General features: G+C 44.5%; 5 protein-coding genes across 10 annotated transcripts in view; 2 read left to right on the plus strand and 3 right to left on the minus strand.

Annotated features, from left to right (window-relative positions):
• The first annotated feature begins 6,757 nt into the window (after positions 1 to 6,757).
• On the plus strand, positions 6,758 to 79,091 carry arid1ab (AT rich interactive domain 1Ab (SWI-like)). Its single transcript, XM_039820079.1, is given in 19 exon segments — positions 6,758 to 7,657; positions 43,146 to 43,370; positions 46,706 to 47,404; positions 48,533 to 48,649; positions 64,375 to 64,615; positions 65,602 to 65,691; positions 66,673 to 66,843; positions 67,407 to 67,707; positions 70,041 to 70,186; positions 70,300 to 70,397; positions 70,516 to 70,725; positions 70,851 to 71,055; positions 73,025 to 73,157; positions 73,660 to 73,838; positions 73,919 to 74,195; positions 74,397 to 74,493; positions 74,707 to 75,526; positions 76,823 to 76,953; positions 77,056 to 79,091. Coding segments are annotated over 19 exon segments (6,963 nt in total). The 3' UTR covers positions 78,979 to 79,091.
• A 10,362-nt stretch (positions 79,092 to 89,453) lies between these two features.
• On the minus strand, positions 89,454 to 91,050 carry LOC120571127. The gene is made up of 3 exons (XM_039819824.1): positions 90,888 to 91,050; positions 89,632 to 90,793; positions 89,454 to 89,558 (listed from the first exon to the last, which is right to left on the minus strand). Exons 1-2 carry the CDS (start codon positions 90,908 to 90,910, stop codon positions 89,638 to 89,640), a joined length of 1,179 nt encoding a protein of 392 aa, XP_039675758.1. The 5' UTR covers positions 90,911 to 91,050; the 3' UTR covers positions 89,454 to 89,558; positions 89,632 to 89,637.
• Positions 91,051 to 108,239: 17,189 nt separating this feature from the next.
• Positions 108,240 to 110,343, minus strand: tpbga (trophoblast glycoprotein a). The gene is made up of 2 exons (XM_039819825.1): positions 109,823 to 110,343; positions 108,240 to 109,450 (listed from the first exon to the last, which is right to left on the minus strand). Exons 1-2 carry the CDS (start codon positions 110,074 to 110,076, stop codon positions 108,601 to 108,603), a joined length of 1,104 nt encoding a protein of 367 aa, XP_039675759.1. The 5' UTR covers positions 110,077 to 110,343; the 3' UTR covers positions 108,240 to 108,600.
• Positions 110,344 to 112,442: 2,099 nt separating this feature from the next.
• Positions 112,443 to 120,264, minus strand: tmem222b (transmembrane protein 222b). 3 transcript variants are annotated; one of them, XM_039819830.1, is made up of 6 exons: positions 120,079 to 120,261; positions 118,875 to 118,959; positions 117,562 to 117,593; positions 117,309 to 117,405; positions 117,079 to 117,209; positions 112,443 to 115,057 (listed from the first exon to the last, which is right to left on the minus strand). In XM_039819830.1, exons 1-6 carry the CDS (start codon positions 120,195 to 120,197, stop codon positions 114,970 to 114,972), a joined length of 552 nt encoding a protein of 183 aa, XP_039675764.1. In that variant the 5' UTR covers positions 120,198 to 120,261; the 3' UTR covers positions 112,443 to 114,969. The 3 variants fall into 3 exon arrangements, with proteins under 3 accessions (XP_039675764.1, XP_039675765.1, XP_039675767.1); XM_039819831.1 differs by lacking the exon at positions 112,443 to 115,057 and adding an exon at positions 115,088 to 115,790 and having other exon boundaries at positions 120,079 to 120,264; XM_039819833.1 differs by lacking the exon at positions 112,443 to 115,057 and adding an exon at positions 115,805 to 116,255 and having other exon boundaries at positions 120,079 to 120,263.
• A 9,219-nt stretch (positions 120,265 to 129,483) lies between these two features.
• Positions 129,484 to 138,450, plus strand: part of paqr7a (progestin and adipoQ receptor family member VII, a) — a 14,535-nt gene continuing 5,568 nt past the window's right edge. Inside the window, exons 1-2 of one of the 4 annotated variants that reach the window (XM_039819826.1) lie at positions 129,484 to 129,613; positions 129,759 to 129,861. In XM_039819826.1, coding sequence (XP_039675760.1) covers positions 129,496 to 129,613; positions 129,759 to 129,861 — 221 coding nt within the window. In that variant the 5' untranslated portion in view covers positions 129,484 to 129,495. Of the gene's footprint in view, positions 129,614 to 129,758; positions 129,866 to 138,450 lie in introns of all 4 variants that reach the window. The other 3 variants (XM_039819827.1, XM_039819828.1, XM_039819829.1) reach the window with 3 other exon arrangements.

Consider the following 138,450-nt stretch of genomic DNA (forward strand, 5'->3'; position numbering starts at 1 on the left):
AAACTGTCCCGGTTAAACAGTTAAAATGCTGACAGCTAAACAGTGTAAAAGTGTGACTGTATTGTAGAAGATTCCAACAGCGGGACGTACAACAGTCTGCCGCTAAAGCTATGAGCTAAAAGACACAAACTAGCTAGCACTTGGTCACTGGCTCACTGCTGTTGTCGGAAGAACAACACAGACGTGAATAAATGTTGCGTTTACTTAAAACTGGTAAAACGCGTGGTGCATTCATAGTTATTGTAAAATACCCTTTTCTCATCTGTTTTTGTTTGAAAGTTGCAATTCCACTGTTTGGCCACTATGTCAAATTGGCTTCAAAGCTTGGTGCACTTCCTGGGGGTGTGGCTAGCACCACCTGTTTTGCAAGCAAATTAGCATTTTCCTAGGATGGTGAAGGCATTGGCCCTATTCTGCCTCTGATTGGCTAGTACTTGTTGCCTTTGTTGGTTGGATTGGTTAGGTTTAGGCATGAGGAGTGAGATGGGTTAGGGTAAGAATACCAAGGTAAGCCAATCAGAGACAGGGTAGAGAGGTCACGGGTCACCATCCAAAAGACTTCCACAGGACTGATACGAATATATGTAAGATAGGAGTTTTAGCACTAAAATCTAAGATTTACAGCCAGGGGCGTTGGACTGGGGGGGGCTAGCTGTGGATGCAGGGAGGGGCCCATAGAAAACACATTTCTACAGGGCCCAGAATTTTGTGCTACGCCCCGTTTACAGTTGCAAAGCTGAAGAGAGCTTTTATTTTTTGGGGGGAGCTCTTATGTTTTCCACTGTAAGACAACTGAGTGGTCTTTATTTTGGCTCTACCTCGCAGCTGAAACGCTGACAAGATGCTCTGTGTGATTTGCAGAGATGGGACTGTTTATCAGTCGAGGAGGAGCTGTTCACATACTGGGCTCTGTGACCCACAACGGTGCAGCTCCCAGTATGCTCGCAGCATTACTACAGAAATGATTCCCGGCACGGTTTCTTTTCATCCCCACTGAAAAGAGAGTGAGCACTTCTCTCTCCTTGCAGGGTGGACACCGTAATTTGGACTGCTCTTAACCTTGCCTGGCTTTGTTGAGATCGGGGGTCCTTCCTTCACTTCACTTGTATGAACGGCGAGAAAATAAGAGCGTTTAGAATTCAGCACCAGTGTGACTGTGTGGACTTCATGAATTCAGAGATTTTCAAAAAAAAATGCCCCCTAGGAAATGATCACCCCATACACACACACACACACACACACACACACACACACACAAAGATAGATAAAAGTGCTCCAGTAAAACCTGAATATGTCCTATCAGCTTTGATGTGAAAGCCTGTCGTGGGGCACTGAGGTCCCCCAGTCTATTTTCAGCTGAGGAGCAGAGAAGATTCCTCTGCTTTCTGAGAGAATAATACAAGGAGAGAGGAGCAACTGATTGAATGCCTGCTAAGCAGTTCAGGGCGAGCTGCGGCTTTTTCAAAGTTCGATCCCATTTGATCAAATCAGGTAAGAACAATGGCTGAAAGATTAATCTGAAATATGACCTTAGAAGGCAGCGGAATAATTCCACAAGTGCTTTTTAATATCCTTTCATCCATCAAAGCTGTATGTCTGGATTAAACGTATACTGACTGGGACCAGAGACTGTGTGTGTGTGTGTGTGTGTGTGTGTGTGTTTTTTTTTTTTTTAAGTGAAACTGATTGTCCACATTTATTAGGAACTCTGGAGGAAACCACGTGGGGCTTTTATTGCACATTCCTTGCCCTGTTTACAAAGTGGTGGGTGTGTGTGTGTTTGTCAGGTGTAAGTTTAGACGGCAGGCCACACACTCGCACACACACAAACGCACACACAGCGTCTGGGAACGAGCCGGATGCCCATTGCACTTCGCAAAAGTGGCACTTCCTTCCTCTACACACTCCAGACTATGCGTTGAACTGCTGCCTGGCAACCATCTGGACGGGACCCAACTTGTTGGGATTGCGTGCATGTGTGCCAGGACGACGTCACTGTGGGATCGCCACTAATTTTTGGCCCAAGTATGCATTAATGACAGACTCTACGGCAAGCCGTAAATCCTCAGCGCGTACATTATTGTCAGGTGTGAGCCGTGTTTGGTCTATCGCGCACGTGGGTGCGTTACAGTGCATTCTGCGTGGTGTGTGTGCGTGTGTTTGTGTGTCTGAATTCAACTGCACTCTTGTTAGGAAATTCCACGCCACATTAGTGGGTTGTCTTGGTGATTGCATGGCTCCATTCCCAGACTGGATCCCAAGGGATTCAAATAAAAGAAAAAAACTCCTCAGTGATCAGTCATCAGTTAACTCGCTCAACAAAGAGTGACACCTTCACCGCTCAAAGCTGAGATTAATTGAAGAAAAGTTACATTCAAAATGCATATTTAAGAATATCAAAGGCTTACATAAATTAAAATGAACAGAAAAAGAAAATTTTGGCTTAGGTAAGTGAGTGAAATATGTACTGTATGGCCCTATAGCCTGTCCACTGAAATTTGTGTTTTTGCATTCATAACTACATTTTGATGACATGAATAATGACCATCCCCCCCCCCCGCCACACACACTCTCACCCACACAAAAACTGTTAAATGCAGCTTTTCACCACGGCGTTCATTGTTACTTTCTTTTCCCAGTCCTTCTAATCAACCCCTGATATCAATTTAATAACGATTGCAAAAGAAAAGGTCTTCTGGATGAAGTCCAAGCCAAGCTACCTTGGCGAAGGCCCGGGGGAAGCCGCAGCTTCGGGCCGAAAAGGTGATGCATCATGGTCATCCTTGCAGGGAGGCGGCGGTAGGGGCACAAGTAAACACTCTTAAATCATCATCCTGGGACAGATGGGGGCATGATCCCCTCCCTCCCTCTCTTGCCCCTCTCTCTCTCTCTCTCTCTGCTTCTCCCTCAACACACACTATTTCAAAGAGCCAAGTGTGACATAATCCAGACAGCATTTGTGTGCGACTATCTGAAATAAATTCCCGATTTTCTTCCTTGTTTGAATGATTCTCAATTAGACTAAATACAGACACGGGGGGGGGGGTGCACAATACTATGAGGCCAACGTGGGAAGTGTGAATCTTATGCTACGTGAGCCAGACCCGGATTATTGAGACAAGCGAATTGCAGTGAGAGGGTTTTTCGTGGTAACACTTTCTTTTTTTTCCAACAAGTTCTTGTGTGACTGGTGGGTGGTAACAGTGATAGTACAGCGACCAACAATTGTAATATTGACCCCGTAGGTGCCCTTTTTTTATTATTATTTCAGAGTAAAAGCCTCTGCTTTTCCAAGTCATATCAATTACAACAATTCATTGTGTCCCCTAATAATCCGGTGTTAAGGAGCTCCTCGTGCTCGCCGTTGAGCCTTGTCCGGACACGCAGGGTGGCGTTTTAGAGAACATCATAGCCTTGTAAAACAAGAATCGCATAAATAAATGCATGACACTCGTAGCCGCGCAGGAGGTCTTTAGCATCATGTTGTTGCTCTCCCACAGAGATTTTAACGTCCCCACCTGATCCTGGTGCTTTTAAGTCACTTTGCGGCTGCACAGACGGCTGAACAACAGATAAATAATGTTCAAGGTGAGCGCTGAAAATACAGCACATTTTGAAAGCCATGTCTAAAATAAGACCAGGGAAACGGAGCATAGAAAGCAGATTGTACTGCTCTTTTAAATAAAAAAATAAAAAATATATATATATATATATATATATATATATGAAAGAGGGAAGAAGGGAGCCTGCACTCCTAATAAACAGCAAGTTTATGCTAAAAAGAAAAAGAAGCTCCCTACCCCCTCCTCCCTTACAGCCTAGTCTCTGCGCTTTCTGCTAACACACACACACGCACGCACACACACGCACACCTCCCTTAGCCTATATAAGCAGACAGCAGCTGAGCTGACCCCCCTCCACCCTGCATACTCTCCTCCTTCATTAAACGTACGAAAGCTGCTCTTTGCAGCTTTCAAATATATGATGTATATATTTTTTTGTTGGTTTCTAAGTAAAACTTCAAGTCAAAGAGGATCTCTTTTGCACTGACAGGGGTGAGCAATGCGAGCAGAAAGCCCCGCATTGTAGAGAGAAAGGGCTGAGCAGAGCAGAGCAGAGAGCTGCTGCTTCCCATCCCCCACACTCACATAGCAAAGTTCTGCTGCTTTTGCAAGCGGCGATGCCGCCTTCACGTGCTCCACCCGAGGCTCGGGAACGCAAAATGTCGCAGCATTCTCGTGCTTTCTGGCTGGAAAGAATACACTTTGTATATATATATATATATATATATATACTATTACATAAGTGTGAATTTGTCGTGGCTGCGTATTGTCTTTGTTTTATCTCAGAGCTACTATACAAAATTCAAAGCAGAACACACTTATAATGTGTTTTTCCTAGAGAATAAAGAAATAGAAAAGCTGATACAAGAATGTTTTCCATGTCATTCAGCTAGATAGCACACTATCCTTCCATATGAACAAATAAAAAGAATATTTCATATATATATATATATATATATATATATATTACATGTCCTCTCATTTGTCAAAACTGGGTGCATGCTGCTTATGTATTAACACAGAAGAGCTCTCACATGATCTTGTGTTGAACATGTCAATTGTGGCCATAGCACTGATTTACTAAATTCTACGATAATCCATATATTTATATTGTAACCTACAGTCTTTGCAATCTTAAATATTCCATTATTGTTTGCTGCTGAAGTAGATAATGTCCCTGTACACTCAGTGGAACCATTGCAGGTTATGCTGCCTTGCCCTACATCACTGTGTCTGATGTCATGTAGGCCTATGTGTTGTTTTGGTGTATGTATCACAGAGCTTTTACACGCCGCGACAACTCTAGGAAGGCCGTGGTAGGACATTTCAGACTTTTTTTCCCTTCGACATTTCGTATTTAACTTTATATCGTACGAGTCATTTGTTTCTGACTCAGGGTGTGAGTCCGAATATTCCGACAGAAGCCGAACGCAGCACGAAGGCTGCTGCTGCTGCTGCTAGGAGAGCGCGAGGCAGGCAGGCAGGCAGGCAGGCAGAGAGCACGAAGAAAGGGGGTGGGGAGAGAGAGCGAGAGAGAGAGAGAGAGAGAGAGAGGTGGAGAGACCTAGGGTGTCTGTTCCTGTTAATTGTGTAGGGCGACTTAATGCCTGCTCCCAATCTCTTCTCGTCCTTGTGTGTTGGCGTGAGATTTGACTTATAACAAATAACATATGATGTGTTGAATTTCAGTGGCCTGTACACTGTCACTTTCCCACCATCACTGTTCTCTCTTTTTGTATCTTCACTTCCTGCTCTGTGACTGGCTCAGTCCATCCCCCATCCTTCTTCCTTTTCTATCCTCTCTCTCTCTCTCTCTCTCTCTCTGTCTCTCTCCTTCTGTATCACACACACACACACACACACACACAGGCACACAGAGGTTGTGATTTCATGCTTTCCCTCTACTTTCTTCCACTGTACTCACTCCTCTCACTCGCTGTTGTGCGGACACATGGAAGCAGCCACGTCCATCCATTAGCCCACTTTAACAGAAGATGACATTGTAGCCTATTTTGTCCCACTCCTTTAACGAGCTAACAAGATAAAGGGCACAAATGAGCGTAACACAGAGGAACACACAGCTCACGCATGAAGCAAATTTCTGTAATCAGAATGGTTGAGTAGTTATGGCTCACTTCAAAGCAGAGTAGTATGGCAAAAGGAGGGGGGACATGGGTAATGGTTTAATACCATAACACTGTAGACGCAAAGTCTGTGGCATTCAGCAGTGTAGCATCACTGTATATGAAAGCATGTGGCTGTTTAAAACATATTTGAACTGAAGTTGAATATGTCAGACTCCCTGAAAATCCTGTTTACTTCTTAGGACAGCCATTTACCCATGGGACACTCTTTAGTTCATACCACGGCAAATAGCATAGCTATGAAATGTAGTAGGCTAGCATAAATCATAGACAGACACTATGTCATGTATGACTGTGTCCTCCAAATGAGTAGCCTACATTTTGTAAAAAAAAATAAAAATAAAAATATCTTCTAATCTAAATCTCACTCACTCACTTACTTACTGCCAGACAGCCCCATTGCTGTGTATCTCCATTAGCATAAGCTTTTCATCCGATATGCAACACTTAATTAGTCTCGGAATGACCAGGCCTTTATGCTAACAAACAGGGCTTTCCAAATACGTCGACATTTTTATGCATGAGCTCAGTTTTAAGCGCATTAGACCCACAATAATGGCTCTTCTCGGGTATAAACAATGTTGTTATTAGACGGGGGGGGGGGGCAGTCCGGATCCAGTTCCCACTGCGAACTCCACTCCGGGTTTTTATTTTCTCGCGACAGCTCGGTAAAATGGCTGTGTCTCGCGGAGCCTCGTGCTGGTTTGGTTGATTTCTAGCTCGCGCTCTCGTTCTGTAACCGAAGCCCCCCCCTCCAACACACACTCACTCACTTGTGTCGGTGAAATTCATTTTCCCTGGCTCTGTATTTATATATTTTTTTCCTTTCACAAACTTTCCCCTCTCTGTTTTAACTTTAAACGGAGTCGCGGTGGATTACCGGATACCGGTCCGGGCGGAGGGCAAAGGGGGGAATGAACCGGGACGACGGGTACGTTGTTATAAATATAATTGTATTTATATTCAATGGTTATTCGGAGTTTGATTGTGAGTGAGTCGCCGTGCTGAGAGAGAGGCAGAGAACGAGTGGGGGAGAGAGAGAGGGATATCATGGCCGCTCAGGTTGCCAGCGTCGCCACTCTCAACACTAGCCCGCCATCCGAACTCAAAAAGCCGGATCGGGACCCACAGGAGGAGTCGGTACCGGGAGAGAAACAGCATGAAAATAAGGAACCGGGAACTGACGGCGGATCTCCTGGCCAGAAGGAGCTGCAGGACGGGACCGATGCTGGAAATGCTGGGGGAGGAGGGGATCCTGACATGAAGAACGGCAACGGGAATTTGCCCAGGGTAAATAATAATAGCAGTAATCAGAATGATTCAGGCGGGCCCGAGGGGAATAACCATCCCGGAATGGGACACCACCACCCGGGCCCCTTTCCTCCACCTCCTTACGGTTACAACCAGCACTACAGCCGGGCCCCTTTTCATCAACATGGCGGACAACAAAGCCCTGGCATGGCAGCTGCATCGGGGCCGGGCATGATGGACCCTTACCCCCCTAATTCACACGAACACGGCTACCCCAACCATTATAACAACTACAGCCCTTTCCAGAACAGGACTTCTTATCAGGGCCAAGGATATGGGGCCATGAATTCCCCGCGTAACAACCAGCCTCCGGCGGCTGGGGGGCAGCCAGGCAAGCAACAGCCAGCAGGAGGAACCACAGCTATGGCTGCCTCTTACAATAATCAGAGGTATAACATGGGAAACCAACAACCCACGTCTACGCCAACTTTAAATCAGCTTTTGACATCCCCTAGCTCTGCCAGGAGCTATCCGAATTACCCCCAAGGAGACTATAACAATCAGGAAGGGGCCAGCAAGGGGCCAGGAGATATGGGCAGCAGTCAGTATGGTGGGGTCCATCCGGGTTGGCAACAAAGGACCCACCATCCGCCTCCCATGAGCCCGGGAAACACTGGACAGCCTCCAAACAGAAATCAGGTAAACTTCACTTACTGCACGGACACACTTTGGCTAAGTTAAAGCACCCGGTGGCTCAGAAAAAGCACTGTAGAGTTGCATATTGCATTGGACCAGCCATTGTCTATGTAGCAAGAGCTCTAAAATGGCTGCCTCTCTCTTTCTCCCAATACCACCCCCTGCAACAGTGTTTAGACAGAGAAAGAAGCCGCATATTCTGTTAGAAACAACTTCCTGAGTTGTTGGTATTAGTGTGGGTCCCTGCTGGGTACAGGGTAAGAGTAGAGCTAACTAAGTAGAGCAAGAGTTTGTTAGGGGAAAGTGTGTGTGTGTGTGTGTGCGTGCGTGCACACACAGGGAGATAAGGCGATATTTCTTCGCAGTGCTTCTCTAGCCTCATTGTAGATTTAAGTGCTGTAACCACCGTTATTTCTGTGAGAATCGGCTGCGAAATAGCTTCTTCGAGGTGTTGTACTCCCACCAGCGCTATCAAAGTTGTGTCAGTGGCTGTCAAGGCAATAAACAAAATGCAAATGACAGCGATATCGGTTAAATGACATTTGCATAATCATTAAGAAAAGACCCCTCTGTCGGTTTAAAAAGCCGGCGCACGGCGAAGGTGGAGATGTTGGCTAACGGTCCAGCGAATGGCAACAATTGCACGTCCGCTAAGTGTTTACTCGGATCAAAGTGTGATTGTGACCGCGACTGATTTTCATCCTGACGGAAGGGGTTTCATTCATTGCGGCTCGGTTCGACTCCGTTCGCGTTTTTCCCCTGCGCCTCCGCTCCATGTGGCGCCTTGTAAACACGGCCCCGCTGGTTGGAGTTGGCAAAGTGCAGATTGCCTTTTGCTTTGGGATTTGAATTATGGAGGTAAAATCCTGCTGTCAGAGCCAGGAGACAGTTGGTCTTAGGTTGACATGCGAGCCGAGATCTGATTGGCTCCCCATCCCTCTGCTCTCGGCCATTTATAATTGCATCTAATGGAAGGCTGCAGAAAAACAGCCCCCTCTTCCCAGTTGTGTGTTCCTACACCGTGTCAAGACAACATAGTCCCCGTGTCTTTTCTGTATTTGTATGCATTTTGAACACTATTGTATGGATTTGTGTTTAAATATCTTCATATTTTTTATATATATATATATAAATACAAAATATACAAAAGTATATGTGTATGTGTATATGTATATGTGTATATGTATGGGATCTGGATGTTTTCCCATATCTACAGAAATCTGCCAGGAACCACAATATTACATTGAGAATGTTAATTTAGTATCTATATAAAGCATTTTTTTTTAGAACACATTATGTTCAGTTCCTCCCACTGCAGTAATTTGCATGATGCCTGTACTCCTGTAGATCCACCATTTGTATTTTATATATTTTTTTGGAGTAAAAACCTTCAGCTCACTCTTGCTGAATCACATCTCTACTGTCATTTTTAGCTGTCGACCTCAGACATGCTCCTGAACTTTCTTTTTTTTTCCTCCTCCCTCACTGTTGGGTACCCTGTGTGCACTGCTCCTTTTTTTTTTTTTTTTTTTTAGTTGGCTGACTCTGGTACAGCAGATAGAGTAGGTGTGGTCACGTAGCCTCGTTGTACAACCGTGTTTTCCGCTGTTTCCAGATCAGGAGTCGAGGAGACTTGTGTGCTCCGACGTCTTGTGGCCACGTGAGAGGGTTGGACTGGCTACAGTTGTGTTTACAAGCAACCAAGGTGTCAGCACAGTGTCACCGCTTGTTGTTTTTTTAGCAGGTTACAATAGCCTAATTTGCTTCCCCCGTGTCAACAGTGCTTACCTACATCTCTCTGTCTCTCCAGTGAAAGGCCACATGTATAGTGTAGGCAACATATGTGGAGAGTGTGTAAATGACTTATTAGTATTTCTTTTTTTGTCATCTAGATACATAAGGGTATGTGAAGTATATCTCCGTTGCATACATCCAGCGAATTTCACAAATGGGGTTTGTAAATCCTTTTTGGAATGAAATGTGGTTTCAGTTTCACTTTGGCCCAAAGCTATTTTATTTACTTCTCCTAGTGACAATATTTTGTAAACATTGGGGCTGAACAATTAAAAAAAAACAAAAAATGTAATTGCGATTTTTCTGCCAGATATTGCGATTACGATTCGATGTGTGTGTGTGTGTATATATATATATATATATATATATATATATATATATATATATATATATATATATATATATAAATATAAATAATATAATAAAATTACTAAATGATATCTATGTGGCTATCCGTCCCGTGGCGAGTAAATGTTTGTACCAAAATAGATCTGTTGTTCGGTCTTCATTTTGGCGCACACACCAGATGTTTACTGATGGCTAGCGTTTACCTCAGGCGAATTAATTAGCTGGTAAGCTAGTAAGTAAGTGGCGATTTTTGGCAGCCAGCCTTCCAAAAGAGCGCAGTGAAATTTAAATAACCGATGATTAACCGTTGACCGACAAGCAGGAAACGGAGTCTCAGTTCACCCGTCCGGGAGGCTCTGACACACTTCCCGCACTCCGTGTCCGCCGACAGCTGTAGGCTTGTGCCGGTGTTGATGTTTTGGGAAATGTCAGACACACGCGGCCGCTTTCCTGAAACCGCTTGCGGGACTGACACAAGTCCACCGCGGCGTGTACGTCCGAGCCCGTCTCCACCGCCTCCGCCTGCAGGTTGTCAACGGTGTGCTCCGAAATGAAAGGGAGAAAATGACAAGTAACACGGCAGCTATCGCTCAAATACATTTTTTTATTTATTTTTTTGATGATGTAGTTAAGGCGGCAGGCGCGTCTTGCTAAGGCGGGCGCCTTAACTGCAAACTGCTGCATTTCTCACAAAAGCGAAAGTTCAAAAAAAAAAAAAAATCCTGTATTTTAAATATTTTTTCTGGTGAACTGAAATTTCTGATATGGCTCAGTTTAATAGCAGCATCGACATACTGCACCTTCAACGATCATGTTAAATAAAGTAATCAAATAAGCGAGAAAGCCACAGAAAATAGGACATTTCTGTTAACAATCTGTGATATGTATCGTTAGTCTAGTATTTATCTTGTGAAAACATAATAATAATAATAATAATAATAATAATAATAAAAAAAAGAGGAATACGATTGTTAAACCAAATGGTTCAACATTCAACTAAATATTCACATTTGATTAATCGCGGTCTTCACGATTGGCTAATCGCATTCTTTGAAATTTCGACTTGAAAGCGATACGTTGTTCGGCCCTAGTATGCGTTCTCTCAAAATATTTAATTGTTGGGTCTATCTGTGAATTATAGAGTGTGGTCTAGACCTACCCTGTCTGTAAAGTGTCCTGACATCACTTCTGTTGTGATTTGACACTATAAATAAAAGGGAATAGAATTTTGGGAAACTTAGCTTGAGGCGTCTACCAGGGGGTGTGAATCTTCACTGACGTTTCGATTCCGATGATCCTGCCAAATATTCGAATAGGGTTGGGTACCGATACCCGGTTCCCGCTATGGAACCGGTTCCTACACAACCGGTAGGAATATGACCAGATTAGAACGCAAATTTCGGTTCCTCATTTCGTTTTTACTTTAACGTGTCGACTGAAATATTTTCCCTCCATCGCTCCGAAACGGACGTAAAAATGTCGCCCTCTCTCTGTAGTCTACCGTGAGCTAGCTAGCGTAAATGTAGGCTACTTTAAAAATGCCATATGTTCCCTCTGGGCTCACCAAAACGGACGTAAAAGCCTTTTTTATTTGATGTCATTTTTCAGGTTTTCAAGAATCGGTTTAGGAATCGGAATCGTTTTTTAAAAGTACCGGTTCGGCATCTTAAAATCGTGAAAAAATCCAAACGGTACCCAACCCTAGATTCGAATGGATTCCATATCACGATGCGTCACCTCCTCGGTGTTATTATATATTGCTACACGTGGTTTTCGTCGACACATTCAACGATTTTGTAGGGTTCACCATTTGTGCTTTCACAAAATATTTACACAATGAGATTTTTGATAAATAATCCCCAGTAATGTGGATATAATAACTATGTGGGTAAAGGCAAATCATAGTTTACAGTTAATAACAGTTACAACAGTCTGGTAAGTTCAGAAAATGACCTCACTTAACTGTAATGCAGCCTTTAGAGCCAGGAAAAGACACTTATGTCATATCACGATATTACGATGTTCAAAATCTATGACGATATCTAGTCTCATATCATGATATTGATATAATATCGATATATTGCCCAGCTCTACATTCAAGCAGCCAGATAATACGTGAACTCCCCTTTTCATTGTAACTGCTCGCAAAAAAAGAAGAGACACTTCCTGAATGTAGCGGAGTCTGAACACAGCAGACATACAGCAAAAACACAGAAAAAAGCAGCGGCCAGAAAATGAACAAGTGACATCAGTAGGCCGTAATCGATTATGGTCTGTCATTGCATCCGTGCAGAATCATCCTTGCCCACATGGCGCTGCATCGCTGCAATTATTAATTTCAACCTCCTCATTGCATCTACTAATCAAACCTAATAGAACTGTTGTGGTCATGCTGTATGTGTGTAAGAAAGTAGACGTACTGTGTTTTTACTCCTTTTAATTCCAGCAGAAGAGTGGCCATCAAGGCCAGACTGTTCGTCTAGAGAAGTGATACCACCACATGTTGCTCTGAAACTTTTTAAGGTGCGAGCTTTTTATTTTATTTATTTTTTTTGTCACTCTTTTGATTGCCACTTTGCTGCCCTCACAGCACGGTAAATTGTGGAGACTTAAAGGCGCACCGTGGGACTTTGCACATTCGTAGCGCTTTCTAAATGTCAGCAAAAGGCTCCGGTTCAAACCGTTCTGAGCCAGATATCCAGATGTTCTGCAACGTGACATCAGCGGCTGTAGACGGCGTGGGTCCCGTTCGCCCACCGGGGGACAGGTGGCGATCTGTTGGTTCTTCTTTCCTAAAAATTTACCAAAAGGGATAAGAAATGGCATGCTGACTGAGTCTGGTCTTTTTCTGTGGTGCCGCTCGCCGCTGTTTTGAGGAAAGTTGGATTCCCCCTTTTTCGTTTCAGTTAGTTACTTCCTGTGTGCAGGGAAGTGTCCGTACCCGAGGCCAGCTGTAATGTTGGGAAACTGGGTATGTTAACACTTGGGTTGTCAAAGTTTTTAATATCCTAAATATGGGTTTCTTTTAACCAAATTGCCCAAAAATAACATGGATGTACGTTGTATAGAACCCATACAACATTTACAAAATAATAATGATTATTCACATGAAATTTTGGGTGTTTTATTCATTTCATAGCATTTACAAAAAATGTTTAAATGGTTTCCAAACCGTGTCCTGACTAAACTTTGACAGGTTGTGATCCACTCAACATCCTCTGGTCTTAACTAATAGTCAAAATACTTCATAATTTCTGCTTTGTTTTTTTTTCTTTGTTTTTTTGGGGGCATTTTCGGCTTTTATTTTTGAGAGGACAGATGAAGACTTGAAAGGAGAGAGAGAGAGAGGGGGAATGACATGCAGCAAAGGGCCACAGGTCGGAGTCGAACCCTCGCCCGCTGCGTCGAGGAGTAAACCTCTATACATGTGCGCTCGCTCTACCAACAGAGCTATCTGGGCGCCTGAATTTCTGCTTCTTTTTAACTTAAAATTAATTATTATTAAAATAATTTGGTATAATGTCTGAATATAAATAAATAAATAAAAAACGACATCGAAGAAAGGGCCAAAAACGTCGGGAAAATTTTAATTATGACCCCGAAGGACAACAAGTTCATGGTCAACGGGAAGACAACACAAGGGTTAACGGCTTCTTTAGTTGCTGTGGATGGGGCGCTTTTCTCAGTTGAAGCTCCTTTTTTTGGCCATTAAGACTTTAAACAGGTATTGTTTTCATTGTGGAGTGGATCTTTATTATTATTATTATTATTATTATTATTATTATTATTATTATTATTAGTATTATTTTTTTTTTAATATACAGTACAGGCCAAAAGTTTGGACACACCTTCTCATTCAATGTGTTTCTTTATTTTCATGACTATTTACATTGTAGATTCTCACTGAAGGCATCAAAACTATGAATGAACACATATGGAATTATGTACTTAACAAAAAAGTGTGAAATAAGTGAAAACATGTCTTATATTTTAGATTCCTCAAAGTAGCCACCCTTTGCTTTTTTTTGATAACTCTGCAAACCCTTGGTGTTCTCTCAATGAGCTTCATGAGGTAGTCACCTGAAATGGTTTTACCTTCACAGGTGTGCCTTGTCAGGGTTAGTTAGTGGACTTTTTTCCCTTATTAATAAAAAAGCAAAGGGTGGCTACTTTGAAGAATCTAAAATATAAGACATGTTTTCAGTTATTTCACACTTTTTTGTGAAGTACATAATTCCATATGTGTTCATTCATAGTTTTGATGCCTTCAGTGAGAATCTACAATGTAAATAGTCATGAAAATAAAAAGGAAACGCATTGAATGAGAAGGTGTGTCCAAACTTTTGGCCTGTACTGTATTTTAATATTTATATTATTATATTTATTAGGTATTAACCATCATGCACTTTTTTTTTAAGCCGCAGTTTCAGCCATGTTTTACTGAGATGACCACATGGGTTATGCTCTTATTGATTGCAATTGCATATTTAGTGACTAGCATATTCCGTAATAACTTATTTCAGTCATATATTTCATTTTATTAACAGGTTCTAGGTCCGAAAAGGTAGAGGTATTTTCTGTTTCTCTTATTAAGAATCCGTGTTCAAGAAATTGCACATACAATGTCTAGTTTTCTTTTTCGTTCTGGATGTGTACCAGCCTCAGTAACACTCCTCTCATTGGATAAGTGCATCAGACCCTGGGTAGTTTTAATCTGTATTTCTCGTTGTGTTGTGTATTCCAGGTGTCCACTTAGAGTTATGAACTTGGAATAAGTTTCTCAGAGAGCAGCGTGCAAAGAACTCTGCATTCCCTTTTCTTTAATGCACGGTTATAGTGCTTGCTGTAGGTGACAGATTATGATGGTGACAGCCGGTTACGGAATACTCGAGTGGCTATTCCCTGGACTCGTGTGAGACAACTTGGACTCGCGCACTGATGACTTGGACTCGAGGATTTCTGAAATGGGACTCGGAAGTTGGAAGTTTCGGACTACTTGTCTGCGTAATAGGCAGTGACGGAGGACTCGTGACTGGACTCGGACTCCAGTCGCTATTCTCTGAACTTGTGACTGGGCTCGGACTCTCCTTTGGTGACTCGGACTTGAACACCGGGGACTCGAGACTTGACTCGGACTCGACAGCTGGCGACACTGGTGACAGCACCATATTACCATTAAAGCGCACATACATCGGTTAAAGGGAAAACAGTGTTGTGATTGGAGTAGTTTATAGCTGGCCCGCAACTAACAGTTATTTTCACTGCAGATTAATCTGTAGATTATATTCTCGGTTGATGGATCAGTTGTTTGGTCTATATAATGTCAGAAAATGTAAAAAAAAAAAAAAAAAAGAATTGGCACGTTTTTGTCCACAGTTCAGAGATATTCAGTTTACTGTCACAGGAGAGAAGAAACCAGAAAAATATTCACATTTAAGAAGCTGGAATTTTTACTTTTTTCCTAAAAAAAAAAAAAAAAAAAAAAATGACTCAAGCGATTAGTTGGCAGTTAATTTAATAGTTGACCACTTATCGATTCATCTTTGCAGCTCTGGTTTATGGGAAGCTTTGTCTCTGCTCATATCCTTAAAGCCATATCCTCTCAGTTTCATAAGCAAAAAGACGGATGTCTGTCCCCGCGCCCTGTACACCTTCTCCATTACTAGATTGCCGTCCGTGCCCTATGAGCTAGTGTGCTTTCCGAGTGGGTCTTTGCTGAAGAAGCCCAGGCTCATTGTTATTGTGCAAGTGGAAGAAGGTTGTCTGGGAAGGTAATTGAGCATTTTGGTGGTTAAGCAAACCTAAAGGTAGCAAGGGGCTGTATTTTTTTTTTCTTTCTTTCTTTGCAGTAGGCAAATGGGTCAAACTGTGATTAGTGTCACTGAATTGGGAAGAATTAGAATCACGTAAAACTGGAGTTTTTTTGTGTGTGTGTGTCTTGGCGTCAATGGTGCAGGTGCAGAGAACACATTACCTTCATGGAATATAATCTCAGACACGGAGACCTTGAGGCCTGTACTACGAAGCAAGATTTGGCGTTACCGAGGCAACTTCAGGTTCAGCCCAGGGTTTTCTGTGTCACGACGGTGGATCACTTGTTACCGGGTTAAATCGCCGTGGTAACTTATGCTGAACGCCTAACCTGGTCGGGAGAGAGGTGGGCTCATAAAAGTTCAAACATTTAGAGAGAGACAACCCCGTTAACATTCCCTGATGGGTATTGTTATGAAAGATACAGATTTTCAGCGGAGGGAATTACATAAAGGCTATTGGTCGGCTTCTTGAGCCGTGCGTTGCCAATGCCACACATTGTTGAATTTTGTTTTTAGATTTTTTTTTTTTGCTCCAATCGATCGCTTCCCACTGCCAGGGGTGCAACTGAAATAATAGGCTAAAGCAACGACAGTTTATGGAAAGCACAAGTGTAATTATGGTCAGATCTTGTGCCTGACTGATGGGGAAGTGATATTGGTAAGAGTTGTGATATACACATCTGGAGCGTCGGCTATTTTTTTAGCCGACGCAGCGGCTGTATTGCGTTTTGCCTGTTAAACCGTGTCGGTGTTCTTCATATTTATGTAGAATTATAGTGTGCTCTTCTTACGTAAAATTCTTCTGGTAGATGTTTGCGATTGGTCATGCGGCGCAAACCCCGCCTCTTTTATGTGAACGCGCTCGTGTCGCTGGATTGAGAAACCCTGGGTTGATTGAACTAGTTGTTAACCGTTGTCGTGACACAGACCTAGAGCTGGGCGATATGGAGAAAATGAGATTTTGGATAAATAATTATCAGTTATGTTGATATAATAACTGTGTGGGTAAAGGCAAATAATAGAACAGCTAGAAACAGTCTGGTGTGTTCAGAAAATGACATCACTCTACTGTAATGCAGCCTTTAAAACCAGGAAAAGACAACACTTGTGTAATATCTAGGGCTGCTCTCTCTTAGTCGACTAATCGGTATTTTGGTTTTAGTCGACTTTGATTTCTTTAGTCGATTAGTCATGTTTTATGCTTTTTTTCATTCTGAATGACTTATTTCCAAGAAAGGTACGAGAACATCTCTGGTAAACACAAGAATTAAAGTGGTGCTTTTGCATGACTCTTTGCTCTTTACAGATCTGTTGATTAAATCAACTAATCGATTAGTCGATACAGTTGAATGAGTTTTAGTCGACTAAGACTTTCTTCAATCGAGGACAGCCCTAGTAATATCAGGATATTACGATATCCAAAATCTAAGACGATATATAGCCTCATATATCGATAACGATACAATATCGATATATTGCCAAGCCCTAAATGGGACCACGTTTTTTTTAGGTTAGGTGAAGCCGGGTAACTGAAATCAATCCAGGCCGTGTTGATCTTGATTCGTAGTACAGGCCTCTGGAGGACAGGCCAAATGGACAGAAAGACAAAGTAAATAGTGTCCAAACTGTTGCCAAATCCTGGCGTGGAGATGTCACACAAGGCCACCACCATGTGCACGATTGGAGAACTTATGTGTTATATGTACAGTATGACTGCAAAGATTAGAGAGGTGTTTTTATTTTTTATTTTAATAAACAGACCATTCTCTGCATAAGAGCTGTCCACGATGAGTGCTGTTGGCGGTATTCTAGCAGGGTTTATTAAATGCTTCAACTCTCCATTCATTAACAGTGGCTCGATTAGCCTTTAAATTGGCGGATATATCGCCAGTAATGATTCGATGGATGATTTTTTTTTAATGGAGCCGTTCACCTGCTTTGGGCCACCTACTAAAGATGAATTAATGTGTTAATTGAGTGGCGGGTGAGGGCTACTATTATGGGTTTTCATTATGCCTCGCACATAAACAAAATGCTCCTGAAGTGGATTGTAGTGCAGCTGTTTTTGGATGGTACAATGCCAGGTGTTTCCCTGCGCCTAACATGCGGGAGTGAGCCATTGGGGATGCCCCCCTCCCTTCAGCTCTGCAAGGCTGTCTTCCCAAATTGAGTTTGAATTAAATCATAATCAAAGACACTTTTGGAAATATTTCTTTTTGAGGAAGTCCCACAGTTGAAAACCTAATGAAAAACACCAAACCGAGGGTGTGAAATTGACTGCTGCTAATAGACGCGTGGCTCGGCTGCTGATGTACAAGGGGAAAGCCCCCGCTGCAAATTGGAAAGTAGTGTTAAATTAAACAGTTTCATGACAGTTTTACTGTGTCAAAAAAACTCTCACAAGTAAAGAAGATGGAATATATTTGATATGTAAGGTAGCAAACATCTTGCCCATCTCTGCATTCTTATTCAAAAGTCACACTAATTAGAGCATTGACCAGACCACCATGCTCTTGTTGAGCACACTGGAGCTGTACTGAGTGCGTCACGTTGTTTGAGGATATGCTGGAGATGTTATTTGAGATCGTGCTGGAAATTTGATAGTACACACTAAAATGAGATAAAAAAAAAAAATCATTACGTTTGTTTTCTGCCACACGATTTGAAGTGATTTAAAGAAGAAGTGGTTCTTCGAAGATCAACAGGAAATGCAACTAGGGCTGCAACTAATGATCACTTCCCATTATCGATTAATCTGCCGATTATTTACACAGTCGATGAATCGTTTGGTCTATGCACGTCAGAAAATACTGAAATCACACTCTCCGACTCTCTCTTGTTTTGTCCGACCAACGGTCCAGATATGTACCAAACTACAGCACAAGTTGAAGGGAAGCAGGGAATTATCATTATACATTTCAGAAGCTTGAACAACAGATTTGTTTTATATATTTCTTTGCTTCAGAAATAACTTCAAATGAAAAAAAATCAACAGTTTGTCGATTGACGCAGCAATTACCCAAGTGATGGTTTCAGCCCTCTGCACATCTGCTGGTTTTAGTGTCTCAGGTATGTAGCCTTGACGCTTTCCTTGTCCTATATATATGATCGTAATATCTCAAGGCTGTGAAGCGTTGGTCAGACGAAATGGCGTCCTTTAGGATGCCACCCTTTGAGCGTGGGAACTCGTAACGAGCGCTGCAATGATGAGTCGATTGGCATAAAATGAACTATTTTGACAATAGATTAATTGGTTACACTTTTACTTGAAGGTATCTACAGAAGAGTGGCATGACACTGACATGAACCCTTACTCTAAAGGTGTGGACACATTAAGCCGACGGCCGACCGATGACAGAAAAGCCAGTCGAGATGATCCGTTGCGTCCCCGAGGTCCAAAAAACTGCCCCAGAACACACTGAGGAACAGACTGAGGAACGTAATACGTCTTCATAGCAGCAGGCGGCGCTGCTCTGTATTGTTGCCCAAGAAATGAAAACCGGCAGCTGATTGGACGAACGCGTCACATGGGTTTGTTTTCTCCGGAAATTCAAAGCCAGACTGTCATGGCGGCTTGTTCAGAATACGATCTCATATTGTACTAAAATAGTTCACTGAGACATGTTTCTGAAAACATTTTAAGTGAGAAATAGGCCGTGCAGTTGCTGAATCTGTCTTCATTTCAGATCAACAAAGGTCAGTTTAGTTTAGTTTAGTTTTCGTCAGATTTTGAGACTCTAGTCACCTCATTCCGCTCGTCATTTCCGGGTGAGTCCCGACTGCCCTGCCGCCGACTGAACATGTCCGGTCGGCCAAAATGAACGCCGACAGCCCCCCAGACGGACGACGGCACGGGACACACCGAACAGACTCGAGTCACTGACCTCGCCAGACTGTCCCACGGCCGATAATCGGCTTAATGTGTCCACACCGTAACCCTAACTTGTCATGACAAAAAACGAATATTAATGTCATAAACATTTATGACTTGTTTATTAGGTGTGTACAAAAAAATCGATTCATATTCGAATCGCGATTCAAGCTCTACCGATTCAAAATCGATTCATAGAATTTCAAAAATCGAGTCATATATATTTTTTTAAAATTGTATGTCTACTGCAATCACATTGGACAAGGATCTACATTTACATACTGTGAATTGTTTGGTTTTAATTGCAAATCGATTTTTGAATTGAATCGTGGGCCTAAAAATCGATACCGAATTGAATCTTGACATTTTCTGAATCGTGCACCCCTATTGGTTAGAATGTTTGACACATTCATGACACGGTCATGTGTTCATGACCGTGCCATGTCATTCTTATGTCGATACCTTCAGGTAAAGTGTAACCAAATAGTTGCAGATTCGTTTTATGCCAATCGACTCCTCGTTGCAGCGCTCTTTACGAGTTCCCACGCTCAAAGGGTGGCATGAAGGTCCCTTCAAGTAAAGGGTTACCGATTTAATTGTTTAAAAAAGTCGTTGTTAGAGCAAAAATTATGAATATTTTCTGGTCTGGGTTTCTTCACTAGGGCTGCTCTCTCTTAGTCGACTAATCGGTCGTTTTGGTCTTAGTCAACTTAGATTTCTTTAGTCCATTAGTCATGTTTGATGCTTTTTTCATGCTGAATGACTTATTTCCAAGAAACGTACAAGCACATCTCTGGTAAACGCAAGAATTAAAGTGGTGCTTTTGCATGATTCTTTGCGGAGAAACTCAGATTTAAAGATCTGTCGATTTAAATCAACTAATCGATTAGTCGATACAGTTGAATGAGGGTTAGTCGACTAAGACTTTCTTCAATCTAGCACCGCCCTATTCTTTGCCGTGAGGATTTGCTGTTTCTCTCGGTTTCACACCAATGTGAACGGACTATCTTTGGGGTTTTGTCGGACAAAACGGGACCTTTTGAAGACCAAACATTTGGCACTCACGTTTCTTTTTTTTTCTTTTTTTTGGACATTTCATAGATCAAACGATTAATCCCAAGCGACACTGTGCAGATGAGCCTAGGTGATAATGAAAATAATCAGTCCCAGCCCTACTTGTAATAGGCATTTTCTTATTTGCTGGCACTTCATGGACCAAACTATTGAGGAAATAATCAGCAGATTAATTGATAATGAACATAATTGATTTAGGCAGGCAGCCCTAGTTTAAATGATTATCTTTAGTTAAGTCTGTCATTAAGAATATGGGGCTGCCTCCAGCCTCTGAAATGGGAGGATTTGCAACTTTTCTCAGTCTGATATTCTTGTAAAACCACGAGCTGTCGATTCGAGCGGTTTTAGACGATGCGTTCGTGGGTTCGGAGAAATTATAAACCTGCATTTTTCACTGTTTCCATTCATTTGATAGACTAAACGATGAGTGTGAGCTGACTCAATTGAAAATATTTGAAAAAAATTTTAAGCTGGAGAACGGTTGGCTCGCTGGGCAGTAGTTCCCTAAGGATCAACCTGGACACTAGGGCTGGGGCCACATGCTTTTTCCCCCATTTCTTTCCCGATAACATGGGTGCCGATTTCATTTGTACTGCGATTTCTTTTTTTTTTTTTTATTTCTTTTTTTCATTTATTCCGATTCTAGAAGTATTGTGATTTCCTTTTTCCTTATTTAACAAAAACTAAAGTGGAATATCACACCTCTAGAGACAATTATATCACAAGACATTCCTAAAAACGAATTGTTTTCTGAAAGAAACATGTCCCATGTCAGTCAGTCAGTCAGTCTGACATTTATTTCATTTGTAAAGAAGTACACAACATGGATTTTCTGCCTGGTTTGCTGCAAACGGACATGATGTGGTGGCCGTCGGTGGTACTGCATAAACAGAAAATATTTAGGTGGATCATCGGTAAAACAATCAAATAAAAAAATATCCACTCTAGGGGAAAGAATTGATTAAAAAAATCGTCGCAAAAATAATCCCGATACCTATTAGGGGTGTAAGAAAAAATCAATACACCTGAGTATCGCGATATGTTATTTTTCAATACTGTATCGATTTTCAAAAAGTCAATAGCGATTTTTTTTTTTTAAATGTTCAAATATATATATATATATATATATATATATATATATATATATATATATATATATATATATCGCCTTCAGCACAGTATCGGAATATATTGAATGTATCGTGATACGTATCGTATCGCCAGATTGTTGCCAATACACAGCCCCTAATACCTATACGGATCCCCTACTGTACACTAGAAAGGGTTACATGGTTCTTTGACAGCTGGCTCTACACATTCTGAATTGCCCCCCGCCCCCCCTCCCCAATTCAGTAAACGCAACACCCGTTTCCAAGAACACACACACACAGAACAACTTCCAGCTACTGTTGAGACTTTTGTTTTGTAGGGGCTTTGGTGGAGTGGCGAGGATGAAGCCCAGAGCAGTCAAAAAGGAAGTCGACTCTGGACTCTGTAGTCTGCACTGCTGAGTAATGATTCTCCACAGGCCACATGGACAGCATGCTGCCTCCCGGCAACTGTGTGTGGTGTGTGTGTGTGTGTGTGTGTGTGTGTGTGTGTTTTATGTTTGTGAGACTGTGTGTGTGTGTTTCAGGGAGAAACGGTGTCAGTGATACTCAGGGGAGGGGTGGGGGGGGTGGTGTTGGGTGTTTTGTGAATGATCTTGGTCTGCCCCTGACAGCTGTGTGTATTTTGTGTATAAAGTGCGGCAGTTACTTTGTGTGTGTGTGTGTGTGTGTGTGTGTGTGTGTGTGTGTGTGTGTGTGTGTGTGTGTGTGTGTGTGTGTGTGTGTGTGTGTGTGTGCGCGCGCCACTGCCTCAGGAGCCTCTGTGACCTGCTCTTACTCCACGTGTCACCAGCCATCCGTCTTTCATTGGCAACATGGCCCTTTTTTTTTCATCCCGCTGACAGCCACAGATAGCGTTGCCTTTTCCAACTTAGTCTCTTCCCAGCTGTTGTTATTTCCTCAGTAGCGCCGTGCATAAGACGCCCCCCCCCTCTCAATTATCCGCTTGAGTTTTTGATACAGAGCACGTCACAGGATGATGGCTGGCTAACGCGGCGAGACGCCGGCCGCCATGCAGCTGCTTATAGACGGGACCGAGCGGCCTCCAGGCTGACTGACTTCGGCCAACTATAGCCAGTTACTGAATCCAGTCAATATAGTTGGGGATACCGTTGCTAAAGTTTAATTTACATTCCCTGACAGTGAAAAATGACGAATCTGAATAAGCGTGTGCCCAAGTTTTGCACGTTGAGCGCGCACTGAGAAAAAACAAGTTCCTCCGCGGACAAATGTCAAACTTGGGCTATTGCATCAGGGCACGCTGGAATGTAAAAGTAATTTATTTCTTTTGACATTTACCTTCTAAAATGCTCCAGATTAGCATAGTAATATCCTTCTCGGAGCCTGTGTGAGACTACGGACTTCATTTGCATGACGTATGGCGCGTGTGTTTTAATGCAATAAAGTGGTTAACCTTTAAATTGCCGCAGTTGTTGATACTAGAAGGTAGAGAATAGATGCTCTCTCACAGCTCTCACCTTTGCTCTCTGCAGGGGGGGAAAAAAGAGAGTCAATGGCTCATATATAAAGTGGAAACATAAAGGGGAACATGCACATGAGGAACAGTTGCTTTTCTCTCTCTGTGTGTCTTTTGTGGAACTCAGTGCTGACGCTTGTTGATGATTGTGCCCTCCAGTCATAGCCTAGCGTTCTGTTTTGTGCACCGTTTCAGCCTCTCTTTAAGGCCAATGAAACCGAAGCTGTGGGAGCGCGTATAGGGCGAGCAGGAGATGCTAAGACGCCCCGGGCACGCTAACGTCATTTTTAGCAAAGCAGTGGTGGCTCAACACCCAAATCTGGAGTCCAGTGCACGCCCTCATGTGCTAGATCTTTATAGCGGCACAATAGGAAAGCAGTACCCGGTGCTGAAATGATTGGGGAATAAATGGATTTGTTGATCAATAGTGAACAAATGCATAACGAGAGTCACAAATGCAACATTTTATGCTGTTTATTTCTAAGCTTCTTAAATGTGAGGATTTTGGCTCAGTAGTTTGATATCGTTGTTCATTGAATCAAAGCCGACGCAATTAGGCAATTAGTTGATTGGGCGGGGTGGCAGTAGCTCTGCAGTGGCAGTAGGGAGTTGGGTGTGGAACCGGAGGGTCGCCGGTTCAAGTCCCCCCACCCCACCCCCCCCCCCCCTCCCCCCGTACGGACCAAAGTATATGGCGGTGGACCGGTAGCTGGAGGAGGTGCCAGTTCACCTCCCGGGCACTGCCAAGGTGCTCTTGAGCAAGGCACCGAACCCCCAACTGCTCGGGGGTGCCTTTCCTTGGGCAGCCCCCACACTCTGACATCTCTCCATTAGTGCGTGTATAGGTACTGAGTAGGGCTGGGCGATATGGACCAAAAGTCATATCCCGATATATTTTGGCTGAATATCGATATACGATATATATCGCGATATTTTTTCCGCGAAGTGAGAGCAAATGTTCAGTCAAAGCCCAAATCAAATATGACATGTCACAAGTAGTTTCATAGAAACAGTTGCAAAATCAAATAAATAATAAACCGGTTTCTTCACCTGGTTCATGATTAAATGCTCAGCTGTTCAAATAACAATAAAATGTAAACCTAAATACTGTATAACAGGAGTAACTTTTTGAAATCAAAGCTCCATAGGCTATTTGTGATTCGTTCCAAAGGTCAATTACGCTTTTGATATTAATATAATCTACTTTGTTCAATGTAATGCCTCATGCCTGTAAGCCTAGGTTATAGTCCCATTCTTCCACTTGATACTGCTTCCACTTAAGTAAACTAAAAGATGAACTATCGACTACAAAACAAAGAAATTTATTATGATCGGTTCACAGATCTGAGTCCAAACGGAAACTTCACCCTTCTGAACTAAGAGTTTCTGCTTCAAGGTGAAGTTTAAACAGACTGAAATGTCCAGGCTCATTCCTCCACTATTTATTTCTGTATGTATTTAAGCCGTTACACGTAATTTTAACGGCACGAGCTCCAGATCCTGCAGCCGCAGACGGTCGCTGCCCCGCTGTAGCTTCTTCTCCGGGCTTCGCCGCGGCAAACTTAGTGGAACTTTTCGACCGATATCGACATACAGTTCGGTCCTGGACTACGTGTAAGATCCTACCGATCACCACTCTGTCTTTGGCTGGTCCGATCTGGATCAGCGGGGACCCGCAGCAGCCAGGCGAAGCTGTGTTTTTGCCCGGGGAAGAGATGCTCGCGGCCGGCCACGGGCCCTCCGCCTCCGCTGCCGCCGGAGCTCAGATTGTTGGACGGCGGCATATATAATCATAAAACACATTGTCACCTGTTAAGTGTTATCCATGCTGTTTGTTCTTTTCATTTCCTCTATCGAACATAATTAAGCAGTACAAAAGTCTGGCATCTTTAGCGTTGATCTGAATGCTTCGGACCCCTGTTCCAAGATGGCGGCGGGTTTTGACGTATGTTTAGAACCTCACGGCGACATATCTATGGGAGCAAGGATCACATTTGAACTATATCGATATATGCGATATGGTCTAATTCCATATCTCATTTAAAAATATATCGATATATTTGTTTATATCGATATCGCCCAGCCCTAGTACTGAGCATGTGTGTGTCATTCAGGCTTGCTGTGTGTAATGTGTGTAGTAATAAAAAGAGAGTGAAAACATTGCTTCCTGAAGAAGTCTACATGCCCACTGTGTTATTTTTAACTGGCCTAAATAATTAGTGTACATTGCTCACAGAGCTAGGCCAATGTTTACACAAGTTTAAATGCCACCTCTTTCTGTACAGCAGTGTACCAGGCGGCCACTTAGCAGCCTGTTTGATACAGAGCCATTGTTATGTTTTCATTGGGTCGGCTTATGGTAAAAAAAAAAAAAAAAAAAGTTGGTGGTCAGCAGGGACAAAGTTACACAGACAAAAGCAACTGCAAAAAGCCCATTTAGTGCCATTGTTTCTGGCTTGTGTGGCAGGTGACAGTGATTTGTGCACCAAAGACACATTTGTAGGGTTTTCCCCGCCGTTGTAAGGTTAAGGTGCAGCACCCGAGCCTTTTTTTTGGGCAGCACCTAAAGCCGAATGAATGCAACTAAAAAGACTTTAGCAGATCTAATAATAACTAATAATAATAATAATAATAACTAAATTCTTGAGCAAGTTGTCTTTAAGCTTTTTGAGTGTTATGTATTTATTATGTGTTCTAGCTTTTCCTACGTTTTTAGACACAGATATGGTGATAATAACGGCCCACAGTGATGTGAAAAAGAGACCCAAAACGACCACAAAGCGAAACAAACCGACTACAAAGAGACGCCAAATGACCACAGAGACCTAAAACGACGCCAGATGAAAACAAAAATGACCAAAAAGAGACACAAAACGTTTTTTATTATTATTGAAAAACGTTACATTTTCTCGACGAAGGACGCCTAAACCCCCTTGCCAAATGCGCGCACCTAAGTCATCCACAAACCGAGGGGAAACGTTGATTTGAACAGTCTATTTGCTGCCCGGCTGATGCTAACTTTACACTCTGGTTGTGATCGTTGTGAAAGTGTGGAGGTATGGCTGTCAGGGCTGGGTACCGAGTCCAGTTCTTTTCAGGCACCAGTCGAATCGCCTCCAAAGTATCGCCTATCGAAAAAATACCTCGTCTTTCAATACCTAAAGGAGTAAATCTCCTCTTTCTCAGTGAGCCAATAAGCACGCAGCGTGCTTCGACCAAGACCTAATAATGTCTGCGATTGGCTGTCTAACGTTTCACGTCGTAGAGACACGCAGGAAAAGACACGCAAAAAGATTTGTTCCGTAATGTTGTAATTTCTTTTTGTTTTACAAAATTGGTATGGGTGGGGGGGGTGTGTGTGTATCACTTAGGAACCGGTATCAAAGTCACTGTATTGGTATATGGTACCGGTATCGAAATGTTTGAAGCCATACCCAGCCCTAATGGCTAACTGATAATAACTGTCGTTGGCGTGGTCCTCTCTCGAACCTGGAGATTTGCATGGCCGTGCAATCGCTCATTTTTTTAAAGCCAGGCCTGAAGCCGTTCCCCTCCACGCCGCCGTTGAAATGTAAAGTGGAAAGCGCTGCCGTCATGCAAACCAACTCAGTATTGCATTTAAATTACTAGTCTGTGACTCAGATTATGACCAAGCATGTTTTCGTGTGTGTGTGTGTGTGTGTGTGTGTGTGTGTGTGTGTGTGTGTGTGTGTGTGTGTGTGTGTGTGTGTGTGTGTGTGTGTGTGTGTGTGTGTGTGTGTGTGTGTGTGTGTGTGTGTGTGTGTGTGTGTGTGTGTGTGTGTGTGTGATGTCAGTGTCAGAGTTGTGACTCTAACCATGAGGCGGTCAGTGACCCAGCCAGGTCCTTAAGTGGCTTCTCCTCATCCAGCAGCCGGGTGTATTTTTGGCCTAGTAGTGAGTGGCACACTTGATCGTAATGGGTCGTCCAGGGTGACAGCGGTCAGCCTGAATAAGCGTGTGCCTTCTCGGCAGCGCCGAGCCTTGGCCAACGCGACGTAACCGATCGCCGTCTTGCCTTCCAACGCTGACGGAGGAGCCCGCCGGCTTTATCCTCTGAGCAGGAGCGGAGAGAGCGGAGGCTGCCCCTTTTTTTTCTTCTTCTTCCCTGAGCTCATGTAACCTGAGCGCCACTGCCACTGCCATTTTAATTTTTTAATTTTTTTGCCCTGTACTCACACTGCAGCCCTAAATAAGCCAGGCTGCTTTACTATTTATATTTATCAGTCGGCCGTACTTGTAAACACCCTTCGCAATGCCTTTTAACAATCATCTGTCAGGCAAGGCTCCCCGGTGGAACTGGACATTTAATTCCATTTTCAAATGTTTAATAGTAAAAAAAAAAGGATTTGAATATGGCTGGGCATTGTTTGTAAATGTTTTTAATATTATACATATAGTTTTGGTGCCAATACCGAAACAATGCTACCAATATGACAATGATTTGTTGCTAGATTTTGACTGTTTATCACCTCCTCCAGCAACAATGTCTTAACTTTCCATTTGTAGGCGCAGTACATATCCCTCAGAGTTAGGGCTGGGCAATATATCGATATTATATCGATATCGTGATATGAGACTAGATATTGTCTTAGATTTTGGATATCGTAATATTGTGATATGACATAAGTGTTGTCTTTTCCTGGTTTTAAAGGCTGTTCTAGCTGTTCTATTATTTGCCTTTTCCCCACTTAGACATAATGTCCACATTACTGATGATTATTCATCTAAAATCTCAGTGTGAAGATATTTTCTTAAAGCACCAATGGTCACCCCTAGAATATTGCCTCTATCGAGGTATTTCGTCAACAATATCGTGATAGCTGATTATTTTTTTTCCCTATCGCCCAGCCCTACTCAGAGTTTCCTATTATTCCACTGTTCAACGGTGAACACTTTCTGCCGTTTCTCACCACAGCGTGCACCGTATTACCCACCGGGCCTATCGGAGCTCCCAGTCCAAGCGCCCCCTCGCCTCGTGTCGCTCCTGGGAATCAGCCACTGTCACCTGGCAATACAAAGGCTGTTTTATGCTTCTGCGTCGTCAACTCCACGCCGTCGCTCCTACGCCGTCGTGACCCCTTTTGGAGTTCTGCGTCGGGAGTTGCTTTGCATCGTGTTGCGTTTCGCCGCCATTAACGCTAGGGGGGGGCGATAAGTCTGCGGTTATTTGCGAGGTGTCTGCCAGCCAGTTTGTTATGTTAGCAAGCAAACTTTAGCACCAACTGCCCACAAAGTGCCGCTTGTTGGCGAAGTGCTAATTTCAAAACGTAACTGACATATAGACACTTTAGAAAGGGGATAACCCGTCACTGTAACCAAAATATGTCTGAGTTTATTTGCATAGCTGACGTCAGTGAACTAGCATGTTGCTACTCCTCACAGTAGGCTGCTTGAAACGCCGGCTATCAACACACAGGACCAGTTGACCAATCACGGTCCTTGGAGTCGTCCACCTCGGCAAAGTCACACATTTTTGGAGGTGCCACGTCGAGCTTCGAGGGGTCCGGGGCCAGCGCAGAGGGTCAATTTTGACGCAGAAGCATATATCAGCCTTATGTCTGGCCTGCCAGGTTGACGGCCGGCAGTCGGGGGCCGATGTTCACTCTCTTGTCCCGCCAACATGAACATCACACTGACAGGCCAGGCAGCAGCAGGCAGCCATCTTTTTATTTATTTATTAAATTTTTTTTTTATCAAGCAATAAGTGGGTGCTCTGCTCTACCCAACGGGAGATTTCTTTCACAGAGCACACTGGGCCTGTCAGCACAGTGCTGGGAGCCAGGCAGCACCTTGCAGCTCCGCTGTTGTTGTTCATCAGTAAACAATGACTCTCGCGTGCTAATCACCGCTGTCAAATAACGGTAATCAGCCAGGGGATGGTTCTTTCTGAGGTCTGAACTAAAACATCCAGTTTATCTGTAATTCTTTCATCTTGCAACGGCCCGTTACTGCCAACGTCCATTCAGAAATGGACGTACAATACAATAAAAACGTTTGTTTGAGGCTGTTTTTGGTGCATTTTTGTTTTAGGGCTGGCCAACAGGGAGACAATCAGATATCGCCATATTCTTGTCCAAATACCTCGATGTCGATATTGCGATGATGTTCTAGGGTTGACTATTGGTGCTGTCACAAAATATCTTCACAATGAGATTTAAGATAAATAATCTTCAGTAATGTGGATATAATGATATAATGAGTGGGTAAAAATAATAGAACCGCTAGAACAGTCTGGTAAGTTCAGAAAATGACATCACTTGACTGTAATGCAGCCTTTAAAACCAGGAAAAGACAACACTTGTCATATTACGATATCCAAAATCTAAGACAATATCTAGTCTCATATCACGATATCAATATATCGCTATATTGCCCAGCCCTATTTTGTTTATTTTATTTTGTGTGTAGTAATAACATGTCATCAAGTTGTCTGCAACCTGTAGATGATTTGATCTGCTTTTGCAACGTGATTGCTTAGATCGGTTTCTGGTTAATGTATAATTATTATTATTATATTATCACTGTAATGTTAAATACATTCCAGGTGTTAAAGTTTATTTTCATGTTAAACCGATTTACCACTGGACTTCCATATTCAAATATATTCCGATATCTGGACATTTGGCCCCTGGTATGGGTCAAATTTCGACATGGTGTGAGCATGTAAGAAACCGTTTGGCTCAAGGTCCACTTTATTTTTTTGTTTGTTTTGTTGTTGTAACTTTCAACCTTATCTCACGGTCTTCTTCAGAAGAGTTTTCTACATTGCCATTAACTGAGTCCAACGTTTGTGGAGACGTTGGTGTCTGCCCTGCATTTTTTAATTCCTCTGCTAAACTAAATGTGAACAGATCCAGGAATATGTCCTACATATATGTGACAACCACCTGTTGGCTGCTTGTCTTTGGGAATCCGGTGCTCAGAAATGCAAGGGGCCGTTCCAGCAGCAGTGTTTTCCGACCTTTTAATTGTGCGGAGAGTTACAGTAGTGTGTTTTTAGCGCTCGTCTTTCTCTCGTTGGTGGTGCTGTTCTTATTAACCTCGGAAGGCCTTCCTCTTTTCCCCCTCGCCTCTACGAGACGCGAGAGCCGATCGTGTCCCCCGAGTGGGCGAGTTCCCCCTCTTCCTCTCCTCCCCGAACATCTTTTGAATTCTTCGGAACAGCTGGGTGAACATCTGGGGTGAGTAGGGTGCTGTTGCCTCCGCTCGGTGTGGATGATGGCACCCCCCTCCCCCCTACCCAACCCAGGCCCTGCTTTCAGTTATCCCGAGTCATGCAGCGGTCAGCTCAGAGTTGGAACTTCTCAAGTTGATGCAGTGGGAAGGCAGACTAATTGCTTAATTGGTCATTTGTTTCCCCCTTAGCTTCTTGTTTGCTCTAGCTCTCTTTGCTATGCTACACCACTCGGCTCCTTCCAGTTGAGTCCTTAAGCTTGGCTTAAAAGTTGAATTTATCAAGTAACGTAGAGAGTTTTAATGCTTTAGGGCTGCAGTGAGAGTACCTCGCTGCCCTAGCTGCTGGGACTCAGCGGTGTGTTTGCCCTGTGCGCTTCGGTGCGGTTATTCTTACAAAAAAGAGAAACGCTAACACGATGTGCAACTCCTATGATACCAGGGTTCCCGCGGGTCCTTAAAGTCTTAAAGGTCCTGTGACATGCTGCTTTTTGGATGCTTTTAGTGGTCCCCTAATACTGTATCTGAAGTCTCTTTTTATATAGGCCTTAGTGGTCCCCTAATACTGTATCTGAAGTCTCTTTTATATAGACCTTAGTGGTCCCCTAATACTGTATCTGAAGTCTCTTTTATATAGACCTTAGTGGTCCCCTAATACTGTATCTGAAGTCTCTTTTATATAGGCCTTAGTGGTCCCCTAATACTGTATCTGAAGTCCTTTTATATAGGCCTTAGTGGTCCCCTAATACTGTATCTGAAGTCTCTTTTATATAGACCTTAGTGGTCCCCTAATACTGTATCTGAAGTCTCTTTTATATAGACCTTAGTGGTCCCCTAATACTGTATCTGAAGTCTCTTTTATATAGACCTTAGTGGTCCCCTAATACTGTATCTGAAGTCTCTTTTATATAGACCTTAGTGGTCCCCTAATACTGTATCTGAAGTCTCTTTTATATAGACCTTAGTGGTCCCCTAATACTGTATCTGAAGTCTCTTTTATATAGACCTTAGTGGTCCCCTAATACTGTATCTGAAGTCTCTTTTATATAGACCTTGGTGTCTCTCTCTTTCTCATGGGTGGGTCAAATTCTCTGGGCGGGCAAAGCAGAGAAAGGGGGAGGTAACCTTGCCCCTTATGACATCATAAGGAGCAAGATTCCAGACCAGCCCATCTGAGCTTTCATTTTCTCAAAGGCAGAGCAGCATACCCAGGGCTCGGTTTACACCTATCACCATTTCTAGCCACTGGGGGACCATAGGCAGGCTCCCAAATTAGCTTGCTGGTACAAACGGTACACAGCGGCGGCTAACCTGCATTGTTTCAACGACGCAGAACAAAACTGTCAGACTCCCTCGCTGCTCCTCGACTGGAGGCTTCGACTGGTTTTGTGCCGCCGCCAGAAACTCAAAGGTCAGAGGGGTTGTGGGTTCTTCACGCGGTAAGCCGACCCGTTTATACAACGTTCTAACGTTACCGACAAAATAAAAGTTAGCTTTGTAGCGATCGTGGGATTTCCCAAACCGGATAAATAGCGCGTATTTACACAAAACGGCTTTGCTTACCCCATTGTGGTGTAACTAAGATGTCCGTCGGCGAAATTCACACGTAGAAGCTACTTTTAACACAGAGCCCCGTCAGCGGCACAGCCGATGTGATCCAAACAATCCCAGTAAGGGTTAACTTGAGAGTGTGAGTAGTTCTGTGTGTTCCACTGGGGTTCCTTATTTATTTTTCTGAATACAAATGATGTTGACGTGGAAATGGCGGAGTAATATTTGAAGTGATGAGCCCGGTGTGCTGTCATCAGCGATGTATTGGCTGTCGTGCTGATTTGAACACCTTCTATAAGTCCTGACCAATCAGATTGCCTTTTCGCATCTACTTTTTGTTTTTGAGGATGCACAAGGACTATAAGGACATTATTAAGCTATTGAGTCAGTTGGTAATGTTATTAATGAGTCAATAAATTCTCTTTCCTATCAAATAACATTTTTAGGTCTTGAACTATATTTGTGGTGGGCTTTAAAAAGGTCTTAAAAATAATCACATTTGACTTCAAAAGTGGTGCAAGAACCCTGGATATGAATTGTTAAAGTAATTGGAATTTTTAGCATCCGTATCAGGATAGGGTGACTTGTGTGGCTCATTAGTGATGTAGAAGTTGGCTGCACCATATGAGGGAAAATATGCGATACTGTTGTTGAATATCGCAATAACAATATTACTCACCATAAATAAACGGATATTATAAGTGTTCTCAGTTCTGCATTGCTGCTGCTTCCAGCGTTCTGCTAAAATGCAACAAATTGCTTTTTGAATTTAAAACCAATGAAAGGAAATCATTTCCAACATTCTTTTTACAGAACAAATTGAACATTGAATTGGATATAAAAGGCACCACTAAAAAAAGAATTTCAAAGTGCAGTTATCTGCTGATATTTTCTTTCAGCTAACGCAAGAAGTGTTTTTTGCTTTCCTGTAATGGTTATTGTTTAAAATATTTCAATATTATTGCTGCTATGATACTGGAGTTCTGATAGCAAAAGCCATTTCTTGTGCTCAAATGTTGAATGTTGTCTAAACACTGAAATAAAGATCAGTTCAATTTTAAAATTCAATGCCAGCCCAAACAGCTGTTGCGAGTACATTGCCCGAATAAAATACAGTCCAAAATTGGCAAAACATTTTTGATTTGAAATAAGGAACTCTCTGATCAAAGTAAAGGTAAAGAAGAGCAGGTGACCGAGAGAAAACTACTGTTTTGATAATCAAATGATCATTTAAGTAATGTTCCAAGCCAAAAACAAACAAACATTTGATTGTTCCAGCTCCTCAATTGTGAGAACTTAATGAGCGTACCATGCACAGAATATATATATTTTATATATATATATATATATATATATATATATATATATATATATATATATATATATATATATATATATATATATATTTTTTTTTTTTTTTTTTTATTTATTGTTTTTTTTGGACTGTCGGATGGACAATTTGTACGTCTCCCCAGACATTGCGGGTTGATCCCCGGCCCCTACAGCTCGTTATCTCCGAAGACTGGATCTACCTCAGCGTTCACTTTGAAAGTTAGTCTACTTTTAAAACAAATGTGTGTTCAGCTCGACTCCTCGTACAGCTGGGGAAATGTCAGCGGAGAACGTGCTTAACCCTTCACTCCTGCAGTGGAAGTGTTCGTTGCTTAAACAGCGAAAGACATGGCCGTCCCGGGTTAATAGGTTTGTTGATGGAGGATCTCAGACTGGTGTACATCAAAGTTTAGTCAGGATACTTTTTTAAAACCATTTATTTCTTTTTAATGGCTAATGTTTGCGCCTTGGTTTGCCTTGTTTGTAAAGCGTACTTATAGAGTATCACCCAATTCTGTGTTAAACTTAAGACTCTTAGATACTAGACGCAGCCCAGCTGGCGTGCGCAAATGTGACGTCATGGGATCGCTGTGACTATTTATACCCGCGCTGGTGCTCGCGACACTAGCTGCCGTCTTCTCCTGAACAGCGGTGGCGCTAATGAGCAAATGCTACCGACGTTGCGACGGTAAACGACGGCAGAACTGGCAGCGGCATTGACGTCAATGCTTGGATTTGATTGGACGACCTACATTCGTCAGATCAAGCCTTTCATTCACCATAAGAGGGCTCCTCTTAACCCAGTAAGTTTACCAGAGAGACCTGCAGTCACTCAGAGTCCTGGCATCCGGTTGTCGGCGAACTCGTTCAAGCCTCCTGTGCCGCTGGGAAAAAAGAGCCGTGCGCGACCTCTGCTCCCGCGCTATACATTTTGACGTCACGATGGCGCGCGCCACCTTGGATATTTTGCCTGAAGACCCAGTAGGATCGAAACGTTGCATTTATATTAAATATGGGAGTTTAAAGCAGTGTTGCGGACGTTCAATTTTTTCACTTTAAGTACATTTATTTTGTCCTGCACCTGCCAGAAGATGGGATGTGCACACAATTACTTTTATAAAAATCTAGTATAAGAGCCTTTAGGCTTCTAGCCAACTTCATTGTCATTTCCCACATTTTAGAAAACGGGTCAAATTTGACCCGAGGACAACAGGAGGGTTCATGCGGAGTAAGCTCATGAATGCAAAGTGCCCGCGATTCACTTTGGCTCGCTCTTAGACACAACTGCCTCCCCCCTTCTTTTATTTATTTATTTTTTTTAAGTTGCCGCTGGTGGCCCGGGGTGGGATATCCTGTCCCCTCTTCGACACGTGACATGTATGACTCCGCTATGTGTGCTAAGCGTGTGCTAGCGCCGGTATGTTGCGTGTCGAAGGGCTTCAACGCAGAACAATGGTGTGTGTGTGTGTGTGTGTGTGTGTGTGTGGGGCGAGCGAGCCAAGGCCATGCGGCCTTGTGGCGGATTAAATTAGCAGCAGTTGTTTATCGTCTGGCCCCCGTACGGTCCATCTGCTCCGCTCGGCCCCGTGGACTCAAGCTCTGCTGTCAGGCACTGCTCTACACTCTCTCTCCCCCGCCCCCTAACCTTCTTACAAATCCCTATGCCCATGTCCGCACGCACACAGTTTGCAATAGCTGCTGCAGTGTCCACCTGCAGCCCAGCCATGACACAATGTACTCAGTGCAACCTCTTCTGCCAAGAGTGCTCTGGCGTTCCTCTATGCAGATTAGCCATGTGCTAATTGTGGTTATTTATTTATTTTTCTTATGGAGGAGAGAGAAAGAGGGGGAGGAGGGGGAAAAAAAGGGAGGGGAAGCGTCTTTCCTCCAGAAATTGATTAGATGACTGAGCAGAAAAAAAAGAGACGGTGCAGTGGAGTGTTTGGAGTTGTGTTGCCAGCCGGTTGTGCGTATCGGAGACTGTGTGTGTCGCTGCACGTGGAAAGTTTTGTCATCAGTTCTGTGAACGCCGTCGAGTAGGGGACACACGTTTTGGCCCTCTCCTTTTTAAAATCAGCCTTTTTAAGCAAAAGTCGGATTGATTCTCGCGAGAGGTTGTCATGATCATCATTGAGGAGCGTGTTGATAGTGCCGTCCTTGGTCCGAGTGAGAGCTTTAGTAATGCGCTTCTCGAAATCTGGTCCATAATTAAAATTCTCTAGATTTTTAAATTCGTAAAGTGCCTTTTATGACTTCCCACGAGTGGCTAAAATAAGTTACAAATGAGAAAGTATAAGCTCAACACAGTAGTGGTTTTACTACCATTTTGTAACCTGAATGAACTTTGGGTCTTTAGATCTATCAGAATATACCATTCACCTTTTTTTGGAATGAAAAATCATCCTTTCAGCTGAGACGGTTTCAGAAACACATTTGCTTTGTTTTTGTGTGTGTGTCAGTGTGAGTGTGTGGGAATCTCCCTTCACATCATAACTACAGACATTCTTTTTCTTTTTTTATGTCACATGCATTTTATAATGATATACAAAAGAAGTCCTATTTCTGTTCTGGAATTGTATGGATTCTGATTTAGAGCTGAATAATATTGAGGGCAAATAACACTGCACTGTTTTTTTTCCCCCAATGTATGTACATATGTTACTATGCTGAAATGATGTGTTCTGATTGGAGAACAGTTGGAATGATGAGTTATAAGAAATAGGGGTGGGAAAACAAATCAGATCTGTATGTATCGTGATTATTTTTTGAGACTTTTTTTTTTTTATTATTTTTTTTACCAATGATTCTCCTAAATAGTTTCTGTTTATACGGTCCCGCCAACGATAACTACATCGTATCCGTTTTCACGTGCAGTGACTGGTTAATGTGCTTTTACGTCCGTTTTGGTGAGCCCAGAGGGAACATATGGCATTTTAAAAGTAGCCTACATTTACGCTAGCTAGCTAACGGTAGACTACAGAGAGCGGGGGGTATTTTTACGTCTGTTTCGGAGCGACAGAGGGAAAATATTTCAGTCGACCCGTTAAGTGGAACTGAAATGAGGAACCGAAATTTGCGTTCTAATCCGGTCCGATTCCTACCGGTTTGCATAGGAACCGGTTCCATAGCGGAACCCGTTTTCGGTACCCAACCCTACATTGAAGTGAACCGAGCCGAACCGAGCCAGGTCTTACCAGCACGTGTCGGTTGGCCGGTCATGGCGCCAGACCTTGGTTGTATTCATTTCTGTTCCCAGGCACGCGGAACCAGTCGTGTTGCGTGCCTTATCGTCTTTCCACTGTCTCGATCTTGCCCTCGCCGCCTCCAAGCCCCTGACATTTTCCTTTTTTGATACATCCCAAATCACTCTCTGTGCTAGACCCTGAACAATGAACCGCCACGCAGATTTCCAAACCGACAAATAACAGGTTTGGACCGTTCTTCAAGGTTTTACAAATGTGGGAAAACTGGCTGAATCTGTGTATTTAATTCACCTGTTATTTCCCCCTTCAAATATGTTCTGCATTTAAAAAGACCCACAACTAATAAGCAGGGCTGCTCGATTATGGAAAAGAATCCTAATCACCATTATTTTGGTCAATATTGAAATCACCATTATTTAACGCGAGTACTCCTTGACTTTTGGAAAGATGTTGCGTTCATTGAACTTAAAAAAACGGTGAAACAGTAAACAAATCAACAGTGAAAACACCTTGAACTGTGAAACTTCCTTTCCAGTTAAACTATATATTCTCATTCAGAACACTTTACACATTATTTCTCAGCCTTGCACCTGTAATGTTTAAAGCAGTGCTACTTTTTAATCATAGTTGTATTGGTTATGATTTAACTGAACTGTAAACTCTTAAGTTCAGAGTGGTGGGAAAATGGAATCGGAATGCTCAAGGTCTTTACTCCACAGCCCCCGCGCTCCAGCCTTGGCGTGGCACTCCTAAAGAGCCACTCATTTTTTAAAGGTCCCATGGCATGAAAATGTCACTTTATGAGGTTTTTTTAACATTAATATGAGTTCCCCCAGCCTGCCTATGGTCCCCCAGTGGCTAGAAATGGTGATAAGTGTAAACCGAGCCCTGGGTATCCTGCTCTGCCTTTGAGAAAATGAAAGCTCAGATGAGCGACTCTGGAATCTTCTCCTTATGATGTCATAAGGAGCAAGGTTACCTCCCCTTTCTCTGCTTTGCCCGCCCAGAGAATATGGCCCACCCATGAGAGAGAGACATCATGGCTTTAAAACGAGCAAAGTGGCAGTTGGTCAAGGCCACACCCCCACCCTCCACTCTCCTCAATAGCTACAGACACAGAAATGGCACATCCTACGGAAAGCTCATTGTAGGACTGGCTCTAGTGGCTGTAATTCTTCACCAAGGCTGAACTTTGGGAAAGAGACTTCAGATACAGTATTAGGGGACCACTAAGGTCTATATAAAAGAGACTTCAGATACAGTATTAGGGGACCACTAAGGTCTATATAAAAGAGACTTCAGATACAGTATTAGGGGACCACTAAGGCCTATATAAAAGAGACTTCAGATACAGTATTAGGGGACCACTAAGGCCTATATAAAGGAGACTTCAGATACAGTATTAGGGGACCACTAAGGCCTATATAAAAGAGACTTCAGATACAGTATTAGGGGACCACTAAGGCCTATATAAAAGAGACTTCAGATACAGTATTAGGGGACCACTAAGGCCTATATAAAAGAGACTTCAGATACAGTATTAGGGGACCACTAAGGTCTATATAAAAGAGACTTCAGATACAGTATTAGGGGACCACTAAGGCCTATATAAAAGAGACTTCAGATACAGTATTAGGGGACCACTAAGGCCTATATAAAAGAGACTTCAGATACAGTATTAGGGGACCACTAAGGTCTATATAAAAGAGACTTCAGATACAGTATTAGGGGACCACTAAGGCCTATATAAAAGCATCCAAAGAGCACCATGTCATGGGACCTTTTAATAACTGACACTCCCAATGGGATGTTGAGGGATGTTGCGGGATGTGGAACGGCGTGTTCAGACGTCAACCACTTAAATGTGAGGAAAACGCCAGTAAACGGATCAATGAAGTCCTGATCACGTACTGTAGACCGGCCACGGCTATATCCCAGCCTGCAGCACACAGACGTGTTAACAGGATCCAATGAGGGAGAGGAGTAAAAAAAACAAAAAAAACAAGACCCCCTCGAGCCGGTTTAACATCCTGGATTCCCAGGATTTATACTGAGCTGCAGACCACGTACTTTTTTTATTTTTTTTTTTTTTTAAAGATTATTTTTGGGGGGCATTTCCGCCTTTAATGGACAGGACAGCTAGGTAAGAAAGGGGGGAGAGAGGGAGGTTGGGGGGGAGACATGCAGAACACCGTTACAGGTCGGACTCGAACCCTGGACCTCTGCGTCGAGGCATAAGCCTCCATGTGTACGTGCGCCTGCTCTACCCACTGAGCCAATCCGGCCACACGACCACACCCTTTTGAAACGCCATTGTGACGCGTTACGGGGCTCACCGCTAACTTTTTCAAGTGGTTGCCGAAATTGACAATAAAGGTCGCCATGTTTTAAACTGGCTATGTTTGGAGCAATGCGTTTCTTGTGTACTGTGACTCTACCACACACGTTAATAATGAAACACTGGGTGTCCTCCCCCAGGTTTATCTTGAGCGTCAAAGACTTCATTTCCTGCATTCTGATACACTTCTCTGCACCAGTTTATGGCGGGAATACCTTTTTTATTTGTCCTATGAGAAGGAAAACACAGATGCCGTTTAAACTATATCCAAAATATGACCGCAGTAAGGGGGCTTTCACATCAGGGCCCTGAGCCTGGATCACAAAAGTCGACCCCCCCCAAAGCAACGAGGGCAAAATGAAATAGGCTACTTGTATTTATGTTAAATGTGCGGTGAAGGGAGGATACTGGCGTCAATGTAGGCGGCGCATTGGGGCCCGGTGTTGTTGCGTATCATTGCACGTTTTTTTTAAGTGTGGCATATGGAAATCCTGGAGCTTTCAGAGTGGGTATGCTGCGTGATGTTAGTGTTTACTGGCGTGCAAGGCAGCGAAGTGTCTGTTGCCTCTAAGGTCTTTTTTTTCGGAGCATCAGAGAGCAGCGCAGACGTTTAGGTGGCGCCGCAACGAGGCACCAAAATCCGCGTTGCTATCCCGTCCGGTAGATACCGGGCACCGCCGCCATATTAGCACAGGATTTTAACATGCGCCCGTAAGGTGAACGGAAAATCGCTTCGCCTCTACGCGTGGAAAGCGGTCGCGCAACAGCTGAAATGTGCTGCGTTTTTAAAAAAACAAAACCCAAATATTAAAAGAGGTGGTTGCCAAAGGGGGGGAGGGGGCAACCAGAGGCCACAAAATGCTTGCCAATTGACTCCATCTGGTTCGGTTACTGACGAGCCCTGTGTTGTGAATGCGTTTGCATTAGGGCTGCACAATATATTGTTTTCATGAATAAACACATAGCGAAAGGGTGACGTATCGCGGAAGACACTCCAGATTATTTGTGTCCGTTAAAAGAAAAACCATTAGCAGAGCTGCACTCTGAAATGCAACTGTCATTCCCTTTTTTTTTTTTTTTTTAGTGGTACCTTTTTATATTCAATTCAATGTTCAATTTGTTCAACAAAAGAGAGCTGGAAATGATTTCCAACAAGCAATTTGTCGTGTTTCTACAGACTCCTGAAAGCAGCAGAAATGCTGCTGAGAACACTTTATGGTGTGTATTTTTCGCGAGCAATGTTCCTCGTGTCGCGCAGCCCTGTTTTTACGTGACGTTGAGCATGGTTTAGGATTTAGCATGGTTAGTTGGGAGCTTGTCGGTATTTCATCTGCGACTTCTTTTTTTGCAGCTCTATGTGAAAATGATTGCTCTCAAACTGGAACGGTCCTTCAAGGTTGCATCGGCCCATGTGAAAGAGTTTTATTATTTTATATCTAAAGGCGATGATAATTCCGCACTTTCGTTACTGCATGACGAGTTGGTCACAGGCATGTAAAACAGCATTAAGGCCCCTGGAATCATTGTACAAAAGTTCTCTTAAGGTTCATGACAAGAAATCTCGGCTATTTCACCATGTCATATTCTTAAAAAACATAGTATATTAAGTTTTGAAAGCATAATCATATATTCAAATCTCTGTCTTTTGTTCAAGATGGTATTGCAGCTCCTCCGGTTAAAAATTATATCTCACTGAGCTCAGAAATTACAACTCGAGCGACTCGGTGGACTGTTTGGGGCGAGTGTAGGATTCCTCAGCGTAAAACAGCATTCGGCAGCTCAGCTTTCTCAAGTGTGGCTATCAGACAGTGGAATAAGTTGCCAACAGAGCTGATAACGTGCAGATTTTAACATTTTTCTCATATCGGGCCAAAAAATGGCTTCTGTTAAAACAAACATGCTCACATAATGTATAGTAATTGATGTGTATGTGGGAGTGTATTTGTAAATGAATTCTGAGGAACGAATGAAGGGTGTGATCATTTTAATGTTGGTTTTGGGATGAATGTGTTAAATTCATTTGTTGACATCAGCCTGCCCAGGGACTACAGGTGGAAACTAGCACATGTGCTACAACCTGGTATAATGCATCTCTCCTGTCTAAGGTTAATGTATATTGTACGTTGTCCCTGTTTAAATAAATAAAGAACAAATACAAATAGCAGTGTCCAAAGTCACTTGTTTTAGGGTGGCTGGTGGGTAAGTGAGACGCGAGAGAGACGAGTGGTTTGTTTGGGGAACGTGAGCGCTGGTCCTCCCATGTGGCTCAGGGAGCGGAGAAGGCCCTGGTTGTAGTCCCTCCCCCCGCCCCCCTTAAAGTAGCTCATTAAGAACGAGCTGTAGCGCGTTTCTATCCCGTGGAAGAAGTCACTCCAGCGTTGTTTGAGGGGAACGTGAAGTCCTAGGCCATAATCGGACTATATGAAATGAAAGGGAATTTCAAAGTGGCGTCTGCATCACCGGTCATCTTTAGCAGCGTGTTGTGCGGACTCCCATCATGCCATATTGATGTCGGGGAGGGAGGAGATATGGTGGTCCTTTCTTGCAGACTGGGGTTAAAAGTGCATTACAGGTCACAGGAGAGTGCCTACCGGTGCGGTTGGTAATGACCCTGGGGTAATGCCCCCCCCCTTCTCTTCCCCTCCTTTCCAACTCTCTCACACACACACACACACACACACACACACACACACACACACACACACACACACACACACACACACACACACACACATACACACATACACACTCTCCTGAACCTGGAGGAGCTCAGGAGAGTGTGGCCTGGGGGGAGGCTAGAGGGAAAACCTGGAGTGGAATATGTTATCATGGATAATGCTGAGTGACCGCCCTGACAGCCTGTTGATTCCCCCCCACCCCAACACCTACAGCCCCCACCCCCACACACACTAACACACACACACACACACACACACACACGCGCGCATATAGCTTCACACACACCCCACACTCCTGCTGAGCCCCCCGACCTCCTCTCTCTCATTGCAGCACTGTCATTCATAGAGTGCCAAAGCCTGCTGCTTTATTAAAGCCCAGGAAGAGCAAGGCCTGGCCCAGGTTCAAACAGCAGTGCAGCTGGGACCTGTTACATTTTCGGCAGACTGCCCTCTCAGTCTCGCTGGCTATAAATAGCCCTGGTGGTTGTCTCCCTTAACCAAGGAAAAGAGGTTTTTGGGGGAGGAAAAAAAAACACACACACACACACACACACAGATTAATAACCGTGGGAAGCAATGAAAGCTTTGTGTCTGCTGCCCGAGGTCAGCAGGCCAGGAGGTGTTGCTACTTCAAAGCCCACCATTGTGGCTCGTACTTTTCGACTTTCCGCCGCTGCACACGGACTGCCAGCGGTGCGGTGAGTTGACAGACAATCGGATGACAATTTTTTAAATTAATTTTTTTTGTTATAATCAGGGGATGTGTTCTTGTTGCACTGAGGGGTGTTGTGTTTGGGGGGATTCCACCAAACTCCTCTCTTACGTACACAGCATTAGACACTTTATGGACTTGGCTCCAGCTGTTGACAGGGGAGGCTACCTCATTATGAACCCCCCCCCCTCCATCTCTGCTATCCGTTTCCCTCCCCGGCTCTCCAGCCAGAAAGGCCGTCTGGCCCAGTAACGTTGCCTGCCCAGGCCATGTGGATCTCCCAAAGCCCAGAGTCCAAGCCAGCCAAAGTCTGCCCACCCCCACACACACACACACACAACCCCCACCCCCCCCCGGCCTCTATCCTGACGTGGCTCCAGCTGAGGGGTGGGCCAGCTCCAGACACTTCCACTTCCTTAAGCTTATTTTCAAAGAAACCCTCCCCGACGTCTCCGCCGTAACAGTATCCACCCACTGGCACAATGATCTCCTGGGCAGGGAAATGCTCCTGGCGGATGTAGTGGGCTCATTCATTCATTCATGGCCAATTTTTCCCTTTCTAGTAGTAGGAAAGTAAATCCACTACTGTCCCCCCCACACTCCCCGTTGTGCTTTTTTTTCTATATTTGCTTGATTATACTGTGACTGGTTTATGACATGATGCTTGCACGACACACTGCAGCGGGAGTCATCATTTGTGTTCATTGCTGAGTAATGCTTTTTTCAAGAAAACCCACTAAAAAGGGTTCCAAAAATAACTCTTTGACTTTTCCTGTCACATCACTGGATTCTGAATCCGTTGCATCATTAGGGGACTTGTTGTGGCGTGTTAGGGTGGGACTGCACAGTCTAGCGAGGGCAGCAGACACACACCATAACCGTCAACCCCAAAACCAATGACCGTCAATTGCCTCTAAAGTCCAACCTTGTTCCATACAGTTGTAAAGCTGTGTTGAGCTCATTGAAACCTTGCAAATTCCCTCTGTGTGTCCTCCAGCCTCCAAGCCCAATGGACCAGGTAGGGAAGATGCGTGGCCAGCCATATGTAGGACCCAACCCTTACTCCCAGCAGCAGCAAGGGCCTCCCACAGGGCCCGTACCCCAGCAGGGAGGCTCTTACCCAGGGCAGGGCTACGGACCTCCGGGCCCTCAGAGGTATCCTATGGGGATGCAGCAGAACCGAACACCTGGCGCTATGGGCGGCATACAGTATGGACAGCAGGTCAGTAATGATTGATTTTAGATGACCCTCTCTGCACCTTCATTGTAACTTTGCACAGCCTCTCTTTTGACGTTACAGTTTGACTCAAAAAGGCCAAATAGGTTTTCTAAATGAAGACGAAGATGTCTACGCAGTGGAGCGCCTTCAATCACAGCGTCAGCCCAGTGATTTCAGTTTGACTTTGTCGAGCCTTTTTCCCAGCTGGATCAGTGAGATGAAGGCCATTCAAACACATCATTGTGTTGATGAGAAGTTCTAGGTTTACTTGAAGCCACATCTGAGACTTTTGCTGACCATTTCTTGAAAAGATGTTGATATAACTAGTCTGTGCTTTTCCCTAACTTGAATACAATCAATAATTAAGACGATGCATTAGTAATCGGAGCACAATGTAATGAAGATGTAAACTCAGATCAGTCTATAACTAGGGCTGGGCGATATGGAGAAAATCAGATATCAACGATATTTTTGACCAAATACCTCCAATATCGATACCGCAACGATATTGTAGTGTTGACTATCGGTGCTTTCACAAAATATTTCCACAATGAGATTTTTGAGAAATAATCATCAGTAATGTGGATATAATGACTAAATGGGTAAAGACAAATAATAGAAAAGTTATAACAGTCTGGTACGTTCAGAAAATGACGTCACTACTGTAATGCAGCCTTTAAAACCAGGAGAAGACACCACTTATGCAATATTACGATATCTAAAATCTAAGACGATATCTAGTCTCAAATCACGATATCGATATAATATTGATATATTGCCCAGCTCTATCTAGAACTACTGTTGGGATTTGGAGGGCAGCATATTAAGAAACCATTATCGGGGATTTGTCCCGCCCACTTCAGTAAGAAATATTGTCCAGTATTGTTTTTTAGTTTTTTTTGTTTTTTTTTACAGCCTGTAGTGCTGCTGGGTGAGCTGAGAAAGCGATGGGCTCGCATCACCACCTCCAAGCCACACATTTCCATTTTTACTTAAAGTCTAACCCAGGGAAAACCAATAAGTTATTAAAAATGAAAGACCCCCTGCCTTAGGAGAGGACATTTAACAGGGCCTTTTATGAGCGTCTGTGCTACTTGGTCATGATGCAGGGCATTGTTCGAAGTCGGCTCACCGTTTAATTATTATTAAGTATTTTTCACATTCCTGTTAGTTGAGGCAGTGGAGCGGTCAGAGTTGGTCTGTGCCTTACTGCTCCATGGATGGTGGAAATGGTAGCATACAGTAGGTAAGTCCCTTTATGGAGCGGATCCATCGGACGTCAGCTGTGGGGTCGTTTGCAGGCGGCGGGGGTTGAAACAGGGAAACTGCTGACCCTCCATAAAACCACACGTTGTTTTTTTTAAATTTTATTACACATTAAATAAATGAGATGTATATTTTGGTACCTTCGGATAGAGCCGACTACTTGCTGTAGTTTCATATTTAGCACACTAACACCAAAGAGGTATTGATCTTCCCACATAACTCTCGGCAAGAAAGCAAATAAGCGTAGTTCGAAATTGTTGAACTATTCCTTTATGGCCTCCGTAGCCAAAGAGACAGGAGAGCGCTCTAGAGCTCAGGAGCAGGAGGGGCCGAGGTGGGGGCTGTTCGCTTCCTGCATCCGCATGTCCCAAGTGTCCTGGAGCAAGACACTGAACTCCAAGTTGCTCCCGATGGACAGGCCAGTGCCTTGCATGGCCACTCCGCCACCGTGTTGTGTGTGTGTGTGTGTGTGTGTGTGTTTGTGTGTGTGTCTGTGTGGCAAATTGTAAAGCGCTTTGTCCGGTAAGGTAGAAAGGGGCTATATAAATGCACTTCATTTACCATGGTAATGGAACAAAATGAGTATGTGAGGTAATGACGCTAGAGTTGTTTTGTAGTTTATCTTTAAAAGAAAAAAAAAAAGCTACAGCTGGATTTCATTAACTTTATAATTCGCTTTGCATGACAAAAGGGAACTGTTTAGTACGCTTAACTACCAGGTACCATGTTTGAGGTTGCATTTCAGTGGAGTAAGCCTGAGAAAAAGTTTTATTTTTCAGTCGAGACTCGGCGTTTGCATCGAAAATCGGTCCTCGTTCGAATCGTCGACGCCAAGAACCAGCAATCAATTAATCCTTAGACGACGATCTAAAAGAACGGAGGTATCGGAGAGCCCAACCAAGCCAAAATGTAGCATCTTTCCCCACCTGAAACCAAAAAAAATCACCTGAAGAAAAACGACTTAAACGAGAGCAAGCCGTCCCCTTTTCACTGTGTGGTGTGTTTTCACGCTCGAAAGCAAAAGTTTCCCCTGGAAAATTCAGGTCGTGTGTCTGGGCACAGTGGGCAGCGCTGCCCGACCGCGTCGTCCAATTGAAAACCCCACCCCCAGCTTGCCGTAGCTACTTACTCATAGCTCGGAATACCAACCCTTCTTGAACTCTCTCAGCCAGGCAGTCGGTCTCGACAGACAAATGCATGCAGGGAATCCCGTAGAGTGAAGCCTTTTCTTCGCCGTCGGCTGTCTGTGGTCTCGTGCCCATTGTGTGGTGTGATTATCTCATACTGGGCCTGCCTGGTGTCTGACCATGGACCCGATAAGTGCCCTGCAGCGAAGGAAACGGCTTCCCTCCCTTTGTCCAGACCGATACAATACAGCCACTTCATGTTGTTTTTAGATGTGTGGCAGTTCTCTACCGTCTCGTATTCTCTTTTGAATTCTTGAGTAGCTGAGAACCCCCCCCCCCCCAAAAAAAACAACGTGGCTTTTTTTTTCTCTTTTATTACCGTTTCCTCACAAGGTCAGCGCTTTCTCCTTCCATGCTCCTTGAGGGTAATGAAACAAAATCGCTGCATTGAAAGGCTTTCGGCGCGCAGGTTCGGGCGGAATATGAAAAGGCCTCAGATTGAAGTTGAAGGAGATGAAGTCAAAACTCAATTTTTATTGTCACCGCTGTAATTTAAAGCGATCGCGCGGCTGAATTCCAACACTTGGATGGCTTCTCTTGCGCTCTTTGACTGATCAGTGGATGGCGAGGAACACACTTTTCTCTCTCGCAGACGCAGAGCGGTCGTCTTTCCCTTTTTTTTAATCTGCGAGTATGATGAAGAGATGCTCTGATCACTCCACTGAGAAATGAACGGTAAAAACAAATCAAAGAATATTGGGTTATTTTTATATCTGTATTCAGGTAGTGATTGATATTCTACAGAGGGGCTGGGGATAGTACACCTGCAATAAAAGAGAGCTCTTTATGGTCACAGGCAATTCAGCTGTGCTGGGTTATATTTACTCGCAAATCTCTTCCGCTGTCGTTGAGCCTGACCATTCTTTCTGTCTTTTTAACGTCTAGATGTCAGCCTATGGACAACAGGGACCTGGAGGCTACAGCCAGCAGAGCCAGGGCTACTATGGTCAGCACGGCGCCCCCCCTCACCCTGGCCAGCAGCAGCAGCAGCAGCAGCAGCAGCAGCCTCCATACACTGGTCAGCCCCAGGGCAGCTCTGGACCTCCCTACCCCCAGCAGGGTCATGCGTCGCAGCCTTCTGGCCAGCACGGGCAGCCTGGACCCCCCTACCAACAATCCCAAGGCCCCCACGGCCCTCCTCCAGGGCAGCCCCCCTATAGCCAGCCCCCACAGTCCCAGCCAGGACAGCCACCCTACGTCCCTCCCCAGCAGCAGCAGCAGCCTCAACAGCAGCAGGGACCAGGTCCCCAAAGTCAGCCGGGCCCTCAGGGCCAGCCCGGCTACCAACAACAACCCCCCGGACAAGGGCAGCCACCACAGCAGCAGCAAACCCCGCAGCAGCAAGCGCCCCCCCAGCAACAACAACAACAACAACAACAACAGCAACAACAGCAACAGCAACAACAGCAACAACAGCAACAACCAGGAGGTCCGCCTTCTCAAACCCAGCAACCTCCAGGTCATGGCCAGCAGGGTCAACCATCACCTTACTCCCAGACACCCCCCCTGCAGCAGCAGCCACCACCACCACAGCAGCAGCAGCAGCAGCAGTCACCATATCAGAGGTTCCCACCCCCTCCACAGGTAACGACGCCACACGGAACTCCGTTAGCCCGCTTTAGCTATAATGGGATCGCTGTCCAGCCGTGTTTCCAACTAGACTGCGTTCTCCTAAATGGCTTATTTGTGCGAAGTCCTGTAGTCAATGCACGCTGTCTGTAGCTGCCTCACAGTAAACACCTGCCAGTCCCTCATTGGCTCATGCCTCTTGTGAGGCGTATTTGACCGTGCTCTGTAATAGACGGTTAAAGTCATTATGCACTTAGTTTTCCGTAGCTGGTCCAAAACTAACGCTGTGAGTATATGGAAGGCTTGTAGTCTATATATCAACGGCGATGCCTTTATGGGATAGTTCTGGTGCCGCTGGAGGTTCCCGCCAGGCGTCCCAAACCTTTCCCCTTTCTTAGCGTTGGCATTCTAAACTCCGGCGGAGTCGGGAATCCTCCGCCGACCTAGAAGCGACAGAAACGATGTCCCATCTTTTTCATCGTACACCCGACAGCCATTTCGATTCCAGAGCTCGCCTCCCTACGCGCACGCGTTCCCGCCGAAACAAGTTCCCCTCCCGCGGCTACCGTGGCAGCGGCACCGTGGCAGCGGCACCGTTGCTGCGCCCCGACGCTTGGCGCCGCCCGTGACGATTTGTGATTTGGTTTGAAGAAATGCCAATAAACCAGAGCCCATTTTTTTTTTTTTTCCACTATCCCGGGAATGTTGCGTGGGACTAGCCAGACAAAATGAATAGTAACAACAATAAGGTTTAAGAACACACAACGCAACAACTCCTGCATTACGCGGGAGAGAAGCGTTGCCGTTCAGTTTAGGTTGTCGGGGGGGTAAAAACGCCGAGATAAAATGAAGATAAAGCCACAAGTGAGCTACTCAAATAGCTGTAAAGTAAGCAATGCCTTTTCCCCGGCGCCATGTCTCATCTGTGGTGACCCAGACATGCCGAGCAGGAAGTATTCGAATCCCGCTTGCTCATGGCACAGCACACTACATTTATCCAGCCCAGTAGAGATCTGTCCTTTTTTTGTGTTAATATTGCTATACATTGCAAAGAGCCAATAAGCAGCAGCTTAGATTTTGGGATTTATTTATTTTTCAAGTATGGGATCCATTGTGTTATCTCCTTCTTGTCCCCATAATCAGGAACTCTCCCAGGATTCCTTTAGCTCCCAGTCCAGCGCTCCTCCATCCAACCAGCCCATGGCTTCCAACAAGAGCAGTCAAGAAGACGGCATGCAGGCCCGGCCGTCCAGTCTGCCGGTGAGCCCGCCTTCTCTTCATTTAACATCTGACTTGTTGCTCGTTGTAGCTGCTCCCGGGGTCGGCGTAGCCTGCTACGGGCGTCGCGCTGCGTCCGCGCGCCGGAAAAAACCCGCGAAAGCAGCGGTGCGCGACGCTGCCGAATGAAACGCATACGGGAAACACTGGAATCAGCAGCTGGATACGCTAGCTACTGTTGTCCAAGGCCGACCGCGAACAACGCAACACATTTAGCCAGCGCAAAACTGATGCGACACGACGGGCAGACATCGGCAGCTGCCGCTGTTGAATGTCGTCCTATTTGCCGATGGGCCGATAGCTGTCAACAAGGCAACATATCGGCCGATACCGATACATCGGAGAGTCCACGGGCGTGGGACTCTTTGGGGATCTCACGATTCAGTTTTCATTCTCGGGGTCAGGGTTGTTAAGCGAGTCGATGTTTTTCAGCCGCCCCTAGCGGCTCTTCCCTCTTACCTGTCAAACCAGTAAACATGTCTGGGTTATAAAGCTCGTAATAATGCGCCATCGCTTGACTACCAAAAACTTGAATTCAGCAGCACCAATCCACTCGGAGCAACGTGATGGACATGTTACGCCTTTTAGAGCTATAACTACTTTGGGCATCGCAGGCTTGGCTAGAGGACTGTCAATATTCAGTACTTAAAACTGCGGACACGGATGCATTCCCAGCCTTGTTTACTGTTTCTGTTGGAACGCCTGATTAATCACGGACATGTTGGGGGGGGGGGGATACGTAAGTCTGCATGACATTCCAAGTTATCCTAAGATAAATATGTTTTCTTAGTTGGCATATAGACATGTATTCGACCCCATAATCTGGAAACGAACGGCGGCAATGACTTAAATTTGGGGTGTGAACGAATCCTTTTTAATGTAGGCGCCCTTCTCTGACTTCAACATACACACACACACCCAACGGGCTGATGCCAAGAGTGAGTCGAGGGTGTTGAAGCAGTGCAGGTTTCTACTGACTTGTTGGAAAAGAAATTCTGAAATGGGGAGGAAGTGGGGGGTTGTTGAAAGTGAGGTAAATCTGGCGTCCGATAGCCCTGTGGCTAAGATTAAAGGTGAGACTTAAAGAGGTGTCTCGCTGTAACACGTTGCAGTTTCCATGGCAGTGTTTATAGGTCAGACTGCGGAGCTAACCTCATTCTGGGCCTCAGGGAAGGAGAGTGAGAAATGAGATCATTAATGAGAGAGAATGAAAGAGAGAGAGAGAGAGAGAGAGAGAGAGAGAGAGAGAATGAAAGTGTGTGAGAGAGAGAGAGAGAGAGAGAGGAGTCTGCGGCGATGGGAGGGGGGGGGGGCGGTGGGGATTGTGGGAGTGCAAGCAAATAACTTCAAATAGTGTGAGTGATTGGTCGGAGTGGGAGATGCTGAGAGGGGGGGGTGGGGGATGAGATGAGAGGATGCGCCGTCTGTGCCAGTAGGGCATGCCCTCAGGATGTGTTTCCCTCTTCTTTTATTTATTTCTCTTATTTATGTATACATCTCTCTGCGGGCTCAGCCATTGGCCGAGCAGGCCAGGGCTATTTTTATTTCTTTCCCTCCGACTTCTCGGGGATTCCCCATCGGTGCTTTGCGATTGGCTGCGAGAACCATTAACCTGGCTAAGGTAGAGATGGACTGATTCTCTTTCTCCTCCTCCTGCCCTTTCTGCCCCGTGAGTGCCCAGGACACTGTGTGCAGATTAAACCCGTGCTAGCTGCGGGTGTAACCCTGACAGCCTGGGTCAAAACGGCTGGATTGGACCCCTCCAGGCACCGGTAGCAGCAGCCGTCGTACCGTTAGGTGACCAGACTTGCACGGCACAAACTCTTGCCACAATGCAGAGAGATGTTTCTGATGAGACCGCGATGCTGCCGTTTGGTAAATTCAACGGCGTTGTCGAGAGGAGGACCCGTGGCTACGAAGGCGTCTTTAACCCCGGCGGACGTCTGTTGACGTTCTCTGACTCAGCAGTCGGGCCGAGGGCCGGTTGTCAGAGCCCATCACCTTTTGTGGTACCAGCTGAAAGTCAAGTAGCAAAGGTTGGCAATCGGATGCTCGGCCACACGCTTAGCCCAAATTTGCAACAGACAGGAATGCATCTTATTCTCTGTTCTGTTTAAAAAAAAAAAGAAAAAAAAAAAAGGAAGAAATAATTGAGAACTTCAATAAAATATGAATCATTAAACAAACCAAAAAAGTCAGTGCCCCAGAGGCGCAACTGAGGCATCCTTCCATTCGATACACACTTGACTCTGACTTCACTTCACTAAGCGTTCAAAAAATAGACCCAAAGAGGGGGAAAAAAACAAAAGGATGAAGTGCAAAACAAAGTCACACACGTGTCTCAAAATAAATGTGCAATTTGTTAAGATGGAAGGGTTTCAGTTGTGAGATGGATTTTTTTTTTTTTAAATGCTTCTTTTTGTCTTGTTAACATGTTCCTGAAAAACTATTTTACCGCTGGAAAAGAGGGTCTTTTCATCAAACTGGGCTGTCTTTGTCGTAGAATGGCACGACCATTTTATTTTTTTTAAATTGGTGCTACATGGCCAGAGAATACAGAGAAAACGGGCTGTGGTATTGCTTAAACTACCATAATGCACTGTGCCGCACCGAAACCAATAAGAGCGCCTGCTGCTGGTGAGCATGTCAGAGAAGGCAACGTGGCCGCCAGCCGGTAACTAACCATGTTGTATAACCGTTAAAAGCGGAAGCTGAAATCAGTTTCTGAAACCATTTCAGGCGAGAAGTAGGCAATACCGTGACAGAATCTTGCTTTGGATTTGAACGGTCTAGTTTTAGAGTTTTAATGAAGAGTTTGAGAAAGAGAGGGCGGCTCAGCTCTCTCTCTCCACCTGCTTCTCTACTCTTTGTATCGGAGCAACAGGCCCTCTAGCCGGTGAAAATCCGCCGGATGACGTGAAGTGCGTTGTCCTAGCAGATTGGAGCTGGGAGATGAGCACAGTGATCGGGGCACTGGCAAAATGGAGGGAAGTTTACCCTAGTTCATGTACACATACTAGCCCCAGTGTTTCCTGTAGCGTTGTTGTTGAGAGCGGATGACCGTTCGCTTGAGTTCAGCAGAGCAGACGGCTCTTTTTCTGATAAAATATAATAAAATTCCTTTATTTCTTTTTTCTTCTTTCTACTTCTACTCCGCTACATCTCAGAGAGAATTATTGTACTTTTTTACTCCACTACATTCATCTGTTACAGCTTTAGGGACTTGTTACTTTACACGTTAAAGTGCCCATATTATGAAAATAACACTTTTTCTGGTGATTTGGGGTGTTATGTTGTGTCTCTGGTGCTTCCACACACATACAAACTTAAAAAAAATCCATCCATGCTGTTTTGAGTGAGATACGGTTTCTGAATGTGTCCTGCCTTCAGTCTCCGGGTGAGCTGTTCAAAATCTGCACGGCTTTCTACGTCACAAGCCGAAATGAGGTGGCTAACCGCAACCGTTAGCATGCTAGCGTTAGCATGCTACCTCATTCTCAATGGCAGAGCACTGCTACGACACACATAAATTCATCATAATCCAGAAAAGAACTACTTACATGTGCGCCCTCATTTAGAAGAAGTCTCCCAGCTAACCCTGCCTTGTAATTGACCGAAGTTGGAGAAACAGGCTTTCTTTTACTGTCTATGGAGCTTGCTAGCTGACATGAGCTAAGATCTGAGCTACTGAGCATGTGCGAGTGCAATCAAAGATAGTACAGAAGAAGAAGAAAAGAGGTCTCACTCTGTAGCTAAAACAGAAACCAGGTGAAAAGAGGATCTGCAGCAGTGAGAGAGAGCTGTGCAGTACAACAAAAATCTGGTGTTTTTTGAAAATTAAACCATGTAAACCTATTCTGGTACAACCTTAAAATACAATTATGAGCCTGAAAATGAGCATAATATGGGCGCTTTAAGATTCTCGCACACAAAAGACATGTAGTTTATAAACTGATGTTTCATTATAAATGAATCTAGCCAACAATATAAGTGCCGACACGTCCGGCTGACATGATCAGACCATTAAACACACAGCTGGTTGGATCGTTGGGTGAGGATTTTTCTGCATGGAAGTACTTTCACTTTTAATACTTTAAGTACATTTCCTTGATGATACTGTCATACTTTTACTTAAGTAACATTATCAACGCAGGACTTTTACTGTAACGGAGTTTGTTTTTGGTTTTGTCTTTTAGTACTTTTACTGGTAAAGGATCTAAATCCTTCTTCCACCACTGATCACAATAAGCAAAGAAACCCGTTTTCCAAGTTCTAGTACACCTGAGAAGATGCGTGCGACAGATCTACAGGTTGAGTTTGATGAGGGAAAGGTCTTCTGTTTACTCTGCGAGCACCTGCGGTGATTTGCACAGACGCCTTTTTGTTTCAATCTGCCCCCCCAACACGTTTTGAATCGCCGATCCGACAGCGACCGAGAGGTAAGCGCAATTCAGCTACTTTAGTAGCTTTTCGCACAGAGCCAGCCAGACATCACCTCATCCTGGAGCACAGATGGGTCTGTTTGAGCCAGGTGCTAAAACACCCCCCCCCCCCACCTCCCAGCGTCTGTCAGGGCCTGCCCGCCGTCGAGGTGGGAATAAAGGAGCGCAGGAGGCTCAGCGCCTGCTGGAAGGTGCAGGTAGGAAAGCAACAGTCAGCCTGAGAAAATGGATGTGGATAAGAAGAGGTGAGGGAGGAGTGAGGGAGGCGGTAGGGGGGGGGGTGGGAAACGGGCAGCCGTAGTGGAACTAGCCGAGCAGGTTGAGCCGGTTCCTGGCTCCGGGACACAAATGCACCGTCCAACTGTTGAGTACTTATCACGCAGTCGCTTCCCCGGAGCTGCTGCTGTCTTTTTTTTTCTTTTTTTTTTTACGGAAAACCTCTTTCCACTTGTAGTCATGTAGCTGATGCTAATCCACACCAACTTACAGTGAGTACAGCACAACAAGCAATGCAACTGGAAGGTCTGTGTTCTCTTCAAATAACAACTAATAGCGTCATTTCTAGGCAAAGGCAATGACTCAAGAGCTAAGGGGAAGGAGGAAAAAAAAGGGAGACCTTTTTGTGCTTTTCTCTTTCGAATGCGTCACATCATTGATTTAATTTAAGGTTTTAATGAATAACCATAGTTGCTGGTTAAAGGGGCACTCCGCCCCAATTTTACACATCACCGATTTCACTATTCACGAGGACGGCTGCAACAGCTTGTTATTTCTTCTGTGGCTCTGGAAGGGAGCTTTCAAAAGTAAAAAAAAAAAAGAAAACTGATGTCATCAGGGTTATCTCAGTTTGGGTTTAAGATTTGAAATATTTAGTACAAAGCCTGCGTTTAAAAAACCAGTAGGTGTGGAGTTTGAACGATGGGAATATTTGGTAGAGGTGGAACGATCATTCAATCCTCAGCGATCCAATATGATCGATACGGAGCGAATCTACTGTATCTCATATCGTCAGCTTTAAGATGCGCCTTTATTTTGAAATTCCCACTTTATATTTATTTTTTTTCCTTTCAGTGTAGTTTGTTTTTAACTTAAATGTCTGGAAGAGCTAAGTAATGAAGCGTTCCAATCATATTTGAGTTGCTTTTTTTTGTGAGTCGATATGAATGTGAGTGATTGGGTGAAATAGGCTTATGGTACGGTCTCGTAATCGGTCGCAGGCCATCGAATCGACATCGTGTCACGGCAGACTTTGGGTTACCAGTAAATATTGTATTGTCCAAAGAATCGATATAATATCGTGTCCTGATAAAACGTGTGACTTACACCCCTAGTATTTCTGGTGCGTTCCGTTGACCTCGGAAGCCGGGGCTGGGAACGACGTCACGCCCGAGTTGAACGCGTTCCATTTACAAGTCCGATTTTTTTCATTGTCTTCGTTAGCTCTAGCCAGGTTAGCCATTGTTAGCAATGCCAGTTTCTAACAACGCATTACACTGTTGTTTTGTGCATACAAACAGCGTAACATGTCCACAGATAGAATATGGACTGATTTAGTGAGACACTAATAACACAGAAGTGCTAATAACTGTATGTTACTAAATAAAATGTATAATGCTCAGTCCTTCCAGAAAAATGCAGAGTTTTTTTGTGATTGTTGCAGGAAAAAATCCTTGATTACGCGGCACGTTTTCTTAAAAAATGCAATGGAATATGCGGGATATTTATGCAATTTTATGCGATGAAATTGCGGGAACTTGCAAAAATTGCGTTTTGATGAAAAAGAGGAGGAAAAAGTGATTCCCCCAACACCCTGCTTTTCGATGATGTTCACGTTGCGTAATGACGTCATTTCATAACGTTCCCATGGCAACAGGGGAAAATGGCTGCTCTTGTGTGAAGTAAACGCAACATTTTTCAACTTTCTGCTAAGATATATGGGACTTTTTTTTTTTTTTGCAAACCCTGCATATTTTGCGCGGAAATCGGCAATTATGTGGTGAAAGTGCGGCGTATTTGGAAAAAAATGCGGGCCCCGCAAAAATATGCGGATTTTGGCCGATTATGCATTTAATTATGCCATCGCATAATCGCGTTTTTCTGGAGGGACTGAATAGTTATTATTTATTTCGGGAAGAGAATTGAAATGTCCTCCTAGAGTGTGAAAGCTCCTACCAGCCTCCAGCAGAAGTAGTGTTTGCTGTCTTTGCTTTCATTCTCCCTGGAAGTGACCCTTCCTCTCCATGTCAACCCATTAGAATGGAAAGAACTACCAGGCCACTACCAACTTCCCTCCCTCCCACCTTTCAAAACCCCCAAATCTCCTTGTCCTTTCCCAGGTCTTTCGTACACCCTTTCTCCACTGTGGGGCTAATCCCACTCCGAACCGCCCACTGGTTGTGATGCTCCTTCTTTTTTTTTCTTCTTCTTCTTCTGTCGGATGTGTCTGAATGTGCTCCAGACTTGAGAGGAAGGTCACATGTTGGTCACACGCTCACGCCTGAGTTTGTTTTTCCGGTCCTCCATCCTCCTGTTCATCTCGCCTTTCCAAATAAGAGGCTCCATCTGGAGTGGGGTTTTTAATCTTGGAGGAATGGCCGGTCGTGTGCGTCGTCCACTTGATTTGTGTTTGCCTTTTAAACTATGTTTTAATGAAGTAGACTCTGTACATATTTTTTTTTGAAGCCCTGTAGATGAACAACTTAAACATAGTATGTGGTAGGGCTGGCCATTATGGAAGAATTCCTAAGAACGACCATTTTGGTCAATATTGAGATTTTTTTTAACACGATTACTCATTGGCTTTTGGAAAGATGTTGCAAGTATTGAACTTAAAAAAAAATAAAAATAAAAAAAAAAAACACTGTGAAAAAGTTAAACAAATTAACCGTGAAATCTCATAGAGCTGTGACATTTCCCTTAATACTTTTCCCTTTTGAACCTTTTTTTTAATCATTCAGAACACAAGACAAAATAAGAGTTTACTTGCAAAAATGTAACGTGCGAAATAATCGCTTTTCTCGTTTATTCAGTTTTTGTGATTGGAATTGTGATTGTTATTTTTTACTTTTTTTTTATTTCAATGACCTGCACAGCCCCAGTATGTGGTAGATGAGAGGCTTCTGTGTCACGTCGTTTTAAAGATAAAAGGAACACAACTGTTGCTTTCTTATCAGTGGACTTTTTTTTTTCTCTTAATTTAGTGCTGGTCTTTGACTGCAGGTCCGAGTTTTCCCACCTTTTCAAATGTATCACCACATCTCTGCCTATCGGGACCCCACCCCCGCATGAATTCAGTCTCATCCAGTGCATTTGCAAAGCTCAGGGACCACCCACATAACAACAACAGACCCCCCCCCCCACACACACACACACCCCCCCACCCCTAATGACCTTTAATGTTATGTGCCAAGCCTCCTGATCTGGAACCGAGGGATCTTCCAGACACACACACACACACACACACACACACACACACACACACACACACACACACACACACACACACACACACCCCTTCCTGCAATCCCCATTCCCTCGCTCAGCCCAGCCCAGCTCTGCTCTCCTGCTGCAGCTAAGCTTGTTTTTTGCGACATAGCTCTGGAGCAATCAGCCTGACAAGGCCGGCCCACTTTTTTTCCTCTCCTCTCCTCTCTCTCCTCTCCTCTCCTCTCTCTCCTCTCCTCTCCCTCTCCCCTCCTACCCAGCCCACCCTCCTTGCCTTTCTCAATGTTACACTCTGTTTTTTTTTTTTTTTTTTTTTTTTGCTGCATTTCTCTCCTTTCTGTTTTTTTATATATATATATATATATATATATATATATATATATATATATATATATATATATATATATATATATATATATATATATATTTCACTCTGCCTCGCTCTCGTTCCTCTTTCTGTCTATATTCTTGTTTTCTCTCTCCCTTGCCTGCGCCCTCCTCCTCCTCCTCCCCCCCGTCCTCTTCTTCCCTTCCTCGTTCTCTCTCTCTCTCTCTTCTCTCAGTAAATCAGCTTTCATAACGCTGTGCAGCGCAGCCTTGTTTTGCGAAGCTCTGACGCTGACGTTATTCAGACTCCGGGGCCAGTTTCCTGTTGCTATTCTGGGGGCCCTTTGCTTCCTGTGTGTACATGCCTTATTCCGATTCCAGGGCGCCTCTCGCTCTCGCTCCCCCTCCCTCCTCCCTCCTCCCAGCTCGGCTGTTTCTCTCCTCTTGCTCCCTTTTTCTGTCTCACCCCTTTCCTTTCCTCTTATGTGATTTTTAATTAATGTACTTGAGAAAATTCAATCTGCTGACAAAGTGTGTTGTTTTGCGTTTGCTTCAGTGAATTGTTTCTCAGCCCGCTAAAACCCAAGCCCTGTTTTGCTCTTGTGAGCTTGCGCGCACGCACGCACGCACGCACACAGAACACTCTCCCTCTCCCTTTTGCTCTCTCTGCTCACTCACTCTAACACACACGCACGCACGCACGCACGCACGCTCGCTCGCTCGCTCGCTCGCTCCCATGCCCCTCCCCTCTGCCTCCATTTCTGCTGGGCTGAGCTAGTTTTGCAGCACAAAGACTGTGGCTGACTGCAGCACTGTCTGTCCTCTGCTTTCTCCTGCTCTCGCTGGAACAAGCTGCTGAGCCTGGATGGATGAAACTGGGCCTCGCAATGAAATTAACTCTCACTCTATGAAATAACCTCCATATTATTCCCCCCCTCCCCCTCCCCCTCCCCAGTTAATTCGCCGGCAGTGTCGGTTGCTTTGGTAGCGCCCCCTAGACGCGTTGTGACAGTAGGAGGGGAGGGGCGTTGCTGCTCTGGAAAGCAGGCAGACTGGCTGTAGGGGTCTGGAGACTCCCCACCCAGCAAAACCCCACGCACACACACACACCCTCCAGTCCCTCGCTCTCCTCTTATCCCAGCACCCCTCACCTCGGGCTGGGCAGCTGCCTGCTTCACTTGGGCCCCCTGCGCTGCCCTGGGACTCCCTGCTACTATTGTGATCTCTACAAAGCCCCCGCACGCACGCACGCACCATCTCCCCATTATTCACAGCAATCAGGCCGCCGCCCCTCCTCACCCTACTCACCCTCCACCACCTCCCCTCATCTACTCTGTGTTAGCTACACACAGACTGCTGCAGTGTTTGTGTGCCTTGCACATCCCCCCCCCCCCTTTTTGTGTCGTTACCCCCACAGAGAAGCTCAATTAGGCAAATGTGTGGAGCGTTTAAAGAAAGCACTCCCTACGTATTGATTAAGATCCATAGTTGGCCTTTATTTTCTTTATTTTGACTGCGAGCCCCGTATCAAACAGGAATGTTAAGCAGAACAGTATCGATCAGCGTCAAATGAATTGTATTTTTGTCATGCTTTAGCAGTACGAGACTCTGTCTCTGAATTGTGCTGGTTCACTCTTTTCATCTTGAACTTTTTTTTTTCTTTTCTTTTCTTATCCTTCCCACGTGGTGGCTGCCGGTGATGAAGCAGCAGCGTAATGGTAATCTCTGGGGAGCTGGAGGTGGCTCCGTGGAGGTAGCAGACATTGTGTCTGTGGCACCGATCCTCCAGACAAGATATGTAACCCCAGCGGGGTGCTCCCGGGCCCCCGGGCCCGGAGCATTGTGTCACCCTGCTGGCATGTTTACTATCCATGCTTGTTGTTAACTTTGCCTACCTCTCGGAGAAATGGGAGAGCAGAACTGGGACGTGGTGGTGTGGTCCACTGAGTAGTGTTTGAGCCATATGCTCAACGCCTCCTATCTACAGCACTGCGTGGAGTGGGTCAGGGTCGCGTGGTGCACCTATAGGTGGCTACCAACTTGTGTATGGCGAGTTTCTCGTCAGCCTGTGCTACATGTGAAAGCCCTGTAATGGCTGCTGCTGTGTGAGGCAGGGGGCCCTGCCTCGCTTCTCCTCCTTTTTCCTCCAGTTTCATCCCTCACAGTGGGATGGGAGTGCCCCCTTATGGTTGGAGCTCAGCCCTGCAAACCTGGAGCTGGGGCTGGAGCTGCCTCTCTCTCTCTCTCTCTCTCTCTCCCTCTCTCCAAGCCATCGGTGGACTTCCCGGAAGCTCCACGTAGCTCGCAACGACGGCCCCTGGGTGCAGGTGGGAGCCAGGGCAGGTGGCCAGTGGGTGTCGGCAACCACCCACCTGCGCCCGTGCATTTCCTGCCCCATCACCCCCACGGCGCTGCTTCCCGGAGTCAGTCAACAGGTGGTTTCCTAGACCAGACGGCCTTCATTTAGAGTTTTTGTCTGAGCGCCCTTGTTGTCTTTCTGTCATCTGTGTGCGCGCAGAATGAAGTGCTCCGATAACGGTCTAGGGATAATTATGCCTCTGGGCTCAGTCAAGTCAAGTCAGCACGTTCAGGAGGCTGGTCGAGGCCCCCCCTTTAGAAACCGTGCAGAGAAGATTTCACTTGATCTAAACACTTTTAAAGGGAAGCCACTGCTTTTCCCGTGACCCTGTTTTCGATATCAAAAAAAGCCCACTCTGCCCCGAATGAGCGGTGAGCGTGCAGCGCCGGAGTGTTCTCGCCGGCACGCGGAAACGTAAACAGTCAGGGGCTCGAGGAAAGGAGTTCCAAGATGTAGCGGTTTGGTGTTTGTCCACTCTGTGTGTCAGTGTGCGTGTCTCTCAGCCCTGTCAGTGCATAGGGCCTGGAGGCTGAGTGTGTAATTAAAGCGGCAGTGGAGCAGGAGCAAGGGGTGGTGGGAGGGGAAGGGGGTGAGGAACGGGGCTTCGGTGCGTCTGCGTTTCCCGTAACAATGACGGGCTGCTTCTTTTGTAGTAGCTGACTGCACCGTGACCCTGCCAGGCACGCAGGGAGGCCGCCGAGAGAGCGGGGGGGGGAGATGACAGCAACAGGGGGGAGGGACTGTGTCAGCTCTAATGTGTCAACCACGTGGATCACAGTAACCATGGCAACCCTTGAGATGCAGCCATTTGTTTCCCCTTCCTTTCCTCTATCTCCCACCCCCGCCCCCCCTTTCTTTCTTACTCTCTCTTCCTCAGCTAATATCTCGCCACAGAGGATGTGTGAGCATGTGTGCAAGCCAGTCTGGAGTGAGTGAGCTTTTCTTTTCCCCCCCCCCCCCACTGTATATTGTGTTTAGCATCTGGAGGCCTGAGAATAAGGAAGCCTGCCAACCAGGCGGTTGGTGAGGTCTGAGAGTGACAGAAGAGTGGGTCAGGGAGAGTGTGTGACTGAGGGATGAACTCTGCCCCCCCCCACACACACACACACACACACACACACACACACACACACACACACACACACCCACCTCCTCTCCCTCCTTACCACCAGATCTAGTTACACTACTGGCCAGGGTCACACATTCCAGATACGTTTGATTATCTCAGGGCCGCTACGCGACCTCTCTTCTCCCACTTTCTGTTTCTCATAACCTAAGAAAAAAGAGAAAAAAGAAAGAAATGGGCCGGCTTGGCAGACTAATGGCTCTGGTTGGGCTCGATTGATTCAGTGAAGTAATCTGCAAATGGAATACATTAGGACGGTGGAGAGCCAAGCCGAGCAGATGACTCAGAGACAGCACAGGCACACTCAGAGGAGCAGTGGAGAATATGGGAATAATGGCAATAGTAAAGACCTTCTGCCATTTTCCACATTCATGAGCAATAATTGCATTAGAAGAAATGTTCTTGGATATTTTTTTATTTTTTATTTTTTTTATTATTAAATGAATTTTCAACACTGCACTTTGCATAAATCTGTTGTTTTTCTGCCTCTCTTCTACCCTCAGACATTCTGAACACTGTTGTGCAGTTCTCAGCTCTGAAGTTCCATGTTAGGCAGTGCTTGGGAAGAACACAAAATGGCTGCCATAGAGAGGAGCTTGAAGCTCCACAGAAAGAACCGCAGCTCTCTCCTTCTCTCCACAAACGCAGCTCCCATATATTCTCTTCTTGCACGTTGAAAAAAAAAAAAACTACCTAGCGTGTTGTTGTTGTTGTTGTATATTCAGTCAGCAGAACAGGCTGGTGCTGTGCAGTATTGAGCTGGGAAAAATCAATGACTGCAGAGTGGGGGTAGTGGTGTGTGTGTGTGTGTGTGTGTGTGTGTGTGTGTGTGTGTGTGTGTGTGTGTGTGTGTGTGTGTGTGTGTGTGTGTGTGTGTGTGTGTGTGTGTGTGTGTGTGTGTGTGTGTGTGTGTGTGTGTGTGTGTGTGTGTGTGTGTGTGTGTGTGTGTGTGTGTGTGTGTGTGTGTGTGTGTGTGTGTGTGTGTGTGTTCAATGCTTCTGCCTATCCAGGCTGAGGGATCGGAGCTGTCAGCTGTTAGATATTAATATTAACAGAATGGTAAAGAGCTCGCCCTCCCTGCTGCATGTGTGTGTGTGTGTGTGTGTGTGTGTGTGTGTGTGTTCTGTAATTATGCATCGGGGGCAATAAACGTTTTGGTAACATTTTGTCACAAGAAAACCCCAAATCGGGAATCTTTAAAAAAAAAAAATTTTTTTTATTGTTGGTTTACTGTCTTCACTTTGTAGTTTCAATGGTTCCAGTTTCCAGTTTTCTAAGCCTGAATTCAAACGTAGAAGAGCACTTTCTTTATTTTTTATTATATGTAACAGGTGATTTATTATACTGATTTTGAATCCAGTTCAGAATCTGCAGATCCAATCCAAATCCTTTTTGAATTTTGGAAAGTTGTGTTGATTAAAACTGAGACAGCCGATGTGTAACCCTCTCCACAAAAAAAAAAAAAAAAATCTTTCTACAGTTTGCAATAGGACGATTTTAAATCAGACACTTGTCTCGTCAGAGAATAAGTAAACAAGATGACAAATCTGAGGAAGTATTGAATGCTGGTTTTTGGCAGCTGACAGTTGATCTTGGAGTCCAGCCATAATCTACACCGCATGAGGTCATAGTGGCAGGAGTGAAGACTGTTGCTTCTCCAACTTTGCTTATGTCTGGTAGATGTTTTTTTTGTTTTTTTTTACTCAACTGATCCTGGCCCCCGGAGTACCCCGAACCCCACTTTTTCTTTTTAAAAGGGAAGGATCCTGCCTTGTTGATGCTTCCTTGGTCTCTCTTCCTGTCTCACTGAAGTGTGTGTGTGTGTCTTGTGCAGCCGTCCACAGTGACCTCCCGTCGTGGTGACACCCCCCCCCCGGGCATAACACCCAGGCATGGACACCCTGACCTTGTTGCCCTGAGGTCCAGATCAGGAAGAGGGTTGATTTAGGAGGGGGGGGGGGGTTCCTCGCGGAGACACGTGGTGATCTCTGAAGCGTAGAGTACGGCAGCTGCTGAGGTGGTCATCATGGCTGGCCCAGGGCCTTCAGACTCAGCCCTCTGTCAGATGACCGGTCTTGTGATGTCTGAGTGGAGGTGGAGGGTTGGGTGGGTGGGGGGGGGGTGGGGTGGCCGTTTTAAGCTGGGAATGTCATGCTGTGTTTGATCTCTGCTCTCTACTCCAGAGCACTAAGCCTCTCGTCGCTCATTCTCACCCGCCCCCCCCCATTCGAGAACATTAATCGGGCATCGGCCAGTGGAACACTTTAAGGGTGCGATTCCCGTACGTGAAGGCTTCACGCTGGGTTTCGCGGCGGTTACGTAGCTGCCACGTATCCTGTGCGGGTCAGAAAGGCCCTGGGTTTGTGCAGTCACCACAGTCGAGTGGGAAAAAAAAAAAAGCGAGGCAGAGATGGAGGGAGGGCAGAGGGAACAGGGTGGGGGTGGATTCTGAATCAGCGTTCTCCTCCTGTCACTCCCTCTGGGGTTCCTCCATCAGGTCACGTCCCAAAAATAGCAACGGGCGCCGTTTCAAGTGTAAAACCGCCGGCTTCGGGGCTGCAGCCAGCCTGCGAGTGTGAGATTTGTATGGGAATACTTGGCCACCTTCCAATGAGTGCTTTTTTTCCCCTCCTCCTCCACCTCCTCCTCCCATTTTTTTCCCCTCCTTTCTATGTGACTGGCAGATGAGCGTGCATTTCTGAGCAAGCACATGGGCTCCACGTGACGGCCAGTGTGTAAACATTCACCTTCCCACAAACATAATCACCGCCGGCTGCCTCCCTACCTCCTTTCCTGCCTGGCTGTCTTTGTGTCACAGCCAGCGAGGCTCAATAACAACACCACATGGCACCAGAGTCGGTGCCCAGCACCAATTATTTCAACTGCCTCCCGAGATCACTTGCTTCAAATATTCCCCCACACACACACACACACACACACACACACACACACACACACACACAACACTTTTTTCTTTGCAAGCGGCACAAACCGAGTTCTCCTTGCCAGGATGGATCATTATCAGCATTACAGGAGGGATGTGGAGTATTTTTTTTATTTTAAACGGTGGAAAAAGAAGTCCTTGTACCCGATGTGTGTTAGCACCATAACAGTTGCTGTCTGCTTGTATGAGAGACTAAGAGACACACCCCGATGAAGGCAAAGATTGCTATATAACGCATCAGTGGCCGTTTGGATTTCCACTCACTCGATTTGACCTCACTTGACTTTGACGTGGCTCCAAAATAAAAAATGCTCTCCTGTCCTCATTCAAGTATGTGCAGGAAAGGGAAAAAGAAAAACAACCCCCCCCGCCCCCTTCCCCCTCCCATATGCAGCAGTTTTCTTCTCCAGCTTTAAGAGTCTGAGCCAAACTGGGCTTTTATTTACATCTCTGCTTACACACGCTGATATCGCGTATCGGTTTTTCCACATCATCCCCCCCCACACACACACACACACACACACACACACACACACACACGAACACACACACTCCATCATAATCCCAGCTTCCTCAAAGCCGCACAGGGCTCCTTTTGTTTGATTGATAGTTTTATGTCTCGGAAATGTTTGATCTTATAAACCAATCGCATCCCGTTACAAACGGTTGAAATGGCACATCCAATAACATTGGAATTAGTTGCCACCAGTTGATTTGAAGTGAATAAATTGCATGCTGAATCCATACAAAAATGCAAAGTCTTTGGCCTCCTGTTGTTAACCATGGTTCCGTGGTTTTACCTCAAGAAAAAAAAGCAACGTACTTGGTAATATTCAAAGCTACCAGCTCAATCTTAATAGTTATCAGGAAGTTGGTGTCTGTATTTTTTTTTTTTCTTCTTCTTCACAAATGCATTTTATCAGACAAATCTAAAATAAATGTATATAGTTGTACAGTTCCACCTGATAGAAACCCCGAGATGTGTCAAAAGGTGATACGGACTTGATTGCCCCCCCCCCCCCCCCCGAAAGCTTTCATTAACCCATGTTGCTCCTCTCGTCCCAGGATCTGTCGGGCTCCATCGACGACCTGCCCACGGGTACAGAGGGGGCCCTGAGCCCGGGCGTCAGCACCTCAGGGGTATCCAGCAGCCAGGGCGAGCAGAGCAATCCCGCCCAGTCGCCCTTCTCGCCGCACACTTCGCCCCACCTGCCAGGCCTGCGCGGGCCCTCGCCGTCGCCCGTGGGTTCCCCCGCCAGCGTCACACCCTCCCGCACCGGCCCGCTGTCCCCCGCTGCTGTGCCAGGTAAAGGCAGGACACCAAGAACCAAGCTGGTGTTTGACAGGTCTAAATCTTTGTCATGTTGTTTCTGCCCGTCCTTGGCAAATGTCTTTTGTTGGCACATCTTAAAGGATTCACCGCAGTATCAGAAGTACAAACGCGCCATTGCATTGAAGTGGCATTGAAGTGGTCTTTTGAAATCTCGTTCTGAATGCAACACGGAGGAAGGACGTATTGGTCTATATCCATGCTGAACCAAGACGACAAACACAAGAATGTGTCCCACCGAAACCATTCAATGCAATGAGATTAAACAACACAAAGAAAGAAAAGACCGAGAACCTAGAAAAAGGAGGTCTGAATGCCTAAGTTAGCAATATTTGGGTTGGCGAAATGCCAACACCAGATCTGAGAAAGTACAAATTCAGATTATTTACAAGAATGTACCAACAGTTAAGAAACATGCAGTATGAAATAACCGAATGCAGTTATATCGGTTCACCTGCTAAAGGGTGCTAGATGTAAAAATCGTACCTGCTTTAAAAAAAAAAAAAAAAAGCCGTTTTCATATATGGAGTTGGATGCTGTGTGAAACATTCAGTAAACGAACAGCAGACAGATTTAGAGTTTTTACTCAACGCTCGCTCGCTCACAAATGCAACGGATCACATTTGTAATTCATGAAGTGACTTGCCAGATGGGAACAGTTTCTCCAAACATGACGCTAGTAAACCATCCAGACGGCAGAGGAACAGAAGTTGCGATGCCACCAGCAGCTCATTGTGAAGAGCAATTTAACAGGCAGCCAACAGGAAACCCTGTCATAGTCCTGCTTTGTTTTTTTAGTTTTATTAGATTGGTTTATGGTCCTTTTTAATTTTATTTTTTTAAGTTTAAGGACAAGCAAAGACTGATTAGAAGGTAACTGAAGACAATCAGATTTCCAAAGTCCCTTTTTTTTTTTTTTTTTGAGTTGCTGAGCCCATATGTGTTTTGTTGCTGCCCTGCAGGTAATCAGATGCCTCCCCGGCCGCCCAGCGTCCAGTCAGACACCATCCTGCACTCTTCCATGAACCAGTCAGCCATGGGCCAGGACAGGGGTGAGTGGTGAGACAGGGTTCCAGAGGTTTTTGAACAAGACGCTAACGAGGTCTTCACTTGGCTGTATTGCCTGCCGGTTCGGAAAGGCCACTGAGTCACAGGAAAAGACAATCAGAAAAACAGTTACACTAGATAACACTACCGAGCACTGAACACATTTACAAAGACAGACTGGTGAGAAAGGCCAATAACGTTGTATGTGACTACACACACCCCCCTGGCATCTCATTTTAAACTACTGCCATCTAGGCATTGTTTCTGCCCCCCCCCCCTTCTGACCAAGAACAGATCAAAATTCTCTTTTTGTACCACAAGCCATAAAAGCCTTAAATCAGTCAAAATAAGCTAGATGTCCAGCTGGCCTGGTCATACCCAAGGGTGTATAGGGTATTGTAGTGTGTGTGATGTATGTTCTTCAGGTTATGTCTGTCGGTGTCTGATGTAGGGACTATTTGTTTGTGTCATATGTCTGATGTCCTGTCATGAAGGGCCTTGCGACTGCAGCAAAACCAACTGCCCCCCCGTGGGGCAGTTGGGTTTGCGGCACAGTCACAATGAAGTTGTCTACTACAACTACTACTAGGTGTCCTTGAAAAAAAAATAAAAAAATGTACCTTGCCCCTCCTCTGCTCAGTGGCCAAAAGTGCAATACATGTTTGCCACGTTCTCAGCAGCTTGTAGGTGGGATTGTTTGCATTCTGTGCCCCTGTAAACACTCTCTCAGGCTGTATCTTTAAACAAGAATGTGCTCGTCGTCTACTTGCCAGGTCAAATGAGGGTAACGGCAGACAGACAGACCCACTGTACCTCTGTGTGTTTGTGAGGAAGTAAAGAGCTAGGCTCCTCACACAGGGACACGATGTGTTGTGGGACCGCGTGTCTAAGTATATACAGGGATTTTTTTTTTATTCAAGTGAGGTAGATTTTTCCAATGAAGAAATGTGTGTCTAAAGATGTTCTCTTCTCTCGATCCTCTCCAGTGTACATGCGTAACCCTCAGATGCCTCCTTACGGGTCCCCTGGACAACCTGGCTCTGCCTTATCTCCACGCCAGTCTTCAGGAGGCCAAATGCATGCTGGGATGGGACCATATCCCCAGAACAACTCCATGGGAAACTACGGGCCTCAGGGGGCCCAGTATGGTCCGCAAGGTGAGGCCTCAGGGCAGAAGTGTTGGCCGTGTTGCTTTAAAAAGCCCTCTTCACTGGTTGACCTAATAGTAGAGGAGATTAGTGTCGAGTGGTGCAGCTCGGTCATATTGTGCAGGGGTTTTTTTTTTCTTCAAATCCTAAAAATATTATGAATGACTTTACGGTTGTCGTCCTGCAACCATCAAAGTTTCGTAGATAGCCCAGATTTAAAAAAAAAAAAAAAAAGGCTTTGAAGTTTCCTCTCACTTCATATATTTATGAAATGATATCACTTCACTTTGAAATGTCAGATGGTTTCTGTGGGCTTTGAAGAAGTTCTGCTATGAGTCACAGCAGCGAACAGCGAGGGCCAGATAAAGCCCGCTTCATCAGGCTGCTTGTCAGAACAGGCAGCACGGAGGTAAATTTAGAGCCCGACTGGGAGGGACGGGTACAAGTCCTGCCGCGGGACTCTTTTAGACGACACCGTTTATAAACGCAGTCAGGATGGCGTGAAAAGCTACCAGGTGATGGTGGGTACCGGGCTAAAATCTGCATCCCTGTCTCTCTGCGCCCCCTTCCAGGTTACCCCAGGCAGCCCGGCTACACGGGGATGCCCAATGCCAACTACCCCGCCGGTCCCGGCATGAGCGGCTCCATGAACCCCATGCCCGGGCAGGCTAGCGGGGCTCCGTACGGAAGCATCCCGCCCGGCAGAATAGTCCCGGGGCAGATGGGTGCTCGGCCCTTTGGCCCTGGGATGGCCTCAAACATGGCCGGCATGCCTCCTCAGGTGGCGTCCGGCATGTGCCCACCTCCAGGCATGAACAGGAAGGATGGCGGGCCCTCCATGCACCACGGAGCCACAAACTCCGTACTCAACAGGTGGGTGCTCTGTCTCAGTGAGACCCAAGGAGGCAGTTAAAGGGGACTGTTTTTGTGTCTTAAGCGACTGATGGAAACAACCATTTTTGATTATTTAATCGAGTAATCGGATAAGAATACTTTGGTTTTATTGAAGAGCAATAATATACAAGAGTGGTTTAATTTTCGGAAAAAGCTACTTTTGTATTGCCTAAATTGCTTAAAATATTACCTCTCAAAAAAACTAAACACATTTAGTGCATTTAAGTGCCATATTACATTGTTTTTAAAAGAAAACATTTTCTGAAATGCAATAACAACCTCAAACTAAGGCATACATTAAACATACATAAACATGACCTTAAGTTGTGCAACTTAACTTTCAGAACTACAAGTTTTAACCTGAGACTGATCTGTATATATGCCTTTATGTAAATATTAGTTATACTCAGCCTATTTTCATTTATATATTTGATTACAATGCCACACAGCTCTGTTACACTTTATGCTGGTAGATCGTTGATCGGCTGTTGGGAAGCGAGAGAAAGAGGTGCACAACAATCAGCTGTTTTTCCAAAGGGACAGTCAACAAGTCGGCTCTTTAGATCAAGTCGTGGTCACCACTACGTATTTTCTTGTCTTTGATTTTGGTAGTTGTTGTGTTTGGTGTAGTTTCATCGTCCATATAACTCTGTGATTTACTTTTGTCGGGTCCGCTTGGTGGAATGGAGGATTAAGTTAGACTCCATGTTTTCTGTTGAGATGCTGAAGCGCTGACGTCTATGTGCTATTATTGTGGTAAGCTAGCTCGATTTTGCAGTAGACTCCCTGTACAGAGTTATCGTTTTAATTACCTTTTGAACGGATTCCAAACTTTGGACACGTTCCGTCGTTTTTCTCCAGCCTTCTCGTTCTCCTCTCCTATCCCCTGACTATTTACGCTCTCTTTCTTCATTACCAATCTGCGCCGTCAGTCTTCACGGCATGTGTCGCCAAGCAGCGCCAGCCCGCTGTGCGACAGCAATAATCGCCCGTGCGGAAACACCGTGAGCGATGCGACGTTGGTGACGCTGATCAAACGCCGCTCAAGGATTTTTAGCAATCGAATTATTCGAGCGAGTCGAGGAATCGTTTCAGCCCTGTTAATGGGCAATTGCGCACACCTTCATTTTCCGTCCACTAAAAGGGCTCGTTTTTGCCACTGACAAGGCTCAGATTAATATTCAAAGTGTCTGACGACATTACGGAAACGATCCTTACAGAGGTCGACCTTTTTGTTAAAGAGTAGGATCCTTTTTGTTTAACGTGAAACAGCCCAAAAATTGTCATTTTATCATCGTAAAACGGCCTTTATTCAAAGTCGACCGAACCAATATAAAAACTATGCAAAGCCGTCTTGGTTCGTCTGTCCACTGTTTGAACAATCCCCACTGTGGTGTGGTTGAATTCACTGGTTTAAATGTGAAAATGTGCTGGCTCTATGCACGCTGAAAACCATTGTTTGTTTATTTAGAGGAGTCTGGAGAATTTGGCGCTGGTCGTTTCGGGATTGTTTCTGGTTAAAGATAAAAGGATCTTACTCTTTAACAAAAAGGTCTATCTCTGCATGGATCCTTTCCATAATGCTGTCAGACACTTAGAACAACAATCTGAGCCCGCCAGTGGCAATAACAGCACTTTGAGTGGATGGAAATTGACAGTTCTTCTTCTTATTTGTCCTGTATGATTACACGGATGCTGGTGACAGAGTTCTCTCTCAATATTGGAACAATTTCCAAGATTTTTGTTCACGTTAGTCACTTAGACACCAATGTACGGGAAAACAGGGTTAGGTGAGAAAATAGCGACATCCCCTTTTTTAACCATCACGGGTCAGTACAACGCACTGTATTAAGACCATTAGGGTTTGTCCTTGCTTGTGCGTCCATGCTGGTTGTGTGACCATGAACGATGATTGGTTCTTCCCACGTGCAAGCCGGTCTGTTGTGTGTTTTGGTGCCCGAGTGTGCCGCGGAGTAGATGGCAGTAGACCAAACACTTATCTGTGAGAGAAAATGGAAAAAAAAAAAAAGTGGAGAGAATGAGAAGGCAGGAGATGGTCTCTGAGATCAGTGAGTCACTTCTTTCCCCAGCGAGGGTGCCAGCTCAGCCTACAGAGAGACAACTCGTGGTTCTTGGCGATTGCTGGAGTCCTATGACGTCAATTGATGTTTCCTACAGAATAAGCCGAACCCAGCAAACATTAGATATGGAAAATAGGATGGAGGATATTATATAAGGATATTATTGTGATATTTCTAGGAGTCTCTTTGGGTCAGCTAGTGTTCCTTCTAAACAAGCATTCTCTTCTCTAGGCCACCTGGCTACCCTAACATGTCCCAGGGCATGATGGGAACAGGCTCTCCATACGGCCCTGGCATGAACAGCATGCACGGTATGATGAACCAGGGAGGGCCAGGGCCATACCCAATGGGAGCAAATATAGCCAACAACACCCCTGGTGAGTAAACGCTACACTGAAGCCCCTACTGCTGTGTCCATAAAAGACTGGTATAGACTGCTAATCTTTTTTTTTTTCTTTTCACCCTCTTCCTATTACCCCAAAACACCCAGGAATGGCGCCCAATTCGGAGTTTGGCATGGAAAAAATAAACCCTACCCAGAAGATAAACAACAAAGTGGAGGGAACGCCCAAGCCTGAATCCAAAAAGGTAGAAGTTCGAATTCCACACGACAAAATTCTCATTGCTCGCTGGAGCTTTTTTGTTGTTGTTGTTGTTGTTGTTGTTCTTCAATCTCACCATTTCCTCCCATCATCCCGTCCTGTAGAAGTCGAGCTCATCCACCATCACTAACGAGAAGATCACTCGTCTGTACGAGCTTGGCCCGGAGCCAGAGAGGAAGATGTGGGTGGATCGATTCCTGGCCTTCGCTGAGGAGAAGGCCATGGGCATGAACAACCTGCCCGCAGTGGGACGCAAGCCTCTCGATCTCTTCAGACTCTACGTGTCCGTCAAAGAGATCGGCGGCCTCACCCAGGTACGCCTGGAAGTTTTTATTTTAATTTTTTTATTTTTTACAGATTAAAACTGACAGCATTGCAATTCCTATTAGGCGGTAGTGTGCAGCTTTCTGAGCCTACTCCTTCCTCTGTCGCCCACCAGGTGAACAAGAACAAGAAGTGGAGGGAGCTGGCCACCAACCTCAACGTGGGCACGTCGAGCAGCGCCGCCAGCTCGCTCAAGAAGCAGTACATCCAGTGTTTGTACGCCTTCGAGTGCAAGATCGAGCGCGGCGAGGACCCGCCCCCGGACTTCTTCAACGTGGACACCAAAAAGAACCAGCCCAAGATCCAGCCTCCCAGCCCAGGTGAGCACCGGCCCCCTCCAAACACCGTAGACCTTTTTTGTTTTTTAGGCCACTTCAGACGAATGAAAGCTCGTTTTGTTTTGTCCCGCTCTCCCGTGGGTGCCGCGCGGTTTCGATGCAATTCATCACACCCTCCATTTGCTTCACATCGCCTGCCCTATAAACCAGTGTATTTTATTGTGTGCTATTAATTGCGGCGTTAAAAGCCGATCTTAGGCCGTCGTTTGTCATCTTCTGTACGTTGCTGTCATCCTCCATAAATCACTATTTTGGCCTTTTATTGGAGGAGTTGTAAATGACGGCGGTGTAGCTGTAAGTCACAGAAGCGCCTTGCATCCTCTGGACAGTTCCACGAACGGATCTCTTGGGGTGGGGGGAGACACTCCTTGGCATTTGCACAGGACGTGACGAAAGTCTCGGCCTTTCAGACCCCACTTGTTTTTTTTGTGTGAACAGCGATTCCACCAGCATGCCAAATCTTTCAATGAACTCCAAATGTTGGGTAAAAGTCAGTGTGTAAACTGGCAGTCAGTCAGAGGTGGTGGGGGTCACGGTGGCGATGTGTCGCCTGGAAGCTGTTTGTTTTGGAAGGACTCGGCTTTTAGCTGCCAGGAGCAACCACACCAGGAAGCGACCACGTGCTGCCTCAGTCTGGCCGAGGCCCGCGCTGTCAGACACGGGGGCACTGAGTCAGCGCCGGGGTGTTGTTACAGGAGACATCAGGACGCTTGTCAGCTGGCATCAGCCCTCTAGTTAGTACCAAGGAAGAGCTGGGCGTGGGGGGGTAGCGGCGGCGGCGTGGGGAAGGGAGGTGATTTGGCGATAGCAATGTCCCGTCAGTGGCGTGTCCTCGCTGCCTGGTGCCTGGGCCCGGGGCTACTGAGGCAAGGCAACACTCCCTGGAGATTAGTCCTGAGCCAGAAATGATGAATGGGGGGAAGAGGGTTGAATGCGTGTGTATGTGTGTGCGTGAAAAGTCATGATTCTCTCTCTCTCTCTCTCTCTCTCTCTCTCTCTCTCTATGACTCCGTTTCTACCATGCTCTTTTTTTCCATCCTGAGGAGATTCCCTCCCCCCCCCTCCCCTTTCCTCCTTCATCTTTAGCAGAGGGAAATCCCTGCCCAGAGGGAGGAGGGGGAGGAGGAGCCGGTTAATGTGTGTGTATGCGTGAGAGCTAAAGAGGCGAGAGGGTGATGTGAGAAAATGTGAATAAATGCGACCTGCCAGTGACCCCGGTGTTGTGTGTGTGTGTGTGTGTGTGTGTGTGTGTGTGTGTGTGTGTGTGTGTGTGTGTGTGTGTGTGTCCACCAGTTTTAATGAATGGGAACCTGTGAGTCATCAGACTGGCGTGCTAATAGTGAGAAGTCCTGAGCTGAAGTTAAGGATGAGCGCTACTATGTTATACACACACACACACACACACATACACACACACAAACACTCACTCACTCTCATGCACACGTACACAACTTGTTGTCTCCTGTCTCTACAGGTCAGGGTATAATCTGTCAGAGTCAGAGTTTAGATCATTGTATCCTGGTGACTCCAAGAGCCCGCTGGTGGTTGAGGAGGAGGGTGATGGAAGTGTGTGTTTGTGTTTGTGTGTGTGGTTGGGGGATTGGCATGCTGTGATGAGCTGGAAGATTCAACATTTTCGCTGGCTGTGCACTCAAAAGCCAGTCAGCTTGACACAAACTGTGCTCCTCTGTGCAGTGCTCGGGAATTTCTTAATGGGATTTAGGATTGCCAAAAGCAGCATGTGTTCCTGAAAGCCCCCAGCAGTGCTCAGCCTATCCACAAGACTATCCCTCCTCACTATCAACCATCAGCTCTCGCTTTTATTCCTGGAGTGAAGAAAGGAGGAGGAGGGCTTGTTCTTTGACTTCACTGAATTTTATTTTTATTTTTTTAAACCAGAGGGGCTTTTTGTCGTTTACAAGCACTCAGTTTGTGTATCCTTGTTTTGCAGCTGGTTCCGGATCCCTGCAAGGACCCCAGACTCCTCAATCCACCAGTAGTTCGATGGCAGAGGGGGGAGACCTGAAGCCCCCCACCCCAGCCTCCACCCCGCACACGCAAATGCCTCCAATGCCTGGCGTCAGGTACGAGTTAGAAGCAACAATATCATGTTTCTATGATGTTAACAATATCAGGAGTCATCACAATAAAATGAAAGTGATCCCTGTGGCGGAAACGGATCATTGCAGCAGGAAATAGAATACAACAAACAGGAAAAAAAAAAAAAAGTTATGTAATGGTAGGTCATGTTAAGATACACACACACACAACCAACCAGCTTGTTTTTAAAGTGTTAAAGAGGAGTGTAATAATAAGGAAAGTATATTATATTTGTGTCTATATTCTGTATTTGGGGTTTGAAAATGACTGCAGTATATCTATAGAGGGGTTTGGAAATACTGGTAAATACTGTTATGTCTGATATAAATACTTCAAGACAGTTTCTATGGGTTTAGACTCTTGTTATTTCTCATTTCGTAAACTTGTAATACTTCAAAACAAGGAATTAACTAGAATTTTGAATAATATATGTATACGAAGCAAAACGTTCTTTATTTCACTAATGAGCCTCCTGCCCTCCTATAGGAGTAGCAGCGTTAATCTGCAGGACCCTTTTGCTGATGGCGGAGACCCAGCGTTTTCCAGAAGGAATGCCATGACTCCCAACTCACAGGGCTACCAGCCTGGGATGGGTGGCCCCGAGATGATCGCTCGAATGGGTCCCTACGAGTCCAACAAGGACCCCTTCGGTGGCATGAGGAAAGGTGAGCGACAGCCAAACCAGCAAATCCGATGCTGTTTGAACTAAACCTAACAACAATCTGTATTTTTTTTCTTTTTGAAGCTGGAGAGCAGTTTATGCAACCAGGCCCCAACAGTGGGATGGGAGAGCAGTATAACAGAGGCCCACCAGGCCCCATGGGCAACATGCAGATGGGCCAGAGGCAACAGTACCCTTATGGATAATGACAGAATGGACTAGAATGTAAACCTACTGGATTAATGGAGCCAGGCATGGGCCCCGACGGCAGTATGGGACCAGGAGCTCCTCAGCCCAACATGATGCCTTCTGGAGCCGACACAGGGATGTACTCGCCCAGCCGCCCTCCACCACAGCAACGGTGGGTACCATTCCGTGCTAAGATTGGTCTGTATTTAAGGAGAAATATGGTTGTTTTGAGGCATTTTGCCAGTGAGATTATTTTTCAAAGACTGGGAGGATTATCAGTGTTGGCGTTTCATACTGAAACTGACTGTGCATTTACTATTGGGAAGAAAAAAACGTAAAATGTAATGGTGGGAACTTTTGTTATTGTTTTCAGGCATGAATCCTATACCAATCAGTACCCTGGCCAAGGAGCTCCCCCTGGTGGCCCATACCCAAATCAACAGCCAGGAATGTATCCACAGCAGCAACCGGTAAGAACATTTTGTTCGGTATTTACAGTGCTCTTATTGCAACTTGGTTCCTTTTTTCGTTTCTTCTTTTTTTTTTTTTTTTTTTTTTTTTTCACTATATGTGTACCTGTCTGTTCTGGCATCCCAAATGGACAGATGCAAGCCATAATTCTACTATTATTGTCTAAGGATACTCAATTGTTAAGTATAATGCTGAATGTTGTCTTCTGACAGAACTACAAGCGTCCTGTAGATGGAGGGTATGGCCCCCCGGCCAAGCGCCATGAGGGAGAAATGTACAACGTCCCCTACAGTGGTCAGCAGCAGCCAGGACCCCAGCCCTCAGGGCCCCAGGGCCAACAGGACATGTATAACCAGTATAATGCATACCCTGGAGGGGACCGCAGACCACCAGGCCCACAGAACCAGTTTCCCTTCCCCTTCGGCCGGGACCGAGGGCCGTCATCTGGAGGCCCCAACTCCCAGTCTCCAATGCCTCCCCAAATGATGGCAAGCGCGATGCCTTCGGGTCCCGATGGCCCCCAGGGCCCAATGTGGCAGGGCCGCAATGAGATGGGCTACCCAAACTATCCCAACCGACAGGGACCTCCTGTCCCAGGCCAGGGCCCCGGCTACCACAGCATGAACCGCTCCGAGGAGATGATGCCGGCAGACCAACGCATGAACCACGAGGGTCAGTGGCCCGGCCACGTCAACCAGCGGCAGCCGCCGTTTGGCCCCGGCGGTTCTGGGCCTCCCATGACCAGACCCCTGCCATCCACCTACCAGACTTCCCAGAACCACATTCCTCAGGTGTCGAGCCCGACGCCAATGCCCCGGCCCATGGAAAGCAGGACGTCGCCCAGCAAGTCCCCATACATGCATCCGGGCATCAAGGTGCAGAAAGCTGGACCCCCAGTGCCCGCCTCCCATATCGGCCAGGCCCCTGTGCAGCAACCCATGATCAGGCGAGATGTAGCCTTCCCTCCTGGCTCTGTGGAGGCCTCCCAACCCCACCTTAAGCCCCGCAGACGGCTCACCATGAAAGACATTGGTACACAACCTTTTATTTCATGCCTCGCTCGCACACATTTTCAATAGACATGCATATGCACTGAACAAAGTACAGTTAGTGGATGCAGTGCAATGTTATGTTAGCAGTATAACATGGACTTGAAGACATATAGTGCGTTCCATTTGTATTCAGATTTTCCGAGGTCAAAGTCGGAAACCCGCCCCCTGACCTCGGATTTCTGAGCTCGGAACTCGGGCAACCACCCGAGTACCCCGAGCTAAAAATCCAACATGGCTGCTCCGTGCATCAACAGTTGTGAAAGCTGTAGGAACATACAGTTATAAGTAGAGCTTGGCGATATGGAGAAAATCAAATATCACGATATTTTTGACCAAATACCTCTATCGATACCGCAACGATATTATAGTGTTGACTATTGGTGCTTTCACAAAATATTTCCACAATGAGATTTTTGATAAATAATCATCAGTAATGTGGATATAATGACTAAGTGGGTAAAGGCAAATAATAGTAACCAATAGTTACAACAGTCTGGGAAGTTCAGAAAATGACATCACTTTACTGTAATGCAGCCTTTAAAACAAGTAAAAGACACCACTTATGCCATATTACGATATTATATATCCAAAATCTAAGACGAGATCTAGTCTCATATCACAATGTCGATATAATATCGATATATGCCCAGCTCTAGTTATAAGCACTTCTGTGTTATTAGTGTCTCACTAAATTAGTCGTACACGCAGTGCTGTTCATATTCTCTGTGGAAATGTTGTTACGCTGTTTGTATGCACAAAAAAACAGCGTATTGCGTTGTTATTAACTGGCATTGCTAACAATGGCTAACCTGGCTAGAGCTAACGAAGACAATGAAAATCCGACTTGTAAATGGAACGCGTTCAACTCGGGTGTGACGTCACTCCCAGCTCCGGCTTCCGAGTGCCGGGGTAAATGGAACGCTGTAATAGTTTTACAGAAGTCGTAAAATGTTACAGGCTCAAAAACTGCTCATTGAGAACAGCGTGACAAATGAACCAGAGTCCGTTGGACCATTTCTTTAAATGAATGGCCCCAGCACTAATCGCCACCAACTATCTGATGAATAACCACCTGCCTGCCATGTGAATTGCAGGCTGTGCTGTGGGAAAGTTGTATTTTAAATCATTGAACAGATAAAAGCTGCTTATTTGGAATAGGCGACCTAAGTAAGTAATGCCCATCCTGATGGTATAGATCGGTGAACCTCTTCCTCTCTCGGTCACACCGATCGTGATCACGGTGGCTCATGTTCATTCCGTGTTTGTCTTTTTACAGGCACTCCCGAGGCTTGGAGAGTGATGATGTCACTAAAGTCAGGCCTACTAGCTGAAAGCACCTGGGCCTTGGACACCATTAACATTTTACTGTATGATGACAATAGCATTTCTACTTTTAACTTGTGCCAGGTAAGTTTCACACACCCACATCTGTTGAATTTGCATGAACGGCAAAGCGCGACTGGGAGTTGACAGGATGGTTTTGGTGACGTTCCCCTTTTGGTTTCTCAGCTGCCTGGATTCCTGGAGCTGGTGGTGGAGTACTTCAGACGCTGCCTCATCGAGATCTTTGGCATCTTAAAGGAGTACGAAGTGGGAGACCCTGGCCAGCGCACCCTCATAGACCCCAACGCTGCCGAGGACCCCGTGGATGAAATCCCCATGCCGGAGGGCGAGGACATGGACGTGGACGAAGAAGACGAAGACGACGAGGAGGTAGAGGAGACGAAGGCCAGTTCCGACGCCCTCTCACTGGTCCAGGTGAAACAGGAGGAGGAGAGCTCGCACAAACGCACGTCTTCAGAGGACGAGGAAGAGGAGAAGGAACGGGAAGCTTCTATCAAGGAGCCCAGTAATACCACTCCCTCGGCGTCCTCCCAAGACCCCAGCCTCCACTCGGAAAAGCCCAAGCAGGCCAGCAAGTTCGATAAACTCCCCATCAAGGTGGTGCGGAAGAAGAATCCCTTCCTGGTGAACCACTCATCCACGCTTGGGCAGCGGCAGAGTTTTGATAGCGGCCTGACGCACTGGAGCATTGGCGGCGGCGACACTACCGAACACATCCAGACCCACTTCGAGAGCCGGATGGACCTGCTCAAGCAGCGGAAACGCAAGCCAACCGCCGCCGAGAGCCGCAAGAAGGTCCAGGCGACCGAGACCGCGACGGAATCCCCCGAGAAATCCAAGTCCAACGGGGAGGACAGGCCTCGGCAGCAGCCCCAGTCCTCCGAGCCTCGGAAGTCTCCGGCGGGGAAGACGCCGCCTCCTCTCCCCATCGGCGCGCCGGTCACCGCCACCATCGACGACGTGCTGTCTGCCCGCCCGGGGTCGGTCACGGAGGAAGTGGTGCGCGGCGGCGCCGAGGAGCAGAAAGAGAACGGCAAGTACCTGTTCAGCATCAACCCTGACCTCCAGAGCCGACGCAACATCAAGATCCTGGAGGACGAGCCTCACAGCAAGGACGAGACGCCGCTTAGCACTCTGTCGGACTGGCAGGACTCGCTAGCGCGCCGCTGCATCTGCGTTTCCAACATCGTGCGCAGCCTCTCCTTCGTTCCCGGGAACGACCTGGAGATGTCCAAACACCCGGGCCTGCTGCTGCTGTTGGGCCGCCTGGTGCTGCTCCAGCACAGGCACCCCGAACGCAAACAGGCCCCGGTCACCTACGAGAAGGAGGAAGAGGAGGACGAAGGCGTGAGCTGCGAGAGAGACGAGTGGTGGTGGGACTGCCTCGAGGTGCTGCGGGAGAACTGCCTGGTCACTCTGGCGAACATCTCGGGCCAGCTGGACCTTTCCATCTATCCAGAGAGCATATGTCTGCCACTGCTGGACGGCCTGCTCCACTGGGCGGTCTGCCCCTCAGCAGAGGCCCTGGACCCCTTCCCTACGCTGGGGCACCACAGCTCACTTTCCCCCCAGAGACTGGTCCTCGAGACCCTCAGCAAGCTCAGCATCCAGGACAACAACGTCGACCTCATTCTGGCAACGCCGCCGTTCAGCCGCTTGGAGAAGCTGTACGGCACGCTGGTGCGCTTGGTCGGCGAGCGCAAGGTGGCCGTTTGCCGAGAGATGGCGGTCGTCCTGTTGGCCAACCTGGCCCAGGGTGACAGTCTAGCGGCGCGGGCCATCGCTGTGCAGAAAGCCAGCGTGGGTAACCTGCTGGGCTTCCTGGAGGACAGTCTAGCTGCCACCCAGTACCAGCAGAGCCAGAGCTCCCTGCTCCAGATGCAGGGAGGACCTCAGTTTGAGCCCACCAGCGTGGACATGATGCGGCGGGCGGCCCGGGCCCTGCACGCCCTGGCCAAGGTGGAGGAAAACCACTCGGAGTTCACGTTGTACGAGTCGCGGCTACTGGACATCTCGGTGTCCCCACTTATGAACTCTCTGGTGTCCCAGGTGATCTGTGACGTACTGTTTCTGATTGGCCAGTCATGACAGCCGTGGTGAGGTATCAGCTCTGCCTCTTTCCGTTCCCCCTCCCCCCCCCCCTCCTTTTTTGTGTGTGCGTGTGTCTGTTGCGTGCGAGTGAAAAGAGCAAAACTGACTGGTTTTTTCTTTTTTTTTATTTATGCAAAATCACCTCGGATTCCACTGTCTTTCTACCCCTGCTTCTCACTAAAGGAAGGAATATCATGAAGTAGCTGTGGATTTTAAAATCTCTCGAATTGGAAAGATACTGACAAACAAGAGCAGATTGGGACCCAGGCATAGGACAGAGTGCGCTGCCCTGCGGAAAAAGGACTCGTTTTTTTAATGAAAAGAAAAATCTCAAGAGAAAAAAAAAAATTGTGTTCGTTTGAGGTAGAGGAAAAATAACCTCGGTTTTACAGTGATGTTTGGGGAAATACATGTTTCTCGCTTTCCCCTCTGGGTCAGCAGGGGGGAAGAGAGCACGGACTAAACAATATTATGGTTCATGTTTGAAGGCTACATAGACTCGCGGACTGCGGTGTGGTATAATTGCTGTAACTTTGGATGCTCTATCCTCAGCCCCACAGGAACCACACTATTGGCTGTGAACAAGACATCTGTCATGGGAGGCCTGTGCAGTAGATTGTAGGACTTTTTTTCTGTACTGTACACCTTTAAAAAAAACAAAAAAGAAAAAAAAAAAGAAAAAAAACTGTAAACATACTGTAATAATACTGTTTCACACTGAGATACGCTGGCTTGGCAGCAAACTGTAGTTTTTAAAAACAGTTTTAGTTAACGTCGAGAGAGAAAACGGCTTTCCCCCCAAAGTATGGTGAACCTACAACACCCCGACCTCTTCTCTTTGTCCCTTGATTGTATGACTTGACCCTTATATTAAAAAGTCACCTCTTTAGGACTGGTCCTCAACTCTAGATGCAGTCCAAGCTGCAGTGTATATATGATGTTGTACATTACACTTCTCTCTCTCTCTCTCTCTCTCTCTCTCTCTCTCTCTTTCTCAAGACTTCTGTTGCTCTTCACCGTTTTTAATCTTTGACGATTAAATTAAGTTTCCCCCCCACCCTCCCCGCATCAAGTCAAGTACGCCATGTGATTACTTGACGCCTACCCCCTCCGTTACTTAGGCGCCTCAACCTTGCTCGGTATCACGTTCGGGTGTTTAGCTGCTGTCCAACGCCTCCCACCCACCCACCCACCCCTCCTCACCCCATCCCCCCCCCAACAAACTTCAAGTTTCAGTTCGTCTCTGGTCTGGGTGTAGAGAATATAACAAAAATCATGTCCGCGGTTCCACTTGAGCTCCTTCATTAAAGACAAACTAGACCTTAATGAAGAAACCATTTTAGTTTTTTTTTTTTTATTTCCCCCTTTTCCCCCCCCAGTGATGCGGATTCTGCATATTTGTATTTCAGATGATGTAGCTAAAAACTTGATGTAAATTCCTCTTATTTTTTTTTTTTTTTTCTCCCCCTTTTTTTGGCTTAATGAATATCATTTATTCAGTATGAAATCTTTATACTATATGTTCCACGTGATAAGAATAAATGTACATTAAATCTTCGTAAGACGTTTGCTGTGGATTTCTTCATTGTCCCTCGACACATGGTCGAGGCGAGCGGTAAGTAAAAGTTTGGAATTTTTCATTTGGCTCGCGCTCCCATCTGCACCGAAGACAATCCGACGTACCGCGTGCTCTGCCAACGGTTTGGACATTCAAACGTGGATGTGGGAGACACAACACACAGACACACACACACACACACACACACACACACACAGCTCTGCTTATCGAATGCACAGCCGTGTTTTCCATCCATCCGTGCATTGATTGACATCTCAGCCCGATGTGGCGTGGTTGTCTTTGTCCCTGGATCCCACGTTACATAAATATACATTTACAATAAAAAGGTGGATGTGAGCAGTCTGCTTGATACATACAGATGACCTAGAGAGTTTTCATTTAGCTCAGGGTGAATATTGTCACTGAATTTCATTTGTGTCGTGACAGAAGCTGAATTCATCTTTTTAGGAGCGAATCGATACCATCGCAGCCAGTAAAACCAACCAAATGTCTGGCATGCTCACGGTGAACCAATGTTATTGTGGGAGGCACGGAACATCCATTTCGCCCCCAGGAAACGGCGTAAAGCCCGGGACACACGGGGCCGATTATCGGCCGTTGGACAGTCTGGCGAGGTCAGTGACTCGAGTCTGTTCGGTGTGTCCCCGTGCGGTCGGCGGCAGGCGTGCGGTCGGCGGCAGGGCAGTCGGGACTCACCCGGAAATGGCGAGCGGAATGAGGTGACTACAGTCTCTCAAAATCTGACAAAAATCTTTTAAACTGAACTTTGTTGAGCTGAAATGAAGACAGATTCAGCAACTGCACGGCCTATTTCTCACTTAAAATGTTCTCAGAAACATGTTTCAGTGAACTATTTTAGTACAATATGAGATTGTATTCTGAACGGCCGCCATGACAGTCTGGCTTTGAATTTCCGGAGAAGACAAACCCATGTGACGCTGTCAGTACCCGATCCGTTCCACCTGCATAATCCGTTCTGCGCATGTGCAAGATGACACGTATGCCATGACGTAGGCGCAGATGATAATGCTGATAAGTTTGACTTAACGTTATTTTAGACTGAATCTAGCTGCAGAAACAACGTAACCAGTGGGGCGGTGCCTGTTATTTCGAGGTGGTGTCACTACCCAAAGTGAGTAGAGTGCAGATTTGAGTTGCGCATGCGTCACTTTGCGACAAGTAACCTACAAGATGCTAACGGCGGTTTGAGCTAACGTTAGCAATCAAGTAGCCTACTAGATGCTAACGGCGGTTTGAGCTAACGTTAGCAATCAAGTAGTCTACTAGATGCTAAAGGCGTTTTTGAAATGATTTCCATCTTCTGTTATTGTATGTAAAGAGAATAGTTTATTATTTTACGGATTTCAAAAATTTCAGTAAGACACGTTATGCCGTAAACCGTTTAAATCTGAGCATGCGTAACTCACATTTGCACTCGACCAGAGCCGGTCTGACTCGGCTAACATCGGGTATGACACGTTATGCCGTAAACCTTTTAAATCTGAGCATGCGCTACTCAAATCTGCACTCTACTCACTTTGGGTAGTGACAGTGGCATGAACGCTGCATTATCATCTGCGCCTACGTCATGGCATACGTGTCATCTTGCACATGCGCAGAACGGATTGTGCAGGTGGAACGGATCGGGTACTGACAGTACTGACAGACGCGTTCGTCCAATCAGCTGCCGGTTTTCATTTCTTGGGCAACAATACAGAGTAGCGCCGCCTGCTGCTATGAAGACGTATTACGTTTCTCTAGTCTCAGTGTGTCCCGAGGCAGTTTTTTGGACCTCGGGGACGCGACTGATCATTTCCACTGGCTTTCCTGCCGAGCGTCGGCCGTCTGGTTTGTGTGTAAACCACTTTAATAAAGTTTTGAAATATTTATTTCTATTGTAGTCTTAAATGGCGAGACAAAATAGCAGATCTATATAAACCAAACAGTCAGCAAGAGCTAAATGTGGCACTAACTCACTTTTCAAAGACCGCTGCCAGCTCTTGATGTGGTTTCACTTAGTTCAGCTTTATTTATTCAGGAAGTCTCACTGAGATCGGGTCTCTTCTTGCAAAAGAGACATGATAACAAAGTAAACAGTAAAGTCCTCGCGTCCTTTCCACAACATTGCCTTTTGACTTGGTTAAATGCATTAAAGTCTACATGGATCCCTTGAAAGAAACCTGGAGCACTGATAAAAGTATCCGAGTATCTGTACATTTATTTATCCAAACATTTATGTGCATTTACATATCCAGTACAATAAAGACTACAGCCATGCTAGCAGCTCTGTGTGGCTGCACTTAGCCACAGCAGTGCTTTTATCTAAATGCTAATACTATGCACGCATGCTAACATGCTGATGTTTAGCAGGTAGAATTGTTCCCCAGAGTTCAGCTTGTTAGCATGCTAAAATGTGCTAACTAGCACTAACGGCAGCATTTTTATTGGTAAAAATAAAAATGTTGACCTGTGTTTTAAAAAAATTTGTTTAGAATTCATCCTTAAGGGAAATATAATGTGCAAAATGCCATGGCAATCCATCCAGTAGCCCAGTTGTTAAGACATTTCAGCACAGACCAAAGTGGAGGACCAACCGAATGACCTTGCCGTCACTAGAGCCGTGCTGCTAGTGGGGCTAAAAAGAGGGAAGGAAATATTGAATGTAGCTACACAACGGAACTGTACTGGAGTGCAGTGTAAAAGTGAAAGGCTTTTAGCGGGAGCTCTCAGAGGCTCTGTTGCAGAGGGACACGGTTGGGAATTTGGCTCCAAAGTTAAGGGCCAAAGCAGCTTCGTGTCTGAGAGTCCCAACATGTGGGACAGGAGACTCTGTGTCATGTCATGACATTATTGTATAAACACTGGCTTTAAGTTCACATGGGACGCCTCTTATTGTCTGTCCAATTGCGTCCTCTAGAGGACATTTGGTGGCAACAATACAGTGATACAGGCCATTGTGGAAGCACCACGATACTGTTAGAAAAATGAACATGGGGAAAATTGTTATACTGCAACAACTCAGTGAGTTAAGTCATGATGCAGGCAGGCACACGCTATGGATCTCAGGGTAAATGGATGCTTGAAGAAGAAGAATTAATCTCCCTACAGGCACTCAAACAACATACTCTTGTGATTATTATTGACTGTGACTTTTAGCTGGATATTGTTTTGTTCCACAGGGAATATCTGCAGGAGAGTGTTAACTAATTGGAGAAGAATGCATCTCTATGCAACAAAGTGCTAACGTGATTGTTGTACAGTTTCAGCTGTAAGCTGCTTAGTGTTCAGGGGCGAGAAAGACACATCTGTTGGACACGGTTATTATGGGTATTCTTTAATCCACTGTGTCAGCATGCTGTGAAAAAAAGCATCCGGCCCATCTGCAGAGCCGCCCCCCCAAAAAAATGATGAGTGGAATTTACCTGCCACATCTGTCCAGCACTCCAGCTCCATTACGAAGTGGAGAGTGGAAGCTGCAGGTGCCATTAATACAACCTCCGTTCCACTTTTCATTGACAGATTCTAGGCATATCATTCCATTCATACCTGAAGCTCGCTGCCGCCTGAAGACATCTGTCACGGGTATTTTCAAAGGAGCCATGACAAGCAATCACAGCAGCCAGGAGTAAACACACACTGCCAAAAGATTTGCCACGTCTCTAAAGAGACTCTTGAGTCGTTATAATTGCATCAACAAAGCACCTAACAAATCCCCCCCCCCATCCCCTCCCAATCACTCTCACGATTTGCTTCCAACATACTGCAGTAATTTGAGATGTGTCAATATCCATATGGTCAAATATTGATTTCAGTCAGTGATCGCGTCACAGATTTGCTTTAATAGGCTGTAGAAGGAGTCTTGGATCACAGCACATTGCACTTCTAGCAGTAAAGGTCCATACGCAGCGTATAGAATATGCTATTATTTAAGTAAATAATGGGGATTTTTAGAGTTTTTTTGTGTGTATCAACCGAGCATATGAGCCTAGTTAATGTATTGCATTGTTTTTGAATTCAGTTTTTTTTTACATTTTTTATTAAAGGTCCCATGACATGGTGCTCTTTGGATGCTTTTATATAGGCCTTAGTGGTCCCCTAATACTGTATCTGAAGTCTCTTTTATATAGACCTTAGTGGTCCCCTAATACTGTATCTGAAGTCTCTTTTATATAGACCTTAGTGGTCCCCTAATACTGTATCTGAAGTCTCTTTTATATAGACCTTAGTGGTCCCCTAATACTGTATCTGAAGTCTCTTTTATAAAGACCTTAGTGGTCCCCTAATACTGTATCTGAAGTCTCTTTTATATAGACCTTAGTGGTCCCCTAATACTGTATCTGAAGTCTCTTTTATATAGACCTTAGTGGTCCCCTAATACTGTATCTGAAGTCTCTTTTATATAGACCTTAGTGGTCCCCTAATACTGTATCTGAAGTCTCTTTTATATAGGCCTTAGTGGTCCCCTAATACTGTATCTGAAGTCTCTTTTATATAGGCCTTAGTGGTCCCCTAATACTGTATCTGAAGTCTCTTTTATAAAGACCTTAGTGGTCCCCTAATACTGTATCTGAAGTCTCTTTTATATAGGCCTTAGTGGTCCCCTAATACTGTATCTGAAGTCTCTTTTATATAGACCTTAGTGGTCCCCTAATACTGTATCTGAAGTCTCTTTTATATAGACCTTAGTGGTCCCCTAATACTGTATCTGAAGTCTCTTTCCCGAAATCTGAGCTTTAATTTTCTCTAAGGCAGAGCAGGATACCCAGGGCTTGTTTACACCTATCACCATTTCTAACCACTGGGGGACCATAGGCAGGCTGGGGGAACTCATATTAATGTTAAAAAAACCTCATGAAGTGAAAGTTCCATGCCATCAAGTCCTTGTTTCATCTTGTACTTCAGCTGGCTCCTCTTTCTACGCTCAGGGCATGGCGCCCTCATGTGGTCACAGCAGCACAGGACAGCTGCTGTACTACAGTGTTTCCATACATCACAACAATGTTCCACTTCAGTTAGGTAGGATTAGGGTAGTCTATATCCACTGCGTTCCACTTCCGGGATTCCTCCGGTGCCACAGGAAATTCCACCAGATTCATGCCGATGTCCGTTTCCTTCTGTTTTCTTTGTGTTGGAATTTTTATCTCTGGTGGATTTACGGTTAACTGCTCCTCAGACCTCTGCAGGGTAAATCCAGACAGCTAGCTAGACTATCTGTCCAATCTGAGCTTTCTGTTGTGTGACTAAAACAACCTTTGAGCGTACACATGTTCCACCAAAACAAGTTCCTTCCCGAGGCTATTTTGCAGCGCCACCGTGGCTTAACACCCCATGACGATTGTGATTGGTTTAAAGAAATAAACCAGAGCACATTTTTCTCCCATCCCAGGATGCAATGTGGACTAGCCAGACCCTCCTGTGCAGCGCTGTGGAGGAGCGAGACTAGGATTAGGGCCACGTGTGATAAACGTATTTGAGTTCCGAGTTTAAAGTCCGAATTCTGAGATAAAAAAAAAGTAAAATTCATTTTTCAAGTGGCCCTAATCCTCTTCTATAGTAAATACACTTAATGTGAGCTACAAGTAGAAGATGCGACAACATAATTGAACCAAACTGCCACCATACAGTATTATAAGGACTCAAGCTTCAAAAACAGTGGGTCCTACATTTCCCATGAGGCAACTTGATAGCATATTTTGTTAGAACCTTGCTGGCTGGTAAATGTCCACATCTTTAGTCTCCATGACCAGGCAGACAAAAATAACCCCGATGACATCATTATGAAGACTGTTCATATGGGCACCACAACATTGACAAAGTGCCGTCAAATATTTTCAGTCAAGTCAATTCAGTAAATGTAAGATAAATAATTACAATAAATAAATATATTAAATAACGAAAAAAAAAAAAAAATCTTAAAAAAATCATTGTTAAATGCATGTCTTTAATTGTAAGATGTTATGCAACAGACTTGCCACTGATTAATTTGGATACATTTCATTGTGAGCTCACTAAAAAAAACCTTTAGATGTGGAATTGTTATATAAACCATTTACATTATATTTGCTAAAAACAGCAAATATATTTGAGTTAGACCTATAGCATACCTATATACCTATAGCATAGTATTTGATTCATGGATTACCAATAGTAAAATATAGTGGTATTTGTATGTACAACAGCTTCCTGTGATTAAGTATTCTTGAAGAAGTGGAACATTTGAGCATATGGTCATATACCATATGTACCAGTTATCAGTGGCACACTGTACACGTGTGTCTCTCTTGTTTGATGAACTGTTAATACAAAGCAGTTCTTGGTGGACTTGACCCGTTTCTAAGAGTTAGTGACATTTCTGGGTTAAGAATGAACCTGTGCATAGACTGGAATCCCCGTCTTGGCACATGAAACGCGAACAGTTACTTTTGCCTCAGTTCTGCAAATAATTGTGACATCGTGTGTGATGCCATCTTGTTATCCCCTTTGACAAAAACCTTTCTGGTTTCAAAGCAACAGCACTAAACCTGTCGCTGGTTCTGGTTTAGTCATTTCCCCACCCACCACAGGCTACAGCCCTGCTTTTAAAAACCAAATTTAAACCCAGCATTTGAATATTGATGGAACATTTGAAACCTGGGGGCTATTGGACAAAAGCTGAATTTATAAATCCAGGATAAGAGATAAAGCCAGGCTTGACCTGGTCTAATCTGTGCAGCCTGGCTTGGCGGTGTTCCCCAAAGGCCGAGCCGGGCTGAGGAGGAGAGACTAGGCCGAGCCGGGCCGACTAGACAGAGGAGAGCGGGCGGGCGATCGGGCCGGCAGACTAGACAGCGCGGGCCGGGCGGAGGAGAGACTAGGCCGAGCCGGGCAGACTAGACAGAGGGCCGAGGGGAGACTAGGCCGGAACCCAGGCCGAGGAGGAGAGACTAGGCGCGAGCCAGGCCGAGGAGAGACTGAGGGCCCGGGCGGGCAGACTGAACGGGCCGGGCGAGGAGACTAGGCGGCGAGCCAGGCCGAGGAGGAGAGACTAGGCCGAGCCGGGCTGACTAGACAGAGCCGGGCCGAGGAGGAGAGACTAGGCCGAGCCGGGCAGACTAGACAGAGCCAGGCCGAGGAGAGACTAGGCCGAGCCGGGCTGACTAGACAGAGCCGGGCCGAGGAGGAGAGACTAGGCCGAGCCGGGCAGACTAGACAGAGCCGGGCCGAGGAGAGACTAGGCCGAGCCAGGCCGAGGAGGAGAGACTAGGCCGAGCAGGAGAGACTAGGCCGAGACTAGGCCGAGCCAGGCCGAGGAGGAGAGACTAGGCTGAGGAGGAGAGACTAGGCCGAGCCAGGCCGAGCCAGGCTGAAGTAATTTGGATAGATGCGCGTTCACGGCATTCCACAGACCGCGAGGTCAATCACAGATTTACTGATGCTAAAATGGAGAACACGCGTCGGTTTACACAGAGTGAGCAGCAGCTTCTTGTGGAAGTATGATAACCTGAAACATTTGTAAAAAATAAACACGGAATGAAACGGCGAGAGAAAGCGTGGGAGATGATCACTGACCGACTGAAAGCATAAGCAGCCTAAAAATATACATTTCCTGACCAATGCTCTGAATTTAATCATAATCATACAAGGAGTTAGGCCAATTATTTGCACAAATGAACAGCTGTACCCTTGCCTTAAAAGGTGAGCAGAAGCCTAATGTTACTCAGGAAATGTACCATGAAGATCCATTACAACCACTAATCCACAATGCTAGAATAGGCCTATGATGCGTAAATATCTTTCACTCGCTCTCTCATGGGCTAAAATATTAATTACCTAATAAGTAACATTAAAACGTCCACTGCTCGCTTTTCAGGCAAAGTGTACAACTGTTCGTTTGTTGACAGACTTCTTGAATAGTTTCATTTAAGAGCAGTAGTTCGTAAACGTATATATTAAGATCTAGTTTGTTTTTTTTGTTTTTTTAAAACAGAGGCAGTTTCCTTCTTTACATATATGCTTTGCTTCATCATATACATACACACAGAGACAGAGACTCTCTGAAAACTGAAGATAAGTGATTAACTCAATGCACACTATAAACATGACCATAACAGTATTCAGTTATTCCCCCCCCCCCCCAATATAATAAAAGGTCAAAACCCATTGGCTTGTCCTCTCCCAGTTTAATGAACGTACTGTAGCCTCAACTAGAAAGTTACTGGTCCAGTAAACTCAGACTATAATTAGGGAAGATTTTACAATAAGAATAAGTTTAATAATTGTACAATCCTCCCAAATTATAGTCCCAGTTTACTGGAGAGAACATAAATTGTGTGCTACACAAAGACCCGTGTTCCATTGTTAGAACCACTAACACGTGGACAGCACTTCATCCTTCGTCACGAACTTCAGCCTGTTCAACTGCCCTGATATAGTCAAACTTCAAACAATATGAACAGCAGTCTTCATACAGCAATATAACTAACAATAATTAATGATCACAATATTAAAAACAACAGTGTTTAACTTAACAGCAATATACCGGTTGTATTTTACTGCAGGCCAGGGAGGTAAAGTGTGCGAGTGAACAGACAAGGCTCCAGGATTAAAGAAATGCTGGTCCAGAGCAGGCTATAGCTGCACAGAATAAAGCTCCATGGGAACTTAGGTGCCTCTGCTTTTGTACAACAAAATAAAGACTAAATTCATCCAGGATAACTGGAATAGCCCGGCTTAATCCCCTAGTCTGGTTTTGTGCAATAGCCCCCTGGGAGCTCCGAAATTCTGTTCAAAGCTGTAAATTGTTTGCAACACTTCCTTTCACACACTAGATGGCACCAAGCCTACATCAATATGCACACATGCTGTGGCTTTTACCAGTACCACCGTTAGTTGAAGAAGTCAAGACAAAAACAGGTTATAAATGTAGAAGTTTTATTTAAAAAAATATATAATAATAATAATAATAATAATAATAATAATAATAATAATAATAATAATAATCCCAGGACACCTGCTGCACCTATGGAGAAGAAGATGCTTTAGAAACCAGGTTTAAGCATTTAGAGCAAGGAATAATCCAGCAGGCTACTCACCTGCTGCTACAGCACATGCTTTAATCCCAGAGGAGGCTGGACCCTGATCCACCTGCTCACATGAGGACCACTGGGGACCCAGGGCTGGGAAGATGCAGACTGCTGTTGGGGATCCAAGTAGCTCTGCAGAGCCGCAGTACGCTGGGGAGCCAGGTAGGCCTGCGGGGCTGCCGGACGCTGGGGAGCCACGTAGCTCTGGGCCTGGGGGGCCGCCACGTAGCTCTGCGGGGTCAAGTCACGTTCTTTCAGCCGTCTAATAGCAAAGCCGCCGAATTGATAAGGGATGTTGTGGATTCTGGTTGGGGCATAGTGCTGACTCGCGGGGGCCTTTACACCGTGTGGCAGGAAGGCAGCGGGGGCGCCGGGTTTGGACATTTCATTGCTTGCGACCACGTTGGAAACAGAAAACCGGTCGCCTTGGTTTGGTATTGCGGCCTCATTCTGGAAGTTCAGTCTAGTAATCTTATTATTTGGGACGGACGAGAAAGGCTTAGAGGTTTTAGAGCCACGATGTGGGGACACTCTTTTACCAAGGCCGCTGGCGGAGGTTTTCGTCCTGAAAAGACTTCTGGGCCGCGTATGAACATCTGTGCCAAACAGGCGGGAAGACCTAGTCGCAGCAGCTTTCTGTGCCGTTGAACGCTGGGACGCCAATTCGGCGTCGCTTTCCCTAGAAGGACTACCCTGCTGAATTGGCTTCTTGCTGCGCGGAGGTTGGTTGTGCCTACTCGCAGTACTTCCACTAGCAACAGAAGCAAAATGGAAGCCAAACGGCCGCTTTGGCACGTTTACCCGAGGAGTCCTAGGCGTCAGCCAGTTGGGGTTTGACGCCGAGCCGCCCTGCAGCGCCCCGACTGCAGCACGGCCACTCCCAGGCTCTACGTAGCCACTACTGGAAAGTCCCCGGCTAGAACCGCCGCCAACTAAAGGCCCCGCGTTGCGGCTACCGCCCCAGGCCGAGCGTGGAAAAAGGAAAGCCGGTCCAGGTCGATTCTGGGGGTAGCTGCCACCGACGCCACGATCCTGTTGCGCCAAGCCAACGTCGCTGTCCCGTCTGGGATCCGCAAAGAAACGGACGGCGCCACATTTTGTTTCCGGCTCACCTCGTGTCGCCCGCAAACACCGTACATGCTCTGCTTGAACTAAGCAAATCAGCAAGAACCTGCCCGAAAAAAAAACACAAGACATGAGGGTCAGAAGAAACGGGACAGCTAACAGCAAGTCAACACGTACCGAGAATAGCTGCAACCACTCACCCCAAACAAGCGCCACGAGCCATCTCTGTGTTCTAAGGGGCGTGCGGCCTAGTCACAGCAACAACAGCCCCAACTGCCCTGAAGCGACTTGCTCTGCAGATACAGGCACACAGGTAGCGTTTATTGCAGCCTGCATCCAATCACTGCCCAACGAGCTGATTGTCTTCAGGTGCGTGCTGCTGCGGTGCTTTCAGGCGGACTGAGGAAAAAGAGCACTGTTGATTTTTCTTATTTCACGCCACCTCTGTGTTCACAAATCCTGCGTTTCTGTGCAAAGAACCAGTGGGGGATGCTACTTTCTACTTCAAGTAGTATTGTACTTTTTTAGCCCAAGTTACTAGTTACTTTACAAAGATGTTTTGCATACAAAAAACACGTAGTAGTTAATTATTTGGGTAGTTTCATTCCTAATTAAAGAATATAACGGCCCACAAGTCCAGCTGAAATGGTCAGCTGATGAAACGGAACTGTTTGGATTCGTTTCCATTTTTTAAAAGGTGAGGATTGTTTTTTGAATTGAGTACTTTTAAGTACTTGACATTATCCTGATGATACTTACATGCTTTTACTTAAGTAACATTTTCAATGCAGTACTTTGACTTGTAACAGAGTCTTTTTTTACAGTGTGGTATTAGTGCTTTTATTTAAGTAAAGGATCTGAATACTTGACTGTAGGGTCAAATAAACCCCCCACACACACACACACACGCATAGTAACAGTTAACAGCTTCTGCCTTCTTTGTTGCACTGAGATTTCTCCTCTCAGCATCAGGCCTAACCTTGAGAAAGATCATGCCGTCCACGATGGCCTTGTTAACATTATTAATGATGACTCCTGCACCCCCACCCCCCTCCCTGAATAGACCCAGGCGGCGTACTGCCTTGATGATGCACTCGACCCTAACTGTGACAAACAACGCATCAGGATCAGCGTGCTTCCACCTTCTGTTTGCAGAATATAAATCACGTGCCAACACCACAATCTCCACATCAGTGGTGCAATGTAACTAAGTACATTTACTCCAGTACTGTATTTAAGTACAAATGTTGAGCTACTTGTACTTTACTTGAGTCTTTTCTTTTAATGCCACTTTCTACTTGTACTCCGCTACATTTCAGAGAGAAATATTGTCCTTTTTACTCCACTACATTCATCTGTTACAGCTTTAGTTACTTTACACATTTAGATTTCTGCACACAAAACACATGTAGTTTATAAAATATGATGTTTGATTATAAATTAAACTACCCAGCAATATAACGGCCTACAAGTCCAGCTGACATGATCAGACCATTAAACACACAGCTGTTTGGATCCTTTACACTTTCTAAAAGGTGAGGATTTTTCTGCATTGAGTCCTTTTACTTTCAATACATTATCCTGATGATACTGTCATACTTTTACTTAAGTAACATTTTCAACGCAGGACTTGTACTTGTAACAGAGTATTTTTACAGTGTGGATACTTTTACTTAAGTAAAGGTTAACCCTTGTGTTGTCTTCCCGTCCACCGTGCAACTGCGACTCTTTTTTAACATTCTGATATTTTTTTTTCTTCTCCAAATGCTATAAAATTGAATAAAACACCCAAATTCAATCAAAGTAGTGAACTGATCATTCATTTTACTTGTGAAGAGCGTTGTAGGGAACCATCCACCTTACTTTTCTTTTTTTGACAATTTCGTTGAAAAAACAAATTTCTGACGTAAAAACCTTTGGAAATGGTAAAGAATCGAAATACTTTGTCCACCACTGCTCCACATCGTGCATTCCACTTTCATTTGAATTCTGTTTCTCAAATGTAACCGTGAGAAATGATAAGCAGAGTGCATGGTGTCCTGCTCGAGTGTGCTGTCATCAGCTCCCTGTGTCTGTTTGACTGATCTGTGAGCATGTGGGACGCTCCACATGAAAATGACCCCTTACACTGTCAGTGTAAGTGACACACTCACACACACACACACACACACACACACACTGAGGACACACTCCCTGGTAGTCTGGCAGGTGTGAATCTTCATCCCAGCCTGAGCTTGGTCAATAGTGTTCATTAGTGACACTCCCCTGCAGCCAAAAGAAGCATGATGCAAGCTCAGTGAATCTGTCACTCTGTCCTACTTTCCCCAAGTACTGGATATGCCTTCATGGGGTGCACTTTCTTAAAGCCACATTTATTGAAAATGTAGGCCTACAATCTTATTTTTGCGTCTTTTTAGGCGCTTGAGTGTTTGACATTCACACGGGCATCCTGTCTGCGCCACAAAGCGGCGATAGCAAATTTCCTCCTCTCGGACCTTTTGGAAGGAGTGACACCTCGCATGCGATGACCAGATGAGTGTGGTGGCTTAGATCAAAAGACACAATTTCCTGTCAGAGGAAATAGCGCAGAGGATTCTTTCTTTCAGGGAACAGTTTCCTCCTTTCTGAATTCTTTCCATTACGCTTATCGACCATGCATACGAGCAAGGAAGTCAAAGCAAGTGAAAGTCCTCCATCGGAATCAGCAAAAAGATTCCTGATGACACAGGAACGGACACCGTAATATCACAGGGTAAGATAAACGGCAAATGAGATCTATTCATCAAAGTAAGTGCAAGTGCACATTTTCTGCCTAAATGTTGATCCCCAGAGTGCTGCTCTAACAACAGGCATTCACTGTTGGATCTGCACGGACCCCTGACCCCGTGGACAAGAGGAAGACTCGCTCATTTCAGGAGCCTCTCTCCTGTAAAGGTTACACTGTGTCAGGTTCCATGAGCTTCCTGCACGGTAAGATATTATTTGTAGCCAACAAAAAGGGACGCGCTGGACGAGAGTGCTGCATCGGCAGGGCCCGGGGACATTTGTCAGAAGGGTTATTAACACAGTTGGAGACCGTGTCTACACTAAGCCACCTGAATCTGAAAACACATCTTTTTCTCTCCGTTTTTGGCTTTCCGCCACCCGCACACCGGACACGGCATCAAGGACGCGGTCCGTCGCCTGTCATGTCCCCTTCGCGCGTGCCTCAGCGTCGTGGTTGTCTGCTAGAAGCTGTCATCAATTGACTTTTTATTTAGTAGTTTTAAGCCACATTTTTATGATCGTCGTTTTTTTAACCATATATTTTAACCGGATGAAGGGTTTTACTCAGAGAAACAAGCTGAGCCAACTTCTGCAGCGGCTCGGCTCTCAGACCCCCTGCCTGCGTTTCTTTTCTTTTACATCACTAGTACAGTGTCTGTTCCAAACTTGCCTGTTTGGAACTGCTTGGCCTGGGTTATTGCTGCTCGTAGCTTTCTCCACAGCCATTGCAGACTGATCTCATGAAGTGGCGTATGTATGACGCGCCAATTCGTATGCTATTTTTGGCGCGTTACCAAGACGCGTACTCTCTTTTTAGCGTGTTTATCAACGCCGTTTGGCCTCCGCTGACTTACCTTACCTTGCGATTGCGTGTGAATTCCCGTAGACTCCCGTAGGGAGTAGTATGAAAGGGCGAAAATACGCGTAGGGAGGTTGGTTGGGGGGGTGGATGGGTCAAACACAGGACTTGTCCCGTGTGTCACGTTTCCTTAACTCAACCGTCACTTTATCTTTTCCTAAACCCAACCCGTCCCATTATGGCACTCAAAATGCGTACAGATAACACTCCACTTGGCTCTAGAAATTGGCGTGTATGTTTACGTGATAACACGCCACTTGGCTTTAGAAATTGGCGTGTATGTTTACGTGATAACACGCCACTTGGCTTTAGAAAGTGGCGTGTATGTTATGTCCGCTGTATACAGTTTAGACATACGCGCGGATAGCTCAAAATGCGTACAGATAACACGCCACTTGGCTTAAGAAAGTGGGCGTGTATGTTTACGCGAAGTCATGATGTCATGTTGACCATTGTAACCCAAAATAACTTACAGAAGGCCCTCAAAGCAACCCAACAGTATACTACTGACTTACGGTGTACTTCTACTTCAGAGGAAAACAGTGTTCTACTACATTTACCTGACAGAGAAATGTTACTATGTCAGAGATTTAGATTTGAAAAAAACAAATTTACAGCTCACAGCAACTTAATACGGTACTACAATATAGTTTCTGCCTTTGTTTTAATATCTTGTGTCTGCAATTTTATTGAGTTTCCTCTTAGCGAAATGCTCTGAGTGAATTTAAGCTGGACTTTTATTGTGGAGGTAGAGAAGGAAGGAGCGATGCCAGCGTTTGTTTATTTCCCTCAACCTTTGTTGTGCGGTTGTTAAGTTTGTATTCACAGTTTATTGATATCCAATATCCAACGCTGTCCAAACTGCTCTTAATTCCAAACGCCAAGTTCATTGGGTACCCAGGAAGCCGAGTGTGAAGTAGATCCGAAGAACGGTTCTCAAGATATTTGAAAGACAACGGAGACACACACAGAGGGTCCTCGATTTATAGTTAGATGTTCTGGGGGCTTTTTCATTACAGAAGACATTTTTTTTTACGTAAAACTGCGTCATTCAGTGTTATCGGTTTAATAAAAAGTCGCCCATTTACACAGCCAGCATCCTGGTGAATAGTCCAATATTCACTCTTCCTCTTAGCTCTGTTTTGTTCTCCACCATCTCCTGATAAAAACATGTCTCTCTCCGTAGCAGCTAAATGCTCCGTTATGTCCACCAGCTAGCCGCTAACCAAAAAACAAAACCATCCGCCTGCTGTTGTCTCGAAACAACACAACGGCGAGAGCGGTGAGCGGGAACCAAACGGTAAAGCTCATGCTGGAAAAACCCCAAAAATAACGAGCTGAAAGATGCTGAAAAGCTCATTAAAGCTGAGGGGACCGTCCGTGTCAGGTGGTAATTGTTCGTGAGTTCATCACTATGAGCGACAAGTTTCCCTTTCCACATAGTTGTTCATATAAAAATATTGATGATAGCATCTGTGGGTGTAAAAGAATCGTTAATCTATATGAAAATTGGTTCCTGGAAAACTCCCCATAATCTTTTTTTTAGGGCAGTTCCCAAAGAACGACCTACCGCACCACCTCATCTGTTACAAAACAGGTTTCCCAGACTGGCATTATATCATTTTTGTTGTGAGGGACCTACATGATGGTGAGAGATTTATTCGAGATGTATTATTTTGTGTCATGTGGCAAGATGTAACAAGCCGTGCGGTTGGAATTGGATCACCCTGTGGGAGAGTGTCCTCTTCCAAGTTCAGCAGCATCATCTCCTCAAAGTCCTTACTGTACCGAGATGCTGGGAAATCAGAGAGAGACAGTCAGCAGATGGCGTCTCCTCTCCGGAAGAATCTACCCTTTGGCCTCCGAACCATTCCTCTCCCTCTGACCAATCAGGTGCCTCAGATCCCTGTTGGGTGCCCTGGGCTCCCTCCCGCTCCGGCATCTGGTCCAGCATTTGAAATAATGAAGGTAATAATAATGAGCTTAAGTCTCCGCCCTCCAGGAAGGCGAGAGGTCACACTACCTATGGAGAGTTCACACCCGACACATTCCACCAACAGCTCGAGGATCCATCATCAGAGAGGCTGCACTCTTCACTTTACAACTGAATGTTCTCAAGCTAAAGTTAGAGGATAATATCAGGTATTATTGTTGTAGTTTTGGTCACGATAAGAAGAAGAAGAAGAAGAAGAAGAAGAAGAAGAAGAAGAAGAAAAATGGATACTTTATAGATCCACAGGGAACACGCTGTTCCTCTGTCACACTCTGTTGATATATTACACATTACACACAGGCCCGAAATACATAAAGAGATGTCAGAGTGAGGGGGTCTGCCCATTTAAGGCACCCCGAGCAGTTGGGGGTTGGTGCCTTGCTCAAGGGCGCCTCAGCAGTTCCCAGGAGGTGAACTGGCACCTCTCCAGCTACCGGTCCACAGCCCGTACTTGGTCCGTACGGGGTTTCCTATTGGTTATGAACACAGTTCTCACCAAAGAAACTGCTGAGATCAGGACACATGGTTACATCACCACGGCAAAAACAGCGTAGCCAGATTATCGACACCCCTTTATCTGGAGGTAAAACTAAGAAGTGAGTACAGTATGGTAGGTCAAAGTAGAAGCGTTGCTCATGTTTCTTACTCCTTTTGACTTCTCTTTTTTTTGTGATGTTGCTGTTCCCAAATGTCAACGATAGGAGTGACGGCCAAAAATGCAAATATAAGTTGGCATAGTTCGGCGCAGCCTCCCGCTTGGCGCTCCAACTGCAGGTCGAAGCCGGCAGCGAAAGCGACCAACCGTGCCTGGCTACGATACACAGCGTTCGCGCTAATCAAACCAAACTGTAGTTGGTTCTGGGACCCGGTGCCTGATGTGAAAGCCCCCTAACTGACTGTCTGCCTGTTTAGTGCTGGCGATGTAGCGTACAGTGAGTTTATTAGAACTCTTTTGCTCCCTGCTGCGGCTAGAATCAAGGTTGATGAGAGCAGTGAGACTGGACCAAAACAAGAAGCTGAAAGACGTTGAAAAGTCTGTATAACTAAGGGGAAGTTGGCTGGTTCACATACAAATATTGATTACTGCAGCTTTAAAGGTCCAGTGTGTGGGAATTTCTCCCATCTAGCGTTGAGATCATATAATCGCAATCAACTCTCTCGCGCCACGCAGTTCAAAGTACGTATTACACAGTCCCTCCAGAAAAACGTGATTATGCGATCGCATAATTCAATGCATATATATAACTTTATTTACAGACTCAAGGTCCAGATATAAAAGTACACATAACATATTACAGACAGAAGGGTACACACAAACATAAAAACATACAGACATACTGTCTATCACATAGTACATAGAGGAAACATACAAAACATACATACCTACATACATATACAGACACAAAGATAGTTATACACAATACTTAAAACATATGCAAATGCCTGTGCCAGTGTTTCCAGAGTTTGGAAGTAAATATGGTATCACTAAGTGCAGGGTTAGTTAAGGCAGTTAAAATTGTATTCTTTGACTCTGTTAATCGGCACCTAAATTTGTACATAATCAGCCAAAGTCCGCATATTCATGCGGGGGCCGCATTTTTTCAAATACGCCGCACTTTCGGGGCATAAATTGCCGATTTCCGCGCGAAATATGCGGGGCTTGCATGATTTCATAATCCCCGCATTTTCGTTGCAAAAAAGTCCCATACATCTTAGCAGAAAGTTGAAAAATGTTGCGTAGCAGAAAGTTGAAAAATGTTGCGTAGCAGAAAGTTGAAAAATGTTGCATTTACTTCACACAAGAGCATCCATTTTCCCCTGTTGCCATGGGAACGTTATGAAGTAACGTAATTACACAACGTGAACATCATCGAAAAGCAGGGTGTTGGAGGAATCACTTTTTTTTTCACTTTTTCATCAAACCGCAGTTTTTGCAAGTTCCCGCAATTTCATTGACGAAAGGCGGAGCAGTATGTCCTGTATGTCCCTTACTGGCTAACGTATTTCAAGATGAATAAGATGAATATGGAGCGTCTACCCCAGTTCATGTGAATGCAAATGTAAAATTTCAAGCCAAAAGGAATACTTGGAATTGATGGTGGAGGTAAATATTCATGAAAAAGGACAAGTTTGTGAACGGGCAACACAGATTTTGATAATGAACAACTGAACATGTTACACACTGGACCTTTAATATTCTTATGAAATGTATTCTACTGTAAGTGGACTAACAAGGGGAAAACAACCACATCCAGCAATAAATGAAGTAAATCTGAACCATCGGGGGTCTACGGATTTTGACTCCAGTTTTTTCATCCGGACTATAGAACAGTGACCGCCCACTTTTTGAACGGCTCTGGTTCTGGAAGTGATTTTTCCCATTGAATTGCTCCACTGACGTTTCCTGAAATGCTTATATAAAGAGTATGGACTGCCTGGAACCAAGCCGACCAAGCTACCAGATGAATCGTGACCATAAGCACTTGATACGGCTCAAAAAACATTTTGAAAAACTGAAAGAAAAAAAAAGGCAAAACAAGACTGTGTACAGAAACGATCATAGACCTTAGTGGCAGCAGCTCGCTAGCCGCTCGCCGTTTCGTGGCTGCGGTAAACATTTGCATGGTAACAGGGAGCTCCACCAATCGGGAGACATTGCTCTTACAACTTGTGGGTAGTGCAGTACTTTTCCATGACGTCGCGAATAAAACACGTTTCTCTTAAAACAAGGTTGATTTTATACGGACTTTTGGACTTCTTCAAAATCTCGTAGCACGCGGTGAGTCTACATTGGATGGTTTAGACATTATGGCTAATAATCTAAATCCTTATGGAGAAAATGAATGGGATTTGTTTTTTTGCTTCCGGAACGACAATGTTCTATTTGCACGGCTATCTGCTGCATTCCAACCCGACTCATTGATGCATTAAGCAGGTGATGAAGTAGCGCAGGAGTTTTGAATATCTTGTCTTCTTTAAAACGGGCCAAGGCCATTTATTATCAACCAGCAACACTGGCCTTATTCCTTTTCTCTGAGAGGACCAGAGGAGAGCCTCTTAAATGAATCATAGCTGGGGTTATTCTTCTCGTATGCCTATGATGGCTTGATTATGTTTCGTTGCCATCGGAAAAAAATCATCTTCATACTTTGCTGTTCTCCCTTGAGGATCTTTGCAAGAACGTAAAGCAGAAAAGCGGTACCTCTTTGTTTAAATGTCAGCAGCTGGAGGGGCTCGTTCACAGTTTGAGAGAATGGGGCAGGATGGGGCACCGGGAAATATGTCTCTCTAATTGAAAGCTCCCTAACCTTATTCTCCTATAAACAACCACGGCAACAACAAAACAGAACTTCTGACGAGCCACATGGCTGGAGAGACCGGTTCGTGGGCAGCTGGAGGACAGCGGAGCCCACAACAAGGCTTCAGGACACTCTGCTCCGAGGCCCAGAGGAGGGGAAGTCGTGGGAGTCGGGATGGGGGGGGGGGGGCTATAAAGCCTGGCAGAGCCGTGCTGTCGCTCCGTTTACAGTTGTAGTCAATTTGGAGATCAATGGAGACACAGTCCTGAAGACTTCAGAGGGGAAGCTGCATTGTTGCGGTAGAGAGTTTTACACAGGACAGAACATTTGTTTCCCATTTTCCGCTGGTCTAAGGGAACCGTTGCGGTTCGGCACCAGGAGGTTTTTGTTTAAATGTCAAGAGCATAAAGAGTCCCATTCTGACATGTTAACCCATACATGTTGTACAAACTCTGTGGCAACTACAGTATACCCAAGCGGGACTGATAGATTATACAATTAAACGCAAATCAAATCCGTTTGCAAATTTTATTTATCATTGCACTAGTATGAATGTAAATCTTGCACTCAAATAAATGTAATAATTGCACAAGATCCAGTAAGTTTGCCCTTGAAAGACAGTCAACGTATTGCATGTGAAGGGCCACTGGCTGTTATGAGTTAAGTGTGCTTATGGCCCAGGGGAAAAAAACTGTTCTTAAAGTCCTCATATTATGCTCCTTTCCATGTTCATAATTGTATTTAGAGGTTGTACCAGAATAGGTTTATGTGGTTTAATTTTCTAAAAACACCAGATTTTGTTGTACTGCACATTGCTCCTTGAATTTCCCCTTCTATCTATCTATCTATCTATCTATCTATCTATCTATCTATCTATCTATCTATCTCCTCTTTTCACCCTGTGTTTTGAGCTCTCTGTTTTAGCTACAAAGTGAGGCATCACACTTCTGTTCCATCTTTGTTGGGAGTTGCACATGCTCTGTAGCTAGGTAAGGACTACTAGCCAGTCAGAAGCAGAGTATGAGGGCGTACCCTGCTAGCAGCTAGGTGAGCATTATAACGTGTGTTACAAAGTGACCAGGTTTGTCTCTGAAGTAAAGGCTGGACTAAAATAGAGCTGTTTGGAGCAGTTTGTGAACAGTGTTTTCTGTTGGAGATGGTAAGTCTCTTTGGGGGGGGGCTTTGGGCTTTTTTTTTCAAATGCATAATATGGGACGGTTTAGGATTGGTGGGATGTATGGACGAAGTACACACGGCGATACACTGGTAAGAGACAATGACGTTTAACCATGTATCAGCTAATTTAAATAGCTCACGTTACTGTATTGTGTGAACAGTTAACTTCATTTAATATTTTTTGTGGCATGTTCTTTTGCGGGGTGCAAATGTTCCACCAAAAAAATAGCAATTCAAATCCTCTCCGGATGTGTTTAATAGCAATTTATCAAACAACTGTTGAACAAGCAGAACATAAACTTAAATATGGTGATTTTACTCATGCGTCTGGCACTGGATAAGCGAGTTAAAGTGCATTGTTTTGACTTGGCAACCTGAACGTTTTGCTATGAAGCTAGCGCTAATGGGTTCTCAGTTTTAACGCCCAGAGGCTCTACTGGTAAAGATCCCTATTTTTATCTGATATTGGCATTTGCTTTCCTCACCTATCTCACTTCCTGTAGCTCACTTCCTTTCCACCTGTCACCCCTAATTACCAAGTGGGTAAGCGAGCGTCCACAAACTGTACCGCCGATGGAGCCATTTTGTTGCTAACAAGCCACCACCTCCTGTTAGCATCCCATTGACTGCCATTCATTTTGGCGCCACTTTGACAGCGAATAGCTTTACATCTGAAGTGTTTAAAGACTCGATTTGTCCATTGTTTATTTCTAAAGAAACACGACAATGTATAATGTATAGTTTTGACTTACATTAGCTGTTTAAGTTTAATTACTAATGTTAACTATCAGTTTAGTGATCAATAATTAGCCTGTGCCTATGTTATCTCCTTACATATACCTACGCTCTCCGTCTCTGTAAGATTGGGAATGATTGAGATTTCTCTTGGCACAGCTACCAGAAGACTTCACACTTTCAGACAGGTTGCTCACGTCACATCTACGTCTTTTCAAGCTCAGTTGGAGGCTGCTCAGTAACGCTCAGCCAGCACCGGAAAAGTGCTTCTAATATCCTTCACTGGTCTCCGTTGCAAGTCTACGGCGTCACTTTGTCCATTCATTTGACTGTCTATGCTAATTACCTGATTGAGCCCACCTGGCCACCACTCCCTCTCAGTCACTCCCTTCTCACCTAGGGCAGCTGGTAAGATGAGTTTTATGTTGCACTTTAATTCTTAATAACATGTCCAAGTTATTTACATGACAGCTTTATTTATCCTTATTTCTTGAAGATGGACATGTGAGAATATTGACTTCCTATTTTCTTTCAGATTCCCTAACCCATGTGTGTCTTTTTTGTTATCTTTTCATTCGCATCCCCATTTTGTGGAAAGAAATCTTTGTTAAAGGTCCAATGTGTGGGAATGTCTCCCATCTAGCGTTGAGATCACATATCGCAATCAACTCTCTCACACCCCGCAGTTCAAAGTACGTATTACAGCTACGGTAGCCTTCACGCTTTTATCTGATGATGCCGGTCTCTTGCTCTTTATCAATATCCTTTTTCTTTTTCTGGGCAAAGAAGAAGACTCCTGTTCCTGAAATTTGGATTTTGAATACGTGTGGTCCTCCATTGTTTCCTTCTTCAAACTGTCCCTTACCGGCTAACGTGTTTCAAGATGGCGCATGAATATGGAGCGTCTACCCCAGTTCATGCAAACGCAAATGTAAAATTTCAAGCCAATAGGAGTACTTGGAATTGATGGTGGTGGTAAATATTCATGAAAAAGGACAAGTTTGTGAACGGGCAACACAGATTTTGATAATGAACAACTAAACACGTTACACGCTGGACCTTTAAAGTTGTCTAAAGTCTTGTGGCTCATGCATTCTGACTGACGATGCCCCACGATGATAGAACTCAACCTCTGGAATTGAAGCCGTCCTCCTTAACAACCTCTCTCGGTAGTTTTAACGGTAGTATTTAATCTGGGGTTTTACCGTCCAGAGTCCGGCTGCCTGTCTTTGGCCTGTTTAGCTGCGTTAAAGTTGGTTTGTTTCCGCCAGAAAAACCAAAGAAGGGCCTCTCTAACAAAACCAGTTTTGTTAGTTGGGGTATCATGTACTTAAGTATAATAGAGATTTGTATATCAAGTAGTCAGAAATGACAGAAAATGCATAGATTTTTGTGAAATAGGGTAACAGAGGTTTTAATGGTATACGTGCAGTTTAGTGTCCCAAATTCCCCGTAACGTAACCCCATTTGTGCAGGTCCTATCCCCTGACCAATCGACTATCCTAACCTTTTATCACTCGAGGTCAAATGCCTAACCCCAACCAATCGAGCTGCTTCGTAGGGCGGGTACCGTCGTGTGTAGTCACCCAAATGATGTACAGATTTTTAGGCATTCTTATTATCTCACAGATGGGACGAGCAGTGGTGGAATGTAACTAAGTACATTTACTCAATTACTGTACACATAAGTACAGATTTTATGTACTTTTCTTTTCATGCCACTTTCTACTTCAACTCCACTACACTTGAGAGAGAAATATTGTACTTTTTACTCCACTACTTTAATCTGACAGCTTTAGTTACTTAATGAATTTCATAAAATATGTTTTATCATATTCACCCAACAAAATAACGGCCTACAGGTCCAGCTGAAATGATTAGCTGATTAAACACTTAGTTGACAGAACTTTTTGGAGTTTCTAAAATGTGAGGATTTTTCTGCATCGAGTATTTTAATACTTTAAAGTACATTTTCCTCATGATACTTAAGTAACATTTTCAGTGCAGGACTTTCTTCCACCACTGCTAACGCCCTTGGCCCTGTAGCTGGTTGAAAGTCTATCTGTTGGAGCTGAAGTGATATACTGTAATGAGCTAATTTTACTACCCACCCACCCAAATATTGTACTAATCTAATTGCTCAAAAATATGTGCTGCACCAACTGGAGAACACTAATGCATACTATCGATGCAAAAAACAAACAAACAAAAACTTAATTTTTTTTTTTTAATCTTTTTTGCTTATTACAATTTTGACAAAGTAAACTAAGGAGCTGCTTTAGCAAAATGTATGACTTTAAATAGTGACGTCAGAATACAGTTTTAACGAATACCATGATTCAGGTATGTGTGTACTGTGTACTGTGTGCTCCGTGTTAGCTCTAGCCTTTATGAAAGTGATAAATGGGGGGTCCAGTTGGCGTTAATGGGTGATAAATGGGGCGTCCAGTTGGCTTTAATGGGCAGTTGGGCCAGCTGTACCAACTCCTCCTTGTCTCCATCCTCTGGCAAACCCAATGATTCCCATTGATCACGTGAGCAGCAGAACAATGGGTACTACCCCGCTGGAACCCCTTCAGTGGTTTATTCCACACCTCTACCGACATGATGGATAGGCATACAGGAAGCTCACATCTCACATCACAAGTAAGCAGCAGTGGAACAAGTAGCCTATTCAGATCCTTTACCTAGTTAAAAGTACTGTTACAAGTCAAAGTCCTGCATTGAAAGTATTACTTAAGTAAAATTATGTAAGTATCATCAGGAAAATGTAATTAAAAGTAAAAAAAATATATATATATATATATATATATATATAACAGACTCAATGCAGAAAAATCCTCACATTTTAGAAACTGGAAACGATCCAAACAGTTGTGTGTTTAATGGTCTGATCATGTCAGCTGGACTTGTAGGCCGTTATATTGTTGGGCAGTTTAATTTATAATAAAACATCAGATTTTATATACTGTTTTGTGTGCAAAAAATCTTAATTTGTAAAGTAACTAAAGCTGTCAGATGAATGTAGTGGAGTAAAAAGGACAATATTTCTCTCTGAAATGTAGCGGAGTAGAGGTTGAAAGTGGCATGAAAAGAAAAAACTCAAGTAAAGTACAAGTAGCTCAACATTTGGACTTAAATACAGTACTGGAGTAAATGTACTTAGTTACATTGCACCACTGCAACTAAGTTCATTGTTAAAAGACGGAAAGGGAAGATAAGGGACGCTAGTTTGGTTTGAGAAGCGGTAAACCAAATGGAAAGCAGAATGTATCGGATGTCTGTGTGCGATGGTAAATGTAAATGATGACGTGTGTCACAGTCGAGAGGGAGACAGCTGTATTTGTCATAGCGTGCCGGTGGGGGGGGGGAGGGATGGGGTGTCACTTTGTCTCTGTCGTCATGCTGCTGACTGTTGTGGTCTCTTTTTAACATGTTCAATTCCTCACAGATGTGGTGTTTCACTTTTAAGGCATATTCCCTATCATGGCCATTAAAGCCATGTAATGGCGCCAAGATGTTCCCGGAGACAGGAGCTCTATGAAATGAAAAGCCTGCTGTGCTCCAGAGGGACATTCTCAACACTGGAGGAAAAGAAAAAAAAATAATAATGATTTCAATTTGTATTTAGCTTTTTTGCAATAGCAAAAAACCACATGGTGTACATACAGCAACATAAAGCTGGTTTTAAAACTGCTCCCTTGAAAGAAAACCTCAGTGGCATAACAAATGGCTTGTGGGAATACAAGACATAGCGAGTAAAGCTGAAATGAAGACGTGATCTTGAATCAGATGTGTGCAACAGTCTGAAAGACCACTGTAATTGCAGCAATTTTTTTTTTCTCTCTCGGTTTTTAACAAGCCTCTCTGCACTGGGAGTAATGGAGAACGCCTGCGTGTATTTGTAGGCTTCCTCTGTTTTCATTGCATTCCTGCTGAGACAATCTTACACAGCCATATAGCAAACAGACCATATATTTTTTCCAAACTCCATAAAAAGACAGAAAAAGGCACGGGTCCTAATCCACGCTTTAATGAGGGAAAGCGGAAGTAATGACACGCGGGGGATAATCTTTCTTCTCTCGGTTCCGCCAAGCGACACCAATAACCCGCGGCTGGCCTAATGCCCCGGGGCCGGGACACGCTGTGTAATAGAAAAGGACAACTTCTCCTGGGATCTTTCTCCCACAGGCAATTATTAAGAATGATGCCACTTTAACAATAGCTGGATGAGAGCGCTCAACTTTGTCATCGTGAGTGAATCCTATTATGCGGCGGCATAATGGCTGTCTGTGGAGACGGAGAGAGAACGGGTATCACAAGGCATCTCTTTTGCACCGGAAAAACAAAGCTCATTTGAGGCGTCTCGCCATCCGAGCCGCCCTTTGTGTCAGCGTGCGAGCCTCGATTGTTTTCTCCTCGGCGAGTAAATGCCCGGCTTAATGTGGTCCCGCGGCTCGGAGAGATGATACCACCAGTTAAGTTCGTAATTATTATGACTACATTCATTCATGAGGATTCCGTTTGCGGCCAAATGAGGATACAGACACGACTTTCTATTCTAGAGCTTTATTTTGTCATTACACATGCAGTGAAATGTCTCCAATGTTATCAACACATCTGGATCGCTATCAAGAGTTTGGAGAACATCTTGATGAAGATGCTGCTTTGGCTTAGGACAATGTGAGACTCCCCACTCCCCACTCCCACCCCCCAATTCCAAATACCTAGATAGCTAGCAATTTGGCCAATAAACACTGTGAGGAATGGCAGCTTGCCATTCTCTCTCGCTGTCTCTGTTTGTCTCTCTTTGTAGCAAGGCCACAGAGAATTGCTTTTGTCTTGTAGCCATTTAGAAAGAAACAAACAGGGACGACACGTGACATTTGAGAAATTTCAAATGTCGTGTTTTCATCGGGAATCATGCAGGTTACAACTTCATCCAATTTAAACATGCGCGTCAAATCTAAAAGGTTGAGAAATACATTTATTGACATAACACCTCTCCATTTCAGTGCTGTTCCAGGGAATGGCTCTTAGAAAACACCTTCCACTTAAAAGACACATTTCTTAGCAATTTCCAATTGTAGAAGCATAGAAGGTATACGAGAAAAACCAAAAGCTTAAGAACATATTGTTCTTTTTTCTTTTCATAAGGCGTCCTCCTTAACTGGTCAGAGCAAACTGCTGAATGAAACAATGTAGCTGGTGTTTCAGAATCATCTGTATCTTATCATTGGGGAGGGGAGGGGAGGGGGGAGAAAAAAAATCCCCTAAACAGAAAAACGTGGAGAGCCAGACTTTTTCTTTCAAAGAGCCTCCAGAGCGCGGCTGTTGTCTTAAAAAGGAAGGAGGGGGGAGATTGCTTTCAGCGGCCTCAGCCCAGGACTGGTTCTCATCATTTTGACAATAAAACTCAAGCAGTTGAAACAAAGCAATGGTTCATGAAGAGAGAGAGAGAGAGAGAGAGAGAGAGAGAATGAAGGGGGCTCGGAGATTTCCGGCGGCCTGCACTGAATTGTCCGCCCCCTTCAAATCCAACAGCCAAAAGAGGAGCAGAGTGGTGATTTTAGGAGCGCTTTGGAGGCTTAATTCCTCTGTGGCACCCCCCCTGGGGCTCAGGGACGCAGTGACCAAAGGGCCTGAAATGGTTCAAAGATGAAGGAGTGATTGTGCTTTAAATTCCCAGAGGTTTGTTTTTGTAGCGTCAGGATTTTATTGCGGCATTTTGTTGCTTTTTTTTTCTACGCGCCAAATATGAAGACAGGCTCTGACGAAGAGCGATGAACGCAAGTAGACCGGGAGTTCAGTTTAGATCCCTCTGATTAGGAAAACGACACCTAGCTGACTTTAGGCACTTGCTGTTGCTTTTGTGTGGACATAAGGAGCAGGCGAGAATATAAGAAATGTCAATCCGTGAACTCCCCCCGCATAACATTCATGTCCATTTGACTCCCAAACTTATCTGAGATCGCCTGGATTAAAGGAGCGCGTTAGTTGTGTCGAATGAGGAAAGACGGGCAGTGCATGCTTTAAACAACGAGGCTGAAAGATTGTTAACACTATTGTATGTATATATTTACAGACAAATCTGTACACTTTTTACATGTTGCTGCTGAGGCTACATCTGCGCTACTACGTTTTTCATTTTTAAGCGCGTTTTCAGACAAAAACGATCTCCATTCACACAAGTTTTAGCTCCAGTCGCAGAAATACTCTCCGTCCATATACACTCACCTAAAGGATTATTCGGAACACCTGTAAGATTTCTCGTTAATGCGATTATCTAATCAACCAATCACATTGCAAAACTACAATTTGCACGAGCTATATAAGACTGAAAAAATATTGTCTGGTCTGATGAGTCTCGATTTCTGTTGAGACATTCAGATGGTAGAGTCAGAATTTGGTGTAAACAGAATGAGAACATGGATCTGTCATGCCTTGTTACCACTGGGCAGGCTGGCGGGGGTGGGGGTGTAATGGTGTGGGGGGGGGATCCCTTTTGCCTTCAGAACTGCCTTAATTCTTTGTGTCATTGATCCAACAAGGTGCTGGAAGAATTCTTTAGAAATGTTGGCCCATATTGATAGGACAGGGTCAAACACGGTATTAGTATGGTGTTCCTAATAATCCTTTAGGCGAGTGTATATATATATATATATATATATATATATATATATATATATATATATATATATATAAATAAAATACAGAAAATACTTTGGAGAAAGAACAACAATGGTGGAAAGTAAGAATAGGGTTTATTAGCTTGGACCGACGACGAGGCTGAACTGTTACTGAAATGAATGTAAGCCTACCTAACCCATAAGACTGGCCGACATGCAACGTCGTTTCCAAAGGTCTCCGTTTGTGCCCTTCCAGATTACAAAGCAAAGCGAGTTGTCATTAGACAACTCGCTTGTGTCAGCAGTGTTTCCGAATGTCTGTTTGACGGGCTCGGAAACACCGAAGTAGTTTGCACCGCGAGGCCTGAACGTGGCAAAAGATAACTCATTTTTTTCAAACCAAAACGTAGTGGTGTAGATGTAGTCTGATGAATGCTTTATAGAAAAGAGTCTATCTCACGCGTCTGCGCTCGTGCAGACCTGTGACAACCTGGGGTCAGAGTCGATCTCGAAGCGGTAGTGGTAGCCCTCCCACACCTCCCGGCAGGCGTCGCGCAGGTCATTGATGCGCTTCTTGATGCCCTTGCGGTTGAGATAAAGTACAAAGAGGAAGATCAGGCCGACGAAGCCCAGGACTATGCCCAAGAAGACGTAAGAGGTCTGCAGAGCAAGGTCCGCCCCCGCGCCGCTCCGGTGGCATCCCAGCGTCAGCGTGCCCACAGCCAGCATGGATGTGTTCCTCATGCTGGCCGGGAAGGCGCACACCAGACCCCTGGCGTCACTGACGCGTCCCTGTGATCTGTTGAGCCACAGAGCAAAAGGTTCGATTCCACACGTGCACGTGAAGGGGTTTTCCCCCAGCAGGAGCTGGGCTCTGGGCAGGGAGTCCAGCTCCCCCAGGCCCTCCTCGGCCACCGTCTTCAGGGCGTTGAGGCTCAGGTCCAGCTCCCGCAGGGCGTCCAGACCCGAGAAGGTGGAGTTGTGGATGGCCACCAGGGAGTTGTTGGAAAGCTGGAGCCGCTGCAGGCTGCCCAGGTGGGAGAAGATGTGCGAGGGTAAGTAGATGAGGCCGTTGTGGGAGAGGTCCAGTCCCCTCAGCATCCCCAGGGAGCTCCAGCGCAGAGACGTGGCCAGGTCCGTCACGGACGAGTGGTTGTAGAGGGCTCGGCTCAGGTTGAGGTCCCGCAGAGACTGGTTCTGCACGGTGAAGGCTTCGGGGTGAACCACCGCCAGCTGGTTGTTGCTCAGATCCAGGGAGCGGAGGCTGCGGAGTCCGGCAAAGGCGTGGGACTCCACCTCGGAAATTCTGGATTTGAGGAGATCCATTAGATATCACTTTCAAATCGCACGCAAGAGCAAGAACGTGACATAAAAACAGGACTGGCTTATTTGGGATCAAAGTAAAAAATAAAATGTAATGTGGTTGTCATTATAATACACTTTAAAAGTCTGCAAAGCCCCTCTTTAAACAAAATGATGAAATCTGCTTGGCTGCTATATTTCTGGAACAATCAGGACTGAACTGATGACTAAGAAAAATACGTCTTTTGCTATTGAGATCAACTGTATCTTAGAGGAATTCTTTTTTTTTTGTAGTTTTGGATTCCCCTTGGTATGTTTGCTTTGCATTATAATAATAATAATGACAAAGACACAGGAGTCACTAGGAGAGTCTTACCTGTTGTTGCTCAGAGACAGGTTCGTCACATTATCCAGCCCTTTAAAACACTCCGGACCGATTCGACGGATCTGATTCCCCGTGATGAACAGATTCCGGGTGTATCCGGGGATCCCGGTCGGGACGCTCCGCAGGTCTCTGGACACGCACTTGACGGTGTGAGCCGCCTCGGAGCACTCGCAGCGCGGAGGGCACGACGCGTAAACGGAGCCGAGCAGCGCGCAGAAAACCACGCGCTGCGCCAAACCCAGCATGTTGGGGAGAGGAGAAAATAAAAACAATAAAAAGAGTGTGCTGTGTCCGAGAGCGGCGAGCGAAAAAAAAAAAAAAGATAGGAAAGACAAGCGCGCACGAGAAAAATGGATAAAAAGGAAACGATCAGCTCCTCCAAGACATCGTTAAGGTCTGCTGTCCCGGCTGGGAATGCGCTTCAACTTTGCATCTCTGCAGAAAAGTGTGGCCGGGAGGCAGGCTCTGATTTCCATGAGAACAGAACTGGGGGTCGTGCTGATCAGAGGAAGGGGGGGGGGGGGCGTTTGATCCTTTGCCGTGGCGAAGCGGGGGCGTCGCTTCTTCTCCAACAATGAAATTAAAAAAGGACCATCGCCTGGCGCGGTGATATGCGGGGAGGGGCTTCTGTCCGGACCCCACGAAGATGTTGCTCTCAGCCTGGAGTAGCCACTGCTGGCATTAGAGAGAGAGAGAGAGAGAGAGAGAGAGAGAGAGAGAGAGAGAGAGAGAGAGAGAGAGAGGAGGAGGAGGAGGAGGAGGAGGAGGAGGAGGAGGAGGAGGAGGAGGAGAAGAAGAAGAAGAAGAAGAAGAAGAAGAAGAAGAAGAAGAAAGTGGCTGCATGCGCTCTCGGCTCTTTTCTCTCCATATTCACAGTTTCGCGCGGGGTGTAGCCAAATATAATCATGTGGCGTCAAAGGCGTCTCCAATTACGCAGCCCCTCACACCTGAAATTTGGATATGGAAATCTGGACTTTTATGATTGTAATGCAGGACAAAAAAAAAAAAAAAATGTTTTTAAATAACAAAATATGATATAAAAGTCCCATAAGGGCATATTTAAATACTAGTATGTTGTCAGGAATCGTTCTGGTTTTGTTTTATAGAAGTTATAAAAAATTGCTGTTAAATGCAATGACTTTGCCATAACTTGACTATATAATAGTTGTTGGATTGGATGTCCCTGGTGGTGGTATGGTAAATGTGGGGGAGGGGTGTGTGTGAGTGTTGGGGGGCTAGACTAATAAAAGCCTTTGATCCCCCTTCTCTTGAATGGCATGATGCTCTGCAGGATAATGGCCACTGAGTGGGACTTTGAGCCACTAGATGGATGGATGGATGGATGGATGGATGGATGGATAGATAGATAGATAGATAGATAGATAGTAAGTAGAGTATCAAAGCTGAGACGGCTTCCCTTTCCTCAATGTTCATTCTGAGATCTTAATGATTATTACAGGAATCACTTCGGAGTGTATTAATAGAAACTTCAGCTTTGCCTTTCAGAGCGCCTTGAAATCCTAACATCATCCCTCCTGCTGACAGCCTTGATGGAACACACGGTTGTCATAATTCAGTGATGGAAAAATCCAGGTTTTACACGAATAAAAAATAAAAAAACTCCCAACAAATTTCTACAATAATAGACATCTTTATTGGCAATTCTAGCTGTTAAGTCATAAACACATTCAGATTTCACACTTAAAATCCCTCGTGGGCTATTATGATCTGCAGCATAAAAGATATTTTTGGGGGATTAGAGAAACAAAAGAGGGTTTTGAAATTGCAGAGCGGTATGAGTATATATGGATAGTAGTGGCACTAATAATAGCATCCCCAACTGTCTTTTGTCAGCGGACTGAATCGCTGGGACCACAGGTCTCCACATTCCTGGACCTGGCTCTAGGATACAACAAGGCCCCGCAGCAGGAGCATCCAAAACCATTCAGATCATCGCCACTCAATGATGCATTCTTGCACATGCACTCCAATAAAGGGTCAGTGTACTATTTGTCTTCTAAAGTCCTAAAAAATTATATATATATATATATATATATATATATATATATATATATATATATATATATATATATATATATATATATATATATATATATATATATATATATATATATATATATATATATATATATATATATATATTCATTCATTCCCTTAATTGCTCAAAATGTAATGAATGAGCTGTTTCACTAAAGAAAACAAGTGACATATTCAAGGACAGTTTGTCTCCCATTTTCCAACATTTAGCGCAATTACAGAGAACCAAATGGCTTTTCATTTTTCGGTTTGTTTCTATAGGTATTTTCCACGGCCGCATTCTCTAAATTTGCACAGAGACTGCAGATGATGAGCAGATATATAATTTCTTTTTATACACATGCTACTTTGAGTAACATCACTCTGAATGCAGGGTCCACCAGTCTGCTTGTTTGCATTCAAAGTCCAAAATCTTAATTTCCCAATAATTTCAAATATAAATATTTGACACAAAAGGTGACACACTAGTGACATGGATTTATATAAAATTAAAATAAAAAAAACAGCCATGAAGTGTCACAGCAAGAAGGTTTAAAACATTCCCAAAACAATATTTGTCATAAAGAGTATTTATTGTTACAAATAGAGGGCAGATTCTCAGTTTATTCGTTTTAATGCTTTGACAAAATGTCTCTGCAGCTCTAATCTACTGAGACTGTAGCTCCACACGGCACAGCACAGGCTACTGCGTCTAACATTAACATAAGCAGGCCTTTTACAGTCTAATTTATTATTTATTCTTGCTAAGGTTTACCAACATTCGCATAAAACCTGAACAAGATTAAGAGAACAATATGGAGTAATACGTATAAAAACCAATCATGAGTATTAATCAAGAAGCCACAGTATGTATCAAACACCAACTTCTCTCTCTCAAACACTAGTATTCTTGCACGCATGCAACACACACACACCAGCATGCTTCATGCTCTCTCCGATCGCTGTCACACACACACACACACACACACACACACACACACACACACACACACACACACACACACACACACACACACACACACACACACACACACACACACACACACACACACACACACACACACACACACACACACACACACACACACACACACACACACACACACACACACACACACACACACACACACACACACACCTGATTCGCTGCCGAGCGAAGAGGATATATGCACAAGTGGAGTAAAAGGGGATAAAAATTACACTTGTAAATTATTCAAAAAGGACAGATCTGTAGAGTGTGCGATCAAGTTTGCAAAGTATATAAAGAGCACCTGGTGTAAAGTTTAATGTGTGATCAAATATTTACAGGCAACATGGGTGAAATACACGCAAGAGGCCACAGAATATCTGCTTTCAACAGAAGCCCGAGGAGGAGAGCAATGTAGAAAACCCGCACTGCGTTAGCCCTAAACCCTAAATACAGTCAAATAAAACTGGTTTTTAAATTTCGTAAAACATCAAACTCTAAATGACATCTACTTTGGCTTATTGCAGGACGTTGGCCCGTATATGATCAAAGCTTTGCGAAACGGCGCTGACATTTCACAATGACCTTCCAATCTGATGTGCAGATGTGGAAAACAGCAGGAGCGCCGCTGGTTAGGGGCTGGGGCGACTAGGCATATATTCAGCGGGGGGGGGGGCGACTGAGAGAAACCTGAGGATCCTGGCTACCTGCTGCTTCTGGCAGCACCGGGGACAAAAGAGAGGGCTCGCCACTTCTTTTTCCTTGTTTGATTGCAAACAATGAGGGGATTTAAATCTACTCACGACGGCCATGGCAACGGATTTCGAGTGCCAACCATCATGTGGAATTAACTTCTTTTTTTTTTTTTCTTCAAAAATAACACAAAATTAAAATATAATATATGAAAGGATCTGTGAGAGAGCTCTTTTTCTTTTTAGGCACTGACTCCCTCTTCCTATAAAGTCAATATTTCAAAATGAAAAATGTCTCAGGTTAAACAAAAAGACCAGACCAAATTTCAGGACTCTGATCCATTAACGGGCTTTTCATTCAACAACCTTGGACTCGCCAATGGAACCGTTCCACTAAAATAACGAGTTAGACATTCAAGGACACAGTTTGACTTGGTCTTCCATTCTCCTACATTTGGCACGAGTGCAGAAAGGCTCAACTATTCTGTTGCTTTCTCTGGGTATTCTCCACGGCCACATTCACTGAGGTTGCTACAGTCGTTGCACAGATGATCTGTAGTTAAGAGGTATGAAAACATTTATCGTAAACCTATTACAGTACCATGAGGTGATACATGGAATACATGTACAATGTATCTCTGAGAAAATATTTCTTTTTAGAAGATGCTGACTTATTTTTTGTTTGTTGATATCCTACAGAGTTAAGTAAAAAAATGCACAAAAATACAAACTGCTCTGGCATGTTCCGCTTTAAGTCGCAGTACTGGAGAAGAGCTACATTAGATCAAGCATGAAATGCAATAAATTCCCTAGAAAGGCATCTAATTGACTTAACGTGTTTGTGCTCCCCAGTATAGTAAAAAAAAAAAATACAAAAAAAATGGCATCCTAGAAGCACTGGAATCATGGGATTACACTTCCAATCCATTATAAAGTAAGATCATCGAAATCGGACAGCAAGGCAGGAATGTGTTCCTTGGGAGAATTCAAACGGTAAGTATGTTCCTCTATTCAACTATCTACTACGACTAACGCAACGTCTACGCTTCGCAGGAGGCGATGGCTTAAACCTGCCGTTAGGCCTTCAACAGTCACAATCCATTACGCGTGTTTGTGCGGTTGGCGGGGTGTTCCAGTCACTTCTCTTGAAATAAATGACTCAATAGAAATGCATATCCGTAAAGAGGGCGTTCCAGCTTCACATACCGGAGGTGTGCCAGTTAACAGGCTGCCTGCCCCCCCCCCCCCACAAACCAAAGCATGTGTTTCACATTCCTGTTCAACAATCTTCTCTCGGAGGTAAGTAGTCTTCATGTCTTCCCATTACTTTTTGGCTCCCCTTGTTGTTTGAAAGGACAACCCCACTTTGGACCTGCGGGAGGGGGGGGGGTTCCACTGTGTCCTGAACCTGGCTCCCCAGGTCACCGCAGGTTGATGGCCAGGGTCACTGCTAGGATGATGGCCGTCAGCATCAGGAAAGGTAGCCAGGTCTTCAGAAAGCCTGCACAGCTGGATCAGGCAGAGGACACCCACAGAGAGGAGAAAGAGAGACAGATAAATGAAGGGGGGGGGAGGAGAAGAGGCATGGAGAGCAATATATGTACTCATCTTTTTCGTACCAGCGTACAAAGCCCATTTACCTAGCCTGGAAAACCAGACAAATCGGCCAGCTCGTGTTTCATTTGGCGTATCCACCACGGGGCGGGTTTAAGACGATGCTTGAACGCCGTTGCTGGACATAACTGGCACTCTCGGTCCAGCGCAACGCACCAGCCTCACGGAACTCAGATCGCACTGTCAAACTCGGCGGTTCTGATCAAAATACGAATCAAGGTTCTGTTTCTGTATTGCTTATTTGTCGCCTAAAATGTTTTCAGAAACACATTTTAGTGTACCTTTTAGCGGTAATTCGAGGAAACTGCCGCCATTTTATTCCTGCTTCAAAAACGGACCAAGTACCGCCTTAACGTGCATTTGTCGCTTAGCGCTACATCACTCCGATTGGTTTTAGGCCAGGTTTCTTTGCTCTGATTGGTTGTAGGTCTATTAGTTGCATCCAGAGGCATTTTGGTCTGTGCCGTTGATAACAACGATACTAGAAGGAAAGCAAAGTAAAAGGTTCATTTTTATTTATTTCAGGTTTATTTAACAGGGACAATGCACACTAATAATACATATAAAAATGTCAAATGTGCCAGATTTTTACATCTGCTGTCCCTGGACAGATCGTACAATGTCACACCTAAAAAGATAAAAAGGATTATAATAGGACATACAGGTTTAGCCCAATACAAGTAAATTTGACTATAAATGTAAAAAAATAAAAAAATAGAAATGACAAGATCAGCATATAAACAAGAACAGTTGGTCAATATCAACACCAACATACACAAGCCAAACTGTCAGTCCGTGTAACACACAACCTCACAGGCATAGCACAAGTGGCACGAACAGGCAGACACAGTTGCCACTGTGCACCAGAGTGACTACAGAGGGAAGGGACTGTAGGGGACCAGAGAGCCACTGGGATGTGTAGTCCATCCCTGTAACACAAGTTCTCAAAAGGCCATCTGGAGCAATGTCCTATATACACTCTTACTACTTCCCCCACAACAGGTTCAAGGCATACCAGTAAAATCCTGCCTGAGCCCCTGGGATCACGGTGAGGAACCTCATTCACAAGCTTCAGCCCTACTTCTTATGGTGGCTTGAAAAAAAAAAAGAGCAGCTTCAGATTATAGGGTAGGCTCTAGTTTGGGCCTTTGAGGCAAATAAAATGCAGATATTTTTGGACAGAAGACTATTGACTGTCCTATGGATGTGAACAACCTCAAGCACCTTTCAGCTTCATAGTAATCGGTCACCATTTCTCTTTAAATCCACTGCGATAGATCAGAGCTACAACATTATGTTTCTATGTGGAAAAAGTAGAACTATTCCAAATGATATCTTTTTTTTTTTTTTTATGTTTAACATGAGGCTTTGTGCTGCAAGTCAGTCATGTACGGTATTTTCAGGTCAAATGAAATGATGTCCGAGACGTTTCACGTGCCGTTGCTATGGCGATCAGCTGAGAATCCCACCTACGCTGAGGGGGTACAATCCATCGAGTGCAAACACGGCGACAGACTTGTAGAGAGCAACACGCAGAATTAAAACTGTAATCTATCACGTTTTTAAACAAATGTTAATGCAATATTAAAAAAAAAATAAAAATAGAAAATCGGCTTATGGGGTCACGCCTGTTTTGGTTGACAATGCCAATTGAGTCCACTCCAGAACAGATTTGATGTGATGTTAACACCAGATTTATATTTTCACACACAGAGATCATCAGCATAATTCAAGCGGTATCTTTTTTTTATTCCGTGTGAAAGGTCCCATGTTTTTAAGTTATGTCGCACATCCTTCCCCAACAACTCTACTTGTCTTTGCCACAGCTGGAACGTTTACTTGGTTTTCTACACCACACATCGCTCTAACCCCAGCACACAGTATCCCCAAGGGCTGGACATGTTACCCCTTCTTACCTGACATGTTTTCCATGGATCAGAGCGAGGAGGCAGAGGTTGACCATGTTCCAAGAGGTGCTGTTTTCATAGCGCATCAGATTCAGAGCCATGGCGACATGCGAGTGACAGTTGTCACAGCAGAGGTTGTGCTTGGGAGAAAACAAAGAGCGCAAAAAATCGTTACTGGCGTTTCCACTTTCACGTATAAAAAGTAAATAAAAGACATGTCCACAAGAGCGCTTATTTACCATCCTGTGCTTATACTCCTCTGAAGCATCGTGCACCGCCGTGTCCCAGGCATTGGAGCCACTAGCGTAGACTTTGCTAACGTCAAGGATCCAGTACCTACAGTACATTCAAAGACAAACGACTGTATTGTTGTGCAGGTAGGATGTCAGGAAACAGGGTTTGTTCGGACTATACCTCTGTAGCAATATGTTCCCTGAAAGATCAGGGAGAGTCACAGCAGCCACCACAACCCAAATATTTTCATTTACTTACTTTGTTGGTCTTCCAAAAGCCATGTTGTCTTCCTGCAACAAAAAAATGTTTCTTTAAATTTGCCTGGGCTCATTGTGCGTTCTTTTTTTTTGTACTACACTTATACTAAATGCAAACGGAGCCAGACATCTGTGTTGGCAGTAAAAATGTAAACCTAAATCAGCCCTTTGAAAGATTTTCCCACTCAGAAACGAACTGTTTCTAATGATGTGATGAACAATCCCATGTGTGCATTGACACATATGGGAACCGGGATATGTCATTTAGATGGTTTAGTGCTTTGACTTTAGAAAATGCGCCTCACATCCTGTTTGTCTGTATTTGTCAACAACTGTGTGTGAAACGGCCAAATGGCTCCTTGCTATGTATGCGTGTATGCCAATTGTTTATGAAATGGCTGATGCAACTATATTTGGTTAGGTTGGTTGCAGGCGACAGACGAAACTAAACTAAACGAGTATTTAGCCATATTTGGGCAGAATATGTAATAGTTTGAAACATAGTGAAAGTACAGATGAAGAACAAAGAAGAGGATTATTCAGTAGGAGGGGTTTACTGCGTTTTTCTGTTAACTCGCTTTGCTGTTAAACCGAGTTAGCATTGGAATCCACTGGAATTGACGGTGCAGTAAGTATCCCTATTTTCTGTTATTTTGGCACTTTCCTCACCTACCTCACTTCCTGGAGCTCACTTCCTTTCCTCATCACTGATTGGTTCTTGCTCCCACCTGTCACCCCTAATTACCTGATTGAGTCCACCTGGTCACCACTCCTCCTCCATCACACCTTCACTAAGAGGGCAGCTGGTAAGATGAGTTTTATATTGCACTTCAATTCTTAATAACACGTCCAAGTTATTTAAGTGACAGCTTTATTTATCCTTACTTCTTGAAGATGGACATGTGAGAATGTTGACTATTTGTTTTCTTTCAGATTCCCCAACCCATGTGTGTCTCTTTTTGCTATCTTTTCATTTGCATCCCCATTTTGTGGAAATAAATGTTTGTTAATGTTGTCTAAAGTCTTGTGGCTCACGCATTCTGACCGATGCCCCGCGATGCTAGAACTCGACCTCCTTAACAGACTAAGTCCCATTCCTCGGGAGGGAGCAAGTTACAAACGTTTCAGTCTACTTTCAAGCTCAAGGGGTGAGTGTTTGATAACTACTTCACAAAAGTCTTCAGTGGACCGCTGCTAAATGCTAAAAGTCGTCAACGCTCCTACTCCTTGTTTTACCGGATTATCCAATGTGCTAATGTTAAGTCACTGTACTTAATTTCTCATACATATTGTACAGTACCAGTCATTACTCACTGAGACAAAGTAAGGTCCAGCAAAGTCCCGGATGACACCAGTGGAAGTACAGATTCCCATGTGGCCAATGAATGGAAACAGCCATCTGGAAAAAAAAACTTGCAAATGTAATATTAAAACTTAAAAAGTTCGTACATTATATTTTGGCCAGTACACACAAGGCCAGTGTTATGTTTTGTAAGTGTTAAATGTACAATACTCAAACTGCAGTCGGAGGTAGCACTAAATTACATGTGTAACATAACTGTTTTGTGGAAAAAAGGGTAATCAATTCACTTTTAATCTGGTTCAGAAATTCAAACTGATTTTACAGTTTAATGTGGAAATTAGGGCTGTGCTCGATTTAAAGAAATTCTTAGTCGACTAACACTCAATTGTATCGACTAATCGATTATTTGATTTAATCGACAGATCTGTAAATCTGAGTTTCTCCGCAAAGAGTCATGCAAAAGCAACACTTTAATTCTTGTGTTTACCAGAGATGTGCTCGTACGTTTCTTGGAAATAAGTCATTCAGCATGAAAAAAGCATCAAACGTGACTAATCGACTAAAGAAATCTAAGTTGACTAAGACCAACACGACCGATTAGTCGACTAAGAGAGAGCAGCCTCAGTGGAAATAATTGGCTGATATTGTTGAATTAGTACTGCTATATACAGCTGCCAGCACTTTATCAACGGAAGATAACTATTTAAAACATAAATAACATGAAATAATTTCAAAAGTTGTAATATATCTCCTCTGCATCGACTACTAACTCCATTGTTCTACGAATATAATTAGCAAGTGTTTGAAAACATGAACATGTGACTGACCAGTAGCATTAGTATTCTGACGTTCATTTTAAGAAGGCTGACTTTAAGTGTAGTAAGCCTTCAAGTATTCAGCATGTGAAAGTTTGCCAATTTAGTTAACTTGGTGTAATGTGGCTTTCTGATGTAGGCTTCGCTTAATGAACGTTTTATATGGACCGACATTTTCAATTATTCGCTAACAGTAAACAAATCATCTGACTCTTACCAACAGCGAGGCCGCACCAATAAACACGGCGAGGCCACATTAATAAACACTTAATTTTTTAAAAAAGGAAGTCCGCAACAGGATGGTATTGTACGTCTGCTAGCTAGCTAAGCTAATAAAGCTGTCACTTCCACCCGAGGTTTTGGGTCAGAAGCAGACTTGCAGGGGACGTCGATAACTCACGATAACACGGGGATAGGTGTCCACACAATACAGTATGGATAGCGACTGGCCTCTGGGTTAATTTTCTCAGACGCTATGTGGTAATTCTTCATGGTGTCTTTTTCAACAACATCCGCCATCACCAGCTGTGGAAAATGAACTTCATGTGTCCCATTTAAAGCTGCGTCAAGTCGCCCAACTAACACAGAACAATACCGGAAATGTGATTCTTGGCTTCAAAATAATGTGCACGTTTTGGTAATGAATATGGCTAATAAGTAGAGGGATACATCATGCGCAGCGTCATGAACAATTTCAATGAAATAATATGCATTTTAACTTTTAAGACGAAAACTGACTGGCGTGTTACAGTTTTTTATGATCACTATGAGACATTTTTCAATACTTTTAACAACTTTCCTAAACTCTTACCAGTTAGCACAACATCTGTCTGTGGAGGCTATACAATTAACACATTTCTTGTTGCTTTGACTCAAAATTCATACAGTTAACACAAATTTAAAATGCTTGAACTTCTTTTACACACAAGATCCACCAAGACCAAAACAATGGACTTTTATTGCCAAATTTACAAATGCTTTCACACTGTATGTCAGAACAGATAACATGTTCTAAACCTAACTTATAGGCTAAAGTCAAAGTGAACAGCTGTTCATATTGTAAATTGAAACTCAAATATATCCCCTGGTTTTTATACATGTATTTATTGAGAAACGGCTGATTTAAAGTTATGCAAATAGATCAATCACAGCTGATTCCCTTCTAGGAAACCCACTCAGGTGTTGAGGTTCTTTCAATCGCATGATCATATGGTAGTACAGTAAAAGAGGACCTATTTGAACAATATACTGTAGATGAACACAGAAAATAAGAAAAATGCCTTCACAAGGGAGAGGTAGAGGAGTACCAGGACAATTCTATCTCTGTCTCTTTTTTTTTTTTTTCATAAACCGTACATTCTATAAAGCTACTCTGAGATGGGTCATTCATTTTTTGTATTGAATCTCTGCAGCAAAAGAAACAAAATGGTGGCCAGGTTGGATCAGTGGAGCAGGCGCACATATACTTGGAGGTTTATGCCTCGACACAGAGGTCCAGGGTTCAAATCTGACTTGTGACAATTTCCTGCATGTCTTCCCCCTTTCTCTCACCTAGCTGTCCTGTCAAATAAAAGCGGAAAAGCCCAAAAAATTATCTTAAATATGCATGCATTTACTAAACAAACCAAAATTTAGAGAGGCTTCAAGAGAAACTGCAGTGCTAAACACAATCTATGAACAATACAATCATTGTCTGTTATATTAGGGCAGACCTGACACATAAAATAATGCAGTTTCTGTAATTCCATGGGATGTTAGTGTTTTGTATGATATTGTGTTTTGGAAGAATTATTTTATTTTGAGACATGATTTGTTTTGGTAGACATAATACATTGTGTTAGTGAATTATTGTATTTTGAAAATTAGTTTTGGAGTTTAGTTTACAATGTGTGATTTTGAGCATGAAATTAACTGTTTTGCCAATTGTGTGTTGTAGGCGTGTTGGTGCGTTAAGAGTGTAGGAAAGTTGTTAAAAGTATTGAAAAAAATTGTCATAGCGATCGTAAAAAAACTGTAGGATATATAATTAGCCACATAATATTTGAGAATTCAATGTAGGTTTTATTTTGAAAGGTATAGAAAGCTCTTTCCTCATTTAAGATGTCTTGATACTGTCCGTCTTGGCAGCAGCAGTAGCTTCCGGGATCTATACAAGAACCGTTTATATAGTTTAGTTAAGTTTGGTTAAGTTTTCTTGGATCTATGCGAGCCATAAAAAATAATAGTTTAGTACAACTTTAGTCAGACATGCCAGTAATTCAGCCCTTACAGGAAATATATTTCATACTTCAAACAGTTCAATACACACCCATTTTAACAACCTTTTCTCTGGAGTAACAAAGATTTATTTGGATAATATGGTAGTCAAAAAACACTCAAATGTTTTAACTGATGGCTTTTATTTCTGAAGGTGTCAATTATGATCATCTACCACAGAACAGTAATCCAACAAGTAATACAAGTGATGGGGAAATATGGGTTTACAACTGCATCACAATTAGGTTATATGTTGTATAATTCAAGGCAAAAACACACACTTCTTTGGTTCCAATTTTGTGAGGATTTGCTGCTTTTCTCAGTTTTTATATATAAATATTTTGATATTGAACAAACATGACAATGAAGATGTCAGCCTGGGCTTAAGGAAATGCATCGCCACATTTTGTCAACCAAACAAAAAACATAACCTATTAACCTCTGACAGTTTTCTCTGTTTAGCAGTCATGTTCCTGATGTATAAATTGACCCATGATCTTGCACCACCCCCACTCAAGCAATGTGTGTCATTTTGCAGAGATAATGTAAGGGTCACCAGGGCTTCTGTAAGAGGTCACTGTTACACTCAATTTAGGAAGACTAAATTTGGTCAATCAGCTTTTTCATTTACTGTAGTAGAAAAGTGGAACTTAATTCCACTTCACATTAGAGATGGTGCAAGTCTCAGCAGTATTAAAATGTCCTTAATAACTTGGCTGAAGGCGAATCAACTATGTGATCATTGATCTTTTTATAACATGGAATGTATATTTTGTATTCTGGTTTATATGTGATGTAATGCTTGTCACAAGTTTTTATCTGTTTTGATAGTATATTTATTGTCCTTTTTATCTCCCTTGCCCAGGGACCACAGATGTAAATTAGCTGTATAGCTAACTCTGGTACAGAGCCTGAACTGTGCATGGTCCCTGACAAATAAACTAATAAAATAAAAAATAAAAACGCTTGAATAATCTAGAAAATAGTTTGCAGATCAATCAGCGATGGAGAACATAATTAGTTGCAGCCCTAGTCGTCACTAACCTTTCTGACTTGACTGTCTGTAGTGTCAAGTGTCAAGGGTCAACACCTACAATGTGAATAATTTAGCAAGATAAATCTAAGATCACAAGTGATTTGAAGAGAAAAATAGGTGTTTCCTGATTTTAATGGTAGGCCAATATGCAGCATTTTACTAAAAAACAATGTATGGAATAATACAAAAGTAATCTCCCTCAATCATCACATATGACCCACTAGAAGTGTGTGATGGTGTCTGGTATTTTTTTCATTTTGCTGCGTGCAGGATGTTTATGGGCGGCAGCAAAGAGCCTTATGGCCTCACATGGGTGTGTAACCCCCAGCCAATATTGGCGTGCAGGTTTATAATATCGGGGTTCCTCATTCCCAAGTTCCGCCGCTTTGTCACGCCCTTTGGCGTCCCAAACTGACGCATTAACTTTAACTGACACACACACACAAAAAAAAACACCCCTCTCAAAAAAAAAAAAAAAAAAAACCACCCCCCCCCCCAAGTTTTTTTTTTTTTTTTTAAAAAAAAACAAAAAAAAAAAAAAAAAAAAAAAAAAAAAAAAAAAAAAAAAAAAAAAAACTGACTTGATATACTCTTCATTCACGGCCTAGCTTGCTCGACCACCTTGGGAACTCTCCCAAAAAGATTTGACTGAGCTGCTCACACCTCATGTCCACACTAAGGCTTTGGTGAGTACTGATTAACCACTTAGGAGCCAAAACATTTGGAAACCACCGGTAAAGGAAACTATTTAAAAATCAGGATCGCTGCAGTCGGCAGCGGGGAAACGAGCTACAATGTAAGTTAATGGGGCAATTTTCCAGCTTGTGTACCTTCACGAAAGTAACTCCCCACTCCCACATTCTGGAGGTGGTCTCTGATAAACCCCGCCCTGTGGGGGCGAGCGTTGTCATCTTGGAGGATAGAGACTGAGGAGATATGGGATTGCCGCTGGTTGCAGAATCTCATCTCTATATCTCTCTGCATTGAGATTGCCTCCAATGATGACGAGCCTCGTTTCTCCAGTGAGTGAATCGGCTATGCTGATTGCTGCACCGATAGAGTAACACCTTTTGGTGGAGGCAGTGTGATGGTGTGGGCGGCATCTCCCTCACTGGAAAAACAAGGCTTGTCATCATTGGAGGCAGTATCAATGCAGAGAGCTATAGAGATGAGATTCTGCGTATCAGCCAAATACTTGAATAACGTGTCAACAAATAAGTCCATTGTTATTATCCAAATTCAATCCTAGCACTTCAGTGGGACTTCTGTACAGTTTATTGCAAAGCGCCTCTATTTGATTTCATGCCGGCACAAGGAGAGCTCTCCAGTATGGAGGAGGTGGAGGGCTGCAGCTATCGAAGGAGTTATCTGTGGCAATGGTGAAAATGGAAACAATGATGAACCCAAGGGATCTGCCGGGGCCCTGTGTACTCCATACTGGGGCCCATTAGATGTGACAGGTGATATATTGTGCGAAGGGCAAAAACAAACTACTCAGCAAAAGCAGGCAGACGTTGATAAACGAAGGCACACTGAGCTGAGGGAATTCTCCAGCAAAATGTCACCTCAATATCTGGCTTAGCCATCCAACCCAATTAGGCCAGAAGATGTGCAGCTTTCGGGCCCGTAACTTGGTGACATGTTAGCGTTTCCAGTCAAAGGTTTGAGAAGTAAAATGTCAAGTGCCTGCGAGTTTCCAGTTCAGCTCCCTGGACTCTGATTGCCCAGCTAAGAAATACAATGCGGGTCTAATTCTGCACTTGTAGAAAACATAGGAACATTTGAATTTTATTCTGAAAGGTTGTGTAAAAAGTTGTGATGTCTTACTGGTTAAAAAAGGCCCGGATTAAAGACGGAGACAATGACTCTCCAATCATTTGAAACTACACAGCACTTTTTAAAACCATGTCACTTAAAAATCCCCCGAGAGGTGAAGTGCTCTTCATTTAAGGCTAATGAAATCTCGTGAAAGGTCGTGTACCTCGCATAATGAATCAATACATTGATTCAGTGTAATTTGTTAAAATTGGGGTATTGATTTTCCGTCCTACGTGCACTAAGCTTCAAATTTGGCATCTCTGAGGACATGAGGGAAGTCATTACCCAGAGTTTATGTTGTGCAAGACTAGATTCCCAACTGGACAAAGAGGGAAACTGTCCCAGAGTCAACCTTTCAGTCAACCTTCAGAGGACCCAAAGGCCCCTGGGAATATTTTGCATGTGGTCTTTTGAATTAATAAGTATTTGAAAAGGCCCTGTATTGAGGCCCTGTACTTTAGAGCAGTGTTTCTCAAATGGGGGTACGTGTAGCCCTATGGGGTACTTTGGAGGACTGCAGGGGGTACGTGAGATATTTAACTAAATGTTTAATAGTTACAAGGCTGTTGTCCAGAACATTGTTCCTCTTTATGTAGAATTATTTTTTTTTTTTTCTTCCAAAAATGTGACATTTGTGTCGCCTTCTTTGGACCTAATCTTGCCTGCCTTCCTTCTACTGTCCTTTTTTTCTTCTTATGTCACTGTTTTTGAAGTTTTTGATACTATTTTGACCTATTCTTGCCTTACTTCCTGCCTTCCTTCCTTCTACCATCTTTTTCCAAGTTTTTGTCTTTTTTACAGTTTTTGTCTCTTTTTCTCATCAGCATTTAAATATTTTTTTCAGTTCCAAGGCTGTTGTTTAGTAAATCTATCGCTGACGGCGCTGTACTGTTCCTGTTTCTATACACTTTTTTTTTTTTTTTTTTTTTCTACCGAAAATGATTAGCGCTGGTCAGGGGGTATTTGGCTTAAAAGAAACAATTCATAAGTGGTACATTATTGAAAAAAGTTTGAGAACCGCTGCTTTAGAAGAACACCGTGGTTACAAAAGGAAACACTGCCCCTTTGTGGTTATGTTGGAGAGCTGCTGGACATGGTCCATCAGGGCAGTGGTCCCAGCCTTTTCAGTCTGAGGTACCCCCACAGGCCTGTCGGATGAACTCGCGTGCCCCCCTTTATTGATTCCCAATGTTATGTTCCAAACGGATAACATTATTCATTCTATAAAAGTGGATATTTCATACAATTTGAACTGTCAATATTAAGGTTGGTTTGGTCAGCAGGTTGTACTACTACTTGTCTACAACTACTTGGAGTGCAGCTGAGTAATTCAACCATTTAGTTACTTTTAACTACTCCATTTAAACTGTTACATTTAAATTTGTTACTTTAATTATTTCTACCGTTTATCCATCACTTTTAGCTACATGTTTAAACTTATTTGCTTGCTTGCTAACTAGTTTTTCACACACTCATACATACCTGCAACGTGTAGTGTTCAGGTGTTAGAGCTGACTTAGTGATAATATTTGTGCTAATCTCCAATCTTTCCATGTACCCCCTGGCACCTGCAGAAGTACCCCCTCCCGGTTGGGAATCCCTGTGTTAGGGTATATGAGAGTCTTACTGAGTCTTTACAAGTTCAGACACACAAGAGTCAACCTTACTGGGAAACAGGTTGAACAAGTTGAACAGATCTATGTTCACCTAACACCTAACCGGTGAAGTGACGACACCGAGACATGTCTGCATCACAGTCGGTGGCTCCGAGGCTAATGAAAGAGGCGCGAGACAGGAAACTAGCGAGAAGGCGAGCAGCAACAGGAAGTGTGTAAATATTTGTAAGAGCGATAAATGGGCAGAGAGAGGGAGTGACGGCGCGACACTTTGGTAGATCATATCAGAGGCCAGATGTTGAAGAGAAATAGTTAGTGGTGAAGTGAATGTAACACTTTCAGAGCTGCTCCCCACCCAGAGCCCACGCTATTCTGTGCTTCAAGAATACATTCTGTTGAATGCGGAACTCAAGATACAATTATGATTGAATATTTGAGTTAAGATAAGTTTTACTGCACAACTTAACCTTGGCTTTGATAACAGAAATGTGTCGCTAAGCCAAATTACTATTAGTTCACATGTAGCTAATAAGTCACTAATTTAACACTATGCTGTTGCTGTCAACAACACATTTTCTAACCCATTTATATGCATATTTAAACCTTTAAGGTTTCTATGATGAAATCCTACCTCTGAAGTAACACTGGTAGAGCCACATTTAGTCTGTCATTGTAAGTGGACCCCATGTTTTGGTGTCTGGTACATTGTGAACTAATTTCCTTACAGGACATGAGAGAACTCTTGATTACTGCCAACGCTTTCCAAGCAACAATACGTGTTTGTAATCCCAGTCGTCAGTCTGCAAGTCAAGCTTGCTGTTCCCGATGTTATTTCAGTGAAATGTGCAGTGGCAAGATCTTTCACATCTGTGGTGCCTTTCCCCTCCTCTTCTTCTTGTCATCCTTAAGTATACACACCCACACAACTATGCAAACAGTTGACTACATTCTCTCTTACACAACTACTTCTCTACTTAATGCACCCCGTACCCTAACCTTAACCATCTAACTGCCTAAACCCTTAGCCTTGTGTTAACTAATTCTAACCTGAACCCTCAAATAAAGTATTGACCCTCAAACATCTTTTAGAGAAGCGAGGACAGGCCAAAATGTCCTCACCTTCCAAAAACATCTTCTGTCAAAGTATCCCCACCCATAACTTTGCATCCCGTCAACATTTGCAATGAAAATACTGTATGTTGTGTTTTCAGATACTACAGAACTGTGTAAGTAGCCTAAAGTTACAGTAAAATAAAACGACAATCGCTTCCCGTGTGAAAAGCCCTTAATTCTGTCAGGAATGAAGTCAGAATTCTGAGAATAAATTCAGGATTCTGAGAATAAAGTCAGAATTCTTACTTTAAACTCAGAACTTAAAACCTTTTTAACATGTGGCCCTAATCCTCTTCCGTACCCTTTAAACAGTGAACACGTCCCTTTTAAGCAATACTTAAAGCACATTTTGGGAAACGAGCTTATTTGCTTTCTTGCTAAGAGTTAGATGAGAAAACTGACACCACTCTTTATCTTTTAGGCAGGGGATAGTTTATTTTAGCAGAAAGAATAGAAACGGGGAAACAGCTAGTCTGGCTATGTTAGAAGGTATTAGCAACTCCAAATTCAAACAAAAACCCAAAGTGTAAAAACTACAAGTTGCAGTTTAATGGGGGGTTAAGTGCCAGACTATTTCTTGGTACCTTTGGACACACCCAGGCTGGCTGTTTCCAGTCTTTATGCTAAACTAAGCAGATCAGCTGCTGGCTGTAGCTTTATACTTTACTGTATTTGAGCATGTTTTTCCTTAATTGTCAAACTGTTATTTAATTTTTAAATTGTCCCTGTAATATCCCATATTCCCCCCCTTGGTTGTAATATGCTTTCAGTCCAGATCCCTTTTTTTTCTTTTCTTTTAACCTTAACCAATATTTAAAGGGATTTTAAGGAGAGAACATAGGTTTAATTGCCCCCATTATTTGACTATAATCACAAAATTCTTTCAGAAAAGCTTTCAACTTATCCCCACATGCCTTCTGGGTTGAACCTCCGACACACCTTCATAATTATGTATTATTATTTGTTATTCATCATCAACTGTTGGTAATAATTCAAATCATGTTGTAGGTGGTGTGGTCATAGCTGCTAGCCTACTGCCTGTAGGATACAGGCCTACTGGTATCAGGTCTGTGTAAACTATAAACTACAGAGCAGACTCATTGACGAAGAATGTTCCAGAGTTGACACCCACTCAGCCAGAGTACCTCTCTCTGTCTGGCTACTAGAAATGTTCCGATTAAAATGCTATTTAGGCTTCTTCTTCGGTTTTGCATCCGAGGGATTAGATTGAGTGAGTTGTGGATTAGACTACTGAGATTGGAGGACTTTTTTTCTTAATGTAATTCCATTTGCCCATGAACACACCGCAAACCAACTTCCCTTAATACTCAAGCCTGAACATGTAGGCTACCAGTTTGAGAGGGTTACCTCACGTCCGAGGTTTTCTTTCGTTAACGTTATCTTTAAGTCTCTTTTTTTTTTTTTTTTTTTTTTTTTTTTTTTTTTTTTTTAAAGAAAAAAAAAAAAAAGGAAAAGCAGCACCTTCTTCCTCCTGATCCACCCAGTGTCTAGCAAGTTACACGCACAGCAGGTTTTCCGGTATCATTTTTCAAAATAAAACACTTCTTGACGCCAACAAATCTTTGCAAGTCAATTCCGTCCTGAACAATAACTGGACTGACAAACCTTCTGTTTTGTTGGATGACGTAGGCTGAATACAGATTAAATATATATTATCTTTGAGTTACACGCGCGCATATGAACGTGTGCATAGGCCGAACCAAATTGTATTCCTTCTAACGCAAAGATTATATGTAGATTTAGGAGTTATATGTTTGATTTTTGTCTTGTTTGGTAGGCTATATTTCACCAATTCCAATCTGCATGTATTTATCCATATTTTACATGTAATTTTCTATATCTTATAGGCTACTGTTTAAAAAAAATAACCTATCAGAACGACTCCTACTTGATATGTTACACTAGTCTTTATTTTTTTATTATTTTTTTTTATTATTTGTGACAGGACAGTTTAGATATGAAAGGGGAGAGAGCGAGGGGGAATGGCATGCAGCACAAGGGCCGCAGGTCGGACTCGGACCCGCGGCCGCTGCGTCGAAGACTGCGCCTCTGTAGATGGACGCGCGCTCTACCAGGTGAGCTACCCAAGCGCCCACCATTTCAAGTTTTATCATTTCTATATTATTTTTGCCTTAGCCAAAGAATGACGCTTTTATTGTTGTATGGCAAAATCCCTACACTTCCGGCTGCGTTTTAAGCACGATTAGTAACTTGACGCAGCCTTTTCACTTCAGAGCCAAGATCCATCTGTTGAATATGTGTCTGGCCCAGCGGAGGGAGAGATCGTTTCAGCTGCAGGCACTGAAAAAAAACAAGGAACGAGGTGGGTAAGTCGTCAGTAAATAGGTCAACTGCTAAGGTGATGCGCACTAGGTTTAAGAAGTTACGCCTGTGTTTCAGGCTGTGGCAGAACTTTTCTGAACTGTCTCGGGTTTAGTCCCGCCTGTAACATACACACGACTAACGGGCAAATCGACTCGCGTCGGTTCACTGAACGCAGATGAAGTCCGTTTGATGTGGATGTTCGACACACCGCAGCATCTTCTTGCCAGGGGCGGGTACAGGGAAAAAAAAGAGTGGCACTCAATTTAAGGATGGGTGGGGTTGGGGGGACATGATCTTGCTGTCAAGTTAAACTTAAAAGTTCATACCGGTGCCACTTATAATGTTGGTAATAAAAATGTGAAACAACATGGGGCAAACACGTACATAACATTTAAAAAAATGTCATGTAGCCTGTCAGACCAGTTTTGTTTTTAAAGGTATAATATGCAGGGCTATCCTCAAATAAACAATGCATCGATTAATACAAAAGCAATCCCTCTCAATCATCGCTTATTATGACCTATACACTACAAGTGTTTGGCGTGTCGGCAGAAAGCCAGCCGTCTGCCTGAATTTTCTCTTTCCTTCTTATTTTGAGTGCAGGACGTTTGTGGGTGTCAGCAAAGAGCCTTCGGGCCTCACGTGGGCGTGTCAACTCCCAGACAATAGGCTCGTTTGAGATGAGCCGGGTCTGCGCGGAATCGATCACCGGCGATCGCCGCCCAATGCGTGCCGGTTAGATTTGTGTCGATCCCGACTTGCTCTGACGTCATGCACACGTGGGCAACGATAACGTCACGAGATCAAAGCGGCCGCAGTTTTGAGACGCAGGCAGCGCAGTTGCTTTTCACCGACTGCAAGAGCCAGGCGGACCCAGGGCATGCTGGGAAACGCCTGACTCTCAGCTGATCAGAATCGACTCAGCATGATGACGTTTTATATCAACTTTTGATTGATTTTGAATTGGAAGGATTTGAATTGCTATTTGTCTGATGTAAAGGCTTATTCTGTACTTATAGTGACGTTTAGAAGTCAGAGACTAAATCCTGAACAGATTTAGTTTAACCTGTTGCTTATTTTTATTAACAATTGTACAATCTGAACAATTGTACAATTGTTCATAAAAATAAGCAACAGGTTGCATGTAGACTGCCACTCTGTCATAAGTAGAGAGTACAAGCTGATATATGGGTCTGATAACCTTTTATTAAATCGTAATCAGATCTAACAGGATGTGAGTGTTTCTGTGACTTCCTTCCTGAAGCGGCTGGAAACTGTCCGACTTGAAAGCGGATTTTTGTCAGCCCTCCCCCCCCCCCCCGGCTGCTCCCACCTGCTCTCGTCCACTTCACAGGCGAGGCGCAGTTCATCTCCAACGGGCCTAATAACAGCAGGTGTGTGTTTTATTTGTGGTTTAGAACATAACCGCCGTGTCACCACCCGAAAAGATTGGTTTACTCCTATGACTCGCTGCTTTGTACGCCGTTCCATCTCTTAATTCATTCTCTAGCTCGCTCGACCACCGATGCCTTCTCTCTCTGCTGGGGAGGAGGGGTCATCTTTGAACACTGTGTTTAAAAACAGTAACCCGGCTTAGCGGGTCAGTGTAACGCTTATCAGTTAAATTTTCTAAACACAAACAGACATTTGGAAAAAAAGAAAAATGGGTTCAAATATCCAATTTTTCATTTTTTTTCCCACCTTGACAAATTAAAAAATTGGACCTGTAACCTGTTTTTCCAATTTTCTGTTTTTATTCAGAGGATCAGAAATTTAGAAAATTACAAAATTGCGTCTGGGGGGGCGTAGCTAGGCGGAACGAGGAAGAGGATACCATCGCAGTATTGAATAATTGGAGCCCAGACCTAATTTGTAATTTTCGAAATTTCTGATCCTCTGAATAAAAACTGAAAATTGGAAAAACAGTTTAAAGATCCAATTTTTTAATTTGTCAAGGCGGAAATATTTGATATTTGAACCCATTTTTCTGTTTTTCCAAATGTCCGTTTCTGCTTAGAAAATTGAAGCGTTACACTGACCCTAGCACACTTGACAAACTGTGTATAAAGATACTGTAAATGTGTTTTTGTATCAATTACTTTTTGCCCTGACTTTTTTCCTGCAGTGTTACATGCTTTTTGGGTCTTTCATCAGCCAGGGTTATCCAGACTAAGGTTGCACGATATTGACAAAATGTGATATTGGGATATCGATTATGAATATTGCTATATCGATATTAATTTTGATATTTTTAAACCTATGTCAAATTACAAAAGTTATGGGAAAACGCATCAAAATAGATTCATAACAAATACAACACAAGTTTTATTTCAACTGGCTGTCATATTGGACTGGTCCAACATGAATATATAAATAAGGACCATGTCTACAGAACAGGACATGTTTTACTGGTTGGACAGTATAAAATAAATAAATAAAGAGAACAGGACACAACTTTTCTTTCACTTCTGTGATTCGTTCCGTTTTGTTGTCTATCTATTTCTTCACTTACACAGTCACTCTCTCGAAATATGCACACACGTGGTACGCTCCATAGAGTTTGTCACGTAGTGGCCCCGTGAGCTGACGTGTACTAACGTGCAAGTGGCACGGTAACTGGCCAATGGAACATGATCATTATAGCGGTTCAAGCGAGCTCTAAATCAAACCCAACTAAGTCACGCAGCCAACGGACGGGACGCAGCGCTCCACAAAATATTACATACTTATCGCGACACTTTCGATATTTGTATAGTCACAGCATGTACAAATAACAAGGTCACATGAGACACAGCCGTCTTCTAACCGTATACAAACTGGGAACTATATTCTCAGAAAGGCGAAGCACTGCTGCTTCTGCTACTTGGGCGGAGTGATTTGCTAGCAGCACCTGAAGCCCCGTGGTGAGGAGCAGAGAGTTGGCCTGGAGTTCACTCAGAGTTGGAGTAATAGAGTCAACAATTACTAGATAGTAAAAGCATAGTGACCTTGTTATTTGTACACCCTGTGACTATACAAATCACAACATATAAACAGGAACATGTTGGAGTTATTTTGTCACTTATTGGGAGCAGTAGGCTAGTTGGAACCGGTTACCTCCAGGATCTGTGCTAGGCTAAGCTAAGCTGGGGGCGTCAGACAGAGTTACAGCACGCACGGAGATGAGAAGGGTATGTATGGACTTGTCTTACTCTGGGGGATACGGGGAATAAGCTAAAGTCCCAATAAGTCGCTGTGTTCCTTTAATGAAACACATGCAAATAGACAAAACACAAGCAAATTAAAGGTCCCATGGCATGAAAATTTCACTTTATGAGTTTTTTTAACATTAATATGAGTTCCCCCAGCCTGTCTATGGTCCCCCAGTGGCTAGAAATGGTGATAGGTGTAAACTGAGCCCTGGGTATTGAAAATGAAAATGAAAGCTCAGATGAGCTGTTTTGGAATCTGCTTGTTATGAGGTCATAACAAGCAAGGTTACCTCCCCTTTCTCTGCTTTGCCCGCCCAGAGAATTTGGCCAACCCATGAGAGAGAGACATTATGGCTTTCAAACGAGAAAAGTGGCAGTTGGTCAAGGCCACACCCCCACCCTCCACCTTGCCACTCCCACTCTCCTCCTCAATAGCTTCAGACACAGAAATGGCACATCCTAAGGAAAGCTCATTGTGGGACTGGCTCTAGTGGCTGTAATTCTGCACCAAAGCTGAATTTCGGGAAAGAGACTTCAGATACAGTATTAGGGGACCTCTAAGGTCTATATAAAAGAGACTTCAGATACAGTATTAGGGGACCTCTAAGGTCTATATAAAAGAGACTTCAGATACAGTATTAGGGGACCTCTAAGGTCTATATAAAAGAGACTTCAGATACAGTATTAGGGGACCACTAAGGTCTATATAAAAGAGACTTCAGATACAGTATTAGGGGACCACTAAGGCCTATATAGAAGAGACTTCAGATACAGTATTAGGGGACCACTAAGGTCTATATAAAAGCATCCAAAGAGCACCATGTCATGGGACCTTTAAGAAAACATCTTTATAAATTTGACAACCCATGCGCAGCATTTAGCAAACGCGCTGAAAATACACACAACACAACCAATCACACAAACGCGCTAAAAATACAGAAACCATGAAAAAGAGGACACAATCCCAGAAAACAAATGTTACGAAATAAACTCTGCATCCAGATTACACAACGGAAGTTGTCCAGGTCTCTAGGGGGAGCGCTAAGTGGAACAGCTTGATTTTGAGAGAGAGAGAGAGAGAGAGAGAGAGAGAGAGAGAGAGAGAGAGAGAGAGAGAGAGAGAGAGAGAGAGACGTACCTCCTATGGGGAGACTCATAGGCTAACAAGCCATCACCTCCCGTTAGCATCCCATTGACTGCCATTCATTTTGGCGTCACTTTGACAGCGAATAACTTTACATCTGAAGCGTTTAAAGACTATTTGTCCATTGTTTAGTTATGAAGAAACACAACAATGTATAAAAGGCTCCATTACCTTGTATCTCACGTTATGGCTCCGTAGCAGACGTTTTTTGTAAAAATAAGCTAACTATTGTGTCATAACCACGCGACTTACTGTCGCATAGTAGAGGAATTACCGTATAGTACAGGAGAAGCTCGAAGGCAGTTTGGACTCACATTAGCTGTTATAAGTTGAATTACTAATGTTAACTAGAATTTTAGTGATCAATAATTAGCCTGTGCCCATATTATCTCCTTACATATACCTACGCTCTCCGTCTCTGTAAGATTGGGAATGATTGAGATTTCTCTTGGCACAGCTACCAGAAGACTTCACACTTTCAGACAGGTTGCTCACGTCACATCTACGTCGTCTCTGTCAGTTGGAGGCTGCTCAGTAACGCTCAGCGCTCACCGGAAAAGTGCTTCTAATATCCTTCACTGGTCTCCGTCGAAGTCTAAGGCGTTGCTGTGTCCATTATTTTACTGTCTATGGTTCAATCTCAGAACAGTGTGACTGCTTTGAGATCATAGACTGTAAATATTAAGTCTATGTTTGAGATATGTTTTCTCTCGTTTGGTGGGTGTGTCTCTAGTTTACTGGCTCAGGTCCCAGGTGATACCCCATCAGCAGAGACGTGTCTGTAAACTCTTGGTAATAAAAAGGCAGAGCGCTCTCTCTCCTGTGGGGTCGAAAATAATAATAATAATAATAATAAATTGAATTTATATAGCGCTTTTCATGGACTCAAAGTCGCTTTACAGGGCAGGGTAGATTATAAAAACATAACAAAACAAAACGAGCAAACAAAACAAGTAGAACAAAACAAGATACAGATGAAAAGGGAGGGGGGCAGGTGGACTATGGGTAGGCTGAGGTGAAGAGATGGGTCTTGAGGCGGGACTGGAAGATGGTGAGGGACTCAGAGGTGCGGATCTCTTGGGGGAGGGAGTTCCAGAGCCTGGGAGCTGCTCTGGAGAAGGCTCTGTCCCCAAAACAAGCGAGGTTGGACTTTTGGATGGAGAGGAGACCGGCTGAGGTGGATCTGAGGGACCGTGAGGGTTGGTAAGGGAGAGGAGGTCAGTGAGGTATAGGGGGCCAGATGGTGGGGGGCTTTATAGGTGAGGACCAGGATTTTGTAGGTGATCCGGTGGGAAATGGGAAGCCAGTGGAGTTGTTTTAGGACTGGAGTGATGTGGTGCCAGGATTTGGAGCAGGTAATGAGGCGGGCGGCTGAGTTCTGGACCAGTTGGAGTCGGTTGATGTTGGTAGAGCTGATGCGAGGGAAAGTGAGTTGCAGTAGTCCAGTCGGGGAGGAGATGAAGGCGTGAATGAGTCTTTCAGCAGCGGGGGGTGTGAGAGAGGGTCTGATTTTGGCGATGTTGCGGAGGTGAAAGAAGGAGGTTTTAATGACTTGACGGATGTGAGGCTCAAGGGGAGAGGGTGGAATCAAAGATAACGCCAAGGTTGCCGGGCCTGGGGAGATGGGGAGACAATGGTGCCCGTCGATGGTGAGAGTGGGGTTATTGGTTTTGCTGAGTGTGGATTTGGAGCCGATCAGAAGGATTCTGTTTTGTCGCTGTTGAGTTTGAGGAAGTTGTGTTGCATCCAGGTTTTAATAGCTGACAGACAGGAGTTGATGTGGGAGAGGGGAGGATTGTGGGGGATTTGGTGCTGAGGTAGATCTGGGTGTCGTCAGCATAGCAGTGGAAGTCCAGGTTGAAGTGGCGGAGTATCTGACCAAGAGGGAGGATGTAGATGATGAAGAGGAGGGGGCCAAGTACGAGGCCTTGGGGAAGCACCTTGAGTGACTGTGGCTGTGGCAGAGGGGTGTGGTTGTGGAGAGAGATGAAATGGGATCTGTTGGAAAGGTAGGAGTGGAGCCAGCTGAGTGCAGTACCGTCGATACCGAGGTCTTTGAGTCTGGTGAGCAGGATGTTATGGCTCACAGTATCGAAGGCTGCACTCAGGTCGAGGAGGATGAGGATGTTGAGGGAACCGGTGTCAGCAAAGGTGAGGAGGGTCGTTGAGGACTTTGAGGAGAGCGGTTTCTGTGCTGTGTAGGGGCGAAAACCAGATTGGAGAGGTTCGAATAGGTTGTTGGCAAGAAGATGGGTTTTGTAGTATTGTGAGGCCAATTAGCGTTCCAGGGTTTTAGACAGAAAGGGGAGGTTGGATATTGGGCGGTAGTTGTTGAGAGAGAAGGGATCCAGACCAGGTTTTTAAGGATTGGGGTGACAGCGGCAGTTTTGAAAGCAGAGGGACAGTTCCAAGGGACAGTGAGGAGTTGAAGAGGTTAGTGAGGTAGGGCATAGCCGGGAGGCAGGACTTCAGAAGTAGAGTAGGGGGGGGGTCAAGGGAGCAGGTAGTGGGTTTGGAAGAGCTGATGAGTTTGGAGATTTCAGGAGGAGTGACTGGGTTAAACTGGGAGAGGAGGAAGTGTGGAGGAGGGGTGGGGAGGTCTGGAGGGATGGAGAGAGGAGGGTCCAAGGTAGGTGCTGGAGTAGATCCTGGAAGGTCAGATACAGGGGATAGGGATTTGTAAATGAGATTGATTTTGTCAGTGAAAAAGTGGAGGAATGAGTTGCAGAGATCCGGAGTAGAGGTAAGGAGGCTGTTGGTCCGAGGCTTGATGAGGTTGTTCAATGTGGAGAAGAGGGTTCTGGGGTTTTGGCGGGGGTCGGTGAGGATGGTGGAGAGGTAGGCAGAGTTGGCAGCAATGAGGGCATCTTTGTAGGCGATGAGATGGGGTTTATAGGCTTCATGATGGACTGTGAGGGATGATTTCTTTGTCAGACGTTCAAGTTTGGCGGCCAGTTTGTTTCACATTTTCGGAGTGCAGGTGTGTACCAGGGTGAAGAGGTGTTAAAAGTGACGAGTTTTGTTTTGAGGGGGCCAGGGTGTTGAGGGAGGTAGACAAGGTGGAGTTGAGGTGGTCTGTGAGGTCATCGGGTGAGGTGAGGGTTGAGTCGAGGTGGAGAGTGGTGGAGAGCGGTCAGAGAGATGGTGGGATAGTGATGATTTGAGGTTGCGGAAGGTGATTTCTCTGAGGAGGCGTGGGGTTGGAGAAGGGATGGTGAACCGTATCAGTTTGTGATCAGAGAGGGGAAAGAGGCATGGATGGAGGTCGAGCACTGGTTGGTTGGTGGAGCAGACCAGGTCGAGGATGTGACCTTTTTATGGGTGGGGAATGTGACATGTTGGGTGAGAGAGAAGTTATCCGTAGTAAAATTTTGAATTCTGATGAGAGCTTGCATGTGGGGGAGTCCATGTGGATGTTTAAGTCACCGAGTAGCAGCAGCGCGTGAAAGAGATGAGGCTAGTGTGAGGAGTTCAGTAAAATCAGAGAGGAAGGAGGGATTTGGTTTAGGTGGCCGGTAAATGAGGATGACTGTCATGGAGGAAAGAGTTTTGAAGGCGAGATATTCAAACGATGATACTGAGGGGAGGGTGAGTTCTGTCGATCCGGAAGTTCTGATTGAAAATGGCCGGCGAGGCCACCTCCACGGGTGTAGGGGGGGGTTGCAGATGTAGTTGTAGCCAGGGGGATGCTTGGTTGAGGGAGAAGAAGTCGTTGGGTTGTTGCCAGGTTTCGGTGAGCAGAAGGAAGTCAAGAGTGTTGTCGAGGATTAGTTCATGGAGGACAGGGGCTTTATTGTTGGCGTCCGGGTGTTGAGGAGGGCAAAGTTGGCATGGTGAGAGGGTGGTGGGATGGGGCGAGGCTGGAGAGATCTGAGGTTGTCCCGGTTAGCAGTGCGTGTGGTCGTTGGGGTGTTGGGGTATTGCAGTTGAGGGGACAGTGAGCCGATTAGCAAATGATTGGAGAGTATGATTGAGTGTATGTGAAGTGGGGAAAGCACTGTAGTCCGGTCCGGGTTTTCTGTGTAGCCTGATGATGCGTTCAGCCCCCTTATGTGAACCAGTGGGTGAAGCATTCAGATGACGTGGGACAGGTGCAACAGAGCGTGCAGGTGACCAGATGGATGGAATGGATTGTCCCGGTGGTGGAAGAAAACAAACTTGTCGCGAAGCTTCTGTGGATGTAAACGCGTCGGCCGTAGAAGTCCGAACTGTTTGATGACTGGGATGCAGGATGGAATGGAGTAGTTGACGC

Source organism: Perca fluviatilis, chromosome 13 (genome assembly GCF_010015445.1).
Source record: "Perca fluviatilis chromosome 13, GENO_Pfluv_1.0, whole genome shotgun sequence".
Taxonomy (NCBI): Eukaryota; Metazoa; Chordata; class Actinopteri; order Perciformes; family Percidae; genus Perca; species Perca fluviatilis.

Coding starts and splice junctions, on each gene's coding strand:
- LOC120571127 (XM_039819824.1), bottom strand. CDS start 90,910: ATGGCTCGTGGCGCTTGTTTGGG. Junction 90,794..90,887: donor GCTCGTGGCGCTTGTTTGGG/GTGAGTGGTTGC, acceptor TTTTTCGGGCAG/GTTCTTGCTGATTTGCTTAG.
- tpbga (XM_039819825.1), bottom strand. CDS start 110,076: ATGCTGGGTTTGGCGCAGCGCGTGGTTTTCTGCGCGCTGCTCGGCTCC. Junction 109,451..109,822: donor CTGTCTCTGAGCAACAACAG/GTAAGACTCTCC, acceptor CCTCAAATCCAG/AATTTCCGAGGTGGAGTCCC.
- tmem222b (XM_039819830.1), bottom strand. CDS start 120,197: ATGGCGGATGTTGTTGAAAAAGACACCATGAAGAATTACCACATAGCG. Junction 117,594..118,874: donor CTGGACCTTACTTTGTCTCA/GTGAGTAATGAC, acceptor TTTTTGTTGCAG/GAAGACAACATGGCTTTTGG. Junction 117,406..117,561: donor GCTTTTGGAAGACCAACAAA/GTAAGTAAATGA, acceptor AATGTACTGTAG/GTACTGGATCCTTGACGTTA.